The 102,899-nt window shown below is 51.1% G+C and overlaps 3 protein-coding genes across 12 annotated transcripts; 2 read left to right on the forward strand and 1 right to left on the reverse strand.

The window, feature by feature from the left end:
- Positions 1-1,583: 1,583 nt before the first annotated feature.
- LOC119928241 (solute carrier family 35 member E2A-like) lies at positions 1,584-41,314 on the forward strand. 2 transcript variants are annotated; one of them, XM_038746331.1, is made up of 9 exons: positions 1,584-1,754; positions 23,448-23,953; positions 24,992-25,127; positions 26,716-26,843; positions 28,973-29,093; positions 36,256-36,309; positions 37,449-37,521; positions 38,122-38,267; positions 40,846-41,314. In XM_038746331.1, the coding sequence occupies exons 2-9, from the start codon at positions 23,641-23,643 to the stop codon at positions 41,081-41,083; spliced, it is 1,209 nt and encodes a 402-aa protein (XP_038602259.1). In that variant the 5' UTR covers positions 1,584-1,754; positions 23,448-23,640; the 3' UTR covers positions 41,084-41,314. The 2 variants fall into 2 exon arrangements, with proteins under 2 accessions (XP_038602259.1, XP_038602260.1); XM_038746332.1 differs by lacking the exon at positions 1,584-1,754 and adding an exon at positions 19,114-19,134.
- A 16,149-nt stretch (positions 41,315-57,463) lies between these two features.
- LOC119928381 (cyclin-dependent kinase 11B) lies at positions 57,464-82,236 on the forward strand. Of its 8 annotated transcripts, XM_038746584.1 has the most exons (21): positions 57,464-57,485; positions 65,324-65,450; positions 66,155-66,270; positions 67,078-67,205; positions 68,050-68,188; positions 68,807-68,961; positions 70,378-70,500; positions 71,379-71,474; positions 71,597-71,752; positions 72,298-72,360; positions 72,700-72,875; positions 74,488-74,578; positions 75,993-76,114; positions 77,252-77,357; positions 78,725-78,846; positions 79,104-79,211; positions 79,940-80,056; positions 80,328-80,476; positions 81,102-81,291; positions 81,448-81,589; positions 82,055-82,236. In XM_038746584.1, exons 2-20 carry the CDS (start codon positions 65,340-65,342, stop codon positions 81,538-81,540), a joined length of 2,361 nt encoding a protein of 786 aa, XP_038602512.1. In that variant the 5' UTR covers positions 57,464-57,485; positions 65,324-65,339; the 3' UTR covers positions 81,541-81,589; positions 82,055-82,236. The 8 variants fall into 8 exon arrangements, with proteins under 8 accessions (XP_038602512.1, XP_038602513.1, XP_038602514.1 ...); XM_038746585.1 differs by lacking the exon at positions 82,055-82,236 and having other exon boundaries at positions 72,706-72,875; positions 81,448-81,948; XM_038746586.1 differs by lacking the exon at positions 82,055-82,236 and having other exon boundaries at positions 68,825-68,961; positions 81,448-81,948.
- A 1,012-nt stretch (positions 82,237-83,248) lies between these two features.
- On the reverse strand, positions 83,249-99,530 carry MMP23B (matrix metallopeptidase 23B). Of its 2 annotated transcripts, none has more exons than XM_038746927.1 (8): positions 99,215-99,530; positions 97,438-97,574; positions 95,393-95,532; positions 89,093-89,260; positions 85,820-85,984; positions 84,865-84,975; positions 84,414-84,540; positions 83,249-83,688 (listed from the first exon to the last, which is right to left on the reverse strand). In XM_038746927.1, the coding sequence occupies exons 1-8, from the start codon at positions 99,371-99,373 to the stop codon at positions 83,514-83,516; spliced, it is 1,182 nt and encodes a 393-aa protein (XP_038602855.1). In that variant the 5' UTR covers positions 99,374-99,530; the 3' UTR covers positions 83,249-83,513. The 2 variants fall into 2 exon arrangements, with proteins under 2 accessions (XP_038602855.1, XP_038602856.1); XM_038746928.1 differs by lacking the exon at positions 83,249-83,688 and adding an exon at positions 87,690-87,813 and having other exon boundaries at positions 84,449-84,540.
- Between the last annotated feature and the right edge of the window lie 3,369 nt (positions 99,531-102,899).

Below are 102,899 nucleotides of genomic sequence, written 5' to 3' on the forward strand. Positions count from 1 at the left end.
AGTACAGTGCTCTGCACACAGTAAGCGCTCAATAAATACGATTGAATGAATGAATGAATGAATGAATGAATGAATGGGGATGAAGACTGCGAGTCCCATGTGGGACAACCTCATCACCTTGTATCCCCCCACTGTTCTAAGCGCCAGGGGGGGATACGAGGAAATCAGGTCATCCCACATGGGACTCACAGTCTTCACCCCCATTTTACAGATGAGGTAACTTAGAACAGTGCTTCGCACGTAGTAAGCGCTTAACAAGAAGCAGCGTGGCTCAGTGGAAAGAGCCCGGGCTTTGGAGTCAGAGGTCATGGGTTCGAATCCCGGCTCCGCCACATGTCTGCTGTGTGACCTTGGGCAAGTCACTTCACTTCTCTGGGCCTGAGTGACCTCATCTGTAAAATGGGGTTTAAGACTGTGAGCCCCACATGGGACAACCTGATCACTTTGGATCCCCCCCCAGCGCTTAGAACAGTGCTTTGCACATAGTAAGCGCTTAACAAATGCCATCATTGGGAAGCATTGTGGCTCAGTGGAAAGAGCCCGGGCTTTGGAGTCAGAGGTCATGGGTTCGAATCCTGACTCCGCCACCTGTCTGCTGTGTGATCTTGGGCAAGTCACTTCACTTCTCTGGGCCTGAGTGACCTCATCTGTAAAATGGGGTTTAAGACTGTGAGCCCCACATGGGACAACCTGATCACTTTGGATCCCCCCCCCAGCGCTTAGAACAGTGCTTTGCACGTAGTAAGCGCTTAACAAATGCCATCATTGGGAAGCATTGTGGCTCAGTGGAAAGAGCCCGGGCTTTGGAGTCAGAGGTCATGGGTTCGAATCCTGGCTCCGCCACCTGTCTGCTGTGTGACCTTGGGCAAGTCACCTATCTTCTCTGAGCCTCAGTTACCTCATCTGTAAAATGGGGTTTAAGACTGTGAGCCCCACATGGGACAACCTGATCACTTTGGATCCCCCCCCAGCGCTTAGAACAGTGCTTTGGACATAGTAAGCGCTTAATAGTAAGCCCCTTCCTTCCTCTCCCCCTCGTCCCCCTCTCCATCCCCCCATCTTACCTCCTTCCCTTCCCCATAGCACCTGTATATATGTATATACGGTTGTACATATTTATTACTCTATTTATTTATTTATTTTACTTGTACATTTCTATCCTATTTTATTTTGTTGGTATGTTTGGTTCAGTTCTCTGTCTCCCCCTTTTAGACCGTGAGCCCACTGTTGGGTAGGGACTGTCTCTATGTGTTGCCAATTTGTACTTCCCAAGCGCTTAGTACAGTGCTCTGCACATAGTAAGCGCTCAATACGATTGATTGATTGATTAACAAATGCCACTATTATTATTATTAGAGTGCTGTGCCCTCAGTGGGCACTCAGTCAGCAGGATGGCAGGAAGGCTGTGCACACGGCCCGCCAAGGGGACGGGCTGAAGGCTGTGCACACGGCCCGCAGCGGAGGAAAAGGCGGGAAGCGGGAAGGGCGGGGCCCGCCGGGCACGTGGCCGGGGAGGGGGCGGGGTGTCCTCGCGCCCTGGCGCAGGCGCACGCGCGGCCGGCGCACTCCGCGGGGCGGCATGGTCGGCCTCTCCGCCGGCGGCGCCCTCCTTGGCACTCCGGGCTGGGGGTCGTTCGGCCCCCCGGCGTCGGAGCCCGGACTGGAGCAGCGACTGGAGCCGGAGTCGGATCAGAACCCGGAACTGGATCCGGAGCCGGAGCCGGAGCCGGAGCCCCGGGCGCGGGCCATGGCAGGTACCGGGGCACCCCAAAGAGGCGGGATGGACTTAGGGAGGGGATGGTGCCAACTGGGGCTTCCCAAGCGCTTAGTCCAGTGCTCTGCACATAGTAAACGCCCAACAAATACGATTGAAGGAATGAATTTTAGACTGTGAGCCCACTGTTGGGTAGGGACTGTCTCTATATGTTGCCAGTTTGTACTTCCCAAGCGCCTAGTACAGTGCTCTGCACATAGTAAGCGCTCAATAAATATGATTGATTGATTGATTGATTGAATGAATGAACGGACAAGGGGGAAGAGGGAGAGCAGCGGTAACAGATGGCCACTCCAGAACTCAGGACTCCTGGGGATCATCATCATCGTCAATCGTATTTGTTGAGCGCTTACTATGTGCAGAGTACTGTACTAAGCGCTTGGGAAGTACAAATTGGCAACACATAGAGACAGTCCCTACCCAGCAGTGGGCTCACAGTCTAAAAGGGGGAGACAGAGAACAAAACCAAACGTACTAACATAATAAAATATATAGAATAGATATGTACAAATAACATAAATAAATAAATAGAGTAAAAAATATGTACAAACATATATAATATACAGGTGCTGTGGGGAAGGGAAGGAGGTAAGATAGGGGGGATGGAGAGAGGGACGAGGGGGAGGGATGGGGATGGGGGGGTCCCATCCATCTCCCCCTATTCTAGACTGTGAGCCCACTGTTGGGTAGGGACCGTCTCTAGATGTTGCCAACTTGGGCTTCCCAAGCGCTTAGTACAGTGCTCTGCACACAGTCAGCGCTCAATCAATGCGATTGAATGACTGAATGAGCTCACCTTTTGGACTGTGAGCCTACTGTTGGGTAGGGACCGTCTCTAGATGTTGCCAACTTGGGCTTCCCAAGCGCTTAGCACAGTGCCCTGCACACAGTCAGCGCTCAATCAATGCGATTGAATGACTGAATGAGCTCACCTTTTAGACTGTGAGCCCGCTGTTGGGTGGGACCGTCTCTAGATGTTGCCAACTTGGGCTTCCCAAGCGCTTAGCACAGTGCTCTGCACACAGTCAGCGCTCAATCAATGCGATTGAATGACTGAATGAGCTCACCTTTTAGACTGTGAGCCCACTGTTGGGTAGGGACCGTCTCTAGATGTTGCCAACTTGGGCTTCCCAAGCGCTTAGTACAGTGCCCTGCACACAGTCAGCGCTCAATCAATACGATTGATGATGATGATCATCCGTTCAGTCGTATTTACTGGGTGCACGCAGTCAGCGCTCAATAAATACGATTGAATGAATGAATGAGCTCATCCATTCAGTCGTATTTAGTGGGTGCACACAGTAAGCGCTCAATAAATACGATTGAATGAGTTCATCCATTCAGTTGTATTTACTGGGTGCACACAGTAAGCGCTCAATAAATTCGATTGAATGAGTTCAATTCAGTCGTATTTACTGGGTGCACACAGTCAGTGCTCAGTAAATACGATTGAATGAATCAATGAGTTCATTATATATATATATATATATATATATATATATATATGTTGCCAACTTGTACTTCCCAAGCGCTTAGTACAGTGCTCTGCATAGTCAGCGCTCAATAACTACGATTGAATGAATGAATGAATCCATTCAGTCGTATTTATTGAGTGCACACTGTAAGCGCTCAATAAATACGATTGAATGAATGAATGAGCTCATCCATTCAGTCGTAGTTACTGGGTGCACATAGTAAGCGCTCAATAAATACGACTGAATGAGTTCATCCATTTAGTCGTATTTACTGGGTGCACACAGTCAGAGCTCAATAAAGACGATTGAATGACTGAATGAGCTCATCCATTCATTTGTATTTACTGGGTGCACATAGTAAGCGCTCAATAAATACGACTGAATGAGTTCATCCATTTAATCGAGTTTACTGGGTGCACGCAGTCAGCGCTCAATAAAGACGATTGAATGAATGAATGAGCTCATCTGTCCAGTCGTATTTATTGGGTGCACATAGTAAGCGCTCAATAAATACGATTGAATGACTGAATGAGTTCATCCATTCAGTCGTATTTACTGGGTGCACACAGTAAGCACTCAATAAATACGATTGAATGAGCTCATCCATTCAGTCGTAGTTACTGGGTGCACATAGTAAGCGCTCAATAAATACGACTGAATGAGTTCATCCATTTAGTCGTATTTACTGGGTGCACACAGTCAGAGCTCAATAAAGACGATTGAATGACTGAATGAGCTCATCCATTCATTTGTATTTACTGGGTGCACATAGTAAGCGCTCAATAAATACGACTGAATGAGTTCATCCATTTAATCGAGTTTACTGGGTGCACGCAGTCAGCGCTCAATAAAGACGATTGAATGAATGAATGAGCTCATCTGTCCAGTCGTATTTATTGGGTGCACATAGTAAGCGCTCAATAAATACGATTGAATGACTGAATGAGTTCATCCATTCAGTCGTATTTACTGGGTGCACACAGTAAGCACTCAATAAATACGATTGAATGAGCTCATCCATTCAGTCGTATTTACTGGGTGCACACAGTCAGCGCCCAATAAATACGACTGAATGACTGAATGAGCTCATCCGTTCAGTCGTATTTACTGGGTGCACACAGTCAGCACTCAATAAAGACAATTGAATGAATGAATTAGCTCATCCGTTCAGTCGTGTTTACTGGGTGCACACAGTAAGCGCTCAATAAATATGATTGAATGAATGAATGAGTTCATTCTGTATATATGTATGTTGCCAACTTGTCCTTCCCAAGCGCTTAGCACAGTGCCATGCACACAGTCAGCGCTCAATCAATACGATTGAATGACTGAATGAGTCCATCCGTTTAGTCGTATTTACTGGATGCCCACAGTAAGCGCTCAATAAAGACAATTGAATGGATGAGCTCATTCATTCAGTCGTAGTTACTGGGTGCACATAGTAAGCGCTCAATAAATACGACTGAATGAGTTCATCCGTTTAGTCGTATTTACTGGGTTCACACAGTCAGCGCTCAATAAAGACGATTGAATGAATGAATGAGCTCCTCCATTCAGTCGTAGTTATTGGGTGCACATAGTAAGCGCTCAATAAATACGACTGAATGAGTTCATCCATTTAGTCGTGTTTACTGGGAGCACACAGTAAGCGCTCAATAAATACGATTGAATGACTGAATGAGCTCATCCATTCAGTCGTATTTACTGGGTGCACATTGTAAGCGCTCAATAAATACGCCTGAATGAGTTCATCCATTTAGTCGTATTTACTGGGTGCACACAGTCAGCGCTCAATCAATACGATTGAATGACTGAATGAGCTCATCCGTTCAGCCGTATTTACTGGGTGCACACAGTGAGCGCTCAATAAAGACGGTTGAATGAATGAATGAGCTCATCTGTTCAGTCGTATTGGGTGCACACAGTAAGCGCTCAATAAAGACGATCGAATGAATGAATGAGCTCATCCATTCAGTCGTATTTACTGGGTGCACACAGTAAGCGCTCAATAAAGACGATCGAATGAATGAATGAGCTCATCCATTCAGTCGTATTTACTGGGTGCACACAGTAAGCGCTCAATAAATACGATTGAATGAGTTCATCCATTCAGTCGTATTTATCGGGTGCACACAGTCAGTGCTCAATAAATACGATTGAATGAGTTCATCCATTCAGTCGTATTTACTGGGTGCACACAGTAAGCGCTCAATAAATATGATTGAATGAATTAATGAGCTCATCCATTCAGTCGTATTTACTGGGTGCACACAGTAAGCGCTCAGTAAAGACAATTGAATGACTGAATGAGTTCATCCATTCAGTCCTATTTACTGGGTGCACACAGTAAGCGCTCAATAAATATGAATGAATGAGTTCATCCATTCAGTCCTATTTCCTGGGTGCACACAGTAAGCGCACTCAATAAATACGATTGAATGAAAGAATGAGTTCACCCATTCAGTCGTATTTACTGGGTGCCCACAGTAAGCGCTCAATAAATACGATTGAATGACTGAATGAGCTCATCCATTCAGTCGTATTTACTGGGTGCAGAGCACTGGACTAAGCGTTTGGGAAAGTACAAATTGGCAAGAGATAGAGACGGTCCCACCCAACGGTGGGCTCACTGTCTAGAAGGGGGAGACAGACAACAGAACAAAACAAGTAGACAGGCATCAATATTCATTCATTCCCTCATTCAATCGTATTTATTGAGCGCTTACTGTGTGCAGAGCACTGTACTAATAAATCGTATTTATTGAGCGCTTACTGTGTGCAGAACACTGTACTAAGCACTTGGGAAGTACAAGTTGGTAACATATAGAGATGGTCCCAACCCAGCAGCGGGCTCACAGTCTAGAAGGGGGAGACAGACAACAAAACAAAACATATTAACAAAATAAAATAAATAGAATAGTAAATAGTACAAGTAAAATAAATAGAGTAATAAAAATGTACAAGCATATATGCAGGTGCTGTGGGGAGGGGAAGGAGGTAAGGCGAGGGGGAGAGGATTAGAGCTATATACATGTCATTAATAAAATGGAGTAATAAATATGTACAAATAAAATAAATAGAATAATAAATATGTACAAATATATACAAGTGCTGGGGGGAAGGGGGTAGGGCAGAGGGAGGGAGAGGGGCGATGGGGAGGAGGAGAGGAAAAAGGTTCGGGGAACATCATAAACCCCAAGTAAACAGATGATTTGATTTTTTAATGGTATTTGTTAAGCACCTTCTAAGCGCTGGGGTAGATCCTAGCCAATAATAACAAATAATAACAATGGTGGCATTTGTTAAGCGCTTACTGTGTGCCAAGCACTGTTCAATTTGGTTGGGCACAATCCATGTCCCATATGGGGAGGGAGGAGGTCACAGTCCAAGTAGAAGGGAGTATGGTTTAATCCCCATTTTATAGATCCCAAGCGCCTAGTATAGTACTCTGCACATAGTAAGCGCTCAATAAATTCAATCGTATTGAGCGCTTACTGTGTGCAGAGCACTGCACTAAGCGCTTGGGAAGTACAAGTTGGCAACATAATACGATTGAATGAATAGATGAGGAAACTGAGGAACAGAGAAGTAATAACAGTAATAATAATCGGGATATTTGTTAAGCGCTCACCATGTTACAGGCTCTGTACTAAGTGCTGGGGTAAAGTCAAGCTAATCCCGTTTGACACAGTCTGTGTTCCACCAGGAGCTCGCAGCCTTAATCCCCATTTTACAGAGGAGGAAACTGAGGCACAGAGAAGCGAAGGGACTTGCTCATGGCCACACAGCAGACAAGTGGCGGAGCTGGGATTAGAACCCATGACCTTCTGATCCCCAGGTCCGTGTTCTTTCCACTCGACCACGTTCAATTGACTGGCCCCAGGTGTCACAGCGGACAAGTGGCAAAGACAGGATTAGAACCCAGGTCCGTGCTCCATCCACTAGGCCATGCTTCTTCGCTCTTGAACCCCGAGCCCAAGAGGAAAGATTCAATTTGGGGAAGACTCAGGGAGGCTTGTTTTAACCGGGGAAAAGCATTGAGAATGGACTTTAGCGTTTAGCACAGCCATTTCCACGGAGTGTTAGGCCAGGAGGTTGCCAGCGTGGATATCGACCTCCCTATTAGATCATCAGGAGCCGTGAGCCCGCTCAGTGTGGTCCCAACACCCCGTTCCTGGCTCTTCATAATAATAATAATAACAATAACCCTGGTATTTGTTAGGCGCTTAATATGTGCAAGGCACTGTACCAAGCGCTGGGGTGGATAAAGCAAATCAGGTTGGACACAGTCCCTGTCCCTCATGTGGCTCACAGTCTCAGTCCCCATTTTACAGATGAGGTAGCTGAGGCACGGAGAAGTGAAGTGACTCGTCAAGGCCATATGGCAGGCAAGTGGCGGAGCTGGGATTAGAACTCAAGACCTTTTTGGCCCCCAGGCCCTTGCTCTATCCATTAGGCCATGCTGCTTCTCTTCGGGGGCCCGTGACCTCTCTCTGGAGAGCCACGCTTAACGATTTCACCGAACAGGTCACGTGTGTTCTGCTGTCCTGGAGGACATGGCAGGCATTTTTATTTGCCTGAAGAACCTATTGCTTTTTTTAGATTTAAAACAAACTGATCCTAAAGATGAAACTCCCAGGATAACCGTGCCTGCATCAGCGTGGCTCAGTGGAAAGAGCCCGGGCTTTGGAGTCAGAGGTCATGGGTTCGAATCCCGACTCCGCCACATGTCTGCTGTGTGACCTTGGGCAAGCCACTTAACTTCTCTGAGCCTCAGTTACCTCATCTGTAAAATGGGGATTAAGACTGTGAACCCCACATGGGACAACCTGATCACTTTGTGTCCCCCCCAGCGCTTAGAACAGTGCTTTGCACATAGTAAGCGCTTAACAAATGCCAACATTATTATCATCATCATGATCATCAGTTGTATTTATTGAGCGCTTACTGTGTGCAGAGCACTGTAGTAAGCGCTTGGGAAGTACAAATTGGCAACATATAGAGACAGTCCCTACCCAACAGTGGGCTCACAGTCTAAAAGGGAGAGAGAGAGAACAAAACCAAACGTACTAACAAAATAAAATAAATAGAATAGATATGTACAAGTAAAATAAATAAATAAATAGAGTAATAAATATGTACAAACATATATACATATATACAGACATATATATATATATACATGTATATACGTATACATATATACGTCCCAAGCCTGCATCTTGGGACGGCGTAATTCCCGCAGTCTGGGTGGCCCTAGGAAAGATGGGAGAAGGAGCGGCGGAGGCCGAACAACAAAGCGAAAGCCTTGCTGGTGGCGGGGGGAGGAAGTTGCTTGTGCATTGATTATTGTGTAGTCAACCTTGTTGTCCTTCCTGAAAGTCCTGTTTGTTAAGTGTTCTGTGGTCCTTTCTAACAGATGGAAGATAATTGTACATTTCCTGAGCTGTGAGGGAGCTGGGGCTGGGAAAGCTTAAGGGAACTCATGATCCTCTCTGTCTTATCATTCTCTGTTTAGACCACGTCGCCTGTAGAGTCTGGAAAATAACTTTGTTTTGCGGGGCGAGGAGTCTGTTTCGAAATCCTTACAAAGTCCTCTGAGGTCTGTTTACCTCTTGGAATTACAGTCCTGCTCTCAAGTGGACGTGCTCATTTGCGCCGTTGCAAAATCGCCAGGCGACTCAGTAGGATTGGCCGCCTCAGCCGAGGACTGGACGACAGAGGCTTCTCTAAGCCCGTGCTCGGCTGGGAATGCCGATTTGGAAGCCAACTGAGCACCGCCCTGCCTCACGCTCCACTCTGGTTAGAGCTCCTCTTTCTCCAAATACCCTTTGGAGACTCGAGTGCGGCAGGACAGGTTCTGAGCGATTAGTAAATGGTATTTATTCAACACTAACTCCGCACTAAGCAGTGCGCTAAACCCTGGGGCAGATGCAAGAGAATCCACAGTTTCTCTTCCTCACGTGGGAATTTCAGGTTAATTTTACTGGTGGGGAAACTGAGGCCCAATGAGGGAAAGAGACTGGCCCGAGGTCACCCAGCAGGGTAGAGCTGAGACCAGAACCCAGGCCTCCTGATTCCCAGTCCCATCCTGTATCCACTTAGCAAGATCCATCAACGCATCTTATTTTTTTTAAGTGATATTTGTTAATTGCTTACTATGTGCCAGGCACTGTTCTAAGCACTGGGGTAGATACAAGGTAATCAGGTTGGATGCCGTCCATCTCCCACGTGGGACTCACAGTCTTAAATCCCCATTTTCCAGATGAGGTAACTGAGGCAAGGAGAAGTGAAGTGAACTTGCCCAAGGTCACACAGCCGATAAGCGGTGGAACAGGGATTAATAATAATAGTAATAATGATGGCATTTATTAAGCGCTTACTATGTGCAAAGCACTGTTCTAAGCGCTGGGAAGGTTACAAGGTAATCAGGTTGGATGCAGTCCGTGTGTCCCACATGGGACTCACAGTCTTAAATCCCCATTTTCCAGATGAGGTAACTGAGGCAAGGAGAAGTGAAGTGAACTTGCCCAAGGTCACACAGCCGATAAGTGGCGGAACCGGGATTAATAATAATAGCAATAATGATGGCATTTATTAAGCGCTTACTATGTGCAAAGCACTGTTCTAAGCACTGGGAAGGTTACAAGGTGATCAGATTGTCCCATGGGGGGCTCACAGTCTTAATCCCCATTTTGTAGATGAGGGAACTGAGACCCAGAGAAGTTAAGCGACTTGCCCAAAGTCACACAGCTGACAATTGGCGGAGGCAGGATTTGAACCCATGGCCTCTGACTCCAAAGCCCGGGCTCTTTTCCACTGAGCCACGCTGCGATTAGAACCCAGGTCCTTCCGACTCACAGGCCCATCCACTAGGCCACAGAGCTTCTTGGCCTCTGAAGTGTCCAAGCCCTTTATTTCTGGCCGGGGAAGATGTCAGCATTGCTGAGGGTGAAACAGGAAGAATGGAAGATCAGAAAATGTCACTCTTTCACCGGCGCTCATTAAGCGGGTGAGCAGAACCAATGCTTGAACCAATAAAGAAGCAGCGTGGCTCAGTGGAAAAGAGCCCGGGCTTTGGAGTCGGAGGTCATGGGTTCAAATCCCATCTCCGCCAATTGTCAGCTGGGTGACTTTGGGCAAGTCGCTTCACTTCTCTGTGCCTCAGTTCCCTCATAAGTAAAATGGGGATTAAGACTGCGAGCCCCCCGTGGGACAACCTGATCACCTTGTACCCTCCCCAGCGTTTAGAACAGTGCTTTGCACATAGTAAGCTCTTAATAAATGCCATTATTACTATTAATGCTTACCCACAGGGTTGTCCATCTCCCGATGAGCCTCGCTGAAGCCGTGGACCAGCCGGGTCATTGCCAGGGACCGCTGTCTCCCAGAATCCCTCCTTTTTGTCACAGCCCGTCTGCTGCAGGGGTTATCAATCAATCAATCGTATTTATTGAGCGCTTACTATGTGCAGAGCACTGTACTAAGCGCTTGTCTAAAAATCATCCTTTGATGACGTTGTAGTTGGCGGGGTCTGGCCCAGAGAAGCAGCGTGCCTTAGTGGATAGAGCACAGGCCTGGGAATCAGAAGGACCTGGGTTCTAATCCTGGCTCTGCCACACATCTGCTATGTAACCGTGGGCAAGTCACTTCACGTCTCTGTGCCTCGGTTCCCTCATCTGTAAAATGGGGATTAAGACTGGGAACCTCGTGTAGGACATGGACTGTGTCCAACCTAATTAGCTTGTCTCTGCCCCAGCACTTAGAACAGTGCCTGGCTCATAGTAAGTGCTTAACAAATGCCATAAAAGAAAAGAAAATTCTAAGCTTTTCTCCATCCCTGTGGCCTTCATCCATGGAAGGAGAACTATCTCCCATTGCCCAAGACTTGAGAGGATAGCTTGGCCTCCTCATCATTGAGGGATTGAGGCTGGGAGTCAGGAGATTCGGGACTGTCTCTATATGTTGCCAACTTGTACTTCCCAAGCGCTTAGTACAGTGCTCTGCACACAGTAAGCACTCAATAAATACGATTGATGAGGAGGAGGAGGAGGAGATTCCAGCTCTGCTACGGACCAGCTGTCGGTGGGGGGGATCTCGGGCGAGTTGCTTGACCTCTCTGGCCTCCAGTTTCCCTCATCTGTAGAATGGGGATAAAATCCCTGTTCACTCTCTCTCTTAAACTGTGAGCCATATGTCCGATCTGATTATCTTGTCCGTAATACAGTGCTAGTACGTTCCGAATCCACCCGGTGATTGTCATTTCACAGCTTGGAGCAGATGTCAATCAATCAGTGGTATTTGAGTGCTTACTGGGTGCAGAGCACTGTACTAAGTGCTTGGGAGAGTACAACAGAGCTGGTAGGCACATTCTCCCCCCACAACAAGCTTACAGTCCGGAGGGAAAGACACATTAAATTATGGCTATGTACAGAAGGGCAGTGGGGTGAATATCAAGGACTTAAAGGATGCAAATCGAAAAGCAAAGGCAACACAGAAGGGAGAGGGAATAGGGGATGTGAGGGCTTAGTCTTGGGAAGATTTCTTTTCATTCATTCATTCAGTCATATTTATTGAGCACTAACTGTGTGCAAAGCAGTGTACTAAGTGCTTGGAGGGGATGTGATTGTAATGAGGATTTGAAAGTGGGGAGAGGGATCTGTCAGATAGGAAGAGGAAGGGAGTTCCAAGGTTTCTGGGGTGTTCATCGTTCTGAGCCGTTCAGCGCACGAGGGATGAAGGTCTGGGAGTGAAACCCCTTTTCAGAGCCCTGGGGTGTGGCAGGGGGTTTCTCTGCCTCCCCACAGCTGGGTCTTGGCGGGTGTTGATTCTCCAGGCCCTGGGAGGAGCATGCCACCAAGTGTAACCACCGGCCCCCACGTGGCCACCTCCCAGGGCTCCTGGGGCATTCAAGCGCTTAGTACAGTGCTCTGCACACAGTAAGCACTTAATAAATACGATTGAATGAAACACACAGAAAAGAAAGGAGATCCTCGCCTGAAACCCGTGCCTTCAGCCCTAGAGGCTCGCTTGTCTCACAGATTAGGGCATGACTAGCCCTCGGCAATTGTATCGTGCTAATCGCCTGATCATCTTGGCAGCACTTCTTGGGAGCATGGACTGGAGAGGGGAACGGGAGTTTTGGATGGGTATGGTTGGGGATGTTTGGGTATGCTGAGGCCCAGAGTAGATGTAGGACAATAATTTGTTGTATTGTACTGTCCCAAGCGCTCAGTACAGGGCTCTGCACACAGTAAGTGCTCAATAAATACAATTGAAAGAATAATCAGATCAGACCCCATTCACAAATTAAGAGGGAAGAAGAGCAGGTATCTTCAGCATAGAGGAAGCAGTGTGACATGGTGTGGAAAGAACACCATACTGGGAGTCAGAAGACTCAAGTTCTAATCTTGGCTCTGCCACTTACCTCCTGAGTGACCTTGGGGCAAGTCACTTCTCTGGCCCTCAGTTTCCTTTGAGTCCATCTTCTCCAGTAGACTGTCAGCTCCTTCAGGACAGGGATTGCGTCTCTAACTTCTCCGGTGTCCTCCCAGCGCCCTGCTCCCAGCAGGCTCTTAGTAAACCCCATCGATTGATCGATTGCTCTTGGTAATGCGCGAGGGGCCAAGGCTTCTGCTTGCGGAAGAGGGCTGACTGGCTAGCGGAAAGTGATATTGGTTTTCTCTCCGTCCGATCAGCAAGCAACGTGCATCACCCGGACCACCCCCTCTAGGGAAAGAGGGCAGATTTTGGCTTCGGTGTAAACTCACCGGCAGTCCCACCCTTGGGTCTGGAGGCCCAGTTAGGAAGCCGTAATAGTCGCTACCGTGGCCTGGTGGAAAGAGTATGGGGCAGGGAGCCAGGAAACCAGGGGTTTAGTCCCAGCTTTGCCACTGGTCTGCTGTGTGACCTTGGGCAAGTCAGTTAACCTCCACGGGCTTCAGTTTCTGTGAAATGTGGATAAGACATTTGCTCTCCCTAACTCTTGAACTAGGAACCCTGTGTGGGACAGGGATTATGTCCAATCTGATTTTCTTTTATCTACCCAGGGCTCAGCACAGGGCAGTTACTAAACACTGACTAAATACCACCTCTGACTAACTGATCTAGAAGACAACAAAACCATCTGGTCTGAACCCTGCGCTTGGATGGGGGTTCTGTTTGTTTTGCAATCTTGGCCATATCCCTGCCAGACTCCAGAGATGTTGCTTTTTTTTTTATTGGTATTTGTTAAGTCCTGACTATGTGCCAGACACTTTTCTAGGCACAGGGTTAGATACACCCTAATCAGGTTGGACACAGTCCATGTCCCACCTGGGGTTCACAGTCTTAATCCCCATTTTGCAGATGAGGTAACTTGGGCACAGAAAAGCAAAGTGACTTATCCAAGGTCAGGCAGCAGACAAGTGGCGGAGCTGGGAGTAGAACTCAGGTCCATGATAATAATAATCATAATAATAATTGTAGTATTTATTAAGTGCTTACTATGTGCCAAGCCCTGTTCTAAGCACTGGGGTAGATACATGGTAATCAGGTTGGACACAATCTATGTCCCACATGGGGCTCACAGTCTTAATCCCATTTTACAGATGAGATAACTTAGATACAGAGAAGTGAAGTGATTTGCCCAAGGTCAAACAGCAGGCAGGAAGCAGAGCTGGGATTAGAACCCAGGCCCTTCTGACTCACAGATGTGTACTCCATCCACTAGGCCATGCTGCTTCTCATAACCCCTCTGCTTATGAATTCGGGAAGGTGGTTGCCTTCCTGATCATCATCATCATCATCATCATCATCATCATCAATCGTATTTATTGAGCGCTTACTATGTGCAGAGCACTGTACTAAGCGCTTGGAAAGTACAAATTGGCAACACATAGAGACAGTCCCTACCCAACAGTGGGCTCACAGTCTAAAAGGGGGAGACAGAGAACAAAACCAAACATACTAACAAAATAAAATAAATAGGATAGATATGTACAAGTAAAATAAATAAATAAATTAATAGAGTAATAAATATGTACAAACATATATACATATATACAGGTGCTGTGGGGAAGGGAAGGAGGTAAGATGGGGGGGATGGAGAGGGGGACGAGGGGGAGAGGAAGGAAGGGGCTCAATCTGGGAAGGCCTCCTGGAGGAGGTGAGCTCTGTGGTCCAGGGAGGCTATTTGGAGCCTGGCCTTTGGAGTTTCCAAGTAGAGAGTCAGCCCTGGTGCCACGTTTCAGTCTATCTGGACAACCAACTGCCAGTTAGGGACAGAGTATGGCATAGAATTAAATCCAGAGGAGGAGCCATGTCTGCCCGTCCAAAATTTGACCTCGATTTCTTGAGACATCTGAGCTGGGATGTTTATGGAAGCTTAGAGAATCGTCGTCTTTTCCCCATCTCCCTACTATAATTCCTTGATGTGGTCAGTCAGTCAATCGTATTTATTGAACATCTACTGTATGCAGAGTACTGTACTAAGCACTTAGGAGAGCACAATATAACAGACACATTCCCTACCCAAAACGAGCTTTCGGTCTAGAGGACTGTTGGCTTCAAAATGAGGGTTCTGGGTTTTCGTGGATCGGGAACGGCAGCTCCGTAAAGATGCCTCAGCAGCTCCATATACGGCAGGGAGTTCGCTTTGTTTCTTCAGCCCCCAGCTGGCCTTGGAATACCAAAAGGGGTACCGGGAATTGACTCTGGGGGAGTTAACTTCTCCAGGCGGGCTGAGCCATCTCCTCCGACCTGGTTGCCCCCACTGGGCTCCTGGGGGGATCCCTGGATCAGTTCACCCCATCCTCAGCTGCGAGCACAAGGCCAGAAGTTCCTCATCCTGCCGGGATGGTGGGGCTGGGACCCGGGAGACCGAGACTCGGCAACTCAGTTCCTCCAACAGACCGTCATGGGGGCGGGGAGATTGATGGTTGGCTTAGTCATTCATTAAAAGGCTGTGAATCTAGGCAGAGCTTAAATATTTTATAGCAGCAATTTAATCTCACGGGGTTCAAAGCTGGCGGCATGCAGTTTACTCCCAGAAATCGATCCCTGTTTTCTTTTAACACTGCCTTCCCATTCCCCTTCCAGATGGGTAAGAGGGTTGGCTCCTGGCCCTCAGGGCACTTAATACGTTCTCTGGGAGGCGGGTGCTCAATAACTATTAAATAGGCCCGATGATGTAAACAGCTCGTTGGGGATGAAGGCCTAGTGCACGGACGGGTTGTCACGGATTAGGTCGGCTAAGCAGGACCCTCAGAGCGTGGCCAGAACGCTTCCGGTGCAGGCGGCTTGGAAGGTAGGTTCTCAAGAGGGATTTACGCGGAACATCCCGATCTGGGATCTCAGGATGAGGGGGCAGAGGCCGCTGGGCCCAAACGGTTTACAGAAGATGGGAAGCGGGTAGAAGGGGAGTTGTGGGGGACGGAGATGTTTCAAGAACTCTGTATTATTGACCAGATTTTCTCTCCAGGGTTAAAACTGGTTCACCCAGGGCATGGAGGGCTGCAGGCTGTGGCCTTATTGGTGGCCAGAAAGCAGCTTCCCTCCGGAGTCGGGGTGGAAATAGTTTTTTCTGCCAGGGGAGGTGGAAGATTGGGAATCTGCCAGGGGATTGTGGGCCTTGTGGGGTCTCCCGAAAACCTCTTATGTCAAACTACCGGCCAACGGTGAGGGCAGCAGCAGAGCCAAGGACACCGATTCCCTGTTTCCCGGGGATGTGGGATGTCGGGACCTGTATCCTCCAGTACAGAGGAATACCGTGCTCTCCGGGAGACCCCACCCTTCGGAGGAGGCGAAGGTTGACTGGGGGGCCAGCTCTTGGGAGTTTTTAAAGAAGCTCTAAAGCTGGCGTATCCCATCTGGGGGCTCCTGCCCTCTGTCAGGTCAGGGCTGCCCCAGAGCTGGAAAACCAAAAGAAAAGTCCCCCAGATCATTCAGTCAGTAGTATTTATCGAGCACTTACTGTATGCAGAGCACTGTACTAAATGCCTGGGAAAATACGAACCAATGACCATCACTCGGGGTGTCCACTGAGGTCAGGTTTCTTCCCGGCCCCCGGCTGAGAGTTTTTGGGGAGAGGAAGCTGACTTGGATATTCTCCCCAGTCTACCGTGTCTGTCAGGTTGGCAACTAAGCTGTTCTGGATCTGGTCCTTCCTTCAGCACTTAGAACAGTGCTTTGCACATAGTAAGCGCTTAAATACCATCATTGTTATTCTCCGTGCGCTGGATCACCTGGGATTTGGAAGCAGTGTGGCCTACTGGATTGAGCACAGGCTTGGAAGTCAGAAGGGCCTGGATTCTAATCCTGGCTCGGCCACTTGCCTGCTGTGTGACCTTGGGAAAGTCAATTCACTTCTCTGTGCTTCAGTTATCTGTAAAATGGGGATTAAGATTGTGAGCCCCATGTGGGACAGGAACTGTGCCCAACCTGATTTGTACCCCAGGTCAGTGTCTGGCACTTAGCGCTTAACAAATAGCTTAAAAAATATTGGAGTCAGGAGCCTTCAGGGAACAAATGATCTTCTCACTGTATACTAGAAATGCTGTGGGACCCGGGGCCCTGATCTTTGGACTTGGGGCTTCTATCTGGAGCCACTCTGGGGTGTCCGCGATGGTTATGGCGGGTGAGATAAAGAAACCTTCTGATCAGCCTGCAGGCTGCAGTGGGGTGAGGACCCGGTCGGAGGGGGCCATCGAGGTATAATAATTATGGTATTAAGTGCTTACTATGTGACGGGAACTGTACTAAGCAGTGGGGGTGGATGCAAGCAAACCGGGTTGGACAAGGCCCCTGTCCCACGTGGGGCTCACGGTCTCAATTCCCATCTTACTGATGAGGTCACTGAGGCCCAGGGAAGTGAAGCGACTTGCCCAAGGTCACACAGAGGACAAGTGGTGGAGCCGGGATCAATCAATCAATCAATCATATTTATTGAGCGCTTGGGATTGGAACCCACGATCTTTTGACTCCAAGGCCCATGGTCTGTCTCTCTAGGCAGGGAGGCAGCGGGGTCGGGGGAAGGAGCCCAGAGCTGGGAGTCAGGTTCCCGTCTCAGTGCGGCCATTAGCCTCCTGGGTGACTTGGGCCAGTCGTTTAACCTCTCTGGACTTCGATTGCTTCTTCTGAAAAATAGACAAAATACCTGCTCTCTTTACCTCTTTGATCGTGAGCCCCGTAAGGGGCAGGGGCTCTGTCTCATCTATCGGTCCATCGGTGGTATTTCTTGAGCGCTTACACCGAGCAGAGTACTAGGTTTAGCCCTTGGGAGAATCCAATCCAGTTAATAAACACAGCCTTTGCCCTCAAGGAGTTTACAATCTGATTATCCCTATCTATTCCAGGGCATGGTTCAGTGCTTGGAGCAGAGTAAGCCCCTAGTAATAGTTGTACCACCACCTTGCAATGAAATGGCACCTGGAGAAGCAGCACGGCCTAGTGGAAAGAGCCTGGTCCTGGGAGTCAGAGGACCTGAGTTCTAATTCTGGCTCAGCCACCTGCCTGCTGTATGCTTGGGCAATTGAATTGGCAAATGGGGGTTAAATTTCTGTCTTCCCTCCACCTTAGACTGTGAACACTGTGTGGGACAGGGATTGTGTCTGACCTGATTATCTTGTGTCCACCCCAGGGCTCAGTTCAGTGCTTGGCACAGAGTAAGAACTTCACAAATGCCACAGTTATGAGCCGTAGCATGCTGAAGCAGTTTCACATCAACTACCTCACTGCTATCGGAGAAGCAGCGTGACTTAGTGGCAAGAGCACAGGCTTGGGAGCTAGAGGACATGGGTTCTAATCCCGGCTCTGCCACTTGTCTGCTGTGTGACCCTGGGCAAGCCGCTTAACTTCTCTGGGCCTGTTACCTTATCCATGAAATGGGGATTAAGGGTGTGAGCCCCACGTGGGACAACCTGATTACCTAGTATCTATCCCAGCGCTTAGAACAGTGCTTGGCACATAGTAAGCACTTAACAAATGCCATTATTGTTATTGGTCCAGGGGGGACAGAGGCTCAGGAGGCCTGGGTTCTCATTACGGTTCTGCCAGGTGGGATCGTGCCATCAGTGGCGACAGTTTTTGACCAAATTAGAGCGTTTGGGGCAGGTTGACAGGCCTAGCAGAAATCCTGAAAAGAATAGCTGGTCACCGTGGGCATCATTGGCCGCAGCTACCGAGGCTTCTAGAAGCAGCGTGGCTTAGTGCAAAGATCATGGGCTCGGGAGTCAGAGGTCGTGGGTTCTAATTCCGGCTCTGCCACTTGTCAGCTGTGTGACTTTGGGCAAGTCACTTAGCTTCTCTGGGCCTCAGTTACCTCATCTGTAAAATGGGGATTAAGACCATGAGCCCCACATGGGACAACCTGCTGACCTTGTATCTACCCCAGTGCTTAGAACAGTGCGTGGTACATAGTAAGCACTTAACAAATACCATTAGTGTCAGAGAAGCAGCGTGGCTCAGTGGAAAGAGCATGGGCTTGGGATCAGAGGTCATGGGTTCAAATTCCGGGTCCGACAATTGTCCGTCTTGTGACTTTGGGCAAGTCATTTAACTTCTCTGTGCCTCAGTTACCTCATCTGTAAAGTGGGGATGAAGACCGTGAGCCCAACGTGGGACAACCTGATCACCTTGTATCCTCCCCAACGCTTAGAACAGTGCTTTGCACATAGTAAGCGCTTAACAAAGGCTATCATTATTATTATTATTCTGGCCTTCCGGTTCCTGGGGGTGGACTAGCCCTGAGGGCGCTCACCTTGGCTGTCGGCTGTGCACGTCACAAATGTTTATATGCCCTTCACAATGCCCCCCAGCCCGCCTGCTTGCTCATTGCTCAGTCCTGCCGAGAAATCCAGAGGAACACAAGTGGCAGAGAAGCAGCGTGGCCTACTACACTTGTTATGGGTAGGGAACATGTCTGCTAGTTCTTTTGTATTGTACTCTCCCAAGTGCTTAGTACAACGCTCTGCATAAAGTAAGCACTCAGTAACCACCACTGATTGATTGAATGAGTGATTGGATAGAGCATGGACCTGGGGCTCAAGGGACCCGTGTTCTTCCGGATCCGCCACTTGTGAGCTATGTGTCCTTGGGCAAGTCACCTAGATTTCTGTGCTTCAGTTACCTCATCTGTAAAATGGGGATTAAGACCGTCAGCCTTGGGTGGGACACAGAACTTTCCAACCAGTTTTATAATCATATAATGTTGGTATTTGTTAAGCGCTTACTAAGCTTCAAAGCCCTACTGAGAGCTCACCTCCTCCAGGAGGCCTTCCCAGACTAAGCCCCCCCCATCCCCCCCCTACTTACCTCCTTCCCCTCCTCACAGCACCTGTGTATATTTATGTATGTTTGTATGGATTTATTACTCTATTTTATTTGTACATATTTATTCTATTTATTTTATTTTGTTAATATGTTTTGTTTTGTTGTCTGTCTCCCCCTTCTAGACTGTGAGCCCGCTCTTGGGTAGGGACCGTCTCTATATGTTGCCAACTTGTACTTCCCAAGCGCTTAGTACAGTGCTCTGCACACAGTAAGTGCCCAATAAATATGATTGAATGAATGAGTGACAGGGACTGTGTCCAACCTGATTAGCTTGTATCTACCCCAGCATTTGGAACAGTGTCTGGCACAGAGCAAGCACTTAACAAATATTATTTAAAAAAAAAACCAGAAGAGAGTGTGCAAACTGTGTATACAGATCACAGTCACACAATTCCTTCACACGGGCTCAGAAGTTTTAGGACCGAGGCTCATCCATTGTTCTTGGTGGGAGACTCCCGTAGTCCTCTCATTTTTTATGCTCTCAGCATCTCCACTTTTCAGAGGAGGAAACTGAGGCCCAGAGAGGTTAAGTGACTTCTCTGTGGTCCCCCAGCAGACAGGTAGCTGAACTGGGACCAGAACCCGAGTCTTCCAACTCCCAGGTCTATACTCTTTCCACAAAACTTCTCTGACTGTCCTTTTGAGGGCCCGCACATTATTATTATGAGTAGTACAATGGTCTTTGTTAAGCACTTGCTATGTGTCAAGCACCGTACTAAGCACTGTAGACAGTGCAGCCTAGTGGATAGAGCACGGGCCTGGAACGCAGAAAGACCTGGGTTCTGATCCTGGCACTGCCACTTGTCTGCTGTGTGAACTTTGAGCAAGTCACTTCACTTCTCAGTGTCTCAGTTACCTCATCTGTAAAATGGGGATTAAAACTATTAGCCCTGTGTGGGGCAGGGACTCTCTCCAACCCAATTCCCTTATATCTACTCCAGCTCTTAGTACAGTGCCTGGCACATAGTAAGCGCCTAAGAAATACCATAATTATTATTAGTAGTTAATCAGGTTGGACACAGACCCTGTCCCACATGGGGCTCACAGTCTAATTAGGAGGGAAAACAGGTAGTCATTCATTCATTCATTCATTCAATCGTATTTATTGAGCGCTTGATTGAATGAATGAATGAATCCCCACTTTACAGATGAGGGAACTGAGGCCCAGAGAAATTCATTCATTCATTCAATCATATTTATTGAGCGCTTACTGTGTGCAGAGCACTGTACTAAGCGCTTGGGAAGTACAAGTTGGCAACATACAGAGATGGTCCCTACCCAACAGTGGGCTCACAGTCCAGAAGGGGGAGACAGAGAACAAAACAAAACATATTAACAAAATAAAACAAATAGAATAAATATGTACAAATAAAATAAATAAATAAATGAAGTAATAAATACATACATCCATATATACAGGTGCTGTGGGGAGGGGAAGGAGGTAAAGGGGGATGGAGAGGGGGAAGAGGGGGAGAGGAAGGAGGGGGCTCAGTCTGGGATGGCCTCCTGGAGGAGGTGAGCTCTCAGTAGGGCCTTGAAGGGAGGAAGAGAGCTAGCTTGGCGGATGGGCAGAGGGAGGGCATTCCAGGCCAGGGGGAGGACGTGGGCCGGGGGTCGACGGCGGGACAGGTGAGAACGAGGCATGGTGAGGAGATTAGAGGCAGAGGAGCGGAGGGTGCGGGGTGGGCTGTAGAAGGAGAGAAGGGAGGTGAGGTAGGAGGGGGGCGAGGTGATGGCAGCCTTGAAGCCCAGGGTGAGGAGTTTCTGCCTGATGCGTAGGTTGATTGGTAGCCACGGGAGATTTTTGAGGAGGGGAGTAACATGCCCAGAGCATTTCTGGACAAAGACAATCCGGGCAGTAGCGTGAAGTGTGGATTGAAGAGGGGAGAGACAGGAGGATGGGAGATCGGAGAGGAGGCATCTCTGGCGCTGGGTGCAAGTGAAATGAAGTGACTTGCCCAAGGGCAGACAGCAGACATAATAATAGTAATGATGGTATTTGTTAAATGCTTACTATGTGCCAAGTGATGTTCTAAGCATTGGGGTAGATACAAGGTAATCAGGTTGTTCCACGTGGGGCACACAGTCTTAATCCCCATTTTACAGATGAGGTGACCGAGGCACAGAGAAATTAAGTGACTTGCCCAAAGTCACACAGCTGATAAGTAGTGGAGTCAGGATTAGAACCCAGGACCTTCTGACTCCCAGGCCCATGCTCTATCCACTAATAATAATAATAATAATAATAATAATGATGGCATTTGTTAAGTGCTTACTATGTGCAAAGCACTGTTCTAAGCATGGGGGAGGTTACAAAGTGATCAGGTTGTCCCACGGGGGGCTCACAGTCTTAATCCCCATTTTCCAGATGAGGTAACTGAGGCCCAGAGAAGTGAAGTGACTTGCCCAAAGTCACCCAGCTGACAATTGGCGGAGCCGGGGTTTGAACCCATGACCTCTGACTCCAAAGCCCGGGCTCTTTCCATTGAGCCACTCTGCTTCTCTGAGCAGTGAAGTGGGAACCGTAGAGCCTTGGGGGTTCGGTTGGTTCTCGGCCAGTGGGAGATGATAATTAGGATGTTTTTTAAGGGCTTATTATGTGCCAAGCACTGTACTAAGCTCTGGGGTAGAGAGAAGATAATCCGGCTCGACGTCGTCCCTGTTTCACATGGAGCTCACCGTCTAAGTGAAAGGGTTAGTTCTGGTGTTTAAAAGTTCAGAGGGCTTGCTGTGTGTCAAGCTACAATTGAAGGTGCCAAGTGGGTAGGGGCTGTCTTCAGGGAATGTGATTTTTTTGTAGGTTCCCGAGAGCCTAGTACAGGGTTCTTTGCAAAATAGGCTCCCAACAAATGTCAGTAATAGAGTATTTTTTGTAATGGTATCTGTTAAGCCTTTACTACGTGCCAGGCACTGTAATAATAATAATAACAATGACATTTGTTAAGCGCTTACTATGTGCAAAGCACTGTTCTAAGCGCTGGGGGGATACAATGTGATCAAGTTGTCCCACGTAGGGCTCACAGTCTTAATCACCATTTTTACAGATGAGGGAACTGAGGCTCAGAGAAGTGAAGTGACTTGCCCAAGGTCACACAGCAGACGTGGCGGAGCTGGGATTCGAACCCATGACCTCTGACTCCAAAGCCCGTGCTCTTCCCACTGAGCCACGCTGCTTCTCTTAGCGTAAGAGAAGAGAAGCACTGTACTAAGTTCTTGGGCCGATACAGATTAATCAGATTGGACAGGTCCGTGTCCCACAAGGGCTCACAGTCTCAGTCTTCAGCGTGGCTCAGTGGAAAGAGCCCGGGCTTGGGAGCCAGAGGTCATGGGTTCGAATCCTGGCTCCACCACTTGTCAGCTGTGTGAACTTGGGCAAGCCGCTTAACTTCTCTGTGCCTCAGTTACCTCATCTGTAAAAGGGGGATTAAGACTGTGAGCCCCGAGTGGGAAAACCTGATCACCTTGTATCCCCCCAGCGCTTAGAACAGCGCTTTGCACATAGTAAGCGCTTAACAAATACCACCATTGTTAATCTTCTAGACTGTGAGCCCACTGTTGGGTAGGGACCGTCTCTATATGTTGCCAACTTGTACTTCCCAAGCGCTTAGTACAGTGCTCTGCACACAGTAAGCGCTCAATAAATACGATTGAATGAATGAATGAATCTCCGTTTTACAAATGAGGTAGCTGAGGCCCGGAGAAGTGAAGTAACTGGCCCAAGGCCACACAGCAGACAAGTGGCGGAGCCACTACCAGGCCCGGGCTCTATCCACTAGACCACACTGCTCCTTGCGTCCTGGTGATCTCTCTGCCCTTCCACTCCTTTGATGACTCACGTTGTGAGGTGTTTTCCCAGAGTACTAACCGTCATTTTCTTTGGTGCAATACAGGCCCATGGCAAAGCTGACCCCCGGAAGTAGCCACAGGCCCCGTTTGTAGGAACCACGAGCCCTCCCGGAGGACCAAACCGTACAGCCGCGGCCAGACGATCGGTCCCGTGCCTCCCGTCCGCCCGGGGTGCCAAATCGGTTGGCCTCGGGCTGCCAGCAGGGAAGCGGGAGGACCAAAGCCACCGAGCCCAGCATGACATCACTCACAAAAGATCCCAGCCAGGAAGACCCGGCCGCCGTCCCCGAGGAGCAGTCCAAGGGGAAGTCATTCTTCGGCTTTCTTACGCACCGCAGCGAAAAATTGGTCCTCTCCCGGAGCGACAGCGCCCCGGAAGAGAACGTCCTGAAGATCACCATCACCGAGACAACCGTCATCGAGTCCGACTCGGGGATATGGAACTCACACGCCCTTCTCTACCTCGTCTTGTGGTTCTTCTTCAGCTTCTGCACCCTGTTTCTCAACAAGTACATCCTCTCCCTGCTGGAAGGGGAGCCCAGCATGCTCGGTGATCCTGGTCGGGGGGCTGCGGGGCAGGGGGCAGGGGACCCGATCTGTTGCGGGGGTGCTGCCGTTCCCTAGGACAGGTCCCACAGGCCCGACAGGACATCTCCGTGGGTTCGGAGAGTGTTTTCTAAGTGGGTCTGGAGCCGCGTGGGCTCCAAGCCACTCATTGTCTGTGGAGGAGGGAATGGGGTTCTAGAGAGCAAGGGGCCACCGTTTTATTTTGAACCGAGGCAAGGTTTCTGCCCCTGACTTCAAGCCGAGTCGCCTTGCGGTCATGACCCACGTAAGGGCTAGACCCTTTCCGCTCCCCGTGTCCGTGGAGAGGGGTCATATCAAATCCAGAAAGGTACCGAGTCCGTTGCTGAGGTTTGGAATCACCCAGACCCCTGCAAAACACAGAGCCTGGATTTTCCCCAGCAGCCAAACTGTCCATCAGAGGTTCGGTTGCCAGGGAAACCCACAGGAAGACCACAGTCGTCATGCTCTGGGCAACAGCTTCTCTGCTTTCTGTGATCTGAGAGGCTGGGGAAGTGTGGGGGTGGGGATGAGGAAGGGCCTGACCTGAGTTCTTTCTGAGTGTGTGAGTTCTCTGTGTGTGTGGTTAGGGGTGCATCTGGGGATCTGGATGCATTTCTGGGGGTGAAAGGGGCCCAGGTGTTGACAGAGATGACAGAGGCAGTAGAAAGAGAGAGATGGGTTGGTTTCTGAAAGAATGGTTGATGAGATGAAATTGAAGGAGCCCATGTAGTTCATGCCCATGCCCCAAGTAGTTAATTCCCATGTGGTAAAAGCAGCCTCCAAGACCGCACGTGCACGAAACAATCTTAAAATAGGGATGTGGCAGAAAATGGATTTTTCCCAGGCTGAAGTACTGAATTTGGGGGAGAGAACTTTCTTTTGGCTCCATGTAGAAGTGGAATGGGCTGGGTTGTCACAGATGGCACTGTTGCTGTTTGGTTGCCTTAAAGGGATCCTCGAATAACTGACCCTCCTTCCTGTCCGGCATCCAACTCATCCTGCTTTTCCATTCCCTCCCTAGGTGCCGTTCAGATGCTCTCCACCACCTTCATCGGCTGTATTAAAATTTTTGTTCCCTGCTGCTTATACCAACACAAAACCCGGATAGCGTACCCACCCAATTTCATCATGATCATGCTCTTTGTGGGCCTTATGAGGTAAACGATCAAGCAATCAGTAGTATTTATTGAACGCTTACTATGTGCAGAGAGCAATATAACAGTACAAAAGAGTTGGTAGAAACATTCTCTGTCCACAACGAGCTTACAGTCTAGAGGGGGGAATCAAACACGTTAAGCAAAGAGAAAGTGTCTGATTCTGTGTGTCCTTGGCCGCTGTCCATCCAGATGTCCTCGTCCTGCGGAAGGACAGAACGCTGCCCTTCCCCAGGGTCACTGCAGTGATGTCCCTCTGTTTGAGACAGATCTCAAGCTTCCTCAACACCGATCAGTTTCCGTGGCTTTTGCTGCCGTAGCTTGCTTGTTCCAATTTGCTTTCCAGCCAGTACAGTTGTTTAGCTTATTGAGGATTGGAGGTAAGACAGCTGCTACTCTAATCACCTACCAAGGTTGACGCAGTATCCTAAACATGGAAAGAGTTCAGCAAAGACAAGGAGGTTACCGTCCAATCAGGGAAGCAGACATAGAAAAATGTTTTCCCAGTAGCAGGAATGGGAGGAAAAACTAGACTACTACAGCAAGTAAAACTTCTCAATCAGGATGAAAGAAGTGAATACAAAATCGAGTGTCCAAATACATATACCTCAGTACCAAAGGGCCAGGAAGGGGAATGAAAGAGCTAAGAACTGTGTGAAGAGAAAATGACTGCCATTGGGTTGCTCGTCCAATGAAATTTGGAACAGCCCTTCCCCTCCTTGTACCTCAGAGAACAGAGCAAGCTTAAGACAAGCCCTTGTCCTCCTTCCCTTTCCCTCTCCCTCCTTCCCTTCCTTCCTCCCATCTTCCTTTCCTTTCTCCCTTCTTCATTTTGTCCCTCCATCCTTCCCTTTCTCCCTCAGCCCTGCCTCTCCGGCAGTCCATCTCTGTGGCTGCTGTTGATAGACCTGACCATGCCCCTGAACACTCGCCTCCCATGAGTGAGCATGTTTCTGAACAGAAACCCCTCCTGCCATACGGCAGCAAAGCTTCCTGGAAAGAGGAGGAATTCGCCCTCAATGTCGGGGCTCAACTCTTTGATTTTGAGTGGAGTGAAGAGGTAGGAGGGAGGCCTGTAAGGGAAGAGCGAGCTAGGCTGGGCTTGGAAACAGAAGGTAGACCTCAAAAAGGGGACAGGTCTGAAAGAGCTGTTTTTTCCAGCCCCATTCGGAAGCTGTGGTTGTGAAACCCAGGGTGAGTGAGGCTGGAAGTTCAGCTGAAATAAATGTGGGGGCAATGATGGAGATGCCCCCATAGCTGGGAATCTGGAGGGTGTCATCCCACAGCTGGAAACCAGGGACCACGGGCCCATGTCACCCCCATAATTTGGAAACCCAGGGGGCATGCCTCCATCACCCCCACGTGTAGGACTGGAAGGGCACTGACTTCCATTGTCCATAATCCTGCCAAGAGAGCTTAGCATGCCTACTTATCTGCCCTCAGCTGCAGAATTAACTCCATCAGCGTTGGCTAAGGCTGGCCAAGGACGCGCGATGTGATCAAACTCCTTCCCCCTTGGTGTCTGGAAACTGAACAAGATGCGAGTGCATGGTATGATAAATCCCAGATTCCAGTTAATGTCTGTTTTCAGGTTCGCCACAGTGGTCCTAGGCCTGGTGAGCTTGAAGAACGTGGCCGTTTCGTTCGCCGAGACAGTGAAGAGCTCAGCCCCGATTTTTACCGTCATCATGTCCAGGATGATCCTCGGCGAATACACTGGTAGGTGCTTTGTTAAACCTCTGGGGTAAAGGAGGCCACCTGAGTCTCCCTCCCTCAGCCCAGAATTGGGGACTGTGCAAAGGGGACAGGGCCACAGGGCTGCCACTATATCCCCTGGTTTGAGAAGCAGCTTGGCCTAGTGGAAAGATCACGGTCCTGGGAGTCAGAAGACCTGTGTTCTAATCCCGGCTCTGCCACTTGTCTTCTGTGTGACTTTGGGCAAGTCACTTCACTTCTCTGTGTCTGTTTCCTCATCTGTCAAATGGGGATTCAATACCTGTTCTCCCTCCTACTTAGACGATGAGCCCCCAGTAGAACAGGGACCATGTCCAACCTGATTAATTTGTATCTACCCCAGCGCTTAGAGCGGTACTGGGACAACAGATATAATAACGATAATTACTGATAATCCCCTTCATCACCGTCTTCGGGAGATGGAGTTGAAAAAGGCTCTGGCGTTCCTGAGAGCAAGATGGGTGTGGCTTCAGCATTCATAGATGATGGCTTATTAATAAACCTTGTTAATTTGGACTCCCTGCAGTTTGAAATTTGTCACAATCTGAGCTGGGGTTTCCCGATAATAAAAATAATAATAATTATGGTATTTTTTTAAGTGCTTACTATGTGCAAAGTACTGTTCTAAGCATTAGGGTAGATACAAGGTAATCAGGTTGTCCCACGTGGGGCTCACAGTCTTAATCCCCATTTTGCAGATGAAGTAACTGAGGCACAGAGAAGTAAAGTAACTCGCCCAAAGTCACACCTCTGAAAAGTGGTGGAGCCAGGATTAGAATTCACGACCTCTGACTCTCAAGCCCGTGCTCTTTCCACTAAGCCACACCAACGCAGCATAATAATAATAATAATCGTGGTACTTGTTAAGTGCTTACTGTGTGCCAGGCACTGTACTAAGCACTGGGGTGGTTACAAGCAAGTCAGGTTGGACATGGTCCCTGTCCCGCATGGGTCTCACAGTCTTATAATAAATATATAAATAATAAATGATATAAATACTGGCCCTCCAAAAATGGCTGCCATGAGGAACCAGCAGTCGCCACCGAAGCTGTGAAAATGGAGAAGGGAAGAGAATGAAGAAAGGGGAAAAGGGGATGGGGCCGGAGACAGAGAAAAAGGAGAGGGGGCCTGTGAGAGAGCAAAGCAGAGGGACACCAGCTGAGGGTGGGAACAGGGAGGAAGTTAGAGCGGAGCAACTGCTGGGGTTTTCAGGCTTCAATCAGTAGTACTTATGAATATCTACTGGGTTCAGAGAACTGAACTAAGTGCTTGTCACTAAGTGCAGATAAGAGAATCCAGGACCACAAGGACCTTGCCATAATAATCATAATAATGGTGGTATTTGTTAAGCGCTTACTCCGTGCCAGGCACTGTACTAAGCGCTGAGGTAGGTGCAAGATAATCAGTCGGACACAGTCCCTGTCCCACCCGGGCTCACGATCCATGTAGGAATGTAGCTTCAGTCTGCCCCGTGTCCTCCCCAAGGGCTGCGAAGATGGGCAAGGTGGGTGAACATGAGAGGGAAAGATCCATTGATCAGACCACCTTCCCTTTCTGACTGAATCCACACCCCCTAGCTTTTCAGTTTTCCTGCTGAAAATGCCTTTTCTCCTCTCCCTGTCTCGGAATTAGCCGAAAGAATGCTCCATACCATCTATATGTTCAGGCTAAGAGGCAGACATACAACACCAAAGCGTCATTTCAGAAAATCATTTCTACTTTTGGATTATCCAGTGATTTAGGTTGGTCCTCCCCTCCTCTAGTCCAGATTAGGGAGGTTCTGCTCTCGCTCGGCCTATCTCTATCTGCATCTCAGCTCTCTCCCTCCTCCCCTCCTCTCTCTAACTCACGTAGAATTATAGCACTTTTTTGACTTTTCTTCTGACTGCTCTTCCCTTCCCTTCTGGTGTTATAGAAAAGAAAACCCTTGATTTTTGAATTTCAGGAAGCGAGACCAGAGTTCGCTGTCACCCGTCGCCCCAAGGGTCACCTTGGGACATTCGTCCAGCCAGAACTCTGGTTGTCCTTCCAGCAACAAGACAGGAACACTTAGGCTGATGGTCCTGGAAACGCGCTTTAAAGTTTCAGTATTGTTATTTGAATTTCCATTTGAGGTCTGCTGGTGAATCTGTCCCTCATTCCCGTCATGGGAGGGCTGGCCCTCTGCACAGCTACGGAGCTCAGCTTCAACGTCCTGGGATTCTCGGCTGCGCTGTCTACCAACATCATGGACTGGTGAGGAGAAGCGGGCCGGGGCATCGGGATGAGAGGGCCGGAGAACCGAGCGGCAGATCTGGTTTCACTGTGCGGGGAACTTCCCCATGGTCCCTAAAAGGACAAAGAGGGAGAAAAAGGCATCCTGCACCTTCTGGGTCTCTAGACTGTAAGCTCACTGAGGGCAGGTAACATTTCTACCCACTCTGTTGATTGTCCTCTCTCAAGCAGTTAGTACAGTAAGCACTCAATGAATACCATTGATTGATTGCTTGATTGATTTCCCTGGCCAAGCGTGCAGGAGGGACGTTGGCTGGTTGTCAGAAACTCTGTTGCTAGCCGGTCAACTGGTTGATCAGTTGATCAAGGTAATAATAATTGTGGCATTTGTTAAGTGCTTAGTATGTGTCAAGCACTATACTAAGTGCCGGGGTAGATACAAGATAATCAGGTCAGACATAGTCCCTGTTCCACCTGGGGCTCGCAGTCTAAGAAGGAGGGGGATTAGGTATTGAATTCCCATTTTACAAATGAGGAAACTGAGGCACAGAGAAGTTAAGCAAGTTGCCCAAGGTCCCACAGCAGACAAGTGGCAGAGGCCTTCTCACCTTATCGTAACAATAGCTATGATCAATTTTTCCCTCCCTGGGTAATAATTTTGGTATTTGTTAAGCGCCTACTGTGTGCAAAGCACTGTTCTAAGCGCTGGGGAGGATACAAGGTGATCAGGTTGTCCCATGTGGGGCTCACAATCTTAATCCCCGTTTTACAGATGAGGTAACTGAGGCACAGAGAAGTGAAGTGACTTGCCCAAAGTCACACAGCTGACAAGCGGTGGAGCCGGAATTTCAACCCATGACCTCTGACTCCAAAGTCCGGGCTCTTTCCACTGAGCCCTGGGTGTCATCTTCAACTGCTCACTTCCCAGTGTCTCCTTCTCTACTACTTCGGAGCATGCCCATGTAGCCTCTCTCCTAAAAAGCCCTCCTTTGACCCCGCTACCCACTCTGGTTTTCACCCAATCTCTCATTCATTCATTCATTCATTCATTCAGTCAGTCAGTCAGTCAGTCAGTCATATTTATTGAGTGCTTACTGTGTGCAGAGCACTGTACTAAATGCTTGGGAAGTACAAGTTGGCAACATATAGAGACGGTCTCTACCCAATAGCAGGCTCACAGTCTAGAAGGGGGAGACAGACGACAAAACAAAACATATTAACAAAATAAAATAAATAGAATACGTACAAATAAAATAAATAAATAATTCCTCTCCAAACTCCATGAGCAAGTAATCGACACCCACTGCCTCCACTTCCTCTCTTCCAACTCTCTGTACTGGGGCAGTTCTGGATCTCCTTTTATTCTCCAACTACACCCACTCCCTTGGAGAACTCATTCAATTCCCCAACTTAAGCTACAGTCTCTATGCAGATGATTCCCAAATCTACCTCTCCAGCCCCAATCTCTCTCGTTCTCTGCAGTTTTGCATTTCCTCCTGCCTTCAGGACCTCTCTACTTAGCTGTCCTGCTGACACCTCAAACTTGACATATCCAAAACAGAATTCCTCATCTTCCCAACCAAATGCTGTCCTCCCTGTCTCACAAGCTCAAATCCTTGGCATTAGCCTTGATTTATTTCTCTCATTCATTAGAGAAGCAGCGTGGCTAGAGAAGCAGCGTGGCTCAGTGGAAAGAACCCCGGGCTTTGGAGTCAGAGGTCATGGGTTCAAACCCCAGCTCCACCAATTGTCAGCTGTGTGACTTTGGGCAAGTCAGTTAACTTCTCTGTGCCTCAGTTACCTCATCTGTAAAATGGGGATTAAGACTGTGAGCGCCCCATGGGACAACCTCATCACCTTGTAACCTATCCAGCGCTTAGAACAGTGCTTTGCACATAGTAAGCGCTTAATAAATGCCATCATTATTATTATTATTCAACCCACATATTCAATCTGTCATGAAATCCTCTTGGTTCTACCTTTACAACTCTCTAGAATCCAACCTTTGAGCTCCATCCAAGCTGCTGACCCGCTGATCCAAGCACTTATATCCCACCTTGACTACTTCACTGGCCTTCTCGCTGACCTTACATCCTGTCTCTTCCCTCTTCACTCTGGGTCATTTTTCTGAAAAACCATTCAGTCTATCCATATTTCCCCACTGCTCAAAAGCCTCCAATGGTTGCCCATCCAGCTCCACATTAAACAGAATTCCTTAGCATCGACTCTAAAGCACTAGATCAGTTCTACCCTTCTTACCAAACCTCGCTGATCTGCTACAACCATACCTACACACTCCACTTCTCTAACACTAGCCTAATCTCTGTATCTTAATCTCGTCTCTCCCACCACCGATCCCTTGCCCAATTTATCACTTGTGCGTGGAACTCCCTCCCCTTCACATCCGACAGACCACAGCTCTTCCCGCCTTCAGAACTCTCCTAAAATCCCGTGTCCTCCAAGAGACTTTCCCAAAGCCCTTTATTTCCCTTATCTGCCCTCCCTGTTGTCAACTCTGTACTTGGATGTGTACCCCATAATAATTGATGATGATGATGATGATGGCATTTATTAAGCGCTTACTATGTGCAAAGCACTGCTCTAAGCGCTGGGAGGTTACAAGGCAATCAGGTTGTCCCACAGGGGGCTCACAGTCTTAATCCCCATTTTACAGATGAGGTCACTGAGGCACAGAGAAGTTAAGTGACTTGCCCAAAGTCACACAGCTGACAGTTGGTGGAGCCGGGATTTGAACCCATGACCTCTGACTCCAAAGCCCGGGCTCTTTCAACTGAGCCATGCTGCTTCTCATAATTATATATTATAATATAATTATAATTATTATAGTAATAATTATAATTACTATGGTGTTTGTTAAGTACTTACTATGTGCCAGGCACTGTAAAAAGCGCTGGGGTAGATAAAAGCAAATTGGGTTGGACATAATCCCTGTCCCATGTGGGGCTCACAATCTCTATCCCCATTTTACAGATGAGGTAATTGAGGCACAGAGAAGTGAAGGGACTTGCTCAAGGTCACACAGCAGACAAATGGCAGAGCCGGGATTAGAACCCATGACCTTCTGACTCCGAGGCCCGTGCTCTATCCACTACGCACACCATGCTGCTTCTCAGCTCGTAAGCACTTTGATACTCACCCCAGCCCCATAATACTTAAATATTCTTATCCTCTACTACTTCCTGTATCTGTAATCTATTTTAAGGTCCATTTCCCCTTATAGACTGTAAACTCTTTGTGGGCAGGGATCGCGTCTTCCAACTCTGTTTTATTTTCCCAAGCACTTGGCACAGTGCTCTGCACAAAGGAAGAAGTGCTCAATAAATACCACTGATTGAGAGTTTCTGAGCACCTCCTGAGCATAGAGCACTATACTAAGCACTTGTGGGAGTACAACAGAAACAAGACAACAGTTCTCTGCCTTCAAGGGGCTCACAGTCTAATGGCTGAGGGAGGCAGATACCAATTACGAAAACAGGAGGTTGGATGAGGCTCTATAGCTGGATGTTTTGTTAATATGTTTGGTTTTGTTGTCTGTCTCCCCCTTCTAGACTGTGAGCCCACTGTTGGGTAGGGACTGTCTCTATATGTTGCCAACTTGTACTTCCCAAGCGCTTAGTACAGTGCTCTGCACACAGTAAGCGCTCAATAAATACGATTGATTGATTGATTGTGAGGAAGATTCATTCATTCATTCAATCGTATTTATTGAGCGCTTACTGTGTGCAGAGCACTGTACTAAGCACTTGGGAAGTACAAGTTGGCAATATATAGAGACGGTCTCTACCCAATAGCGGGCTCACAGTCTAGAAGGGGGAGACAGACAAAAAGCAAAACATATTAACAAAATTAAATAAATAGAATAGTAAATATGTACAAGTAAAATAGAGTAATAAATATTTACAAACATAAATACAGGTGCTGTGGGGAGGGGAAGGAGGGCAGGGGGGATGGGGAGGGTGAGGAGGAAGATGAAACAGCTGAGTAAATAATTGAACATTAAAGTAAAAATATATATGTGGGCCAAAGTGCTGAGGTTAGGAATAAGATACATAAGTGCTAGCGCATCCAATCAGCGTCCAGCAGCGGAAAAGATGAGGAGGGAGGTGGACAGAGGCAATCGGGGAAAGGAACGTAGAGTGTTAGGAGTCGGAGGGGCGTGCTGGGATCTCTCAAGTTCCTCTCTGCAGCCACCGTGCTCTCTTTCCCACCCAACCCCTGTCCTTCCCCTGACTTTCCCATCTGTAGACCACACCACCATCATTCCTGTCTCACAAGCCCGTAACCTCAGTGTTATCCTTCATTCCTCCCTCTCATTCATATTCAATCCATTGCTAAATCCTGTCGGTTCGACCTTTTCATTCATTCGTTCATTCAATCATATTTATTGAGCGCTTATTGTGTGCAGAGCACTGCACTAAGCACTTTGGAAGTACAAGTTGGCAACATAGAGAGACGGTCCCTACACAACAACGGGCTCACAGTCTAGAAGGGGGAGACAGACAACAAAACAAACCATGGGGACCTTCACAACATCGATAAAATCCACCCTTTCCTCTCCACCCAAACTGCTACCACATTAATCCAAACACTTATTCTATCCGGCCTTGATTACCGCATCAGCTTTTCGCTGACCTCCCGGCCTCCTGTCTTTCCCCGGTGTAGTCCATAGTTCACGCTGCTGCCCAGGTCATTTTTCTACAAAAACATTCAGGCCACGTTTCCCCACTCCTCAGGAACCTCCAGTGATTGCCCATCCACCTCTGCATCAAACAGAAACTCTTTGCCATCGACTTTAAAACACTCAATCACCTTGCCCCCTCCTACCTCACCTCGCTACTCTCCTACTACAACCCAGCCTGCACACTTTACTCCTCTAATGCTAAACTTCTCACTGTACCTTAATCTTGTCTATGTCACCACTGACCCCTTGCCCACAACCTGCCTCTGTCCTGGAAAGCCCCCCCTCTTCGTTTTTCTGTCAGACAATTACTCTCCCCCTGCTTCAAAGCCTTAATGAAGGCACATCTTCAAAATGCCTTTCCTGACTAAGCCCTCCCTTCCTCTTCTTCCACTCCCTTCTGCATTGCCCTGACTTGCTCCCTTTATTCTCCCCCTTATCCCAGCTCCGCAGCACTTCTGTACAGTATCTGTAATTTTATGTATTCGTATTAATATCTGTCTCCCCGTCTAGACGGTAAGCTCTTTGTGAGCTGGAAATGTGTCTGTTATATTGTTACATTGTACTTTCCCAAGTGCTTAGTACACTACACTGTGTACTCTGCACACAGTAAGCGCTCAATAAATATGACTGAGTGACTGACTGACTCTTTCTCTGATCGCATTAGTCCGGTGACAGTTTCGTGCGATCAGATGGTCGGTCCAGCACGTTGGAAGGAGGGCAGGGCCGAACGGTGTACCTGCCCAGGACCGTTAATTGCAGCAGCAGGGCAAGGAACTTCTGCACGCCCGGGGCACCGCTCCACTCAGAACCAGAACGGATGGAAGGGGCCCCACAGGGCCGGGAGAAGGGCATCACAGGGCTGAGTGGGATACACAGGCTACATCGACATTGAGAAGCAGCGTGGCTCAGTGGAAAGAGCCCGGGCTTGGGAGTCAGAGGTCATGGGTTCACATCCCAGCTCCATCAATTGTCAGCTGTGTGACCTTGGGCAAGTCACTTAACTTCTCTGTACCTCAGTTCCCTCATCTGAAAAATGGGGATTAAGACTGTGAGCCCCCTGTGGGACAACCTGATCACCTTGTAACCTCCCCAGCGCTTAGAACAGTGCTTTGCACAAGGTAAGCGCTTAATAAATGCCATTATTATTATTATTATTATTGTTATTATTATTATCAACACCCCTCATCTTAAAATGGGGATTAAGATAAAATGGGGATTAAGACTGTGAACCCCATCTGGGATAGGGGCTGTGTGCAACCTGATTAGCTTGTATATACCCCAGCTCTTAGAACAATGCTTGACACATAGAAAGCGTTTCTATTTATTTTATTTTGTTAGTATGTTTGGTTTTGTTCTCTGTCTCCCCCTTTTAGACTGTGAGCCCACTGTTGGGTAGGACTGTATATGTTGCCAATTTGTACTTCCCAAGCACTTAGTACAGTGCTCTGCACATAGTAAGCGCTCAATAAATACGATTGATGATGATGGTGATGATCCTTACTAAGAAGCCGTTTAGCGTGAGAGTTCACAGCCTGAGGGAAAACAGAAATCAACCAGTCAATCTGGAGTATTAACTGAGCGCTTCCTGTCAGTGCTGGATAAAGTACAACAGTAGCAAGCTCCTTCCCTCAAGGAGCTTGCAGTCTCATGAGGGAGATGAACCTAAATTATTTACATAAAGCCAAAGCCAGAGGGAGAGCAGGGATAAAGCAGGAAGCACAAACAGCTGAACAAACAAGTGAACGTAAGGATAGAGAAGCAGCGTGGCTCAGCGGAAAGAGCATGGGCTTTGGAGTCAGAGGTCATGGGTTCAAATTCCGGCTCCGCCAACTCTCAGCTGTGTGACTTTGGGAAAGTCACTTAACTTCTCTGTTCTAGTTACCTCATCTGTAAAATGGGGTTTAAAACTGTGAGCCCCCCCGTGGGACAACCTGATCACTCTGTAACCTCCCTAGCGCTTAGACCTTGTAACCTCCCCAGCGCTTAGAACAGTGCTTTGAACATAGTAAATGCTTAACAAATACCATCATTATTATTATTAGTAGTAGTAGTAGTAGTAGTATTTATAAATGGAAGGGGACTTGGGTGTGGTGAATTAATCAGGGAAGGTTTCGTGGGGAAGGCGGGATTTCAGGAGGGCTTTCAAGATGGGGAGAGCCACGGGAGGGTCAAGAGCCAGGCATGGTTAGAAGGCAAATGTGGGAGGAGTGAAGAGAACAAGCTGGAGAGGATTAGGGGGCTGCTGTGTAAGGTGAGGAATGCTGAGGGAGAGCCGGCTCTGGAACATGATTTCAGAACACTCCAGAATAAAATCAGCTACCTCAGCTCTTGAGTATTTGCGGCCCACACGCAAGCAACGTTTTTATTGTTTTGTATTTCTGGATGAGTTTTCCTCCCAGCTGGTAGCAGAAAGATTTGCTGCGGGAACTGCTCATTGTCTCCAGGCTTCACTTTTTGCTTTTTTTTCTTGTGGTTTCCCAGTCTACAGAATGTTTTCTCCAAGAAGCTGCTCAGTGGGGAGAAATACAGATTTTCGTAAGTACCCAGAACGGCTGAAGCCTTGAGTTAGGCCGATCTAGAGTGTTCACGAGGCCGACTGCGCTGGTTTTCAGAGCGGCAGTGGTGCTCCCGCCAGCCCTGTCTAACCCCAGGTGATGGGTGAACCCTTTGGAGAAGTCTGGAGTTCCCCCGACTCTTTTTTTTTTAGTGGCATTTGTTAAGTGCTTACTATGTGCCAGGCACTGAATTCAGCATGGGAATAGATACAAAATTTTCAGGTTGTACCCAGTCCATGTCCCACATGAGGCTCACAGTGTTAATCCCCATTTTATAGATGAAGTAACCAAGGTGAAGAGGAGAGAAGTGACTTGCCCTAGGTCACGCAGCAGATAAGTGGCAGAGCCAGAATTAGAACCCAGGTCCTTTTGACGCTAAGGTCCATGTTCTGTCCATTAGGTCATACTGCTTCTTTCCCTGTTACGCAGTAGCCCCACCGTTGTGAAATGTTGGCGGCTGGCTTTGGAAGTGCTCACCCTCCCCATCCTTATAATAATAATAATAATGGTGGTATTTGTTAAGCGCTTACTATGTGCGAAGCCCTGTTCTAAGCGCTGTGGGGGTTGCAAGCTGATCAGGTTGTCCCACATGGGGCTCACAGTCTTAATCCCCATTTTACAGATGAGGTCACTGAGGCACAGAGAAGTTAAGGGCTTGCCCAAGGTCACACAGCTGACAAGTGGCTGAGCTGGGATTCGAACCCATGACCTCGGACTCCCAAGCCCACGCTCGTTCCACTGAGCCCCACTGCTTCCCCCGCTTTGTTTTGTTTGCTGCTTTGTTTGTGGAACAAAGACAGACTCTGTCCTTAATTCTCCGTGGCGCGTTATAAAACCACTTGTCTTCCGAAAGGCTTTTAGCCTGGCTCCCTGTGGAATGGCTTTTTGAAGCCGGCAGGCCTGGTTTACCCACCCGTCCTGCCCACTCCGGACAGAGCCCGGAATGTCCTGCGGTCAATCACTAGTAAGTGTCGAGCAGCTACTGTGGGCAGAGCACTGTGCTGAGTGCTGGAGAAAGTAAAAAGGGGTCAGAAGACCCAGTCCCTCAAAGAACTAATAGCCTACCGGGGGAGATGATGATGAGATGTTTCCTTACGGGGTTTGTCTGTCCCTCTGCAGCGCCCCGGAACTCCAGTTCTACACCAGCGCGGCGGCGGTCATCATGCTAATTCCAGCGTGGATCTTTTTCATGGTGAGCACTGTCCCAGGAAAGGGCACCACGGACCATCCGGTCGGGCTCTGTTCACCCTGTTCCCGCTCGGCGGGCGAATGGGTATGCCCAGGCTGCCTCTGTGAGTGCCACTGTCTCTTTTGGGCAGGGGAGGTGTCATCCGGGGTCCTCCTGCTGAGGAAGAGCAGAGGACGGAGAGAGAGAGAGAGAACCCAGCCCTGCCCCGGGGAAGGCCACTGGGGAGGACTACTGATTTTCCCCGCTGACTTGCCACTGACAGAATGGCACAGAGCATCAGCTGGCTTTGGCGGGTGAAGGAGTTGGGGTTTTCAGAGCTCCTGCACTCTGAGGCTGAGCCAGAGGCAGGAGAATGTGCTTCTCCAGAAAAGGATGTGCCAGGCAGGGCCAGGGCGTGCCAGGCCCGAGGATGCGTAGTATCTTGGGAACGGACTGTGTATCGGCTCGCGTCGCCAGAGCCATCACCCCGTAGCTCAGGAAGGCAGATGAGGCTAACAGAGGGGGTCACGGGCCCCTTCTCCCACCCCGTCCAGGAGGCCGGGCAACCTCCAGATCTCAGGCTCGAGGGATCGGGATTTTGGTTTTTGCTTCCGACCCCCTTAGGATGTGCCTGTGATCGGTAAGAGCGGGAAGAGCTTCAGCTACAGTCAGGACATCATCCTGCTGCTCCTGATTGACGGCGCCTTGTTCCACCTCCAGAGTGTCACCGCCTATGCCTTGATGGGGAAGATCTCCCCGGTCACGTTCAGGTAACTCAGACTCCCCAAAGAGGGCGGCCCAAGGAGACATATAAGTAGATTGGACTCAGTCCCTGGCCAGCTGGGACTCCCAGTCTGACAGGGAGAGAAAACAGGTTTTTTCTCCCCATTTTACAGGGAGGAAACTGAGGCACAGAGCAGATATGTGACTTGCCCAAGGTGACATAGAACAGATGGCAGTACTGGGACTAGAACCTTAGTCTCCCTGCTCTTTCCACTAGACCACACTGCCTCCCCCATCATGCTTTTCTTTCCTCCTCCATCTCCTCTATCCTCCATCAATCACTCCCTCCAACCTCTCACCCTCCCCCATCCTCCCCAACTTCCATGGGACAACTAATATGTCACCATTAACACACTGCTCTTCAGCAGCCAGACAGAGAAACAATAATGCCCTCTGTGTTTAAGACCCCCAAAGTGGCCTCTTCCAGGGAGTGAGAAGCAGCGTGGCTCAGTGGAAACAGCACGGGATTGGGAGTCAGAGGTTGTGGGTTCGAATACCGACTCTGCCACTTGTCAGCTGGGTGACTTTGGGCAAGTCACTTCACTTCTCGGTGCCCCAAGTTGCCTCATCTGTAAAATGGGGTTTGAGACTGTGAGCCCCACGTGGGACAATCTGATTGCCTTGTATCTCCCCCAGCGCTTAGAACAGTGCTTGGTACATGGTAAGCACTTAGCAAATACCATCTTTTAGAGAAGTAGTGTGGCTCAGTGGAAAGAGCCCAGGCTTGGGAGTCTGAGGTCATGAGTACGAATCCCGGCTCTGCCACTTGTCTGCTGTGTGACTTTGGGCAAGTCACTTAACTTCTCGGTGCCTCAAGTTGCCTCATCTGTAAAATGGGGTTAAGACTGTGAGCCCCACATGGGACAACCTAATCACCGTGTATCCCCCCAGCGCTTAGAACAGTGTTTTGCACATAGTAAGCGCTTAACAAATGCCATCATCATCAGAGGAAATACTGCCTGGGTCCCTTGGGGGAGCCCCCCACCCGCTGCGTCAAGCTCAGCCAGAGTCCGGAACGTCCCAGTACAACAAGCCTGGCCAACGGGTACACTTCAATCCCTGCTGCCTCTGGGCCCTCTCTGAAGGGCACCATGTTCTCATCGTCATTCTCCGAAAGCACACCTCGTCAGAGACAGACTTCGATCAAGAAAGCAGAAAGCTGAGGGCCTGACCTCACTTATCTGATTGACCACTTGGCAACACCCAGGGTGAGGGCCAAAAGGGCCGCACTCCTCATCCCACTTAGCATCGTCAAGACGTGGCACGCGTGGGCAACAGAACGGGCAAGTTCATGCAGCATCTTGCGGAAGAGCATTCCTCCGTCCTCACCTCCCGGCCGAGTGCCCCAAGCAGCTCGGCTCCAAGACTCAGCCCCTCTAACAGATCATTCGTGTCTGGCCACCATCTTAGAGGAGGACAATGGCCTGGCCATTTTTGGAAAGGCCCTCCTGGTTGTCCCTGCTGCAGGGCACCCTGACAAGACAGCCTACTTGGCTTACTGTGTGAAGCCGGCCCTGAAGTCGTAGGGGAAAAACCAAGCCCTGGTAACTAAAAGGAAGTGGTGGGGTGGCCCATCTGGGTGACAGAACCTGACACTGAGCTTGGATGCTCATTCATTCATCCATTCAATCGTATTTACTGAGTGCTTTCTGTGTGCAGAGCAATGTACCAAGTGCTTGGGAAAGTACAATACAATAATAAACAGTGACATTTGTTGCCCACAACAAGCTCACAGTCAAGAGTCGGGGAGACGGACATCAATACAAGTAAATAAAAATACAAATATGTACATAAGTGCTTTGGTGTTGGGAGGAGGGAAGAGCAGAGGGATAAATAAAATTCCGGGGGTCTGATTTCACCTCCATCCCTGGTTTGTTTGGGAAATTGGCTTTTGCTTTCAGGTAAGCCTGAGTGGACCTTGTTACCAGAAAGAATCTTAACCCTGAATGCTTTCAAGATCTGAAAAGTTTCTCTTTAAAAGGGTTACTTAAGGACAAGAAAATGCCATTTCTCAGTAGAACCCAAAGGCAGTCTGCCAGGACTGTGTCTCCAAAAGGGGCACCAGGATGCCTGAAGAAACAGGGTGCTGTTTGCCCACTTGAACACCCGCCCTCATGGTTCAGGAGAGACCATTCCTGAGAGTCTCCCTCCAGTGACCCAGAGTGGACCATCCATCACTCCTGACTTTCCCTTCCCCACGCCTGACCCTCACCTAAAGAGGTGAGTGGCTCAGATAATAAGAAGAAGAAGAAGAAAGAGAAGAATAACTGTGGTATTTAAGCGCCTACTATATGCCAAGCACTGACTTAAGTCCTAGGGTAGATAGAGTATAGGATGGCAGGACACAGTCCCTGTTCCACAGAGGGCTCAGGGTCTTAAGGGAGGGAGGACAGGTCTTGAGCCATTTAAAAATGAGGAAACTGAGTCCTAGAGAAGTCACACAGCAGACAAGTGGTAGAGGCAGGATTCGAACCCAGGTCCTCTGACTCCCAAGCCCATGCTCTTTCCACTAGGCCCCACTGCTTCTCAGAAGGTAACAGTAATGCGGCCACCCTTTCGTTTCAGCGTGGCCAGTACTGTGAAGCACGCCTTGTCCATCTGGCTGAGTATCATCGTTTTCGGGAACAAAATCACCAGCCTGTCGGCCGTCGGGACGGTCCTGGTGACCGTCGGCGTCCTGCTGTACAATAAGGCTAAGCAGCATCAGCAGGAGGCCATCCAAAAACTCCTCAGGACCAGCAGCCAGAGCCCCACCGACGACGCCGAGCCGCTGATTTCCAAGGACCCGAAACCTTATCGTTGACGTCATCTAGGGAGCTTGTTCCGCTGCCCGCCAGAAGGCTCCTTAGGTACTCCTTCCCTCCCCTGTGGGGCTGCTGTCCGGGCTCTGCCCCTCCCGCACCCATTGCTCCTTTGGATCTGCAGAAGGGTCAAAGGGCGTGAGTGAGTGAAGGGGTCAAGGCAGGAGGGACAGGCCGCGGGCCAAAAAGGTTTCCGACCCTTTCATCTCTGAGATTAAAACCACTGCCCCCTGCCCAGCGTGGGGAGCCTTTAAACCTTGACGTCCAGGGAGGGAGTTGAACCCCGCGCTGGAGAGCGTCCCCTCGCCAAAATAATGTGAAACAAACCATCCGCCCCATCCCCTGATGGAAGGAAGGGGCAGGAAATGGACCCTTTCCCCCGACACGCACACATGGTTCCCCCAAGAGCGAGCACAGAGCTGCAGCATTAGGGCAATCAAGGCCAAATCACCAAGGATTCGCCCAAGATTAAGGGGCTTTGTGGCCAGAGCCCGGCCATGGGAATCCCTGCCCGGACACTGGTGAGAGAGAAGGAGAGCAGAGGAAACCAAAGCCAGGCCCGGCATTCTTAATCCCCAACCCTCAAACAACCAGGTGGGCTTGGGTGGGCTTCAAATTGCTGCAGAATAGAAAAGCCCAGCCCCCTACCTGCACCCAGGCCCACCTCCCCTTTCATCCCCCCACAGCAGTTACTCCATTTTTCTCACTGACACCTGGCCCCACAGTCCAGGCTGATAAGAGAGTGGTTTCTCGCATGAGGGGCCAGTGGGGAACTGTGAACTTCCTCAACTGGCTGCCTGAACACTTTGGGGACTCCCAAGTCACTAAAAATTGGACTAATCAAAAATCCTTCGTGGAGCCAACCCAGAGGTTTGCCTGCTGTCTGTGAGAAAGGCCCAGCCTACCTCCCGGATGAGCGCACCTGGGGCAATGGGGCCAAATACTCGGGTTCATGGATCTGGAGAGGTAAGGAGACCCCCACCCTCTTGTCTCCTCCTGCTGTCCATCTCCCCCACTTCCTGTGGGCACAGTCGGGTGCCTTGTCCAGCATCTCGGAAAGGTGTGTCCTCTTCACCTACCACAATCCCCTGCCACCCCGCTCCTGGCTTCTTCCCCCCGAGGGCTATCTAGACTGGGTTGGGGGGCGGCTGTCCCTGGGCTGATTCCACATCTCCCATGTGCAATAACGAAGGGAAACCTCTTCCCCTTCCATTTTGGCAATCTTCCGCCCTGACCCAGGGCTGGGCCCGGTGGTGGGATGGTAACCCGGCAGCTAGCATAGAAGGGCCATCAAGGAGCATCAGCAGCGTTGCCTGAGCTGAGTGGATGACAGGGGAGAGTTTTCTCCCTCTCCTTTTTCCATGGCTCTGGTGGGTTTAGATCCAAATGGCTGGGGCCATAGCTCACTTAGTGTTCTTAATTGTTTCTGTGTGGTTCAGCATAGCAGCTGTGAAATCACCTTTGGAGGTTTTCTCCTTTGCATGGTTCCTCTGGGCCTGCTGTCCCACCCTCCTGCTCCCTCTGGACGGAGGATTGGGCCTTCTTTCCCAAGCCAGGACAGGAGAGTTTCCTGCCCAGAACTTCCCCAGAGAGGAGAGTAATTCTCCCGGGGAAGCAACTAGACTCTCACTTGCCAGGGATCTCCCTCTGCACCCCACCACCGTCCCATGTCTCTTGACATCCCCTGGCCAAGGACTGGCCCAGGCCCCTTGGGCGGCAGGGAAGGGCTCCGACTATATCCCGCTGCCTCTTCCTCGCCTCTGCTCCCAAGACTGACAATTCACTGAGTCTGTTTTAAAGCAAAGTTGAAACCGAGTAGCTCGTCCCTTGATCCAAGTGAGTTAGAAACTAGCCATGGCTTTTCATCTTTCCCCCAGTAGCGATAGTACCACCTTGCTGATACCCTGCTCAGACCTCTTTGTGGGGGCAGCCACTGTGAGGATGAGGTTGGCTGAAGGAGTAGGAGCAGGTGCAGCTTAAGGGAGAGATCTGGGCTGGCACCCAGACCATGGGGGTCTTCACAGGTTGGGGAGCCCACAGCTTAAGGGAGAGATCTGGGCTGGCACCCAGACCATGGGGGTCTTCCTTCACAGGTTGGGGAGCCCACGGCTTCTTCCTCAGAATCGGGGTTTCTAGGAGAGCCTGACCCCCAAAAAACAGGGTGTGGAGGAAGGAGTTTGAGCCATAGTCCCTCTCTGGCCAGGGTGGATGTCCTTGGGATTTTTCAGTCCAGCGATGCAGGAGTTTGATCATCCCGTTGGAGCCTGCAGGATGGATAGTGGTGAGGGGTCCCCATTGGCAGGGAGGGGCCGGGCGCATTCTTCCAAGGCATCCTGTCCTGCCAAACTGGTTCTATCCGAAATGGCTCAACCACCCAGGGGCCGGAATGGCAGGCCAAACCCGAGATTTATGGCCTCTGTGGCCGGGGCTTGGCTCTGGGGATCCTGGTCATGATACTGGTAAGGGAGCGAGACAGAAGACAGCGAGGCCAGGTCTGGCAGTCGTAATTTCCAGAAGACAGCCAGATGGGCCTGGGCGGGCCTCTTCTTGCTTCATAAAAGAGAAGAGGAGCTTCGACCTGGCCCAGCCTCTCCGCTTCCCCTTCCATAACCACCACAGCCGAGTCTCCATTTTCTCACTGTCAGTCAGACTGGGCTCCCACAATGCTTTTGCTGCCCTTCCAGTTGTCCTTTCTCCTGGAAACCATACGATTCTAAACCTCCTGCCCCCATAGCTTCCATCTAGCCACCATGAAAAGCAATAATCAGGTCTCGTGGAGACTGACCCAAAGGTGACAGGAGTCGGGAGGTTGGTTCCTCGATCCCAGGGACAGGCCCTTGGGAATTCACTGAGAATTTTCAATGTTCAAACTTCCCGAGGGATGCCCCAGTCCTGGGGGTGTAGCCTTCTCCCAAGATGCTGGTGCCCTCCACCCTCCCCTCCCCAGAGAAGCCGGGACTAGAGATCCAGAGCGCAGGGTCTGGTGGCCTTCTTGTCATCTTCTGTGGCCGGGTGGAGCTAGTGTCCCAGAACACATTGTCACTGAAGATCTCTCCCTCTCCTGCTGCTCCTAGAAGCCCCAGTTGGTGCTGTGTGGTCTTACTGTGTACCGCCCCTGGATAGAGAACAAGTTCCCTTTACCAGGTGCCCAGGGAAGCAATTGCCCAGGTTGGTTTATCTGGTGCTGAGACCTCTACCGCCTCTGGGTTGGTGTCCATTGACCGCACTTCTTTGGAGGCAAACCCTGGACCAGCTGCATGAGGTTCAGTCAAATGTCTCTGCAGAGACCAAGGAGGGAAGTCTCACTTCGCCATGACAGAAACAGTTTGGCTTGGGACTCCAGAGGCTCAGCATCTTCCCCATTACCCCTGCATCGCAGCAACAACAAGCCAACCCCGCGGCGCTGCCCTTTAAAAGACGCCTGGGCATTTGGCACAAAACCTGCCGCCCCAGGTGCTGAAGAGCTGTGATATAGCACCCACACAGTGGCTGGTGGGCAACCTCCATTTTCTGACATGAGTCATTTGTTTCCTGGGTGAGGGGTGGGGGTATTATGTTCCCAGGGGTGCCGCAGACCCAAGGACTCTTCCTTCCAGAACCCTAATGGCACCTCTGTGCGTAGGTGGCAGGGCTAGTATAGTGGGCCCACTTGTTGCCTCCTAAGGTGCTTGTCTGGAGGTCCACATGGCACTGCTAGCCCAGCAGGAGTAGCACCAGCAGGCTTTTGAGGGGGGGCTGGGCCAGTGGAGAAACCACAGGATGGGAGAGGAGAGTGTTGGTGTGGGGAAGAGGTGCCAAAGGCAACAGCATGACCCTCCTAAGCTCCCACTGGGCCACTTCCGAGATGCAGGACTCCAGGCAGTTTCTCAGAGAGCTGTAGACCCGGGTCAGCAGGTAACCTCCCACTAGTCATCTCCCCAGCTGTTCTTCCATCATCTCGTCCCCCACATCCTCTCCAGGCCAGAGGAAGGGAACAGTAAAAAAAAAAAAACAACCAAAAAGGGTCTCAGCAATCCCAAATTGAAAACTGAAGCCTTCTGACTCCTCAGCCCTTGTTGAAAGATGCCAGGGTGGGCTCTCCCTGAACAGAGCTTGCTGGGGACCGTGGTGAGCAATGCATTCTCCCAGGCAGCCCTCTGTCTGGGGAAGAAGAACAGGGCAGTTGTTGTATCTGTCCTGTTGACTGACTGACTGTCCATGTAAAAATGTGATGTGGGACCTGACTGTACATTGTTCGGTCTTCCTAAGGGGTGAAAGGTGAAACGAAAGTGGAAACATGCCTGCATCCCTCAGACCAGCACTGTACAAAGGGCTCAGTTCCTCCCCACTAGATCTCCTTTTCTGCTCTGAGGGTTTTCTCCCTGCCAGCCACCAATGTTGGTAGATTAAAATCCTCACAGCCCAGCCTCTCCTTCCTCCCGAGGGCGGTGAACAGACGCTAAAGGTTCGTTATCGTTGGGTGTAGAACCCTGCCCCATCTTCGCCAAGCTGGGGTGAGGGAGGAACATAGGGAGCTGGGTCCTGGCTCCTCCTGGCTCTCTTTCCCCAGTTCTGAGCTGGTGGTGGAGTGGGGAGGGGCTGGCCATGTGCTCAGTGTCTAAGAAGTGCCTCTTCCACCTGTCAGTGTTTCGGTTCAAACAGCAGTCAAGGTGGAGGGATACGGTCCTTCCGGGCTGCCGTAGTTGGAGAGGGTGTCCCTGAGCTGAGCCCGAGTGCTTTTGGAATTGTAAAGGAAGGAACCTGTCTTACGGCTGATGCTCGTGGTCCACAGTGCGGGATGGGGGTTGCAGGGTGCCAGGTCCCTGTCCCTCCTCCTGCCCCCACACCAGCTGGGACCGGAGGAGAGGCAGGCCTGGTTGCAACGAGCAAGCTAAGGGCAGCCCTCCAAGAAAAAATTAAGAGCCACTTAAAAATGTGCCCTTCATGTTTTCGGAGCAACGCAGCCACACACTGGAGCCAAGAGGTCAGACGCATCCCGGAGACCCACCAGCCACAAAGTGGGACCAGCCCACGCCGGATGGCTTGGTCATTGACGGGATCCAGAGGCCAGGGCCCGGCATGAGAGGGAGGAATGGAATGGGACGGACCAAGCACCCCCCCTCCAGCCCCCCACTGCTCACGAACGGCACTCCCGTGCCGATGGCGGATGTCAAACTTGCAGTTTCCAGAAACTCGAAAGTAGTTCCAATAACTGTTCTTTCACCAGAGCCAAATCTGACCGTGTGTTTTGGGACCAAACCGAAAAGTGTCGATCTGAAAATAGCCCGCAAGTACCGCGGGAGAGTTCCTGTGTGTTTTGTACATCCACTGTTTCAGTATTTATGAAATGGGGGGGGAAGCTCCCCTGCTTCCTATAAACTGTTTCCAGGGTAAATGCTTATTTACCCACCCAGTTGATTCCACTGTGGCCATAGACTGACACTGTAGAATGAATCCTGTGGATGCTTTGTGGTTATTTCTGTGTTGGAGCTGGGCAGGCAGCGTGGCTTCTGCCTGGGATTTTGGGTCTGTAAAAGAAAATAAAGTATATGTCTCACTCTTCTCTCGTATTCCTCAGTACCCGTTGTCCAGACTGTTTCTGTATTGAAGCATTCTCCTCCTTGTAATATTATCCAACCTAGGATTCACTGATACGGTCCTCTCCTGGTTCTCCTATCTTTCTGACCGCTCTTTCTCGGTCTCTTTTGAAGGCTCCTCCTCTGCCTTCTACCCTCTGACACTGAGAGTCCCTCAGGGCTCAGTTTTGGGTCCCTTTCCACTCTCCATCTACACCCACTTCCTTGGGCAACTCAATCGCTCTCATGACGTCCAACTACCATGTCTGTGCAAATTTACCTGTCAAGTCTTCTCTGCAGTCTCGCATTTCTTCCTGCCTTCAGAACATCTCTGTGGCATAGTGGATAGAGCACATGGGAGTCAGAAGTTCATGGGTTCTAATTCTGGCTCCACCACTTGTCTGCTGTGTGACCTTGGGCAAGTTACTTCACTTCTCTGCCTCAGTTACTTCATCTGTAAAATGGGGGTTGAGACTGTGAGCCCTTCATGGGACAGGGACTGTGTTCAACTTGATTTGATTGTATTTATTCACTCATTCGTTCAATCGTATTTATTGAGCACGTACTGTGTGCAGAACACTGCACTAAGCTCTTGGAACGTACAATTTGGCCATCCCAGCGCTTAGTACAGTGCCTGATGCATAATAAAGCACTTAAATACCATCATCATCATTCATTCAATCGTATTTATTGAGCACTTATTGTGTGCAGAGCACTGTACTAAGTGCTTGGGAAGTACAAGCTGGCAACATGTAGAGACAGTCCCTACCCAACAAGGGGCTCACGGTCTAGAAGGGGGAGACAGACAACAAAACAAAACATGTGGACAGGTGTCAAGTCGTCAGAACAAATAGAATTAAAGCTAAATGCACATCATTAACAAAATAGAATAGTAAATATGTACAAGTAAAATAGAGTAATAAATCTGTACAAGCTAAACATGTCCCAAACAGAGTTCCTTATCTCCTCACCTGAACCCTATCCCCCCATGCTTTTCCCATCACTATAGACGATTCCACTATCCACCCTATCTCACAAGCTCATAACCTTAGTATTATCCTCAACTCATCCTTCTCATACAACCCACGTATTCAACCTCACCAAATCCTGTCGGTTCACCTTCACAACATTCCTAAAATCTGTCCATTCCTCTCCATCCAAACGGCAACTGTGCTGATCCAAGCTCTTTCATTCATTCAATCGTATTTACTGAGCACTTACCGTGTGCAGAGCCCTGTGCTAAGCGCTTGGAAAGTACAATTCAACAATAAATGGAGAGAATCCCTGGCGGGCTTACAGACTAGCTCTTATCCTATTCACCATGATTACTGCATTTGCCTACTTGCTGACCTCCCTGTTTCTTGTCTCTCCCCACTCCAGTCCATACTTCATTCTGCTACCCAGATCATTTTTCTGAAAAAAACATTCACCCCGCGTCCTCCCACTTCTCAAAAATTGCTCTGCACATAGTAAGCGCTCAATAAATACGATTGATTGTTAAAAATCTCCAGTGTTTGCCCATCCACCTCCACATCAAACAGAAACTCCTTACTATTGACTTTAAAGCACTCAATCCCAATCCTACCTTACTTCGTTGATCTACTATACTATTATTATTATTATCATTATTATTATTATTACAGCCAAGCCTGCACACTTCATTCCTCTAACACCATCTTGCTCACTGTGCCCCAATCTCATCTATCCCACTGCCAACCCTTCTGTAAAATGGGAATTAAGACGGTGAGCCCCACTGGGACAACCTGATAACCTTGTATCTCCCCCGGCGATACAAGTAAGCACTTCACAAATACCATCATCATCATTATTATTATTATTGTCACAGACCATTTGCCGTTATCAGGTCTTCGCCCCTCCTCCCACTCCAGGAGGGACACTGAGTCAGGTTGCATTGCAGGGCTGCAGTCCCAGAGCCCCAGAGAGGCTTCCTTTAAAGGAGAGTTCTATAAATGAGAAGCAGCATGTCCTAGTGGGTACAGCACGGGCCTGGAAATCAGAAGGACCTGGGTTCTAATCCCAGCTCCACTGCTTGTCTGCTGTGTGACCTCGGGCAAGTCACTTTACTTCTCTGAGCCTCAGTTATCTCACCTTTAAAATGGGGATTAAGACTGTGAACGCCATGTGGGACATGGACGGTGCCCAACCTGATTAACTCATATCTACCCCAGGGTTTAGTACAGTGCCTGGCACATAGTAAGCACTTAACAAATACCATAAAAAGCAAAAAAAAAACCAACCAACTTTTAAGCACAAAACATGACTAATGTGACAGTGACCCAACATTACAGGTAGACAGGAGATGAGGATAAAAAGTGATGCCTTGGAAAGACCTAGGAGAGCTCTTTTTTTTTTCCTCCAAATTGTGTGTCCATGGGTGGAGTCTGGCCAGCTCTGGGTACACAAACATGCCTCCCTGTACTACCACAGGTTTCCAAGTCAGTGGCCTTTCTTCTCCAAGAGGCCTTCCCAGGTTAAATCCAACTTTTCCTCATCTCCCTTTTGCATTGCCCTGGCTCCCTTTGAGTGGCTCCCTTTGCTCTTCCCCCCAAACCAGCCCCATAGCACTTATGTATATATATATATATATATATACATGTATATATACTATACTTATGTATATATATACTTATGTATATATATACTTATGTATATACTTATGTATATATATATATGGCATTTTACTTATTTGTATTGGTGTCTATCTCCCCTGCCCTAGACTGTGAACCCGCTGTGGGCTGGGAGTGTCACTGTTTATTATTGCATTGTACTTTCCCAAGTGCTGAGCACAGTGCTCTACACAGAGTAAATGCTTAATGAATACGACAATGAATGAATGAAAGAAAACTGGGTAAGAAAAGCTGACTTTCCCAAATTGTTTTTTCTGACACTGCCCATAGGCAGGAAACCCACATTTAGAAGCTGTGCGGTCAGCAAGAGGGATGCCCAGACCTCCTTCTCAGCAAGAGTGAATAGCCCCCGAAGGGGATTTTGCTTAACTGCTACTTGGATAGGGCCTGGAAGAGCAAGGCATTATGGTGATAAATTATGTATCATTCCCACCCCTTGCACTTATGTATTTTCAGCATTTCTGCACATTCAATTATTCCTTCCGGTTAATTCTGATAATCCATCCTGGCCCGTTTGCTCTTCTCCCTTTCTGAACCTTGTTCTTCCTACCACTCCAAGTATTTGTCAATAATCCCCCATGTCTGTCTCCCCTATTGGATTGTAAGCTTCTTCTTGGTTTATGTATCTGTGGTCTTCACCTGCTACTTCTCAACTCACTCTCTTCTTTCGGCCCAAGCTCACCTTCTAATTGTACCTCTTTTGCCTTGTGCAGTTTCCCGCCCCCCAGCCTGGAACCGTCTCTCCCCAAATCTGACAAGCTCACCTCTCCCTGTGTCCATAGCCCTCCTAAAACCGTTCAGTCCATGCCCTCCCACTTCTCAAGTACCTCCAGCATTGTCCATCCACCTCCACGTCAAACAGAAACTTCTTACTGTCGGCTGTAAAGCGCGGCTCTGCCCCTCCTGTCTAACCTCACTGATGGCCTACTACGAGTCAGCCTGCACACTTTGCTCCTCTAACACGAACCTACTCGCTATCTTGCAGTTGACCCCTTGCCCAAATCCTCCCTCTGGCATGGGAACAGTTAAACTCACTCTGCTTTCATATATGACAGATCACCACTCTCCCCCCTTCAGAGCCTTACTAAAATTACATTTCCTCCAAGAGGTCTTCCCCTCATTTCCCCTATTCCCTCTCCTTTCTGCGTCACCAAGGTGCTTGGATCTCTATCCTTTAAACACTTAATAATAATAATAATGATAATGGCATTTGTTAAGTGCTTACTATGTGCAAAGCACTGTTCTAAGTACTGAGCACTGCTCTAAGCAGTGAACTTGACATTCACCTCACCTCAAGGCCCACAATACTTATGTCCATTCCTATAATTAGTTTTAATTTCTGCCTCTCCTCTAGACTGTGAGGTCCCTGTGGGCAGGGAACATGTCTACCAACTAAATGGTGCTGTATTTTCCCAAGTGCTTTGAACAGTGGTCTGCACAGAGTAATCGCTCAATAAATATCATTGATTGATTTATTGAGCACTCGCAGTGTGCAGAGCATTGTACTAAGCACTTGAGTGTGTGTTTATGCAATGGAACTTATTACTCTTATGTGTAAATAGGTTTACAGCCATCTCCTGGGGGAATGACAATCAATCATTGGTATTTATTGGACGCTTACTATGACCAGAGCATTAAGCACTTGGGAGAGTCCAATACAACAGAGTTAGCAAGCACGTTCCCCACCCATAAGACATAATCTCTGCCCCCCAGGGGGTTTCAGCCAGGAAAATGGTCAGAAATGGATTATTTACAAGTGGTGAGAGCAGGAGGCAAAACAAACCTACAACTGGTGATAGCAGACGTCTGGAAAGAGACGTAGAAGAGTAAATAAATGGGAGACTGCTATTAAATAAGGGCTGAGAGTGACTGAAAAGTCGTAAGAGCTCTGGGCGGTGGATGGGAGGACCGGAGCGAGGGTGTTGGGAATATTCTGGGCAAGTCTCCAGCTCATAATAATAATAATAATAATTGTGGTATTTGTTAAGTATTTACTGTGCATCAAGCACTGTACTAAGTTCTGGAGTAGATATCCATTCATTCATTCATTCAATCGTATTTATTGAGCGCTTACTGTGTGCAGAGCACTGTACTAAGCGCTTGCGAAGTACAAGTTGGCAACATATAGAGATGGTCCCTACCCAACAGTGGGCTCACAGTCTAGATATAAAATGATAAAGCCCTACATGGGGCTCACTGTCTAAATAGGAGTAAGAACAGGTAAAATGGAGATTAAGACTGTGAGCCCCATGTGGGACATGGACTGTTTACAACCTAATTAGCTTTGTGTCTACCCCAGTGCTTAGTACAGAGTCTGGCGTAGTACTTAACAAATACCATAAAAAAGATAGGTATAGAATTGGTGGGGGAACTGAGACACAGAATTTAAGTGACTGTCCCAAGGTCCCACAGCAGGTACGTGGTGGAGTCAGGATTAGAACCCAGGGCCTCTGACTTCGAGGCTTGTATCTTTACACTAGGGTTTGCTGCTTCACGCTTCCACTCTGGATGGACTGGAGTGGCGAATGACCCGAAATGGGCCTGTGCTGTTGCTCTATAAATGCCACTGATTTACCAACAGATCTGGGCCCAAGAGGCAAGAGAGTTCAGGTTGGCAGGCCTTGATTGATTGATTCATTCATTCAATCGTACTTATTGAGCACTTACTGTGTGCAGAGCACTGTACTAAACGCTTGGGAGGTACAAGCGCTTGGGAGGTACAACTTGATGCTCACCCTGCATTGCTTATGCTCCTTCCACATGAGTTGACCCCTTGCCTCGGCCCCTTGACCCCTCGGCCCCTTGACCTGTAGCCCCCAATCCATATGTGAGCACCAGATTCCAGCCCCTTGAACCCCCTGCTCACCGGGTGGGCAGGAAGCCCCTCGCCTCCCACCCCACCTGCGGAGCTACAGACAGAAATCCCTGAAATCCTGAGAGCTCACCTCCTCCAGGAGGCCTTCCCAGACTGAGCCCCTTCCTTCCACTCCCCCTTGTCCCCCTCTCCATCCCCCCATCTTACCTCCTTCCCTTCCCCACAGCACCTGTATATATGTATATATGTTTGCACATATTTATTACTCTATTTATTTAGTTTGCTTGTACATATCTATTCTATTTATTTTATTTTGTTAGTGTGTTTGGTTTTGTTCTCTGTCTCCCCCTTTTAGACTGTGAGCCCACTGTTGGGTAGGGACTGTCTCTATATGTTGCCAACTTGTACTTCCCAAGCGCTAAGTACAGTGCTCTGCACACAGTAAGTGCTCAGTAAATACGATTGATTGATTGATTATACTACATTATACTATACTAAGCTTGCTTTTAGACACACAATACAGTGGATAATCACCCATACAGGAAAAGAAACCAAAGGAAATGATGCGGTGATTCCTACTGGGAGCCCCAACTGGGGGGGTCTCAGTCAGGGCGACACAAGAGTGGGAGAAGAGGAAAGGAGGGATTAGTCAGGGAAGGCCTCCTGGAGGAGTTGTGCAGGCTTTGAATAAGGCTTTGAAGCAGGGAGAGAGTAAACTGTCAGGCGTGAGGAGCAAGGGTGTTCCTTGCCATGGGCATATATATGTATATGTATATATGGTTGTATATACCTGTATATATGTATATATGGTTGTACATATTTATTACTCTATTTATTTATTTTACTTGTACATATCTATCCTATTTATTTTATTTTGTTGGTATGTTTGGTTTTGTTCTCTGTCTCCCCCTTTTAGACTGTGAGCCCACTGTTGGGTAGGGACTGTCTCTATGTGTTGCCAATTTGTACTTCCCAAGCGCTTAGTACAGTGCTCTGCACATAGTAAGCGCTCAATAAATACGACTGATGATGATGATGATGATGGGCGAGGGGTGGGCAGTGAGATAGACGAGATTGAGTGACAGTGAAAAGGCTAGCATTGGACGAGCGAAGTGCGCAGACCTTTCTCAAGGGGATCTCCCAGTCCTCAATCCCCATTTTACAGATGAGGTAACCGAGGCCCAGAGCAGTGAAGTGACTGGCCCAAGGTCACCCAGCAGACAGGTGGCAGAGTCAGGATTGGAAAACACAACTTTCTGAATCCCGGGCCTATGCTCTAGCCACTGCGCTGTGCCGCTTCCCTGTCAGTCAGGTGGTAGCAGAGTAGCCAGGTGAGGTAGGAGAGGGCAAGGTGATTGAGCATTTTAAAGCCAATCGTGAGAAGGTTTTGTTTGATGCGGAGGTGGATGGGGAACCACTGGAGTTTCTTGAGGAGCGGGGAATTATGTCCTGAACAGTTTTGATGAAAAACGAGGGACTGGAGTGGAGAAAGACAGGATGATGATGACGATATTTGTTATGCACTTAGTATGTGCCAGGCACCGTACTAAGCACTGGGGGGGGGAAGCTGGGAGGTCAGCAAGGAGGCTGATCATCATCATCATCATCAATCGTATTTATTGAGCGCTTACTATGTGCAGAGCACTGTACTAAGCGCTTGGGAAGTACAAATTGGCAACATATAGAGACAGTCCCTACCCAACAGTGGGCTCACAGTCGAAAAGGGGGAGACAGAGAACAAAACCAAACATACTGATGCGGTAATCAAGGTGGGAGAGGATAAGTTACTGTATCAGCGTGATAGCAGTCAGGCTAGCTGCAACCTCTAGCCAGGCTCAATCCAGCTCGGTTGGTTGGTCAGTCGGTCGGTCAGCCTGTCAATAATAATAATAATTATAGTATTTGTTAAGCGCTTACTACGTGCCAGGCACTCTTCTAAGCACTGGGGGTGGATACAACCAAATCGGGTTGGACACGGGCCCCGTCTCGCGTGGGACTCCCCGTCTCAATCCCCATTTTACAGAGGAGGTAACCGAGGCCCAGAGGAGTGAAGTGACTTGCCCGAGGTCACCCAGCAGACAACTGGCAGCGTGAAGAGAAGCGGCATGGCTCAGTGGAAAGAGCCCGGGCTTGGGAGTCAGAGGTCATGGGTTCCAATCCAGGCCCCACCACTTGTCAGCTGTGTGACTTTGGGCAAGTCACTTAACTTGCCTGTGCCTCAGTTCCCTCATCTGTAAAATGGGGATGAAGACTGTGAGCCCCACGTGGGACAACCTTGATTATCTCGTATCCCCCCCAGGGCTTAGAACAGTGCTTTGCACATAGTAAGCGCTTAACAAATACCAACACTATTATTATTATTAACTGGCAGAGTCAGGATTAGAAACCACAACTTTCTGATTCCCAGGCCTGTGCTCTAGCCACTACGCTGTACTCCTTCCTTGTCAGTCAGGTGGTAGGTTGATGATGATGATGGTATTTGTTAAGCGCTTACTATGTGCCAAGCACTGTTCTAAGCGCTGGGGTAGATACAAGGTGATCAGGCTGTCTCCCGTGGGGCTCACAGGCTTCATCCCCATTTTCCAGAGGAGGGAACTGAGGCCCACAGAAGTGACTTGCCCCAAGTCACCCAGCTGACAAGAGGTGGAGGTGGAATTCGAACCCACGCCCTGTGACTCCCAAGCCCGGGCTCTTTCCACTGAGCCCCGCTGCTTCTCTGGTCTGCCCCCTTTTTCCTCTCCCCCTCCCCATCCCCCCGGCCCTACCTCCTTCCCCGCACAGCACCTGCACCTGTATATATGTTTGTACAGATTTATCACTCTATTTATTTGACTTGTACATATTTACTATTCTATTTATTTTGTCAATGATGTGCATTTAGCTTTAATTCTATTTGTTCTAACGACTTGACACCTGTCCACGTGTGTTGTTTTTTTGTCTGTCTCCCCCTTCTAGACTGTGAGCCCATTGTTGGGTAGGGACCGTCTCTATAGGTTGCCGACTTGTATCCCCCCGCCGCCCTACCTCCTTCCCCACACAGCACCTGCACCTGTATATATGTTTGTACAGATTTATCACTCTATTTATTTGACTTGTACATATTTACTATTCTATTTTCATTCAATCGTATTTCAATCGTATTTATTGAGCGCTTACTGTGTGCAGAGCACTGTACTAAGCGCTTGGGAAGCACAAGTTGGCAGCATATCATCATCATCATCAATCGTATTTATTGAGCGCTGACTGTGTGCAGAGCACTGGACTAAGCGCTTGGGAAGTCCAAGTTGGCAACATATAGAGACGGTCCCTACCCAACAGCGGGCTCACAGTCTAGAAGGGGGAGACAGACAACAAAGCAAAACATAGTAACAAAATAAAATAAATAGGATAAATATGTACAAATAAAATAGAGTAATAAATCCGTACAAACACATATACATATATACAGGTGCTGTGGGGAGGGGAAGGAGGTAAGGCGGGCAGTGGGGGGGAGGGCGACAACTGGTATCCCCCCCAGCCCTACCTCCTTCCCCGCACAGCACCTGCACCTGTATATATGTTTGTACAGATTTATCACTCTATTTGACTCGTACGTATTTACTATTCTATTTATTTGGTTAATGCTGTGCATTTAGCTTTAATTCTATTTGTTCTGACGACTTGACACCTGTCCACATGTGTTGTTTTGTTGTCTGTCTCCCCCTTCTAGACTGTGAGCCCGTTGTCGGGTAGGGACCGTCTCTACATGTTGCCGACTTGTATTCCCCCCAACATGCCCTACCTCCTTCCCCTCCCCACGGCACCTGTATATATGTTAGTACAGATTTATCACTCTATTTATTTGACTTGTACATATTTACTATTCTATCTATTTTGTCAATGATGTGCATTCAGCTTTAATTCTATTTGTTCTGACGACTTGACACCTGTCCACGTGTGTTGTTCTGTTCTCTGTCTCCCCCTTCTAGACCGTGAGCCCGTTGTTGGATAGGGGCCGCCTCTCTACGTTGCCAACGTGGACTTCCAAAGCGCTTAGTCCAGTGCTCTGCACACAGTGAGCGCTCAATAAATACAACTGAATGTCGTATGACATTAGGTCGTATGTCGTTAGGAGGCCTTCCCAGACTGAGCCCCCTCCTTCCTCTCCCCCTCCCCGTGCCCCCCCGCCTTACCTCCTTCCCCTCCCCACAGCACCTGTATATATGTTTGTACGTATTTATTACTCTATTTATTTTATTTGTACATATTTATTCTATTTATTCTATTTTGTTAATATGTTTTGTTTTGTTGTCTGTCTCCCCCTTCTAGACTGTGAGCCCACTGTTGGGTAGGGACCGTCTCTAGATGTTGCCAACTTGGACTTCCCAAGCGCTTAGTCCAGTGCTCTGCACACAGTCAGCGCTCAATAAATATGATTGAATGAACTTGTCCTTCCCAAGCGCTTAGTCCAGTGCTCTGCACAGAGTCAGTGCTCAATAAATACGATTGAATGAACTTGGACTTCCCAAGCGCTTAGTCCAGTGCTTTGCACACAGTAAGCGCCCAATAAATACGATTGAATGAATGAGTGAATGAACTTGTCCTTCCCAAGCGCTTAGTCCAGTGCTCTGCACACAGTCAGCGCTCAATAAATATGATTGAATGAACTTGTATTTCCCAAGCGCTTAGTCCCGTGCTCTGCACACAGTAAGTGCTCAATAAATGCGATTGAATGAATGAACTTGTACTTCCCAAGCGCTTAGTCCAGTGCTCTGCACACAGTAAGTGCTCAATAAATGCGATTGAATGAACTTGTCCTTCCCAAGCGCTTAGTCCAGTGCTCTGCACACAGTAAGCGCTCAATAAATATGATTGAATGAATGAGTGAATGAACTTGTACTTCCCAAGCGCTTAGTCCAGTGCTCTGCACACAGTCAGCGCTCAATAAATACGATTGAATGAACTTGTATTTCCCAAGCGCTTAGTCCAGTGCTCTGCACACAGTAAGCGCTCAATAAATACGATTGAATGACTGAATGAACTTGCCCTTCTCAAGCGCTTAGTCCAGTGCTCTGCACACAGTCAGCGCTCAATAAATACGATTGAATGAATGAATGAACTTGGACTTCCCAAGCGCTTAGTCCAGTGCTCTGCACACAGTCAGCGCTCAATCAATACGATTGAATGAATGAATGAATGTCGGTCAGTGGGTCAGTCAGTCAGGGGCGACGACAGCGCCCCCGCGCGTTACGTCACCCACCCCTCCCGCGCGCTACGCCATCCAATCACAGCGCGTTGCGTCATCAGTCGGCGCCCCGGCCGCCGGAAGTGACGTAAAAGCGCCGGCGCCCGCGGCTTCTCTCCTCAGTCTCCGGGGCTACCGGCGGCGGCGGCAGCAGGCGCGGTGGTGAGTGATGGCGGCGGCTCCTTCTCCTTCTCATCCTCATCTTCCTCCTCCTCTTCCTCTCCTTCTTCCTCCTCTTCTTCTCCCTCCGGCGGGGAGAGGATCTGGAGGGGGTCCCCGCCCTCCCGGAGCCCCCCCCGGGCACGGTCGGGCCCTGACCTGCCCCTCCGGGACCGGGCCAGAATCATCAGTATCATCATCATCATCATAATAATGACGGCATTTATTATCCCCCCCAGCGCTTAGAACAGTGCTTTGCACATAGTAAGCGCTTAACAAATACCAACATTATTATTATTATTATTACTATGTGCCAAGCGCTGGGGAGGGTACAAGGTGATCAGGTTGTCCCACGGGGGGCTCACAGTCTTCATCCCCATTTTACAGATGAGGGAGCTGAGGCCCGGAGAGGTGAAGTGACTTGCCCGCAGTCATACAGTTGACAAGCGGCGGAGCCGGCATTAGAACCCATAATAATGATGATGATGGTATTTATAAGCGCTTACTATGTGCAAAGCACTGTTCTAAGCGCAGGGGAGGTTACAAGGTGATCAGGTTGTCCCACGCGGGGGGTTCCCAGTCTCCATCCCCATTTTACAGATGAGGGAGCTGAGGCCCATTGAAGTGAAGTGACTTGCCCGCAGTCATACAGTTGACAAGCGGCGGAGCCGGGATTAGAACCCATAACAATAATAATAATAATAATGGCATTTAGAAGTGCTTACTATGTGCAAAGCCCTGTTCTAAGCGCTGGGGAGGGTACAAGGTGATCAGGTTGACCCCCCGGGGGGGGGGGGGGCGGCTCCCAGTCTCCATATCCATTTTACAGATAAGGGAGCTGAGGCCCAAAGAAGTGAAGTGACTTGCCCACAGTTGACAAGCGGCTGAGCTGGGATTAGAACCCATAATAATAATAATGATGGCATTTATAAGCGCTTACTTTGTGCAAAGCACTGTTCTAAGCGCTGGGGAGGTTACAAGATGATCAGGTTGTCCCCCGGGGGGCTCGTAGTCTTAATCCCCATTTTACAGATGAGGGAACTGAGGCCCAGAGAAGTGAAGTGACTTGCCCACAGGCATACAGTTGACAAGCGTCGGAGCCGGGATTAGAACCCATAATAATAATAATAGTAACGATGGCATTTATAAGCGCTTACTATGTGCTAAGCGCTGGGGAGGGTACAAGGTGATCAGGTTGTCCCACGGGGGGCTCACAGTCTTAATCCCCATTTTACAGATGAGGGAACTGAGGCCCAGAGAAGTGAAGTGACTTGCCCACAGTCATACAGATGACAAGCGGCGGAGCCGGGATGAGAACCCATAATGATAATAATAGTAGTGATGGCATTTATAAGCGCTTACTATGTGCTAAGCGCTGGGGAGGGTACAAGATGATCAGGTTGTCCCCCGAGGGGGCTCCCGGTCTTCATCCCCATTTTGCAGATGAGGGAGCTGAGGCCCAGTGAAGTGACTTGCCCACACTCATACAGTTGACAAGCGGCGGAGCTGGGATTAGAACCCATAATAATAGTAATAATGATGGCATTTATAAGCGCTTACTATGTGCAAAGCACTGTTCTAAGCGCTGGGAAGGGTACAAGGTGATCAGGTTGTCCCCCGGGGGCCTCACAGTCTCCATCCCCATTTTACAGATGAGGGAGCTGAGGCCCAGAGAAGTGAAGTGACTTGCCCAGAGTCATACAGTTGACAAGCGGCGGAGCCGGGATTAGAACCCATAATAATAATAATAATGGCATTTGTAAGCGCTTACTATGTGCCAAGCGCTGTTCTAAGCGCGGGGGAGGGTACAAGGTGATCAGGTTGTCCCCCGGGGGCCTCACAGTCTCCATCCCCATTTTACAGATGAGGGAGCTGAGGCCCAGAGAAGTGAAGTGACTTGCCCACAGTCATACAGTTGGCAAGCGGCGGAGCCGGGATTAGAACCCATAATAATGATGGCATTTATAAGCGCTTACTATGTGCCAAGCGCTGTTCTAAGCGCTGGGAAGGGTACACGGTGATCAGGTTGTCCCCTGAGGGGGCTCCCAGTCTCCATCCCCATTTTGCAGATGAGGGAGCTGAGGCCCATTGAAGTGAAGTGACTTGCCCAGAGTCATACAGTTGACAAGCGGCGGAGCCGGGATTAGAGCCCATAATAATAATAATAATGGCATTTGTAAGCGCTTACTATGTGCCAAGCGCTGTTCTAAGCGCGGGGGAGGGTACAAGGTGATCAGGTTGTCCCCCGGGGGCCTCCCAGTCCCCATCCCCATTTAACAGATGAGGGAGCTGAGGCCCAGAGAAGTGAAGTGACTTTCCCACAGTCATACAGTTGACAAGCGGCGGAGCTAGGATTAGAACCCATAATAATAATAATGATGATGGCATTTATAAGCACTTACTATGTGCCTAGCACTGTTCTAAGTGCTGGGGAGGGTACAAAGTGATCAGGTTGTCCCCCGGGGGACTCACAGTCTCCATCCCCATTTTACAGATGAAGGAGCTGAGGCCCAGGGAAGTGAAGTGACTTGTCCAGAGTCATGCAATTGACAAGCGGCAGAGGTGGGATTAGAACCCATAATAATAATAATAATGGCATTTATAAGCGCTTACTATGTGTAAAGCACTGTTCTAAGCGCTGGGGAGGGTACAAGGTGATCAGGTTGCCCCCCGGGGGAGGGGGGCTCCCAGTCTCCATACCCATTTTACAGATGAGGGAGCTGAGGCCCAGAGAAGTGAAGTGACTTGCCCACAGACATACAGTTGGCAAGCGGCGGAGCCGGGATTAGAACCCATAATAATAATAATGATGGCATTTATAAGCACTTACTGTGTGCAAAGCACTGTTCTAAGCGCTGGGGAGGGTACAAGGTGATCAGGTTGCCCCCCGGGGGGGGGGCCTCACAGTCTTCATCCTCATTTTACAGATGAGGAAGCTAAGGCCCAGAGAAATGAAGAGACTTGCCCACAGTCATACAGTTGACAAGCGGCGGAGCCGGGATTAGAACCCATAATAATAATAATAATAATGGCATTTATAAGCGCTTACTATGTGCCAAGTGCTGTTCTAAGTGCTGGGGAGGGTACAAGGTAATCAAGTTTTCCCCCGGGAGGGGCTCCCAGTCTCCATCCCCATTTTACAGATGAGGAAGCTGAGGCCTAGAGAAGTGAAGTGACTTGCCCACAGTCATACAGTTGACAAGCGGCAGAGCTGGGATTAGAACCCATAATAATAATAATGATGGCATTTATAAGCGCTTACTGTGTGCAAAGCACTGGTCTAAGCGCCGGGAAGGTTACAAAGTGATCAGGTTGTCCCACGTGGGGCTCACAGTTCTTAATCCCCATTTTACAGTTGAGGGGACTGAGGCCCAGAGAATTGAAGTGACTTGCCCAAGTCACACAGCTCACAAGCGGCGGAGCCAGGATTAGAACCCATGACCTCTGACTCCCAAGCCTATTACTACTACTAATAATAACGATGGCATTTAAGCGCTTACTCTGTGCCAAGCACTGTTCTAAGCACTGGGGGGGAATGCAAGGTAATAATAATGCATTTATTAAGCGCTTACTATGTGCAAAGCACTGTTCTAAGCACTGGGGAGGATACAAGGTGATCAGGGATACAAGGTGATCAGGTTGTCCCACTTGGGGCTCACAGTCTTAATCCCCATTTTACAGATGAGGTAACTGAGGCACAGAGAAGTTAAGTGACTTGCCCAAAGTCACAAAGCTGACAATTGGCGGAGCTGGGATTTGAACCCGTGACTTCTGACTCCAAAGCCCGGGTTCTTTCCACTGAGCCACACTGCTTCTCTAGGTTGTCCCAAATGGGGCTCACAGTCTTAATCCCCATTTTACAAATGGGGTCACTGAGGCCCAGAGAAGTGGAGTGACTTGCCCAAAGTCAAAGGTGATCAGGTTGTTCCACGGGGGCACTCACAGTTTTCATCCCCATTTTACAGATGCGTAACTGAGGCCCAGAGAAGGGAAGTGACTTGCCCAAAGGCACACAGCTGATACATCCATCTATCCATCCATTCATTCATTCATTCAGTCGTATTTATTGAGTGCTGACTGTGTGCAGAGCACCGGACTAAGCGCTTGGGAAGTACAAATCGGCAACAGAGACGGTCCCGACCCAACAACAGGCTCAAAGTCTAGAACAATAATGACATTTGTTAATAATAATAATAATAATAATAATAATAATAATAATGGCATTTGTTAAGCGCTTACTATGTGCAAAGCGCTGGAAAGCGCTTACTACGTCCCAGGCACTGTTCTAACCACTGGAGGGGCATACAAGCTAATCAGGCTGGACTCAGGCCCCGTCTCAGAGAAGGGACATGGAGGCACAAAGAAGTGACTTTTTTTTTTAATGGTATTGAAGTGCTTACTACGTGCCAAGCACTGTTCTAACCGCTGGAGGGGATACAGGCTAATGAGGTTCTTTCATTCATTCAGTCGTATTTGTTGAGTGCTTATTGTGTGCAGGGCACTGTACTGAGTGTTTGAAAAGTACAGATGGACAACAGAGATGGTCCCTATCCAATAATGGGCTCACAGTCTAGAAGGGGGGGAGACAGACGACAAAACAAAACAAGTAGACAGGTGTCAATACCTGGTTGGACTCAGGCCCTGTCCCAGAGAAGGGACACAGAGTCATAAAGAAGTGACTTTTTTAAATGGTATTTAAGTGCTTACTATGTGCCAGGAGGATGCCGTCTTGAAGCAGCGTGGCTCAGTGGGAAGCGCCCGGGCTTGGGAGTTAGAGGTCATGGGTTCTCATCCCGACTCCCCCACATGTCTGCTGTGACCTCGGGCAAGTCACTATCAATCAATCAATCAATCGTATTTATTGAGCGCTTACTTTTAGACTGTGAGCCCACTGTTGGGTAGGGACTGTCTCTATGTGTTGCCAACTTGTACTTCCCAAGCGCTTAGTACAGTGCTGTGCACACAGTAAGCGCTCAATAAATACGATTGATGATGACGATGATGCTGTGTGCAGAGCACTGGACTAAGCGCTTGGGAAGTACAAGTTGGCAACATATAGAGATGGTCCCTACCCAACAGTGGGCTCACAGTCTAAAAGGGGGAGACAGAAAATAAAACCAAACATACTAACAAGATAAAATAAATAGAATAGATATGTAAATAAATAGAGTAGTAAATATGTACTAACATATATACAGGTGCTGTGGGGAAGGGAAGGAGGTAAGATGGGGGGGATGGAGAGAGCCTCAGTTACCTCATCCGTAAAATGGGGATTATGACTGAGCCCCACATGGGACAACCTGATCACCTTGTATCCCCCCCAGTGCTTCGCATATAGTAAGCGCTTAACAAATGCCATCATTATTATTATTATTTTACAGATGAGGAAACTGAGGCACAGAGCTGAGGCATAGCACTTAGAGCAGTGCTTTGCACATCGTAAGCGCTTAATAAATGCTATTATGAAGTGACTTACCCAGGCCACACAGGTAGTGGAGCTAGGATTAAAATCAGGTCCTTTGGACTCCCAAGCCCGTGCTCTATCCAGTAATAATGATGGCGTTTGTTAAACGCTTCCTGTGTGCCGAGCACTGCTCTAGGCCACGCTGTCTCAATCGGTGGCATTTATTGAGTGTTTACTGTGTGCAGAGCACCGTACAGTGCTTGGCACATAGTAAGCGCTTAACAAATGCTGTCATTATTATTGTTATTACTAAGCCTTGGGAGGGTATAATACAACAGAGTCGGTAGACGCGGCCAGTTTACAGTCTCAAGGGTGATTCAGGTGGTGAGCGGCAGCTTTCCCCCAGCCCTACAGGATGTTGAACCGTCCAAGGTGAGACCCTCCCACTCAGTATATTTACCCTTAAACGTTGCTAAGCAGTGTTGGGGGTTTTGGTGGTGGTGGAGTAAGTAACCCTGTTGAGCGCTGACCCAGAAGCGGGCAAGTGTGCCGGTCTCCTGGGCAACCATTCTGCCTGTCACTCCGTAGTTGGATTTCTGCAGTCCCCACCGTCACGTCCACCACTGTATCAATGGGAAATCCGGGGTTGTGGAAAGAGTACCCGGCTTCTGTCACAGTCAGCTGTGGGAAACACAAAAAGCTTGCTTCCAGTAGTCTGGATTGCCCATCACTCGTGCGGTTTGTAAGTGCAACACCAGTAAACAGTGGCAGTGGGTTGCAGTGGCTTTCCTGTTCACTGCATCTTTGAAGGTCTTTGGCAGTTTGACGTGTATCTGCCCCAGCATGTAGAACAGGACTTGGCACGTAGTAAGCGCTTGAGAAGCAGCGTGGCCTAGTTCATTCATTCATTCATTCAATCGTATTTATTTAGCACTTACTATGTGCAGAGCACTGTACTAAGCACTTGGGAAGTACAAGTTGGCAACATATAGAGACGGTCCCTACCCAACAGTGGGCTCACAGTCTAGAAGCCTGGTGGAAATAATAATAATAATAATAATGGCATTTATTAAGCGCTTACTATGTGCAAAGCACTCTTCTAAGCGCTGGGGAGGTTACAAGGGGATCAGGTTGTCCCACGGGGGGCTCACAGTCTTAATCCCCATTTTCCAGATGAGGTAACTGAGGCCCAGAGAAGTGAAATGACTTGCCCAAAGTCACACAGCTGACAATTGGCAGAGCCGGGATTCGAACCCCTGACCTCTGACTCCAAAACGAGGACTCTTTCCACTGAGCCACGCCCGGGCCTGGAAGACAGAGGGCGCGGGTTCTAATCCCGGCTGTGCCACGTATCTACTGTGTGACTTCGGGCAAGTCACTTCAGTTCTCTGTGCGTCATCTGTAAAATGGGGATTGAGACTGTGAGCCTCATGTGGGACAGGGACTGTGTCGACCCGATTACCTTAAATCTACCCCAGTGCTTAGAAGGGCGCTTGGCACATAGTAAGCGCTTAACAAATAGCACAATTATTATTATTATTAGGTGTCTTTTCTGACTGTGAGACTGGGTCCATGAGTATGAGTGTTGCTGAGTCTCTCTTGATTTCTTGCACACATGCACACCCTGTCCATTGAAATACAGTCGTGCACCATTTCTCCCCAATTTTTTTATGGTATTTGTTAAAAACTTTGTGCGCTGGATAGATAAAAACTAATCATGTTGGACAAAGTCCCTGTCGCACATGGGGCTCACGGTCTTAAACTCGGTTTTACAGATGAGATAACTGAGGCACGGAGAAGTCAGGTGACTTGCCTAAGGTCTCCGTCCCAGCAGACCAGTGACAGACCCGGGATTAGAACCCAGGCCCGGGCTCTCCATTAGGCCATGCTGCTTCTCACAATCTAGGGTGAGCATTGCCTAGTCTTTAGTAATTCGAAACGGGGCTGGGGGAATGGGGGGAGTGTTTTTACCAAGCCAGGAGGACGTGCGCTTGAGTTGTTTTTCCAGTAGTGGCGATGGTTTGTGCCTAGCCATCTGCCCTCATTCACCCGGTCTCCCCTATGCCCAGGGATATACACGGAAAGGCAGCCGTCCTAATGAGTCGCTGTTCGTGTTGCCATAGCGACCTTTGATCCTGCTTGAAGGCAACATTTGAAACTAGCATCCCCACCTTGTCTTGTTGCTTTACTGCCGTGCCGCGTGCGTATTATGGGCCTGTGTCACCCATTCTTCCGCCCAGCCGCGTTCTGTCCAAGTCATCTTCTGGCCTCCTTGTCACCCTCTGGACCCTGGCCCTCCAGGAAGAGTGCCCGGACGCCAAGGAGACTTAGGAGGAACTCCTGAGCCGCCCCACCTCCAGTGCCTGCCACCCCTGACGGGGCAACCGGCGGGATGCAGGGCTCTCAATATGTCACTGTGTTGTTGTTTTTTTTCCAGTGTGTTTTAAACTCAAATGGGTGATGAAAAGGACTCTTGGAAAGTGAAAACTTTAGATGAAATTCTTCAGGAAAAGAAGCGTAGGAAGGAGCAAGAAGAGAAGGCAGAGATAAAACGCATAAAAAATGTAAGCCATCTTTGTGTGCATCCTGGGTTTTAATAGAGAAGGTTTAATTTCTTTACCCTCATTTTCCCATTAGAACATCGCTTCTTCGGTGAAGTTGTTTTGTACTTCCAAATGTCACAGGTGAGCCCAAAATCCCTTTCCCAGAATTAACCAAAACACCCGATTGCTCAGTTTCCTTTCACCAACTAAAGTGCTCTCTGGGCAGAATCGTTGTGGCCAAAACAATTTTGGGAACCCAGAATCTAACCCGGAGGTGCCCGAGTATAATTAGACGAATATTACTATCGGTCGCCCGTCCAGTAATCTCGTTCCCGAGTGTCGGTAAAATGGTATTGGGGGAATCCTTCTTGTCGATCGTCTCGATTCTAAAAAATGAACTTCTATCTTGCCTCGTTTTTACGAGAGCCCCCTTCCCCCACCCCGGGAGGAACTTTCAGGAGGCTGGTGATGTGTGTCGAAGTCAGTGTCTCCTTCCTGAGCGTAGGGGCCAAGTTCAGCGTGAGCTCCTCTTGGCCGGTACAGTCTTGCTTGGCGGAGAGGGTCGTAGCTCCTCGAGTGCCTCTGCTTCTGCTCCCCAGGCCCCTGGGAAATTGGTGTGGGGCTGTGAGCTCGTGCGGAATTCCTTGATTGTCGTTTAAAAATGGTCTTCTCTGCCAGAGGAACAGTTCATTCTTTTTGTTGTTTTTCCCCCACCCCACCCGTAGTCTGATGATCGAGACTCAAAGCGAGATTCCCTTGAGGAGGGGGAGCTGAGAGATCACCGCATGGAGATAACGATCCGGAATTCCCCCTATAGGCGAGAAGATTCTATGGAAGATAGGTGAGGGGAGAGGCAGCAAGTTTCGGTGGGTCCTCCAAGCCGCCGGATCCTGGAACGGGACAGAATTCCTGGTCCCGAGGAGCCGCCCATGATCATCTTTCGAAGTTCCTGAGGCATGAGTGGGGTGGGGATGGGGATTTGCCCAGTGACTTACACCACCACCCTCACCCTCCCAACTGCTGCTGTCCTGTGGCTACCTCTGTTGCATGCATGCGGGTGTGTCATGGTGGCATAGTGGGGGACGGGGGGTAAGGGCAGAGCTAGCTCCAGAGTTCAGGGGGAAAGGGGCACCGGGGTGGGTTGGGGCAGACCCTGCCCAGAAGCCAACAATGAGCAGTCAAGGGCATCACTTTCCTAGAACCCCATCAGCCACCAGTTAGTGACTGAGCATGAGTTCTCCAAGCTGTGGGTGGGGGGCCAGGGCCTAGCTACCGGACTGGTGGCCTTGGAGTGCATGTTGACTTTTCACGGCCTCCCTCCCGGTACCCGCCTTCGGAAACGGCTTTTATTGGCTCTGGTCTCAGGCCCGGGTCCACGGTGATGAATCCCATTTGGTGATTCACCTCCCAAATGGTGAATCCCGGCCCGCCCTGCCTGGGTCTGTTGTGGGGATTTGATTTGCGGTAGTCATTCCCAGCCGGGCGGGGTATCTGCATCCGGAGCGGGCAGGGGGACGGGCCACCTGTTGACAAAGTGTCCGCCCGTAGCTGCGGTGGTTAGTCAGGGCTAATGACCGGTTGCGCACATTGTAACGCTCTCTGATTACCCGACTTGTGACGGGGCTGGGCCACTGGCTTTCTGTTACAGAGGAGAGGAAGATGACTCCTTGGCTATCAAACCACCCCAGCAAATGTTCCGGAAGGAAAAAACTCACCACAGGAAAGATGAAAAGAGGAAAGAAAAGCGTAGACACCGAAGCCATTCGACAGAAGGGGGTAATGGCCTGGGGAAGCATTTCTCTGTGAAAGTCAGTTTTCATTTGGTCCTTTGGCATCTTGAAATGCAACTCTAACTCAGTCCAAAAGCCCGAGTCTGTTTTAGATACCAGTTGTGCCCCATGATGATGATATGATTATGGTACTCGTTAAGCTCTTACTATGTGCCAAGCACTGTTCTACGCTCCGGGAAAGCTATGAGTTGATTAGGTTGGGCACAGCTCCTGTCCCACCTGGGGCTCACGCTCTTAATCCTCATTTTACAGATGAGGTAACTGAGTTACAGAGAAGTTAAGTGACTTACCCAAGGTCACGCAGCAGACGTGTGGCGGAACCGGGATTTGGACCCAGGTCCTTCTGACTCCCAGGCTTGGGCTATATCCACTAAGCCATGCTACTTCTCATAACCGAATCTAATCACGATCTATTAATAATAATTGTGGTATTTCAGCGCTTCCTATGTGCCAAGCACTGTGCAAGACGTTGGGGTAGATATAATACAACGATACGGACCACCGTCTTCTTCCCCAGCGTCCATCATAATTGGGGGAAAGGGCAGGTTTGGCATCGGAGCCGGAATAGCCCAAGTGTCACAGAAGCGGAGGCTCAAGAGTTGGTCTCCTCGATACACATCCAGGGCGGATTTCTGATCTGAGGCATCTCAACTCCTGGCTTAGTCTTTAGCTTCCTCTTATAGGAGGAGCCCCAGCCAGCGACACCCTAAGCCAGTGTGCGGTAAACCCAACTCAAAGACCCATCAGGGTTTTCCCCCGATCTTTCCCGGATTAAATTCCGACCCGCAGCCGGCGTCTCGGGCTGCTGACGCGGTGTCTGTGCCCATCAGGGAAGCACGCCAGGGTGAAAGAGAAGGAAAGAGAGCATGAGCGGCGGAAACGGCATCGTGAGGAGCAGGAAAAGGCTCGACGCGAGTGGGAGAGGCAGAAGCGGAGGGAGATGGCCCGGGAGCACTCCAGGAGAGAGAGGTGAGGGGGCTATTGGGGAGACCCAGGTCCACGCGGCAGGGTCAGACCTTCCTTTCTCCCCCGGACATTTTCCGTCCACTCTCCTGACCCAAACGGGGCCACATGGGGCTGCCGGGCCCAGGTATGCTCTGTCCCAGAACCAGGCCCCCAGGAGTGGGTCTTCAATGTGTTGACTATTCTTGGGTGTAACCATAGCCCCCACGGACACACCAGCCCCCTGATTTTCCTAGGCTCAGTCACCCCGCTGGAAGAGTCCCGGGGAAGTCTGGTCTGGGACTCCTGGCTCCCCAGATTTCACCTCCTGAACTTCACACAAATCTAGGTCCTTTCTTGTCACCTGAGCCAGGTCTTTGGCCCAGGGAGTTGACAGAGCCGAAACGCCGCGAAATGCTCCTCGCTCCGAGAAAGGCTCACCTTTGGTCTGAGGCCCCAGAATGAATAGCACTGGCCCCGACTGGCTCTGGGATGCCCATCTTCCCTGGCTGTCAGACGACCCGGGGCTAGCATTGGCATTGGCTGACCTGAAAAGAACAGATGTTGTGCCTCAAGTGTAAATTAAAAGTGTTGGGGGGGAAAAAGAAATCTTGACCCTTCCTATTTGAATTAAAAAAAAAATAGGCATATGATTGCTTCCAGGGACCGCCTTGAACAACTGGAGCGCAAACGGGAGCGGGAGCGGAAGATGAGGGAGCAGCAGAAAGAGCAGAGGGAACAGAAGGAGCGGGAGAGGCGAGCTGAGGAGAGACGCAAAGAACGAGAAGCGCGGCGGGAAGGTAATGGGGGAAGTGGAGACGGGAGGGTCCGGGGGCCCAGGGCAGCGCCCAAGGAGGACTGGGAACCAGAGAGGTTCCCAGGCTCGGGGTGGTGGTGGTGGGAGGGCACTGGTATTTCAGTCCTTCCTGTAGACGAATTCTGCCCCCGAGTACCGTCCCAGGTTGACTGGCCTTGGCAACAGCTGAACCCACTGCCCCCTCACATTAGCTAATTGTAGTTAATTCCAGGACCCTTAAGTGGGGGGGCCTTGCCAAGTCCAAAAGACTTGGCTACCCACAACAAATTTCTGATGAACCATTCAAACCTCATCTGTCTTTTCCTTAAGTACAAAGACTGTGTTTCTGTGTGACCGTCCTCCCACACCTGCGGTCCACCAAAGGACATTCAGGCTCCACTTGATTTGTATTGAACTCCTGCTCGGCGCAGACCACTGTACCGAGTGCTGGGAGAGTTCTTTAAAGACCCGATCCCTACCCTTGAGAAGCTTATGCTCTATTGGTTTGCATTCGATGGTAGCCCGGTTGCTAACCCCTTTCCCAAAAGTGATCACGTTGACGGCTGAGGCTCTGAAGTGAGAGGGAAAGGACAGATTTTCTGTTCATCGTGATTCGATAAATGCTTACAGTGTGCTTGTACTAGGCCCTGGTTTAGTGGATAGAGCAAGGTCCTGGGAGACAGAAGGACCCGGGTTCTAGTCCTGGCTCTGCCATTTGTCTGCTCTGTGTCCATAGGCTAGTCACGTCTCTTCTCGCTGCCTGTTGCCTCATCTGTATAATGGGGATTAATACTGTGAGCCCCAAGTGGGACGTGGACTTTGTCCGACCTGATTAACGTGTATCTACCCCAGTGTTTAATACAGTGCCTAGCACATAGTAAGTACTTAACAAATACCATTTAAAAAAAAAAGCCCTGGAACATTGCCCCCAAAATTACTGTAGGCATGGTAAGGGCCCATAAAGACCTCTCAGTTTCAGGAGGTGAAGAAAAGGTGGGCAGGCATTGGTCAACGATACTAATGGAAACAAGTTGTAATTCAACAGTAAAAGTCACAGGCAGTAAGAAACACCCTGGCCAACGGAGCTTGGAGGTTGTAGTGATCAGTTCCTTCTCACGAACGGCTGCAGTCTTCCAGAAGCTCCGAACGTGGTAGCCGCGGGCTCCGAGCCTCCGGGCTCCACGTTTGTGCTGCCTGGGGCTTACGTGGGAAGTGGGATCAGAAGAGTGGAGGCTGCCCCGGGGACCTTGCGGGGGCTGTGGGTAAAACTGGATGACCTAAGGTTGACATCTGGCTGGGTGCTGCATGGGAGAGCAAAGGTAGCCAGGGGCCCGGAGAGCAGGTGGCATCGCTGGGCGGCGGAGTGTGTTAGTGGTCGGGTGTTTTCGAAGGCCGGGCTCTGCTCCCTGTCCCGCTGCAGTGTCTGCCCACCACCGGACCGTGAGGGAAGACTATGGAGACAAGGTGAAAGTGAGCCACTGGAGCCGCAGCCCGTTACGGCAGCAGCGGGAACGATTCGAGCAAGCGGACAGCAGGAAGCCAGGTGAGCGAGCAGGGGTTGGGCTCTGGGAGCCTCAGAAGAGGATAGGACGAGCCGAGGAGGGGATGAGCACCACGGAACTTCTATGACCGGAGGCGGAACTCAGACCCAGGGATGGGCTTCCCTGGAGATGAGTGGTGCTCAGCCCCCTGTTCCCATGGTAACCCGGGTGGGGAGGGTTGGTTCAGCCCCCAAGGGAATCCCTCAGTCAGTTTATAAATGAATGGCCTCATGGTCGCAAGGTGCATTTTCACTGAGGACTCCCGGGAAAGCGTTACCGGTTCTGCAGGTGATGGAGTGGTGGCGTCCGTTGATCGTCCTACCTTTAGGTGGGGTCCGGGTTCCGAGGACACTTCGGCATCTTATCCAACAACGGAACCATGCCCGTAGGGTTTGGGCACCAAACACGTTCCTGGATAACGGTGTCTGGATCCGATTTTCCGTTTAAGTAGCAGTGACGGTGATGGTGTTTGAATGCCTTCTGAGTGCAGGGCACCATACTAAGCACTTGGGAAGTACAGTAGCAACACAAGACACGTCCTCTCTCCTCAAGGAGCTCGCATTAGAGTGCGCTTTACTGGGGGAGACAGACTTGAAAATATTCCCCAAGGGTGCAGTCATAATAAATTGAGCGTTCAAAGAAATCCAAGTACTGTGGATGGGTAAAATTCAGTCAAGTGGTTGAGGGGGCTAACTCCTGGTCTTCCTGTGGTCCTCTGTGACCTTTCAGGTTTTGGCTATTCTTCAACTGTGTGGTGCGCGTGAGAGCGTGAGTGACTCCGTCCTGAATACAGTGGGAATTTAGGCAACTGAAAATCCCCGAGGTAGTCTGGAGTTGTGGATTCTTTCTCCCACTCTGCTGTATTTTCTCCGTTTCTCAGTGAAGGAGGAGCAGCCCGAAGAGAGAGACCCCCTCTCCGACCTGCAGGATGTGAGCGACAGCGAGAGGAAAACAAGTTCAGCGGAATCTTCCTCAGGTAGAGTTGGGTGGCCTCCAGTCCGGGCCTCAGCACCAGCGAAGGAAGCTTCGCCGGAGTCTGCTTGACCGGAGGAGCTGTGGAAATTCATCCCCCGGCTCTCCGTGTCTGTTCCCTGGCAGAGTCTGGATCGGGCTCCGAGGAAGAGGAGGAAGAAAGTAGCAGCGAGGAGTCGGAGGAGGAGGAGGAAGAGGAAGAGGAGGAGGAGGAGGAAGAAGAGGAGGAGGAAGAGGAGGAGACGGGCAGCAATTCTGAGGAAGCCTCAGAGCAGTCTGCCGGTGAGTGACGTGACCCCTTTGAGCTGAGTACATGCCTCCAGGGCCTTTGTCTACTTAGGAGCTCCCCAGCACAGCCACCATTCTGGTTGACAAGCCTCCAATTCCTTTCCTCCTGTTTATTCAGTTAATCGGTCATTGGCATTTACTGAGTGCCTACCGTAGGCACTTGAGAGAATTTGCAAGGGGAGCAAAGCCCTCTCCCCTTGTCCTCCAGGAGCTTACAGTCCAAGGCGGAGAGCTGGATAGGAATCATTAACGTGTCAGTGGACAGTGGGAGCAGGAGCAGAGATTAAATAGAAGAATAAATGTGCCAGCATGAAATATCAGAAAAAAGAATTGAATGTGTAGTTGAGTATTTCTCGGTATATAAGTGCTGAGAGTGGCTATAACTATGTCACTGTTGAGGGTGGATGGTGGATTGGCGTGACATGAGGCATAGGGAGTGAATCGGGGAAGGCTTCCCGATCGGTTGAGTTCGGAGTGTTGGACTCTACTGGAACCCGGGCCGTGCCTGGCCTGACGGGTCGACGACGTTCTGATTGCAGAGGAAGTGAGTGAAGAAGAAATGAGTGATGAAGAGCGAGAGAATGGGAACCACGTCTTAGTTGGTAAGAGACCCTGTCCCCGTCTGTACTCTAAGGCTAAGGCTGGAGGGGCCGGGGCAGGGGTTTTCTCAGGGCTGGTGGAGAGGGGATTGAGGGTCTGGCCATGATTCCTCGTCTCCTCGGCCCCACCCGTTAACCTCCGCTATCTGCCTGAGGTGCCCCCAGTCTGGGGATTCCAGTGAATTTGGAGGGTGGAATGAGCCTAGGGCACAGGGAGCCCATGTTTTCTCTCTCCTGGACGCTTTTTCCTGCTGCACCTGGAAGCCGAATGCCGGCTCCCCCTTCCTCTCTCCCATTCCCCGGCCCGGGATCTGGTTCCTTGTTTGATTCTAACTTTTAAAGTTCCAGAGTCGAGATTTGACCGGGATTCGGGCGAGAGTGAGGAAGGCGAGGAAGAGGTGGGAGAGGCGACTCCCCAGTCCACTGCCATGACGGAGGGAGAGTACGTTCCCGACTCTCCGGCCGTGTCACCCGTCGAGCTACAGCAGGAGCTCCCCAAGTACCTCCCTGCGCTGCAGGTCAGGGTCCCCACAGCCTCTGCCAGCTGCTCCAGCTCCAGAGGGGTCACCTTCCCCTGCTCCCCTCCTGTCCCCTGCCGCTTCCATTCCTCTCTGCCTCTGTCTATATGGCTGTGGTGGCCATAATGAGGGGTGGCCAAGGCAGGGGCGAAGGGAGAGTGAAGCCTGAAGGCGGTTATTCAGCCAGTGGTGTTCCCAAAGAAGCAGGGTTGGGTCCTCTGGGCCCCCACCTGCTGTTGCTATAGTAACTTCATGGGGATGGGAGAGACTTTTTTCCCCACAAATGGCTAAGACTTAGTAAGGTCGGTAGCATAAGGGGACTTCCGAGGTGAGTGATTAAAATCTCTCTCCCCTCCTTGCCCCATGGCTCCTGAGTCTGTCAGGGTCACCTTTGGGGAGTCGGGCTGGCAGCCAGGTGATGTTTTGTCCGCCTCTGCCCTTTTGAACGGGAGGACCATGTACTGGTACCTTGGAGGGGAGGTTTGTCTGCAGGAAGAGGGATTCAACTGGCTGTAGGCACCCGGGTCAGAAGGGCCAGTTTTGCCCCGTCCCACTGCCTGGCTGAGGGCCAGACTTGAGAAAGTGGAGTTTGGGTTGAGGAGATGTATTGGACCCTTCCTTTTTGTCTTTCTTCCATCTTGCCATGGCCCAGGGGAGGCCGGGGAGGGTGTCTTTCCACCGGGCAGGGGATTGAGGGGCAGTTGTCACTTATCTGTGAGTTGCCAGAGCTGCTGCCGACACCAGTGGTCATTGACTGTATTCATTGAGCACCTGTCTGCCGAGTATTGTACTGTGTTCTTGGGAAAGTACAGTAGAGTTAGTATGCATGATCCCTGCCTTCAAGGAGCTTCGCATCTGTCAGGAAAGGGAAACTCCAAATTTTATTACAAGTAGGGGCAAGTGTCAGAATTAAAGATATGTACATAAATGCTGGGGGAGGGTGAGGGGAGGGGTGATGAGTGCCCAAGTGCTTAGGTGACACAGCAATGGCAAGGTGGCAGTTGGGAAGGATATAGAGTGGAGAGATGAGAGATTAATCAGGGAAGGCTTCCTGGAGGAGATGGAATTTCAGGGCTTTGAAGACGGGGTGACCAGTGATCTCTTGAATGGGAAAGGGGAGGGAGTTCCAGCCAGTGGGGGGGGCAGGAGGAAGAAGTCGATGGCGGGAGGGTTGAAAGTGAGGCCCAGTGAATAAATGGGACTGAGAGTACCGGAGATTGGGAGTCGGGGCGCAGTTGGAAAAAAGAGCATGAATAAATAGAGGATCCCACTGAATTCCTTAAAGCCGAGGGTCGGGAGAGCTTTCGCTTGATGCAGAAAGAGTTGCTGTTCAGGAGGGATGGGGAGATTGGCGGCCGACCAGAGAAGTTTCGGGAACCCCCTTAGTTGAGCTAAAAGCCCCATTCTCCCCGCCTCTACCTGGGTGGGATTGCAGCCCCGCCGTCCCCAGAGACAGGACCATAGGCTCTGCCCGTGTACCAATCAATCAATCAATCGTATTTATTGAGCGCTTACTGTATGCAGAGCACTGTACTAAGCACTTGGGAAGTCCAAGTTGGCAACAGAGAGAGACAGTCCCTACCCAACGTACCAAGCATGCATCTCTCCACAGGGCTGCCGCAGTGTGGAGGAATTTCAGTGTCTTAACCGAATCGAGGAAGGGACCTACGGGGTGGTCTACAGGGCGAAGGACAAGAAAACCGGTCAGTGCCACCTGGCAGCGGGGACCGAGGGCCGCGTTCGGGTTCTTGGGGGTGGGGGGGTTCCCGATTTGTGGATGACGTAGCCCATTGAAACCTGCTCCCAGAGAGGCACAGGGGCATGGGAGGGTGGGATGGGGTTCCAACGCATTTAGAGGGGTGTAGAAGAGATTGAGTCCATCGTTGAGGCAGAGAACGGTTTCTCCTCACCTCACTAGGGAAGGCCTCTTGTCTCTGAGGACAGGGCCAGATAGGGGGCAGGTGGAGGGCCTGCTCGTGTGGGCTGCAGAGTAGGGAGGCACTGGGTGCTGGGGCAACGTGGCGTAGTGGCTAGAGCATGGGCCTAAGTCAGAAGGACCTGGGTTCTAATCCCAGCTCTGCCACTTGTCTGCTGTGTGACCTTGGGCAAGTCGCTTCTTCTCTGGGCCTCAGGTACCTCATCTGGGATTAAGAGTGGGAGTCCCATAGGGGATAGAGACTGTGTCCAACTAGATTAACTTGTATCTACCCCAGTGCTTAGAACAGCGCATGACACTTAGTAAGTACTTAAGAAATACTATTATTACCATTCTTAACAATCTGCTTTTCTGGCACTGGATGCTAGTGGGCAGACGTGCAGAAGTTTCTGGAGTGAGGGGTATTGTCTCAGTGCTCTGTTCTGGTTCTTTGCTGTGCTTTCTCTCTGTTTCAGTTCTGGATTCCGAGTAGCAGAATAGCCCCCCGGTCGGGTCAGGCAGCACAGTCTGATCCGAAAGGGTCACCGTAGGCGGTTAGCATGTCCTCTCTGGTGGTTCTAAGACCTGTCTGGGACTTTGTGGAGAAGAGTCTAGGGTCAGAGTCAGTCTGGGACCCAGACATCAGCACCTGGGGAGAGGGAAGAGGGATCGTTTTTTCCGGACTTGTTTCACGGTTTTCCCACTTTCACCATGGCGCTGCCTCATGGTAGGAATAATAATGATTAATAATGATGGTGTCTGTTCAGCGCTTACTTATGCAGAAGCACTGCTCTAAGCGCTGGGGTAGATACAAGGTAATCAGGTTGTCCCACGGGGGGCTCACAGTTTTAATCCCCATTTTACAGATGAGGGCACTGAGGCCCAGAGAAGTTAAGCGGCTGGCCCAAGGTCACACAGCAGACAAGTGGTGGGGCCCGGATTAGAACCCAGGTCCTCTGACTCCAAACCCCGTGCTCTTTCCACTAAGCCATGCTGCTTCCCCGTCTCCCACTGGCCTGAGCGAGGGGGAATTACAGCAGACCCACAAGACTGGGTTGCCTGCCCAGTGGGACTCAGTTTGCCCCCCCAGGCCAGAAGGAATTGGGTTATTTAGACCGGAAACCTCTGTTGGGAGCCTGGGCCACAGGCTCCGTTCATAACTCCTCTCCCTCACCCTTCCGCTCACCCCCACCTCCTCGCAGATGAGATTGTGGCCTTGAAGCGGCTGAAAATGGAAAAGGAGAAAGAAGGTTTTCCCATCACATCTCTCCGGGAGATCAACACCATTCTAAAGGCCCAGCACCCCAACATTGTCACAGTCCGGGTGAGTCGGTCAGTCGTATTTATTGAGCACTTACCGTGAGCAGAGCACTGTACTTAGTGTTTGAGAGAGTACAATATAATAGTAAGCGGACACATTCCTTATCCACAAGCTGACAGTCTACAGGGGGAGACGGACACTACTATGAATAAAGTTGTGACTTGCCCAAAGTCACCCAGCCGACAATTGGTGGAGTCGGGATTTGAACCCATGACCTCTGACTCCAAAGCCCGGGCTCTTTCCACTGAGCCAAGCTGCGTGACGTGGTGGACCGGGAAAGGAGCACTCTTCCTTTTTTACTCGGTTTACTTCCTCTTCCTTCCCCCCCTTTCCCTTCCTTTTCTTCCTCCCTCCTTTCCCGAGTAATAATGATAATGGTGGCATTTATTAGTGTTTACTCTGTTCCAAGGACAGTATTAAGCACTGGGATAGATTCTGGGGGAGAAGCAGCATGATATAGTGGATACAGCATGGGCCTGGGGGTCAGAAGGTCACGGGTTCTAATCCTAGCCGCGCCACTTGTCCGCAGGACGACCTTGGGCAAGTCACTTAGGAGGCCTTCCCAGACTGAGCCCCCTCCTGCCCTTCTCCATCCCCTCCGCCTTACCTCCTTCCCATCCCCACAGCACCTGTATATATGTATATATGTTTGTACGTATTTAGTACTCTATTTTATTTGTACATATTTATTCTATTTATTTTATTTTGTTAATATGTTTTGTGTTGTTGTCTGTCTCCCCCTTCTAGACTGTGAGCCCACTGGTGGGTAGGGACCGTCTCTAGATGTTGCCAGCTTGGACTTCCCAAGCGCTTAGTACAGTGCTCTGCACACAGTAAGCGCTCAGTAAATACGATTGAATGAAAGTAGAGATATAGATATGTACATAAGTGCCGTGGGGTTGGGACGGGGAATGAATAAAGGGAGCCAGTCAGGGGTCCCCAGCACCCATCCCGGCCACGGGTCGGCCTGGGCCGGAGACGGGGAGGGATTTCCCCTGGGGTGAGCTGATTTGGGTGAGTTCCAGCTCCCGAGGATGTGGACAGCTAGCCCCCGAGCAGGTGTGACCTGGCACGGCCCGGGTCAGTGCCCCCCAAGGAGGATCGGAAGCGTCAGGCCAGCCTGACGGCTTGCTTCGGCAGGAGATCGTGGTGGGCAGCAACATGGATAAGATCTACATCGTGATGAACTACGTGGAGCACGATCTCAAGAGCCTGATGGAAACGATGAAGCAGCCGTTCCTACCAGGTAACCTCCCAGCCACCGCGTCCTGCCAGGGGTTCTATTCTGCCGTGCGCAGAACACCGCGCCCGTGCTCAGTCCCGTCTGGGAGGAGCCTGCGGTTCATTGTGGGTATGGCTGGTGCACAGTCATTTCCGGATAGGAGGGAAAAGGGAATGGAAAGTCGGTTGGGAAAAAAGAAGGAGCATAGATGGATGTGTCCAGGAGGGCTGTCAGCCGCGAGTGTCTAAAGCCCTGGGGTAGTGGTGTTTACTCACCCTGCACCCCGGTTTTTACTGTCTTTTCTAAATCACTTTGTGTCTGTTTCCTGGCTGAACCGCAAGCTCCTTGAGGGCAGCGATCTTGACTTCTTGCATAGGGTGACCACCCAAGCATTTAAGACAGTGCTTTGCCCACAGTCGGTACTCAGTCAATCAGGGAAAACAGTTTGGAGGTGGGATTTCAGGAGCGCCTTGAAACTGAGGGGATCATCATCATCATCAATCGTATTGAGCGCTTACTGTGTGCTGGGCACTGTACTAAGCGCTTGGGAAGTCCAAGTTGGCAACATATAGAGACGGTCCCTACCCAACAGTGGGCTCACAGTCTGTGGTCTGGCACTTTCAGAGGGGTCGCGAGTCGCAGGGCAGGGTGGGGCTTGCAGGCGAAGGAGTTGGAGAGGGCAGGTAGATCAGGAGAGAGCCCCGGAGACCCTGTGGAGGCTTTTGAGAAGGGGAGACATGTGAGAAGCGCAGTGATGTAGGTCATTGATCTGGGCTCTGGAGTGTAGTCTGGGCATAGGAGGGTTAGTAATAATAATGGCATTTATTAAGCACTTACTATGTGCAAAGCACTGTTCTAAGCGCCAGGGAGGTTACAAGGTGATCAGGTTGTCCCATGGCGGGGGGCTCACAGTCTTAATCCCCATTTTCCAGATGAGGTAACTGAGGCCCAGAGAAGCGAAGTGACTTGCCCAAAGTCACACAGCTGACAGTTGGCGGAGCCGGGATTTGAACCCATGACCTCTGACTCCAAAGCCCGGGCTCTTTCCACTGAGCTACGCTGCTTCTCAGCCCCTCTAGGGTCAGTGAGATCTTTTCTCTTCCCCCTAGGAAACAGTAAAAATGTGCCACCCAGTTGGACTTGAGAAGCCTGTGGTCGGGTGCCTGTCCTCCCTCTCCGCATGGTAGCAGGGAGTGCAGGGGGCTTTGATCAGTCAATCAATCAATCAATCGTATTGAGCGCTTACTGTGTGCAGAGCACTGTACTAAGCGCTTGGGAAGTACAAGTTGGCAACATACAAAGACAGTCCCTACCCAACAGTGGGCTCACAGTCTTTGATCCTTGAGGAGAGGGTGGGCGGCGTGACCTGGGGCCCCGTCTGTGTGTCCCAGGGGAGGTGAAAACCCTCATGATTCAGTTACTGCGGGGAGTCAAGCATCTCCACGACAACTGGATCCTGCACCGCGACCTCAAGACCTCCAACTTGCTCCTCAGCCACGCCGGCATCCTAAAGGTAAGACTGCCGGGCAGGGGCCAAGCGGAGCCACACTGTGGCCCTGGGCCGTGACACCGTAACCTCGGAATGACCACCCCCGGGGAGCAGGTTCAGGGTGGCTTTGGTCGGGCCCCCTGAGTCACTGGCGGGTAGCTTTCTGGAGGGGACCCGGTGGGGCTTCCCACCTCCTACCTGCTGCCAAACCCCGGCCAGAAAGCGGCCACGGGGTGATGGGGGGATAGGGCTCACCTGCTTGTTCGCTCCCATGCTCCTAGGTGGGGGACTTTGGCCTCGCCCGGGAGTACGGGTCCCCCCTGAAGGCCTACACGCCGGTTGTTGTGACGCTGTGGTACCGGGCCCCAGAACTGCTGCTGGGTGCTAAGGTAGGCGTCTTTTTCTACCGGGGCGAGGCAGGGGGTGCCGGGGGGCGGTGGGAGCGGGGCGCAAGGTGCTTAGAGAAGCAGCATGGCCTAGTGGATAAACTACAGGCCTGGGTTCTAATCCCACCTGTCACTTGTGTGCTGTGTGACTTGGGGCAAGTTGCTTACCTTCTCTATGCCTGTTACCTCATCTGTAAAATGGTGATGATGATGGCATTTAAGCGCTTACACTGTGCAAAGCACTGTTCTAAGCGCTAGGGAGGTTACAAGGTGATCAGGTTGTCCCACGTGCGGGGCTCACAGACTTCATCCCCATTTTACAGATGAGGGAACCGAGGCCCGGAGAAGTGACTTGCGTCAGGGTCACACAGCAGACGTGGGGGAGTTTGGATTAGAACCCATGACCTCTGACTCCCAAGTCTGGGCTCTGTCCACTCAGCCACGTTAAGACTCTGAGCCCCATGTGGGACAGGGTCTGTGTCCAACCCAATTCTATCAGTCCGAGCGCCTACTACAGTGCCTGGCACATAACAGATACCACAATTATCAATAATTATTATTATTATTGGCGGTTACCGCCGTTGTTGGGACCCTGATCTTGAGGATTCCAGGTGCCGGGGGACCCTTCCCGTCCCTATTGGGGCGAAGAGCTGGGACCGTTCCCCTGGGGTGGGTTTGTGGCCTCCATGTCGGCCGTGAACGAGCACGTGACGCCGCCCCTCCTATTTCAGGAGTACTCCACTGCCATCGACATGTGGTCAGTGGGCTGTATATTTGGGGAGCTCCTGACGCAGAAACCGCTCTTTCCGGGAAAGTCCGAAATCGACCAGATCAACAAGGTGTTTAAGGTAGCGTGCGCAGGCTGTCCCGGTCCCTGAGTGCCAAAGCCAGGCGGCCACCGGGGCCAAGTGGGGTGGCGGAGCTGGAGATGCGGCCTCCACACCTCCCACCCCGCACCCCCCAGCACCGCACCCGTGGCTTCTCCCGCCCGCGGGGCCTGTTGAAGAGGGGCCTGTGGCATGGCCGGATGGGCGGCCCCCTCTCGCCCCAGTCCCTGTAGGGCCGCCCGCCGGGGCGTGACGGGGTGGGCCCCACGGGCGACGCTGACGGTCATTGCAGGACCTGGGCACGCCAAGCGAGAAGATCTGGCCCGGCTACAACGAGCTGCCGGCGGTGAAGAAGATGACGTTCACCGAGTATCCCTACAACAACCTGCGCAAGCGTTTCGGCGCCCTCCTCTCCGACCAGGGATTCGACCTCATGAACAAGTGAGGGAGTGGAGCAGCCCCCCCGGGGGAGGGGCCGTGAGGGTTCACCATCATCATCGATCGTATTTATTGAGCGCCGGTGGGCGACGGATCCATCCGCGACAGACCGGTGGGACTGTCCTCTCTGTATCTAACCGCACGCCCGCACGCGGCCCTCTAAGCCGAGTCCCTCCTGCTGGGCCCGGGACACCTGGGAGAGCAACTGGTCACCGACATCCCCCTCCCCACCACCAGAAACCCATCTAAGGTTTCTCCTGTCCCCTCTTGACTTCTTCCGGCTCAACAGCCGTTGTTAACCTTTCCCCAGCCGCCTTTGCTCGTGGCCGTCGCTCTTTAACTCTCTCTGGGGTCCTCACATCCTGGGGGCCAAGAGGACCCTAGACCAGTCTCAATTCGCTGGTGGCCCTAGCCTAGCCCCAAGACACCATTTGCCCTGGTCTGCCCTGAGAACCCTTGGCAGGGGCCTGTCACAAGGCATCCAGCTGCTTTGAGGCCTGCAGCTTTCCCTCGTCCGAACGAATGGCAGTGGGGCTTGGGACCGGGCCGGGGATCCGAGATGCCGAGGAGAGGGAGAAAGGGGGCATCGTTCAAATTCCACTGGGCTGGGTGCCCGCTGCCCCCCCAGGTTCCTGACCTACTACCCTGGGCGAAGGATCACCGCCGAGGACGGCCTGAAGCACGAGTATTTCCAAGAGACGCCCCTGCCCATCGACCCATCCATGTTCCCCACGTGGCCTGCCAAGAGCGAGCAGCAGCGGGTGAAGCGGGGGACCAGCCCCCGCCCTCCAGAGGGTGGCCTAGGCTACAGTCAGCTGGTAGGTTGAGGGGGTGGGGTTGGGTTTTAGGGGGGCTGGAGGGGGGGGTTGGATCGGCTCCAGGGAAGAAGAGTCCCAGAGCACAAGCGAACCGCCTCCCCCGCTGCCCTGCCCAAGCCGCCCCTCACGTGCTCCCCCTCCCCGGTCTGCGTGCAGGGGGACGATGACCTCAAGGACACGGGCTTCCACCTCACCACCACCAACCAGGGGGCTTCTGCCGCCGGGCCGGGCTTCAGCCTCAAGTTCTAAGCCAGCGGCCACCCGGGGACGTGACGTGGACTGGGGCCTGCTGCCGGGGGTGAGACCGACGGTGATTTCCGCTCACGGCTGCGCTCCCCCCACCTCCCTACCCCCACGGCACCGGGGAGCCTTAGGGTGGGGGCCTGAGCTCAGCAGGTCAGCCCTAGGACGCTCTCGGGCCTTTACGGCTGGTTTTCTCCCCTCCCCACCTTTTTCTGAGCTCGTACCACTTGGAGTGAAACTCCATTTTCCCTACTGAGTGTCGGGAAGGGGTGGGGCCGCGTCCAGAGCCCGGCCATGTTCGACTCGGGTCCTAGCGGCCTTGCCAGGGTCAGTGTCGCGCTGGGGGTACCGTGAACCCAGGCCCCGTCACCCCAGACGGGCACTACTGTAGGAGAGTGATGGCTGTGGGAGAGGGGCGGGGGTCGGGGGGGGGTGTTCGGAGGAGCCCTTCCACTTCCCATCTGACCCTTAGCGTACCCGAACCTTCCCTCCCCTTCCAACGTGGTCCGGCCCACCGCAGCAATCGTCTCAAATGTTTTCTACACCCTGGAGCCTCTTTTGTAGCGGAGACCCCAGGCCGCGCGAGAGGAGTAGTGGGTGCCTGCTGTCCTGTCGAAAGGGGGCCGGAGCCACGGGGGGGCGGTTTTGTATATTAAGATTGTCATAAATTTTAAAATAGAGTAAAATATTCTTGGAGGAAAACTTCACCGTAGGTGTGTGTGGTAGCTGGACCCCGGAGAGCAGGCACCCTTGCCCCGTGGCTGGGCGGGGTGAAAGCGGGGAGGGGCGCCTCAGGGCATACTGGCACGGGGTGGGGTGGTGGGAACGGTGCCTGAAAAGCCGAAATAGAAAGCCCCCCCGCTTCCCCCTGCCTGAGGCAAAGGGGTTGTAGGGGGGCTTGCGAGTGGACTTCTGCAAGTTGTTGCTGGTGCCAACTGCTTATAGCAAAGTAGCACGCTGCACCCGCCGGAAGCCAGAGCACAATTTTTGGTGCCTCAGGGTAGCCAGATGGTCCTGGCGAGCCCAGCCCGGACAGGCACAGAGGGAGCGTGGGTGTGTGGGGCCGGCTGGGCCCAGCCCGTCCCTGAGGCGGGGGTCTCCCACAGCAGCAGGAGGCCACCGTGGCCTTACTGGAGTGTAGGTGGGGGGTGGACCCAGTGCCAGAGTGCTGTTCTGGAGAAAAGGCTCCAGTCCCACTGCCACGTGGGAGCCGCTGGAGATGGAGGAGGAAGGGAAGGGAAGCACGTTTCTGGACAGACTGGGTTGTGATCCCTCGGCCACCAGGGAACCAGGCCTGGCCAACCGTCTCGCGTAATCTCAATCAATCAATCATCAGGGGTATATCACGTTCTCCCAGGAATACCCCATGGGCCTCGGCACCAAGAGAATGTCTCCACACTGCAGCAGGCCGCCTCTCCCTCCCGGCCCCGACCCGCCCCAGCTGCAGGGCGGAGGACACGGAGGCAGCTCCCCTCCTCTCCTCCCACTTCTGGGCGGCCGGGGACACCCTAACCTGCTGCCGCCCGAACCCCGGGGTGACTCCGTGCAGGCCGGAGCAAGGAGGGAGGACTGGCCCCCCGGAAGAAACCCAAAGTCCCCCCAGAGGGGGTGAACTCCCCATCTTCCTGCCCCCTCATTCTGCTTCCCATGTTTGGTCCAAAGGGACCCATCCCATCCTACCCCATTCCCAGCCCAAGGTTCAGGGCGGCGGTCGTTCTTTGGCAAAAGCATTTATCAGTCGGGCTCTGTCCGGCAGCACCCCTCCCCGGCCCGTGGGCCCGGAGCCGCCGTGGCACAGTCTCAGATCTCGGCCCGCTCCATTGGCCTTGCCGCTGCCCCCTCCCCTCTGCCCTGGCCCACAGAGTCCATTCTGGGGAGGTGGGTGCCTCACTGTTCCTGAGCCCCCACTCCGCAGGAAGGGGCACGGGGGAGTGGGAGCTCTTTGGCCCGGGCCCTAGCCAGTCACCCTCCGGCCCCACTTAACGCTTCACACGCAGCCTCCAGGAGTAGGTGGTGAGGATGCGCTCCTTCTTCTTCACGACGCAGGTGTAGGTGCCCTCATTGATGGCGTTGGCGATGACGCTCATGTGGGCATCGCTCAGGTCGAGGTAGCCTGGGTAGGAGTATTCCAGCAGCTCCCGGTCCTTGTACCAGCTGCATGGGGCGGGGCCAACAAACCAGTGGGCTAATGGGAAGCCATGTGTGGCCACCAGCCCCACCCTCTCTGACCCTCTTCCCACACCCCACTGTCCTGCCCCGGTGCGGAGAGGAACGGCTGAGTGGAGCCCTGCCATCACTCAGGAGCACGGGACCTCACTTTGTCGACACTTTGGTAATATATACATGAGGTACTTGTCTGCTGGGTGACCTTGGGCGAGGCACTTAACTTCTCTGTGCTTCAATTACCTCATCTGTACAATGGGGATTAAGACTGTGAGCCCCACGTGGGACAACCTTGGATCTACCTCAGTGCTTGGAATAGTGCTTGGCACATTGTAAGTGCTTAACAAATGCCATGGTTATTTTGTTACAGCATGTAGAGGATGGAACAGCATTTGGGACCTTTTTTGGCAATCCCCACCACGTTTCTAAAGGCACCCCTAAATCCCAATGCCCGAACTGTTATGCTCCCCTAGGAACCGGCACCGCTTCCGTGCTAGGGAATTCAGCAGCAGGAGATGGGGTGGAGGGAGGTTGGGCCCCCAAAATGAAAAGGCCGAACACGGCCGTCCACTGCTGTAACTCTACCGGACGGGGCCCGGCCGGCGGCCAGCACCATCCCGTGAGCCCCGGCAAATGGGGCCCTGGGCTCCCTGCCCGGTGAGGGGGGAGGGAGATGGGCCGGCAGAGAAGGGGAAGGAGAGAGGGCGAAGACTCACTGCACTTTGCCTTTCCTGTGGAGGATTTTCTGGCCGCAGCGGAAGGTGACGTTCCTGCCCTCTGGCACCACCTTGGTCTTGGTTCTGGGGGGCGGAGGGGTGGCGGCTACCGTCGGGAAGGGGAACTCTGTGTGGGGAGAAGGAGAGTGATTGCTGAGGCTCTACGGCCAGTCTGAACCCCCCTGCCCCTGCCTAGGTCCACAGGGAGCGGCCAGGCCCCGCTGCTGAACGTGGAGCCCAGGGCACCGCTTCCACCCTGCTGACCCCGGGATGGAAGGGCCTGAGACCAAGGGACAGGGTGGGCTGAGCCGAACAGAGGGGCGGTCACCCCGCCGCTCCCAAGGGTGCTGGAGATGAGGGCTGAGTCAGGGAGGGAAGCCCTCCCTCCCCGCCCGCCCGGGGTCAGGGCAGGGGCAGGGATGGCTGGGATGGGAGCCCGGGCACGCGGTACCGTAGCAGAAGTCACAGCTGCTGGGGCAGAATTTCTTCATGAACTTCCTGCGCGAGTCGCACAAACCCCTCCGAGCCCATGACGGGCAGGGATGGAGCCTGTCCAGGCAGCCTGAGGGGGGAAGAAGGGGGTCAGTCAGAACTCAGGCCCTGTTTTGGCCCCCGGGAGGGACCAAACCCCCACCTGGGGGCCAAGGCCAGGGCCGATCAATCAATCAATTGTATTTATTGAGCGCTTACTGTGTGCAGAGCACTGGACTAAGCGCTTGGGAAGGACAAGTTGGCCAGGCCCCAGCCTGTTGGTCCTGGGCAGTCCAGCAAGCCAGCAACGGCCTGGGCAGGCGGAGGGGCCGCGGATGGATGGCGCCAAGCAAGTCACACATGTTGGCCCCAAGGGCCAGTCTGGGGTTGCTGAAAGGGGGCAGGCCTGGACGAGGTGAAGTCAAGTAGCAAGAGGACAAGAGTAGCAAGAGTGTTGGGGGCTTGGGTGGAGGCGGCAGGGGTGGTAATAATAATAATAATGGCATTTATTAAGCGCTTACTATATGCAACGCACTGTTCTAAGCGCTGGGGAGGTTACAAGGTGATCAGGCTGTCCCACGGGGGGCTCACAGTCTTGATCCCCATTTGACAGATGAGGGAACCGAGGCCCAGAGTCACCCAGCTGACAATTGGCGGAGGCAGCAGGATTTGAACCCATGACCTCTGACTCCAAAGCCCGGGCTCTTTCCCACCGAGCCACGCTGCTTCTCAGCGTGTTAGGGGTTGTCTGATCCAGAGCAGTCTTCTCCTCCCCTGACCCATTCCCCCACCTGGACCAAATGACCCTGGGCCCCCGTAGTCCAGCTAAGCCCCGCATCCGGGGTAACGGCTAAGCCCCAGGCCGGTCCGGCCAAGCCGGCGGGGGGTGGAAGGGGTGCAGCCCAGCCCACGCCGCTCCCCCGCTACCCCGTTACCGTAGAGCCGATGGATGCCCCACATCTCGTCCTGCGAAATGGTCTTCTTGCCCGTCAGCGTGGCGTTGATGTGCATCAGCGCGTTGCCGTTCAGGGAATGCATGAGGCCCAGAGCGTGGCCTATCTCGTGGGCCGCCACGTGGACCAGGTCCGTGAGCCACACGCCTGCAGGGAGGGGACAGAGAGGGGACGGCGAGGCCCTCAGTGTGCCACCCCCAACCCTACCGCCACGCCGCACCTTCCTCCTCCTCCTCATGGCACCACCTAGTTTCTTTTCAGCCTTGCCACCCGGTTTCTGTTCGGGCTCGATAGTAGTATGTTATTTGGCGCTTACTAAGCGCTAGAAAAGAGTACACCGGAAGGAATTATGGTGTATTAGGCGCTTACTCTGTGCAGTACTAAGCGCTAGGAAAGAGTATACCAGAAGGAATTATGGTGTAGTGGATAGAGTATGGGCCTGGGAATCAGAAGGTTATGGGTTCTAATCCCGGCTCCACCACTTGTCTGCTGTGAGACCGTGGGCAAATCACTTCTCTGGGCTTCAGTTAGCTCATCTATAATAATAATAATGGCATTTATTGAGCGCTTACTGTGTGCAAAGCACTGTTCTAAGCAAGGGGGTGGTTACACGGTAATCAGGGTGTCCCACGGGGGGCTCACAGTCTTAATCCCCATTTTACAGATGAGGGTAACTGAGGCACAGAGAAGCAAAGCGACTTGCCCAAAGTCACACGGCTGACAAATGGCGGAGCTGGGATTTGAACCCATGACCTCTGACTCCAAAGCCCGTGCACTTTCCACTGAGCCACGCTGCTTCTCTATAATAATAATGATAATGGCATTTATTAAGCACTTACTATGTGCAAAGCACTGTTCTAAGCGCTGGGGAGGTACAAGGTGATCAGGTTGTCCCACTTTGGGGGCTCACAGACTTCATCCCCGTTTTACAGATGAGGGAACTGAGGCTCAGGGAAGTTAAGTGACTTGCCCAAGGTCACACAGCAGACATATGGCAGAGGCGGGATTAGAACCCATGACCTCTGACTCCCAAGCCCGGGCTCTTGTCACTGAGCCACGTTGCTGCTTATAAAATTATGCTTCCTATAAAATAGGGATTGAGTCTGTGAGCCCCACATGGGACAGGGACTGGGTCCAACCCTATTTCCTTGAATCCACCCCTGTGCTTAGTACAGTGCCTGGCATAGATATGGGAAGCGCTTAAATACCACAATTATTATTATCATTGTTAATTAGACACAGATACTGTCCCTCTGGGGGCTCACAACCTATGCATACTAGTGGGGTTGGAGGACTGGAGTTGAACACATCAGGCGCAATGAAACACTAAAACGTCACGCCAGCCATAAGGGACGAGGACAAATAAGCGATACGCAAATTAAAAACAAAAGTCAGTAGGGAGCTGTGGCTAGAGGAGTAGAATTTTTCCTCAGGGTTTCCGGGAGCTAGGGGTTTGTCATTACCACAATGATGTTGAGTAAGCACTTACAGCGTGCTAAGCCCTGGGTAGCCATGAGATAATGATGAGAAAATGTTGAATAAGCACTTACTGTGTGCTAAGCCCTGGGTAGCTAGGAGATAATGATGAGAAACAGATGGCCCCTGCCCTTCAGAAAGGGGTCAAAGGCTGAGAGGGAAGGAGAGCAGGGATCTATCTCATCCCCCTGGTACTGGTGAGGCAACAGAGGCCCAGAGAGGCCAAGTGATTTGCTCAAGGTCGCCCAGCTTGCCGGTGGCAGAGCTGGGCCTAGAGCTCTGGTCTCCCAGCCTGGCAGTCCTTCCACTGGGCCACACTGCCTCTCCTCATGGCCCTCTGCCCCCAACCCCGGCCCGGATGGCATACCGCACGCACCTGGAGCCCCGTCTATCCAGGCCACTGACAACCCGAGGGCTACAAGTCCCGGACTCGGGCCGCCTTTCCCAGGGCCGTGCGGAGGTCCCAGACGGGCCCCTGGTCGGTTCCCAGTTACATTCGGCTGCAAGAATGCAAAGCCCAGTGTGGAGAAGATGCACGTGTCAGCCCCTCCCTCCCGCCCGGCCCGCCATCCATCCATCCATCCATCCATCCCTCCCTCCGCGGGTTGCGCGGCCCGATCCAGAGCCTCACGTGGAGGAGCCGCTGCGTGACTCGGCCCGGCCCGGCCCGGCCCGGCGGCTCCCAGACCGGCAAACCGGCTGAATCACAAAACAGCTGCTTCCCGGGCCCCCAACTGTTCCCCATCCTCCTGCCCCCGCCCCGCCGGCCCCACACGGAAAGCCTCCAAATCCTCCTCTCTCTCTCCCCCCATGTACACAGCTGACATTTTATTTATTTATATTAACGTCGGCCTCCCCCTCTAGGCCGTAAGCTGGCTGTGGACCGGGTATGCGGCTGTTATAGTGCTATACTGTGCTCTCCCAAGCGCTTAGGACAGTGCTCTGCACACGAGAAGTGCTCAATAAACCCGACTGGACTGACTCCCCTCCCCACGAGGAGAGCCGGCCTCCACCCCCGAACCCCCTTCCATCCCATTTTGCCGGGGGAAGGGCCAAGGCGTAGTGGATAGAATATGGTCTTGGAAGTCAGAAGGTCACGGGGTCCTAATCCCAGCTCCACCACTTGTCTGCTGTGTGACCTTGGGCAAGTCCACTTCTCTGGGCCTCAGTTCCCTCATCTGTAAAATAGGGATTGAGACTGTGAGCCCCATGTGGGACAGGGACCGGGTCCAACCCGACTTGCTGGTATCCGCCCCAGCGCTCAGTACCAGTGCCTGGCAAATACCATAATAATAATTATTATTATTAATAATAATAAGTCCTGACTGCTGTCTCAACTACGGGCCTCCTGAGCCTCAGTTACCTCATCTATAAAATGGGGATTAAGACTGTGAACTCCACATGGGACAACCTGATCACTTTGTATCCCCCCTCAGCGCTTAGAACAGTGCTTTGCACATAGTAAGCGCTTAACAAATGCCAACATTATTATTATTACTACGGGCCTCCTGCCGCAGCAGCATCCCACTTCCTCTTCTCCCTGCGTGTTGGAGATCACGATAGGAAACCAAACTCTCTCCTAGGCCTTCTGACCGGGCTAACGGAGCCGTTCTCCCCCAACCCAGAGGCCAAGACCCTGCCCGCTCCCCTCCATCCCCGACCCCCCACCACTGGAGTCCAGTCACCGTGGACCCACTGAGTCACCCCGACCCCCATCAGCTTCTGATCAGCCGGGAAAAAGCCCTGCCCACTCCCACCCCGCCAGAAGACACCGGTCACCTTTCTTCCAGCTGAACCGGGTGTTGCCCACAATCCAGTACTCGCTGTCGTCGAAGTGGATCTCGCCGTTCGGGGGGAAGAAGGCGTGGGCCAGCTCGCCGGTCGTGCCGTCGAAGCAGTGGTGGAGGAGGGACACCAGGCAGTCCGTGTGGTTGATCGGGTAGAAACCTGGACACGCAGGGAGCGAACTCTAAGCCGGCTGGGCCGGGAATCGAGCCTCCTCCTTGTCGTCTTCCACGGCCTCTGTTCCCCCAGCCCGTCACCCCCGCCGCTGACCAGAATGGGCCAGGACTCACAACTGCATTCGTTCGATCGTATTGATTGAGCGCTTACTGTGTGCACACAGTAAGCGCTCAATCAATACGATCGAATGAACGAATGAATGAATGAATGAAATCACTTCTCTGCGCCTCAGTGACCTAATCGGTAAAATGTAGCTATAATTCTATTTATTCTGACGGTTGTCATTTTGTTAATATGTCTGTCTCCCCCTTCTCGACTGCGAGCCCGCTGTTGGGTAGGGACCGTCTCTAGATGTTGCCGACTTGGACTTCCCAAGCGCTTAGTACAGTGCTCTGCACACAGTAAGTGCTTGATAAATGCGATTGAATGAATGAATGAATGCAGAGCACTGGACTAAGCGCTTGGGAAGTCCAAGTTGGCAACATATAGAGACGGTCCCTACCCAACAGCAGGCTCACAGTCTAGAGAGTCTAGTGAGAAGCAGCGTGGCTCAGTGGAAAGAGCCGGGGCTTTGGAGCCAGAGGTCATGGGTTCAAATCCCCACTCCGCCAACTGTCAGCTGTGTGACTTTGGGCAAGTCACTTAACTTCTCTGTGTCTCAGTTACCTCATCTGTAAAATGGGGATGAAGACTGTGAGCCCCCCGTGGGACAACCTGATCACCTTGTAACCTCCCCAGCGCTTAGAACAGTGCTTGGCACATAGTAAGCGCTTAACAAATACCATCATTATTAGAAGGGGGAGACAGACGACAAAACAAAACATATTAACAAAATAAAATAATTAGAACTGCATGGCTACTGAGGGCCAAAGGCTACACAGGGTGTCTGGGTAACAAGCACACACACGTACACAAAGTCGCACATCGCAACACCCCGCTCATCTCTGCCCAACGCCCACCCTTAGCCCTTAGGTGTTTTTAGTTTTAGCTTCAGCCCATGCAACTAAGTGCCTTTTCACTTCTAAATCCGTACGTTCAGCTATTTTTTCCTGAGGCGTTCCTTCTGCCTCTTTCACTCAATGTAAATAATTTTTGTCTGCTCCCCGTTAGACTGTAAGATCCTTGAGGGCCGGAAACCTGTGTCTTGCTACCTGTATTCTCGAGTAATTAGAAGGGAAGCAGCTTAGCCTAGTGGAAAGAGCACGGGGCCGGGAGTCAGAGGGCCTGGGTTCTAATCCCGCCTCTGCCACTTGTCTGCTGCGTGACCTTGGACAAGTCACTGCACTGCCTCAGTTTCCTCAGCTGTAAAATGGGAATTAAATCCTACCCCCTTTCGATTTTCTCAGTTGGAAAATGGGGATCCAATCCTATTCCCTCCCAATTTAGATCGGCAGCCCCATGGTATCTGTTAAGTGCTCTGTGCCAGGCAACTGTCCTAAGCTCCGGGGTAGATACAAGATAATTAGGTAATAATAATAATAATAATAATTGGCATTTGTTAAGTGCTTACTATGTGCAAAGCACTGTTCCAAGCGCTGGGGAGGATACAGGGTGACCAGGTTGTCCCATGTGGGGCTCACAGCCTTAATCCCCATTTTACAGATGAGGTCACTGAGGCCCAGAGAAGTTAAGTGACTTGCCCAAGGTCACACAGCAGACATGTGGCGGAGTGGGATTCAAACCCATGACCTCTCACTCCAAAGCCCGTGCTCTTCAGACACGGTCCCTGCCCCACAGTGGGCCTCCCAATGTAAGACGGAGGGAGACGGGTATTAAATCCCCATTTTCCCGATGAGAAAACTGAGGCAGGGAGAGGTGAAGTGACTTGCCGAAAATCACACGGCAGGCACGGGGCAGAGTTGGGATTTGCATCCAGGTCTCCTGACTCCCAAGCTGGTGTTCTTTCCTATGGGCCATGCTGGAGAAGGAATGGGAGCGGGCGGAGAGAGGCCAGAGGGTAGGCGCTCAATAAATACCACCGACTGATCAGAGATTTGTGCTCAGAGGTCCACACAGCTATGTACAGCCAAGAACCCACACCAATTCATTCACACGTGAGCTACATCATCATCAATCGTATTTATTGAGCGCTTACTGTGTGCAGAGCTGTACTAAGCGCTTGGGATACAAGTTGGCAACATATACAGTCCCTATCCAACAGTGGGCTCACAGTCTAAAAGGGGGAGACAGAGAACAAAACCAAACATACTAACAAAATAAAATAAATAGAATAGGTATGTACAAGTAAAATAAATAAATAAATAAATAGAGTAATAAATATGTAACACAGATACCACTCACAGCATTCCCTGGGAAACAATCCATCAGGGGTATTTATTGAGTGCTTACTATGAGCAGAGCACTGTACTAAGCGCTTGGAAGACTGCCATGCAATAGAGTTGGTAAACACTACATTGCAAGCTCACTGTGGGCAGGGAATATGTCTACCAACTGTGTTATATTAATTCATTCATTCCATTCCATCATTTCCATCCTTTGCAAAGCAACGTACTACGCATTTGGGAAAGTACAAAACAACAACAGTAACATTCCCCGCCCACAACACACTCCCCAGTGCTCAGTACAGTGCTCCGCACATAGAAATAATGATGGTATTTGTTCATTCACTCATTCAGTCGTATTTATTGAGCGCTTACTGTGTGCAGAGCACTGGACTAAGCGATTGGGAAGTCCAAGTTGGCAACATATAGAGATGGTCCCTACCCAACAGTGGGCTCACTGTCTAGAAGGGGGAGACAGACAACAAAATAAAACATGTAGACAGGTGTCAAAACCGTCAGAATAAATAGAATTATAGCTACATGCACATCATTAATAAAATAGAGTAGTTAATACGTACAAGCAAAATAAATAGAGTAATAAATATGTACAAATATATACAAGTGCTGTGGGGAGGGGAAGGAGGTAGGCCAGAGGGAGAGGGGGGCAATGGGGAGGGGAGGAGGAGAGGAAAGAGCTATGTGCCAAGCACTGTTCTAAGCGCCATTCAGGTTGTCCCACATGGGGTTCACAATCTTAATCCCCATTTTACAGATGGCATTTTAATGCCATCATTATTATCATTATCATTATTAATAAGAGTGCTTGGCACATAGTAAGTGCTTAACAAATGCCATCATTATTACTATTATCATTATTAATAACAGTGCTTGGCACATAGTAAGTGCTTAACAAATGCCATCATCATTATTATTATTATTATTAATAACAGTGCTTGGCACATAGTGCTTAACAAATGCCATTATTATTATTATCATTATTAACAACAGTGCTTGGCACATAGTAAGTGCTTAACAAATGCCATCATCATTATTATTATTATTAATAATAATAATAACAGTGCTTGGCACATAGTGCTTAACAAATGCCATTATTATTATTATCATTATTAATAACAGTGCTTGGCACATAGTAAGTGCTTAACAAATGCCATCATTATTACTATTATCATTATTAATAACAGTGCTTGGCACATAGTAAGTGCTTAACAAATGCCATCATTATTACCATTATCATTATTAATAACAGTGCTTGGCACGTAGTAAGTGCTTGACAAATTCAAATAATAACAATGATGGTATTTGTTAAGCGCTTACTATGTGCCAAACACTGTCCTAAGCGCTGGGGTAGCTACAAGGCAATCAGGTTGTCCCACGAGGGGCTCACAGTCTTAATCCCCGTTTTACAGATGAGATAACTGAGGCCCAGAGAAGTTAAGTGACTTGCCCAAAGTCACACAGCTGACAAGTGGCGGAGTTGGGATTAGAACCCATGACCTCCGACTCCCAAGCTCGGGCCCTTTTCCACTAAGCCACTGCGCTCAATTCATTCATTCAATCATATTTATTGCCATATCTGTTGCCAACTTGTACTTCCCAAGCGCTTAGTGCAGTGCTCTGCACACAGTAAGCGCTGAATACGATTGATTGATTGAGCACTGTGTGTAGAGCACTGTACTAAGCGCTTGAATCCGGATCGATCGATTGAAACGATCCCTGCCCTCAAGGAGCTTCTGCTCTCGGCAGCTGCAGTCGGCCTTCTCTCTTTGCCAAACTACAGTTGGCAGGTGGTGATGGGACAGCGACGGGAGAGCCACAATCCTGAGACTTCAGAACCAAGTCCCCGTGAGGACTTTTAGACTGTGAGCCCACTGTTGGGTAGGGACTGTCCCTATATGTTGCCAACTTGGACTTCCCAAGCACTTAGTCCAGTGCTCTACACACAGTAAGCGCTCAATAAATACGATTGATTGATTGATTGATTGAGGAGGGACCGGGGCTTGGTGCGAGTGGCCGCGGGGCTACTAGTCCGTGCTCTCGGCTCCAGTCACCTTCCCCGGGAGACCGGACTGCAACAAGTTGTGAGCAGGGAATGCTCGTGTTTATTGTTATACCGTACTCTCTCAAGCGCTTGGTGCAGTGCTGTGCTTCCAGTAGCCACTCAAGAAATACAACTGAATGAATCAAAATGAGTTGGCTGGCAGCAGTATGGGACCCACCGACAGCCAAAATGACTCCAGCAGAGAGCCCACGCTTCGCCCTACCCAGCGGGTGGTTGCCTTGGCACGCAGTGGGTCTCCGTTGTCCGCGCTAGCCAACCATTTTTCACGATTCCTACTGGACCTGTCCCCTGGCCAAACTCCCTAGCTGGTCCTAATGGCAGAAACTCACCATCGCTCTCCAACTCTCCATCCCCTCGCCCCCTCCTACCTCAGCTCCCTTCTCTCCTTCTCCAGCCCAGCCCGCACCCTCCGCTCCTCTGTCGCTAATCTCCTCACCGTACCTCGTTCTCGCCCGTCCTACCGTCGACCCCCGGCCCACGTCCTCCCCCGGGCCTGGAATGGCCTCCCTCTGCCCATCCGCCAAGCTCGCTCTCTTCCTCCCTTCAAGGCCCTACTGAGAGCTCACCTCCTCCAGGAGGCCTTCCCAGACTGAGCCCCTTCCTTCTTCTCTCCATCCCCCCCATCTTACCTCCTTCCCTTCCCCACAGCACCTGTATATATGTTTGTACATATTTATTACTCTATTTATTTTACTTGTACATATCTCTTCTATTTATTTCATTTTGTTAGTATGTTTGGTTTTGTTCTCTGTCTCCCCCTTTTAGACTGTGAGCCCACTGTTAGGTAGGGACCGTCTCTATATGTTGCCAACTTGTACTTCTCAAGCACTTAGTACAGTGCTCTGCACACAGTAAGGGCTCAATAAATACAATTGATGATGATGATGTATATATGTTTGTACATATTTATTACTCTATTTTACTTGTACATATCTATTCTATTTATTTTATTTTGTTAGTATGTTTGGTTTTGTTCTCTGTCTCCCCCTTCTAGACTGTGAGCCCACTGTTGGGTAGGGACTGTCTCTATATGTTGCCAACTTGTACTTCCCAAGCACTTAGTACAGTGCTCTGCACACAGTAAGCGCTCAATAAATATGATTGATTGATTGATCACTGGCACGGCCCCAGCACCTGTATATATGTATATATGATTGTACAGATTTATTACTCTCTTTATTTATTTATCTTGTACCTATCTATTCTATTTATTTTATTTTGTTCGTATGTTTGGTTTTGTTCTCCGTCTCCCCCTTCCAGACTGTGAGCCCACTGTTGGGTAGGGCCCGTCTCTCTATGTTGCCAACTTGGACTTCCCAAGCGTTCAGTCCAGTGCTCTGCACACAGTAAGCGCTCAATAAATACGATTGATTGATTGATTGACTGATTCCCTGCTGGACCGGAAGCTCCTCGAAGGCGGGGATCGTGTCTTTTACGTCTCCCGCGCTTTCCCAAGTGCTTAGTAATCGATCGCATTTATGGAGCGCTTACTGTGTGCAGAGCGCTGGACTGAGCGCTTGGGAAGGACAAGTTGGCAACATCTAGAGACGGTCCCTACCCAACAGCGGGCTCGCAGAGGAGATGCACGCACGCAGGAAGCACTCAGTAAGTACCCTCGACTGACACTCGGATCTCGGCAAGGTGGAGCACGGCCGGATGAGTTGTGCCCACTCACCCTGTGTGTGTGTAACTTTGTGAACGCCCTCGCAAACAGTGGCTGGGGGGGTCCAGCAGAAGAGAGGGGAGGAGCCCTACCTATCTTGAGGTCGCTGGGCCGGCTTCGAGGCACCTCCTTGAAGTTGAACGGGGAGACCTCACTCCACATGCGGAAGGCAGCCGCCAGTCCCCGCCGGGTCTCGCTCTCGTTGATGAGGTTCCTAGGGTAGGACAGGATCCTGGGGGGCAGAGAAGCCGGCGCATCGCAGAGCCCTGCCAGCCCCGTTCTAGCCTAATTAATAATAATAATAATAATAATAATAATGATAATGATGGCTCGGGAGTCAGAGGTCGTGGGTTCTAATCCCAGCTCTGCCACTTGTCGGCTATCCAACTTGTATTCCCCAAGCGCTCTGCTCACGGTAAGTGCTCGATAAATGCGATTGAATGAATGTGACTTTGGGCTAGTCACTTCGCTCCTCTGGGCCTCAGTTACCTCATCTGTAAAATGGGGACTGGTGAGCCCCATGTGGGACAACCTGATCACCTTGTATCGCCCCCAGTGCTTAGTACAGTGCTTGGCACATAGTAAGTGCTTAAACACCATTATTATTATTATTATTATTATTATTAACAGTGCTTGGCACATAGTAAGTGCTTAAATGCCATCACTATTATCACTATTAATAAGAGTGCTTGGCGCATAGTAAGTGCTTAACAAATGACATCATCATTATTATTATTAATAACAGTGCTTGGCACAGAGTAAGTGCTTAACAAATGCCATCATTATTATTATTACCACTATAACAGTGCTTGGCGCATAATAAGTGCTTAACAAATGCCATCATTATTATTATTACCATTATTAATAAGGGTGCTTGGCACATAGTAAGTGCTTAACAAATGCCATCATTATTATTATTATCATTATTAATAAGAGTGCTTGGCACATAGTAAGTGCTTAACAAATGCCATCATTATTATTGTTATCATTATTAATAAGAGTGCTTGGCACATAGTAAGCGCTTAACAAATGCCATCATTATTACTATTATCATTATTAATAAGAGTGCTTGGCACATAGTAAGTGCTTAACAAATGCCATCATTATTACTATTATCATTATTAATAAGAGTGCTTGGCACATGGTAAGCGCTTAACAAATGCCATCATTATTACTATTATCATTATTAATAACAGTGCTTGGCACATAGTAAGTGCTTAACAAATGCCATCATCATCATATTATTATTATTATTAATAACAGTGCCTGGCACATAGTAAGTGCTTAACAAATGCCATCATTATTACTATTATCATTATTAATAACAGTGCTTGGCACATAGTAAGTGCTTAACAAATGCCATCATCATCATTATTATTATTATTATTAATAATAATAACAGTGCTTGGCACATAGCAAGTGCTTAACAAATGCCATCATTATTATTATCATCATTATTAATAACAGTGCTTGGCGCATAGTAAGTGCTTAACAAATGCCATCATTATTACTATTATCATTATTGATAACAGTGCTTGGCACACAGTAAGCGCTTGACAAATACAAATAACAACAATGATGGCATTTGCGAAGCGCTTACGATGTGCCAAACACTGTTCCAAGCGCTGGGGTAGCTACAAGGCAATCAGGTTGTCCCACGAGGGGCTCGCAGTCCCAACCCCCGTTTTACAGCTGAGATAACTGAGGCCCAGAGAAGTGAAGTGACTTGCCCCAAGTCACACGGCTGATAAGCGGCGGAGTCGGGATTAGAACCCATGACCTTGCCACCAAGCCACGCTGCACCTCGGGGCCTAGTTCCAGGCCCGGCCAGCACTAGCCCAAGGCCCAAGCCAGGCCATTCCCAACCAGCTCTAGCCCTGCCCCAGTCCCAGCCCGTCCTGACCCGTTCAAACTCACCCACCAACCCCATTTATTATTAATTGTACTTATTGAGCGCTTACCGTGTGCAAAGCACTGTACTAAGCGCTAAATTTCCAGCCTTTTAACCCCCGCCACCTCTGCTCCTTTTAGACCCCACCACTCCGGCACTCTCCATCCCCTTGTCTCTGGCGTCCTGGATCTCGTCGTGCCCCCATCCCACCGCCCTCTAGACCCCCCAGCCCTCCACCGCTCGCACTTGTAGGTCAGGTTGAAATGGTCCCAGCGAAGCCTGCCTGGGGTAATGGTGTAGCGTCGTCTCCGGGTCCGATGGGGCAGGGGGGCCGGGATGGTGGGGGGCCGGGGGCCAGGGGCACCGGCCGCTCTGGTGTCTTCCTTAAAAGGACAAAAGAGGGGGTTCATTCGTTCATTCATTTATTGAGCACTTACTGTGTGCAGAGCACTGGGCTAAGCGCTTGGGAAGTCCAAGTCGGCAACATCTAGAGACGGTCCCTACCCAACAGCGGGCTCACAGTCTAGAAGGGGGAGACAGACAACAAAACGTCCCAAGCGCTTAGTACAGTGCTCTGCACCCAGTAAGTGCTCAATAAATACGATTGAATGAATGAATATTAGCAAAATAAAATAGAACGTAAACATGTATAAGTAAAATAAATAGAGTAATAAATCTGTACAAACATATATACAGGTGCTGTGGGGAGGGGAAGGAGGTAAGGCGGGGGGATGGGGAAGGGGAGAGGAAAAAGGGGGTTTCAGGGTAGACCTCGAGCAGTAGGACGGGACTGTTTTAATAATGATGGTATTTGTTAAGCGCTTACTATGTGCTGTTCTAAGCGCTGGGGGCGGGGGGGGGGGGAATACAAGGTGATCAGGTTGTCCCACGTGGGGCTCACAGTCTTAATCCCCATTTTCCAGATGAGGTTGGTGGAGGGTGGGGGAAAGGTCCAGGCTGGCTCCATTTGGGGCAACGGGGAGCTCAGGGTAGACCTCGAGCTGTAGGACAGGACTGTCTTAATAATGATGGTATTTGTTAAGAGCTTACTATGTGCAAAGCACTGTTCTAAACGCTGGTTGGGGGGGGGAATACAAGGTGATCAGGTTGTCCCACTTGGGGCTCACAGTCTTAATCCCCATTTTCCAGATGAGGTTGGTGGAAGTGGGGGGCAAGGTCCAGGCTGGCTCCATTTGGGGGAACGGGGAACTCAGGGTAGATCTCGAGCTGTAGGACAGGACTGTCTTAATAATGATGGTATTTGTTAAGCGCTTACTATGTGCGAAGCACTGTTCTAAGCGCTGGTGGGGAGGGGAATACAAGGTGATCAGGTTGTCCCACGTGGGGCTCACAGTCTTAATCCCCGTTTTCCAGATGAGGTAACTGAGGCCCAGAGAAGTGAAGTGACTTGCCCAAAGTCACCCAGCTGACAAGCGGCGGGGTCGGGATTGGAACCTATGACCCCTGCCTCCCAAGCCCGGGCTTTTTCCACTGATCCATGCTGCTTCTCCGGCCAAAGGCGGAGTGGAGTCTGAAAAGTGGATTGTGCGGGTGGCCCAGCCCTCTTGGGTCCAGCAGGCGTGGGAGGAGCAGAGGGAGGCAGAGAGGGTGCAGGCCCTGCTCCGCCTTCAACGGGGCCTCCCCCCTTCTCGCCTCCCCTCGCCTGGCTGTCAGGCAGGATGACTTCAGACTTGAGCCAGGCCTCAAGGCAACTGGAAGCCCCCTCTCCATCCCCCCGGGGACCCCAAAAAGGGGCTGGAATGAGGGGTGAGCGGGGAAGGATGGAGGTGGTGGTGGTGGGGGGTGATAAGGGGGCAGAACCCTGGGCGAAGACCACCGCTCTACTGTCCCCAGGCCTTGGGCCTCTCCTGCCTCTGCCTGGTGGCAACGGGAGGGGCTGTGGGCAGGGATGGGATGGGATGGGATGGGATGGGATGGGATGGAATGGGATGGGATGGGATGGGATGGGATGGAATGGAATGGGATGGGATGTGGTTGGGCGTGGCCTGCAGGGCTCACTCACCTGAGTCTTGTGCAGGGCGAGGCCGGCCTGGTTTCCGAGGCTCTCCAGGAGCGCTGCCAACGGGATGGGGAGGAGGAGGAGGAGGAGGCAGAACACCCCCAGGAGGGGTCTACAACAGGACCCCGGCTCCCGGCCGGCCTCGGGGGGCGTCCCCCCCATGCCTGCCTCTGGCCTGCGGTGGAGGGGGGGATCACAGGGCCGGCCGCATGGGGATGGAGGAGGATGGAGGGGGGTGGGGGGGCTGTCAGCGAGGCAGGAGCCGGGCTATCACGCTCCCCTCTCGGCGGCCGGTTTTACCTCTGAGCCGCCGGGCCAAGCAGGGGTAGGGAACCGGCGGCTTCACGTGACTTGGGCCGGGCCCGCGGCCCGACCAGCCGCTAAAGGGAAACCAGCTGCGAGGGAAGGAGGGAGGCCCCAATTCGCTCCGTCATTCATTCATTCAGTCATTCATTCAATCGGATTGACTGAGCGCTTACTGTGCGCGGAGCGCTGGACTGAGCGCTTGGGAAGGACAGTGCCCCGCGCAGGGTAAGCGCTCAACAAGTACGACTGAATACGTGACAGATAGAAACGGCCCCTACCCAACGACCGGCTCACAGTCTAGAAGGGGGGGACGGGATTATCTTGGCACAAGTGAAGGCTGAATAAATACCCAAAGTAGGGCATCTTCCTTCCCGCCAACACGGGGGTGCGGGCCGAGGGAATAAAGCAGGAAGGGGCCGGGAGTCCCGGGGCTGAAAAAGGACCGGTTTTTATAATAATGATGATGGCATTTATTAAGCACTTACTATGTGCAAAGCACTGGTCTAAGCGCTGGGGAGCTTACATGGTGGTCAGGTTTCCCACGGCGGGGGGGACTTACAGTTTTCATCCCCATTTTCCAGATGAGGTAACTGAGCACAGAGAAGTGAAGTGACTTGCTCAAAGTCACCCCCCTGACAGTTGGCAGAGGCGGGATTTGAACCCCTGACCTCTGAGCTAGCTCTCTTCCTCCCTTCAAGGCCCTGCTGAGAGCTCACCTCCTCCAGGAGGCCTTCCCAGACTGAGCCCCTTCCTTCCTCTCCCCCTTGTCCCCCTCTCCACCCCACCATCTTACCTCCTTCCCTTCCCCACAACACCTATATATATGTATATATGGTTGTACATATTTATTACTCTATTTATTTATTTATTTATTTTACTTGTACATATCTATCCTATTTATTTTATTTTGTTAGTATGTTTGGTTTTGTTCTCTGTCTCCCCCTTTTAGACTGTGAGCCCACTGTTGGGTAGGGACTGTCTCTATATGTTGCCAATTTGTACTTCCCAAGCGCTTACTACAGTGCTCTGCACATAGTAAGCGCTCAATAAATACGATTGGTGATGATGATGACTGGTTTTTATAATAATAATGATGGCATTCATTAAGCACTTACTATGTGCAAAGCACTGGTCTAATTGCTGGGGAGCTTACATGGTGGTCAGGTTTCCCACGGCGGGGGGGACTTACAGTTTTCATCCCCATTTTCCAGATGAGGTAACTGAGCACAGGAAAGTGAAGTGACTTGCTCAGTCACCCAGCTGACAGTTGGCAGAGGTGGGATTTGAACCCCTGACCTCTGCCTCCCAAGCCCGGGCTCCTTCCAGTGAGCCCCGCTGCTTCTCCTTTTATCTCAGAAGGCCGCCAGCTGGGGCGAGACTGGTCGATCCAATCCTCGGTCAAAGCCGGGCGGGGGTCGGCCCCGTGGAAGGAGTCCAGCAAGCCTAGCTACAGGCCCCTCTCCACCCTTGGAGTCCACGTGCGGGTCTGGGGGCAGCAGCAGAAAGAGCCCGGCGTTGGAGTCAGAAGCCGTGGGTTCAAATCCCACCTCCGCCACTTGTCAGCTGGGTGACTCTGGGCAAGTCACTTACCTTCTCTGGCCCTCAGTTACCTCATCTGTAAAGTGGAGATGAAGACTGTGAGCCCCCCCTGATCACCTTGTAGCCTCCCCAGCGCTTAGAACAGTGCTTTGTACATAGTAAGTGCTTAATAAATGCCATTATTATTATTATCTGCCCTGCAGGGTCGAGCTGTCCACATCCCCTCGGGGGGCGCGGAGGGCACTGACCCCGGAGGTCCTTCGAAGGCCTATGATCCTCACCCTCTGGGCCGGCCCAGGGCAGTTGCCCTGCATGGTCGGTGAGCCTGACCCCGGCCCGAGATGGACAAACGCCAGCTCTGCCGGGGGGCTGAGGGCTGCCAGGAGGTGCCAGGGGCTGGAGGCTGCTGGCTGGGGTAGGCTGGAGGGGCCCAACGCTAGACTGGAAGCACGTTGTGGGCAAGGAATGTGTCTGTTACACTGTCCACTCCCGAGCGCTTAATACAGTGCTCCGCATACAGTAAGCGCTCAATAAATAGGATGGACTGGAGCTGGCCTCTGCGGGCTGGGTCTGCCTGGAGGTGTCAGGGACTTGCGGTTGGGGCTGCCTGGAGGTGCCAGGAGCGGCCAGTGATTCTTGGAAAGCGACGCTCAGCTGTCCCGCCTCTCCAGGCGGGCCGGTTTGGGCCGTGCCAGGGCTTGGCCGGGAGCAGCCTCTCGGAGCTTTTCCTTGGCTGCTTTCGGAGGCCGCTCCTTTGCTGAACCCGCGGTAGTGGGGCCTGGCCGGGCCCCAGGCCAACTGTAAGCGCCGCTCCTCGGCTCCGGGGCCCGACCCCCAGGTCCCCCCAACAGGCCGGGGGGAGGGGGACGAAAGAGGGGGCGCCTCCTGGTCTGCGGCCACCACAGCTGACGGCCTGGCCGAGAGAGAGGTCGATAGGGAGGAGAGGAAAGGGGAGAGCAACAGTGAGGAGGGGGTGGAGGGAAGGCCGGCCTCCCCCTCCCGTTTGCCCCACTCCCAGGACCAGAGCCACGGTGGGCAACGGGGTACCCCAACTGTCCCGGGTCCCGTCCCAGCCAGCCGGTGATGAGTCCATTTGGACGCCTGCCTCCCTCTCCTCCATCATCCCTCATCTTCCCTTCCTCTCCTCCTCCCTCGTCTGGGCCGTCCCCCAGTTCTCTGGCCCCCCTCGCCTGGCATGCTGGAATGGGGGTGGGGGGAAGGGAGGGGATCCCGAGGCTGTGTCTCCGGTCTCAGCTGGACTGGACTCTCCAGTGCGGCCTCCCTTTCCCGGCCCTGTCGATGGCTTCCATCCCTCCCTCCTCCTGCCCCCTTGGAGAAGGCCGAAAGCAAGACTGGCCATCCCGGTGGGGATCCGGGCTGCCCCTGCAGTCCCGGGGAGCGGGGGCACCACCCCGCTCTCTGCCGAAAGCCAGTCTGGGAGGGAGGGAGGGAGGGAGGGGGAGCGGGCCGATTGGGCTTCCAGCTGGCCCGGCCTGCGCATTCCTTGGCCAGCGCGGGCTGGAGGAGGCCGCGGCAGCTCCAGATACAACAGCTCCTCCGGCTGCTCCCTGCCGCACCGAGGGCCCCCGCCAGCCGACCAGCCTCCAAGCTTCCCAGCCTCCCAGCCAGCCGGTTGACGGGCCTCCTAGTCCTCCAGACAACCAGCCTCCCAGCCGGCTAGACATCCAATCTCCCAGCAGGCCAGCCAACCAGCCTCCCTCCTCCCGTCCTCTGCCGGAGGGACCGTGAGGACTGAGGGGACCCACCCCCACCATCCCTCCCTGATGGGCACCCAACTGGCTGCCCCCTCGGCCCAACTCCCCCATCAGGGAAGGGGGCTATA

Source organism: Tachyglossus aculeatus, chromosome 5, assembly GCF_015852505.1.
Source record: "Tachyglossus aculeatus isolate mTacAcu1 chromosome 5, mTacAcu1.pri, whole genome shotgun sequence".
NCBI lineage: Eukaryota > Metazoa > Chordata > Mammalia > Monotremata > Tachyglossidae > Tachyglossus > Tachyglossus aculeatus.

What these genes read in the sequence shown, in the direction of transcription:
- LOC119928381 (XM_038746584.1), top strand. Translation starts at nt 65,340, where the DNA reads ATGGGTGATGAAAAGGACTCTTGGAAAGTGAAAACTTTAGATGAAATT. An exon ending in ACGAGAAGCGCGGCGGGAAG is followed by an intron (nt 68,962 to 70,377) that starts GTAATGGGGGAA and finishes GTCCCGCTGCAG; the next exon opens with TGTCTGCCCACCACCGGACC. An exon ending in GAAGCAGCCGTTCCTACCAG is followed by an intron (nt 77,358 to 78,724) that starts GTAACCTCCCAG and finishes TGTGTGTCCCAG; the next exon opens with GGGAGGTGAAAACCCTCATG.
- MMP23B (XM_038746927.1), bottom strand. Translation starts at nt 99,373, where the DNA reads ATGGGGGGGACGCCCCCCGAGGCCGGCCGGGAGCCGGGGTCCTGTTGT. An exon ending in TCGCCCTGCACAAGACTCAG is followed by an intron (nt 97,575 to 99,214) that starts GTGAGTGAGCCC and finishes TGTCCTTTTAAG; the next exon opens with GAAGACACCAGAGCGGCCGG. An exon ending in GCCCAGCGACCTCAAGATAG is followed by an intron (nt 89,261 to 95,392) that starts GTAGGGCTCCTC and finishes CTGCGTGTCCAG; the next exon opens with GTTTCTACCCGATCAACCAC.
- LOC119928241 (XM_038746331.1), top strand. Translation starts at nt 23,641, where the DNA reads ATGACATCACTCACAAAAGATCCCAGCCAGGAAGACCCGGCCGCCGTC. An exon ending in AGGGGAGCCCAGCATGCTCG is followed by an intron (nt 23,954 to 24,991) that starts GTGATCCTGGTC and finishes TTCCCTCCCTAG; the next exon opens with GTGCCGTTCAGATGCTCTCC. An exon ending in GGGGAGAAATACAGATTTTC is followed by an intron (nt 36,310 to 37,448) that starts GTAAGTACCCAG and finishes GTCCCTCTGCAG; the next exon opens with CGCCCCGGAACTCCAGTTCT.